Source organism: Callithrix jacchus, chromosome 22, assembly GCF_049354715.1.
Source record: "Callithrix jacchus isolate 240 chromosome 22, calJac240_pri, whole genome shotgun sequence".
NCBI classification, from domain to species: domain Eukaryota; kingdom Metazoa; phylum Chordata; class Mammalia; order Primates; family Cebidae; genus Callithrix; species Callithrix jacchus.
Window position 1 is genome coordinate 36,844,883 of NC_133523.1, and position 137,909 is coordinate 36,982,791.

At 53.2% G+C, this 137,909-nt stretch overlaps 6 protein-coding genes across 51 annotated transcripts; 4 read left to right on the plus strand and 2 right to left on the minus strand.

Moving 5' to 3' along the window:
• Positions 1–24,662: 24,662 nt before the first annotated feature.
• Positions 24,663–43,524, minus strand: LYPD4 (LY6/PLAUR domain containing 4). 17 transcript variants are annotated; one of them, XM_078359806.1, is made up of 7 exons: positions 31,131–31,241; positions 29,898–29,928; positions 27,998–28,012; positions 26,728–26,953; positions 26,429–26,572; positions 25,522–25,848; positions 24,663–24,932 (listed from the first exon to the last, which is right to left on the minus strand). In XM_078359806.1, exons 4-7 carry the CDS (start codon positions 26,831–26,833, stop codon positions 24,730–24,732), a joined length of 780 nt encoding a protein of 259 aa, XP_078215932.1. In that variant the 5' UTR covers positions 26,834–26,953; positions 27,998–28,012; positions 29,898–29,928; positions 31,131–31,241; the 3' UTR covers positions 24,663–24,729. The 17 variants fall into 17 exon arrangements, with proteins under 17 accessions (XP_078215932.1, XP_078215930.1, XP_035140504.1 ...); XM_078359804.1 differs by lacking the exon at positions 31,131–31,241 and adding an exon at positions 30,176–30,317; XM_035284613.3 differs by lacking the exons at positions 27,998–28,012; positions 29,898–29,928; positions 31,131–31,241 and adding exons at positions 32,520–32,619; positions 43,385–43,524.
• DMRTC2 (DMRT like family C2) lies at positions 30,599–37,894 on the plus strand. Of its 2 annotated transcripts, XM_035284599.3 has the most exons (10): positions 30,599–30,712; positions 31,518–31,663; positions 33,201–33,428; positions 33,501–33,628; positions 33,896–33,972; positions 34,245–34,428; positions 34,572–34,698; positions 36,052–36,112; positions 36,268–36,442; positions 37,326–37,894. In XM_035284599.3, exons 3-10 carry the CDS (start codon positions 33,205–33,207, stop codon positions 37,436–37,438), a joined length of 1,089 nt encoding a protein of 362 aa, XP_035140490.1. In that variant the 5' UTR covers positions 30,599–30,712; positions 31,518–31,663; positions 33,201–33,204; the 3' UTR covers positions 37,439–37,894. The 2 variants fall into 2 exon arrangements, with proteins under 2 accessions (XP_035140490.1, XP_035140491.1); XM_035284600.3 differs by lacking the exon at positions 31,518–31,663.
• A 435-nt stretch (positions 43,525–43,959) lies between the features above and the next one.
• Positions 43,960–54,051, plus strand: RPS19 (ribosomal protein S19). 2 transcript variants are annotated; one of them, XM_008988089.5, is made up of 6 exons: positions 43,960–44,150; positions 44,479–44,549; positions 44,827–44,927; positions 52,363–52,546; positions 53,055–53,109; positions 53,980–54,051. In XM_008988089.5, exons 2-6 carry the CDS (start codon positions 44,479–44,481, stop codon positions 54,004–54,006), a joined length of 438 nt encoding a protein of 145 aa, XP_008986337.1. In that variant the 5' UTR covers positions 43,960–44,150; the 3' UTR covers positions 54,007–54,051. The 2 variants fall into 2 exon arrangements, with proteins under 2 accessions (XP_008986337.1, XP_003735638.1); XM_003735590.6 differs by having other exon boundaries at positions 43,960–43,994.
• A 7,450-nt stretch (positions 54,052–61,501) lies between these two features.
• CD79A (CD79a molecule) lies at positions 61,502–66,170 on the plus strand. Its single transcript, XM_002762164.6, has 5 exons — positions 61,502–61,605; positions 63,196–63,492; positions 63,717–63,835; positions 65,417–65,485; positions 65,641–66,170. Exons 1-5 carry the CDS (start codon positions 61,527–61,529, stop codon positions 65,752–65,754), a joined length of 678 nt encoding a protein of 225 aa, XP_002762210.1. The 5' UTR covers positions 61,502–61,526; the 3' UTR covers positions 65,755–66,170.
• Positions 66,171–67,332: 1,162 nt separating this feature from the next.
• Positions 67,333–114,071, plus strand: ARHGEF1 (Rho guanine nucleotide exchange factor 1). Of its 27 annotated transcripts, none has more exons than XR_013530915.1 (31): positions 67,333–67,400; positions 72,726–72,768; positions 72,852–72,932; positions 73,444–73,557; positions 77,108–77,206; positions 77,406–77,448; positions 77,678–77,924; positions 78,526–78,555; positions 79,966–80,065; positions 80,202–80,298; positions 80,377–80,412; positions 81,235–81,372; positions 82,212–82,317; positions 84,017–84,184; positions 84,514–84,659; positions 89,146–89,292; positions 89,534–89,616; positions 89,793–89,918; positions 90,046–90,160; positions 90,563–90,663; positions 90,972–91,049; positions 91,304–91,379; positions 91,482–91,649; positions 92,191–92,278; positions 92,415–92,501; positions 92,859–92,974; positions 93,090–93,176; positions 93,593–93,756; positions 93,839–93,939; positions 108,648–108,789; positions 112,226–114,071. XR_013530915.1 is itself a non-coding variant. In XM_078359746.1 (31 exons), exons 3-30 carry the CDS (start codon positions 72,745–72,747, stop codon positions 93,920–93,922), a joined length of 2,949 nt encoding a protein of 982 aa, XP_078215872.1. In that variant the 5' UTR covers positions 68,005–68,110; positions 69,303–69,429; positions 72,726–72,744; the 3' UTR covers positions 93,923–93,939; positions 94,209–94,556. The 27 variants fall into 27 exon arrangements, 24 of the variants coding, with proteins under 24 accessions (XP_078215864.1, XP_078215865.1, XP_078215866.1 ...); XR_013530916.1 differs by having other exon boundaries at positions 92,907–92,974; XR_013530917.1 differs by lacking the exon at positions 67,333–67,400 and adding an exon at positions 68,005–69,302 and having other exon boundaries at positions 92,907–92,974.
• On the minus strand, positions 95,076–113,585 carry ERFL (ETS repressor factor like). Of its 2 annotated transcripts, none has more exons than XM_054249583.2 (5): positions 113,452–113,585; positions 99,868–99,947; positions 96,939–97,173; positions 96,094–96,505; positions 95,076–95,692 (listed from the first exon to the last, which is right to left on the minus strand). In XM_054249583.2, exons 2-5 carry the CDS (start codon positions 99,932–99,934, stop codon positions 95,216–95,218), a joined length of 1,191 nt encoding a protein of 396 aa, XP_054105558.1. In that variant the 5' UTR covers positions 99,935–99,947; positions 113,452–113,585; the 3' UTR covers positions 95,076–95,215. The 2 variants fall into 2 exon arrangements, with proteins under 2 accessions (XP_054105558.1, XP_078215919.1); XM_078359793.1 differs by lacking the exon at positions 113,452–113,585 and having other exon boundaries at positions 95,097–95,692; positions 96,094–96,211; positions 96,310–96,505; positions 99,868–100,068.
• Positions 114,072–137,909: the final 23,838 nt, after the last annotated feature.

The window sequence follows — 137,909 nt, forward strand, 5'->3', positions numbered from 1 at the left end:
CCGTAAGTCATAGAAACCCTCCACAGCTTGTCTTGTCTTTGAAGGGTTTTCAGGAGGCCTGATATTTATACATCTGCTTAAGGTGGAGAAGGGACTAGGAAGAGACAAGCAGAGGGAAGAATAATTGGTCTCACCTGGTCTTTCCTCTATGCTTAGAAATACAAACCTTATCACTGCGAAATGTAACAGGCTTTCGTTTTAGAAGCTAGATTTAGTTTGCACACCTGAAGTTACAATTGCTTTGTCCTTGTTTTATGGGAGGATCTACATCTTGGAAAGTTTCAAGGCCAGCAAAGAACAATTTGTGAGCATCCAGAGATGTCTGAGGCCTTTCGCCTTCCTGTGGGGGTCTGGCTAATGTACACAGGTTGTGGAATAACGCTTGTTCATCTGGAGAAAAGACGGTGGAGTCACATGACTCAGCCTCCACACGGCCTATCCCTTTGGTGTAATGAGTTTGACAGTCCTGAGACAAAAAGGAAAGTTTATTTTCCTTTACATAATTTTAAGAGTCATGGGGCCGAGTGCAGTGGTTCATGCTTGTAATCCCAGCACTCTGGGAGGCTGAGGCGGGCGGATCACAAGGTCAGGAGTTTCAGACCAGCCTGGTCAATATGCTGAAACCACATCTCTACTAAAAATGCAAATGTTAGCCCGGTTTGGTGGCAGGTGCCTGTAATCCCAGCTACTCAGGAGGCTGAGGCAGGAGAACTGCTAGAACCCAGGAGGTGGAGGTTGCAGTGAGCTGAGATCACGCCATTGCACTCCAGCCTGGATGACAGAGTAAGACGTAATATCAAAAAAAAAAAAAAAAAGAGTCATACTTCCTCGATGCTGTTCAGCTGAGGTCAAAGGGATAGGTGTGGACGGCATTACAGCTTTTTCCTGTTTGGAAACCCATGGAACCTTCCTTCTCCCTCTGTTGGGTTACATTCCTCTGTCCAAGATCATGTATTTACTGCGTTGTTTTTCAGGGGTAAAAAAAAAAAATCTCCCTTGAAGTCCTTAAAGTCCCAAGCATTCGTTCCAGTTCAAGAATGTCTCTCATTTTAATGATGACGAGGCACAAATATTTTTAAGAGGCTCTCGAGCAAATGTTGATAAGAGCTTCTGCACAACCCACAATACCCTTGGGGATCACCGAGCTGCAAAAGGAATGAGGAAGGACCCTTGAAGTTTCCTTATCTAATGCCGGCAATGACACTTTAAGTAGGAACTATTATCCCTCTATCCCAAGACGGCAATTAACTCGTCCTTTATCTCAGAATTGGTCAAAGGTGCAACCAGGATTCAGACTCACATATTTCTGAATCTAAAGGTCATGCTTCTCTCCACGCCGATGAGCCTGTATGGATTCAAAGAAACGATGACTGCTCCTAACAGAAATAACCAGACAGGCTTCGGTAAAGAGACAGGGTCTGAACGGGCCTCAGGACAAAGAACAAGTCAGGAGGCTGAGAAGGTCGGCGAGGGCATTGTGGGAAGGAGGGAAAGAATTAGAGTTGGTGCAGACATGAAAACAAAGTGTGGGTCAGGTCTTTCTGTGGAGAACCAGGGTGAGACAGGGGCTGTGTGATGGGGGCTCTGAGTGGAAAACTTGGAGAAGCTCAGAAACATGGCAAATAGCGTTTCCAGGAAGATCACTCTGACAGTGTAACCAAAAACCAGGTTAGTCGCATGCTGTGTGTAGAGTCTCATTAATAAGAGCGAGATCCGATATAAAAACAGTGAATTTATTCTAAAGCTAGGTTGGGGGAAGGGGCACAGAGCATTCTGCTCTTTTTTTTTTTTTTTTTTTTTTGAGATGGAGTCTTGCTCTGTCGCCCAAGCTGAAATCTCTGCTCACTGCAAACTCCGCCTCCCTGGTTCAAGCGATTCTCCTGCCTCAGCCTCCCGAGTAGCGGGATTCCAGGTGCCCACCACCATGCCCAGCTAATTTTTGTATGTTTAGTAGAGACGGGGTTTCACCATCTTGGCCAGGCTGGTCTCAAACTCCTGACCTTGTGATCCATCCGCCTCAGTCTGCCAAAGTACGGAGATTACAGGCATAGCCACTGTGCCCGGCACATTCTGTTTTTAAATGTGCTGTTTCAACTTTGGAGCAGAAAGCAGGGATTTTTTTATAAGGTAAAGGAGAAAATGGGAAAGAACAAGGGTACCCCCACTACTGGGCAGTCATCGACCAGGCAGTTGAGATGATGCCTTCCCGGACAGAAGTAAGTTGTAAAAATGGCCAAGTTGGGCATGTTTAGTGGGTGTAAGTCCTGAGGTGACCCAGAATGGAAGCTCTGAGGCAGCTCTCTGGAGGTGAAAGTTCCATGGCAGGTATTCTTTGGTCTGCTAATTAACTGTCAACTCTTGAGAGAGTAATCCTGGAGCACAGAGCCAGAGGGACTTGCCTTGTAGGGAATGCCTGGTGATGCGGGAGGTGGAAGGTTATATACACATTTCTGAAGGGCTAAGTAGGAAACGAGTAGCCAGGAAAATGAGAAAAGAGACAGACGGAGGAAAAAAGTAATTAAACCACCTCTAGAAAAGTGGGGGTACTGGCTGCCTGCAGTGGCTCATGCCCGTAATCCCAGCACTTTGGAAGGCCAAGGCAGGTGGATCATGAGATCAAGAGATCAAGACCATCCTGGCCAACATGGTGAAAACCCGTCTCTACTAAAAATACAAAAACTAACTGGGCGTGGTGGTACGCACCTGCAGTCCCAGCTACTCTGGAGGCTGGGGCAGGAGAATTGGTTGAACCCAGGAGGCAGAGGTTGCAGTGACCCGAAATCACACCACTACACTCCAGTCTGTTGACAGAGCGAGACTCCATCAAGCAAGAAAGCAAGAGACAGAGAGAGAGAGAGAGAGAGAGGAAGAAAGGAAAGAAGGAAGGAAAGGAGGAGGGGAGGAAAAGAGGGAGGGAGGGAGGGAGATGGGGGTACTCAGTTACAATTTTCCACTGCCAAGTTTTATTTTACCTTCATGGCATCTGGGTGCCATATTTGTTCTACCTACTTTTTGCCAAAAGGGGACGTAGTCATCAGGCATCAGAATGAAACTGATCTACCTGGAGTTAAAAGTATTTATGAGTAGACAGACTTATACATTATATTGGCTGGAGCATTATGGTGTGAGGTCTAGAAGGTCTCTGGGAAAGCATGCCTTATTTTTTGTTTTTTGTTTTTTCCTTGAGACAGAGTTTCGCTGTTGTTACCCAGGCTGGAGTGCAATGGCATGATCTCAGCTCACTGCAACCTCCGCCTTCTGGGTTCAAGCAATTCTCCTGCCTCAGCCTCCCGAGTAGCTGGGACTACAGGCACGCACCACCATGCCCAGCTAATTTTTGTATATTTAGTAGAGACGGGGTTTCACCTTGTTGACCAGGATGATCTCGATCTCTTGACCTTGTGATCCACCCGCCTCGGCCTCCCAAAGTGCTGGGATTATAGGCGTGAGCCACCGCACCAGGCCGCCTTGTTTTTATATACAGGTTGTAACATCAGGAAGCTCCACGACAGAGGGGCATGCCTATTCCTGCAAGCAGGGCCCATGTTCCAAGCAGCCTTTGCCACTAGGATGGTCCCGAACCAAATCAGAATGCTAACATTGGTCAGCAACAATGTGGGGCTATGAGGGATGAAACAATTATTTCTGTTAAAACAATAAAAAAAAGTAAGCCACCTCTAGACAAATAGGGGCACTCGGTCACAACAGTATTAAGCAGAGTAACTTAGAGAAGTGGTTCTGAACTCTGGCAACTTGACAGAATTATCTGGAAGCTTCTTCTTTTTTCAAACTTTTCATTTTGAAACAATGTCACACTCTCAAAAATGTTCCCAAAATAGTCAGAGTTCCCGTATAATTTACCCAAATATTATTTTAGATAATCTCAGTGCAATCATTAAAAATCAGTAAATGATCACTGACATTGTACAATGAATGGATCTGCAGACCATATTCAGATCTCCTCCATCTTCCCACTAATGTCCCGTTTCTGGACCGGGATCCAATCCAAGATCACACATCGCTCTCATTGCTCTGTCTCCTCAGTCTCCCTTAATCTGGGACAGTTTCTCGGAATTTCTTTTGCCTTCATGACCTTCACATTTTTTAAGAGTATTGGTGAGTTATTTTGTAGAATGACCCTCAGCTTGGGCTTTTCTAGTTGTTTCTCATGATGAAACTCAAGTTACAAACATCGGACAAGAATACCACAGAGGCGATGCCCTAAGATGTCGGTATTGGCTGAGTGCAGTGGCTCACGCCTATAATCCCAGCACTTTGGGAGGCCGAGGCAGGTGGATCACGAGATCAAGAGATCGAGACCATCCTGGTCAACAAGGTGAAACCCCGTCTCTACTAAAAATACAAAAATTAGCTAGGCATGGTGGTGCGCGCCTGTGGTCCCAGCTACTCGGGAGGCTGAGGCAGGAGAATTGCTTGAACCCAGAAGGCGGAGGTTGCAGTGAGCCGAGATTGCGCCATTGCACTCTGGCCTGGAGCGAAACAAGAGCAAAACTCCATCTCAAAAAAGAAAAAAAAAAAAAAAAGATGTTGGTATCTCTGATTACTGGAGATGTTAACTTTGAGTCCTCCACTGTAAAATGGCTATTTTCTTTGGAAGTATTCGTAAGTGACCAATACTCGGGCCACATGATGAACCAATTAGATCAGACTCTCTTGGGGGAAGACACAGGCATTGGTAGGATTTAAATGCCCTACAGCTGACTCTAACCCGCATCCAGGGTAGGAAACCTACAGTTTACACAGTGAAGATTAGAATCCTGGACATCAGCTAGGAAGCCATTCCTTGGGCCTAACATCCAGTTGCAGACACAATGTTTGGCATGGACCCATGGTAGGGGAATGGGAAGGCCGAAAATCTCCTAACTGGGAAAAAGATGGGTGAGTAGACTGCAGTCCAATAAAAAGAAAAGGCCGGGCCGGGTGCAGCGCTCATGCCCATAATCCCAGCACTTGGGAGGTCAAGGCAGGCAGGTAACTTGAGCTCAGGCATTCAATACCAGCCTGGGCAACACAGCGAAACCCTATCTCTACCTCCCACCCCCGAAAAAAATGGCCAAGTGTGGTAGTACGTGATTGTACTCCCAGCTACTTGGGAGGCTGGGGTGGGACGATCACTCGAACCCAGTAGGTTGAGGCTGCAGTGAGCCATGACTGTGCCACTATGCTCCAGCCTGGGTGACAGAGAAAGACCATGTCTCAAAAAAGTAAAAATAAAAAAGAGACAAAGAGGCAGGACACCAAGTAAAGTGTCCAGCTCTCTGGACTGCTTTCTCTCCAGACCTCAGAGAAACCTGTATTGTAGTGAAAGCACACACCACATAATCTGACTACCATAAGCCTGACTGTGAGTTCCTGATTGCCACTGACAGAAACGGAATTCTTAATTATGTCATAAAAATATATGACCACATATGCAAAGATGCACATTTCCGGGTATAATTGAATGAAAAATTCACAGAGTCCACATCAGAGGTACATGACCTCCCCTAAACTACCCTGTCCTCCCCACTTGGTCCTTCGTCCTTAATCTCTTTGGAAGTGAGAGAATAGACTGTTGTAAATTTCACAAAATAGGAAGTGTACACATCTCCTATCACCCGGCTGTTTAAGCAAGAGGACACTGCGCTCACCTTCCTTAGAGTTATTACCTTCATGTTTTCATAAAGAGATATCAACAGTCCCCTCCTCAGAGGAACCATCTGATAACATGCCAGAAAAAAGGTCGATGTAGCCAAAACCCAGAGGTAGGAAGGACTGTGACAAGAGCAATCCCTAAGGTCTCCGCACATCTGCCAGGGTCTGGTGCTGCTGGTGCAGGAGGAACTGCTGCTGGCAATAGCTGGAAAAAAAAAGAGATGTCAGGGCTGGGCACGGTGGCTCATGCCTATAATCCCAGCAATTTGGGAGGTGGAGGCAGGTGGATCACCTGAGGTCAGGAGTTCAAGACCAACCTGGCCAACATGGTGAAACCCCATCTCTATGAGAAATATAAAAATTGCCCAGACATTGTGGCAGGCCCCTGTAATCCCAGCTACTCAGGAGGCTGAGGCAGGAGAATCGCTTGAACCCAAGAGGCAGAGGTTGCAGTGAGCCCAGATCACGCCACTGCACTCCAGCCTGGGCAACAGAGTGACACCTTGTCTCAAAAAAAAAATAGAAGGCAGCTCTAACACTCAGGGAGTTTTAACTAAAGAACTCACTCAACCTTCGATTTTCACACAGTCAATACCCTTCCAGCCTCTCTATGGGGTCTCACTGGGAGGACTAGCACATAATTAAATTCCAGTACGTGGGCGAAATAATTTACAGAAGGGTGGGATCAACTGGGACAGGAATGGTTGAAGATTTCACAAAACGGGAAAAATTTGGGTCAGGCCCTGAAAGTCTCAGCCTTAGGAAAGCAGAGACAAGGAGGAACAGAAGCCAAGGGAACCTAAGGAAAGCATCCAGCCCTCCTGGCCGATGTTCTCCTCAGACCTCTGCAATAAAGAGAGGCCTTTATTGCAGTGAAAACACTTGCCATATAAATTTATTATCCTGTGCCTGACATGAGCTCCTAATTGCCACTGACTAGAGGGAAATTATGAATCATGTGATGGACACATCCAATGATGCAAGCAAAGATGCACAAATATGCACACACGCCCCACCGTAGAGCTAGTTTTGAAGAGGGTCCCAGGAGGAAGAGTGGGTTTGCAGTGGGTTTGTCAAACACCATATGGGGATATTTCACAGGAGGAGCTCATCCTCAGAAAGGCGAAGTAACCTGCCCAGGTTGGTGGATGCGGGATTAGAACCTCAGTGAGCCTTCACTAGAGCCCATGCCACCCCCGCTACCATCGACAGAGACCTGAACAGGCTATGGTGGGGAACAGGAAGGAGCAGGGAGTCCTACAGCAGAAAGACGCAATTGTAAAACAGGGGAGTTAGGTAAGCTTGCTAAAGCGGGATCACATGTTGCAGAGGCATGGGCTCTAGACACAGATGTTTGAACTTGATCTGATTACAGAAGAGCCACTGGAGGTTTCGAGTACGGGCAGAACCAGTCAAAGTGAAATTTTGAGCCAAGACCAAAGAGGGAGGTGAAAATGGGGGTCCGGGTTCCTAAGCTAAAGAGACGCCGCCAGCAACAGGGACGCGGCCGTGAGATGCTGGAGAGAGAACTGGACGGAGAAGCGGAAGCCCCGAGTTTAAATGCAAAGGCATGGCTAGGAGGGACAAGTTACAGTCTCTCTCTGCAGTTCGGTCTCTCTCCATCTATAAATCACACGGAGTGAGAATTAATTTCTAAATGACCCTCAAGCCTTGCTACTCAAAGTGTGGCGCAGCAACGGTATACCCAAAAGCTCCTTAGAAATGCAGAGTCTCGGCTGGGTGCAGTGGCTCGCGCTTGTAATCCCAGCACTTCGGGAGGCCGAGGCAGGCGGATCATAAGGTCAAGAGATCGAGACCATCCTGGCCAACATGGTGAAACCCCGTCTCTATAAAAAATACAAAAATTATCTGGGCATGGTGGCGGGCGCCTGTAATCCCAGCTAGTCAGGAGGCTGAGGCAGGAGAATTGCTTGAACCCGGGAGGCGGAGGTTGCAGTGAGCCGAGATCGCAGCACTGCACTCCAGCCTGTGTAACAGAGCCAGACTCCATCTCAAAAACAAAAAAAAAGAAAGAAAAATTTTTTAATAATTAAAAAAACAAAGAAACAATTGCAGAATCTCAGACTCCACCAGAATCTGTAAGATTTTTGGGGGATCTGTGAGCACATTAAAGATCATGAAGCACTTCTCTGAAGTGTCTTCCAGTTCTAAAATGCAATGATTTCACTCATCTGAACTCTGTTATCTCACAGCAGAAAGAAGGAAAATAGCATTTACTTTTCGCCTCGTTGGTGACCTTTTCTTAAAACATCCTCTTAAACGCCCACATTCAGGTAGAGGATTTAGAAAAGACCCGAAAGGCCGTGCTGCCACCTTGCGACCGTCACCAGTAAATGCACTTAACTCTTACGGGTCTCACCAGTCGTGGAGGGGACCGGGCTGGAGCCGGCAGGGTGTAGGCGGTGAAGTCCAAGCCACAGATGAGATAAGAGAATCATAGCCACCCATAAAGACTGGACGTAAATGTCAGAGAGAGCGCAGCCTGCATCACAGAGCAATAGCCTATTGCAAAAAAACGGTTCTTCTAACAATATGTGATCAGTTCTTGCAACACTTAATATGTGAGAAATGGTTCTGAGCCGAATGTAATGGGTATTTCCTTTTTTGTTTTTGGTTTTTTTGAGACGGAGTCTCGCTCTGTTGCCCGGGCTGGAGTGCAGTGGTGCGATCTCAGCTCACTGAAACTTCCACCTCCTGGGTTAAGCGATTCTCCTGCCTCAGCCTCCCGAGTAGGTTGAATTACGGGTGCCTGCCACCACATCCAGCTAATTTTTGTATTTTTAGTCTTTTCACCATGTTGGCCAAGCTGGTTTTGAACTCCTGACCTCAAGTGATCCGCCCACCTCGGCCTCCCAAAATGCATGGATTACAGGTGTGAGCCACCGCGCCCTGCCACTGTAATGGGTATTTTCAACATGAGCCTCAGCCTGAACTCTGCCAGTAAACTGGTAATTTCCCAAGGAAACATACTCTAATGGGACAGTTCTTTTTCATCCTGAGACAGAATATGTCTGACTCTTACTCACCAATGCTTGTCCTACTCTCCATAGGCTGAAATAAGTCTGATAACACTTCTTTGTACAGCCCACATTCAAATATTGGTTTTTTAAAAACCCATGTGCCGCCCATCCCAAATTCCCTTGGCAGTTCCCCATGTGGGGTCACCTGAGGCCCCACAGCCACATACCCCAGTCACTTTCCCACAGGCAAGTGAAGTGCAGCAACCACAGCAGACACTCCGAATCCTAGGGGTGTCCCCAGAGCAGCAGAGCCACAGGACCCCCATCCCCATCCTGGCACCTCATCCCTATCTAGCAGCTAAATGCCACACCAGCTGACCTGGGGACACTGATTTTTCCTGCTTGTGCCACTGCTCAGTCATCCCACACCTGTGCAGGTGTCTACTTTTTACTCAGTTTTATTTTGTAAGAAATATTTGGCTGGGCACAGTGGCTCACGCCTATAATCCCAGCACTTTGGGAGGCCGAGGCGGGTGGATCACAAGGCCAAGAGATCGAGACCATCCTGGTCAACAAGGTGAAACCCCGTCCCTACTAAAAATACAAAAATTAACTGGGCATGGTGGTGCGTGCCCAGCTACTTGGGAGGCTGAGGCAGGAGAATTGCTTGAACCCAGAAGGTGGAGGTTGCGGTGAGCCGAGATCATGGCATTGCACTCCAGTCTGGGTAACAACAGCGAAACTCCGTCTCAAAAAAAAAGAAATATTTATCGGAGCCTGCTGTGTAATGTCACTGGTCAGACAAAGGTGAATCACACCTGATCCCTGCCTTGCAGAGCTCCAGGCTACAGATGGAACCCACTCAAAGCCAGACCATTCAGTGAGAAACCCCGTGACAGAACATCAGAAAAGCATTTTCTGACCAATCTCACCAACCCCCTGTGAAAAATGTTCCACTCTTGGTTTTCTGGAATCAGTTTTCCTCATTTCAAGCTCAAAGTGAAAAGGAATGCAAATGTCCCCGATGGTCCTTTGTGCGGTCACAGCTGGACCCGGCACGCGTCCTGGCTAATCCAGGTGCTCGGGCTCCAACTTCACTCTGAACGTTCTTGCTCCCGTCGAGTCTGCACCTGCAGCAGCCAGGTGGTTGCACACTAACAGAAAGTCCAGCAAGTCAGGAAACTTGCTTTACTCCCGTAACTTTGAGGCTAGTGACTGTGTGACATTGAACTAATCCTATAACTTCCCTGCACTTTAATTTCCACGTCTGTAAAGTGGGGCAGGTGGATTCGGTCACTGTAGGTCCAGGTGCATAGTGAGAGCTCCTCAGAGACAGCAGCACACCTGATCTTCTCAGCATCCACCATCAGCAAATACCAGGCACACGCCAGGTGCTCAAAGGCTCACTGAACGTATGTGTGGATAAATGACTACATTAGATCCATGGGAATCATGGACAAAGTCAACACATATTTTTGAACGTCTACCAAGTACACTGTAGAATAAGGAAATAAGTAACCCAGGCAGGACGGGGTTTTCTCCTAACTTCCCCTTACCTCCTTCCTGGGGGAGGGAGGGCCTCTGTACATCAGAGAGACTCTTGACACAAAGTTCTCAAGATGCGTTGTAAGAAGTTGTCATGTTAACAAGAAAAAAGTCCATTTGTCTTGGGGGTGTTTTAATCAATGGAACTGAGGGACCCAAAGCCCCCTCCAATGGGACACAGGATGCGACACCCACCCCAAGTACATGGAGGGAAAATGAGATGGAGTGAACTGACAGGGAGCAGGACCTGGGAGAATGGAGGGGTAAAGACTGTGGGACCCGGAGGAAGGTCTGAGGAGGAGCTCCCGGCCCCTGCGGTGGCCTCGGTGCTGACTGATGAGAACTCAGCAGCATAAGTAAAGCAGCCCCACCAGGCTCCATACGTACATGGGATCGCTTTTCAGTAAGATTTTCTTTCTGCTCAGGGGCTGCACTTTCGCATATTTTCTAACACATCAGGCCCAGCTGACAGGTTACAAAATCGTCATCCCATTCAATAGTAATTTATAGAATACTCTCAAAGTGCCAGGCCCTGTGTAAGTTCAGGGAATACAAAAAAGAACACAAACAGCCCTGTCCTCGAAGATCCCCATGCAAAGAGCTCCACGGAGCCTCTCCTACAACACACCCCTGCTCTGCACGGCCCTCCTCTCTGCCCTCCACCAACCCAAGTCCTCCCCTACCCCGTGACCAGCTCAAGTTCCACCCACTCAGTCCCCTGCTCTCCTGCCACTGAGAGATGACTGCACTCCTATTTCTAGGCTTTATGAACTGGATGTCAACTCCCTGGTTAGACTTGAGCCTCCTAAAGGCAGAGACCATTTTTAGAATTTTCCAGAAAGAAGCTACACCCGTGATTTGCATCAGAACAAGCCCAGCCTGTGTCTTCAACTTGAACACAGGCTCAGTCCTGGCACAGCCCCGGGCCCCTGCAGTAGCAACGTTTATAATCAACTCTGTGTCAGTCAACAGGCCGGGTTAAGTTGAAACACAGAGAGAAGAACGGTCAACACTCAGAGGGCTTTGACTCATGCCTGGCCTCTTCCCTCCTCTCAGGGAAACAAAGTCACACCCCTGCTCTCACTCCTGCCTGGAGGCTTCCAAGGAGGGCTCCCTTGCTAACCTTCCTTCAGCCCCATGAACATCACCCAGCATTCAAGCCCAGCCTCTCCTCTTCCTTTGAGCATATTTCCTAAAGTCTCAAATAAATGTCACGTTTAGTAAGTCCTGATATTCCATGACCCTTAATGTTTACTTCAAGTATTATTACCTTTCTTCTTTTGCCTGGGGTCATTTCCAAACAAGGGCTGGAGCCAGGCGCCCCAGCAGCTGGGCAAATACATTTCCAGGGCTCCTTTCCTCCTGTGGCTCCTGTTTCGCAAACCCTCTGGGACCTGCAGCTCTGGGGGTCTTCCCCCAACCCAGTTCCCTCTCCTTTACACTGGAACAACAAAGCTAGGCAATGGGAAGGAATTATGAACAGACCCAGGACAAGGCAACTTCCCAGGCAATGACACTACTGTGGTCAATATTTTGCCAAGGATGGGAACGGGAGCACAGAGGGGAAACAGACCTTGTCAACGTCTCTTCTAGCAACACTTGGCACCCGCTTTCCTGCCAAATACTCAGCTAGAGTGGGTCATTGAAAGGTATAAGAGGGGGCCGGGTGCAGTGACTCACGCCTATAATCCTAGCACTTTGGGAGGCCAAGGTGGGTGGATCACGAGGTCAGGAGTTCAAGACCAGCCTGGCCAACATGGTGAAACCCTGTGTCTACTAAAAATACAAAAATTAGCTGGGTATGGTGGTGCGTATCTGTAATTCCAGCTCCTCGGGAGGCTGAGGCAGGAGAATTGCCTGAACCCAGAAGGCGGAGGTTACAGCGAGCTGAGATAGTGCCACGACACTCCAGCCTGGGTGACAGAGCAAGACGCTGTCTCTAAAAAACGAAAAGAAAAGAAAGGTATAAGGAAATCCAAATGAGAAAAAAAGACTTGAGGAAGAAATCATGAGGCACTGGGGTGTGGGAGGCGGGAAGGAGTACAGGAGAGAACGGGCACAGCTGCCAAGTTATCAGTCACCTTCTTATGCTCTTAAGAATGCTGCGTTTCTGGCTGGGTGCGGCGGCTCATGCCTATAATCCCAGCACTTTGGGAGACATAGGTGGGCAGATCACCTGAGGTCAGGAATTTGAGATCAGTCTGACCAACATGGAGAAACCCCGTCTCTACTAAAAATACAAAATTAGCTGGGCGTGGTGGTGCATGCCTGTAATCCCAGCTACTCGGGAGGCTGAGGCAGGAGAATCACTTGAACCCGGGAGGCAGAGGTTGTGGTGAGCCGAGATCGCGCCATTGCACTCCAGCCTGGGTAACAAGAGCGAAACTCTGTTCCAAAAAAAAAAGAAAGTGTCTGAAACTATAGCTGTCAAATATATATATGTACATGCTGGTTCAACAAAGATTTGCTTCCTTGCCTTCTCCCCCAAGCTTTTCCCGGTAGAGTAATGCACTTCCCCAGGGCCAGATTTGGTGGCAGTTGTGGAGGGATGTTAAAGGCAACTGTACATTCATAAAGAATAAGGAACTCAGCCGGTGCGGCGGCTCATACCTGTAATCCCAGCACTTCAGGAGACCTAGGTGGGCAGATCACCTGAGGTCAGGAGTTCAAATCCAGCCTGACCAACATGGAGAAACCCCGTCTCTACTAAAAATACAAAAATTTAGCCAGGCGTGGTGGTGCGTGCCTGTAACCCCAGCTACTCGGGAGGCTGAGGCAGGAGAATCGCTTGAACCTGAGAGGCAGAGGTTTTGGTGAGCCGAGATTGCACCATTGCATTCCAGCCTGGGCAATAAGAGCAAAACGCATTCTCAAAAAAAAAAAAAAAAAAAAAAAAGAGCTAAGGAACCCTTTGCTTATATTCCCTTTTTGTAAAGACAAGATCTCAGTCCGTCACCCACGCAGGAATACAGTGGTGCCATCGTAGCTCATTACAGCCTCGAACTGCTAAACTCAAGCAGTCTTCCTACCTCAGTCTCCCAAGTAAGTATAATTAGAAGTGTACACCAACATGCCTGGCTAATTTTTTTTTTTCTCTGTAGAGACAGGGCTCTCTGTGTTGCTTAGGCAGATCTCAAAGTTTGCTTGTATTTTTTTTTTTTTTTTTTTTGAGACACAGTCTCAATCTGTTACCCAGGCTGGGATGCAGTGCCGTGATCTTGGCTCACTGCAACTTCTGCCTCCTGGGTTCAAGCAATTCTCCTGCCTCAGCCTCCTGAGTAGCTGGGATTACAGGCGTATGCCACCACGACTGGCTACTTGTTGTATTTTTAGTAGAAACGGGGTTTCACTATGCTGGTCAGGCTGGTCTTGAACTCCTGACCTCATGATCTGCCTGCCTTGGCCTTCCAAAGTGCTGGGATTACAGGCATGAGCCACTATACCCAGCCCACTTGTATTCTTTAGAGGGTACCAAGTATGCACAGATTTTAATCCTATTTAATGGTAATGTAATAAACTGAAGAAACTCCTATCACCAGGTAATGTCCATATTCGAAATTTCAGCCACATCAAGGCCTGCTGCAACAGCGCCTCCTTCGGGAAGCAGACCTTTGGTTAAGGGTTTCTGAAACTGCCCCAGCCCTTTGCAGAGAAACCACGTAGAAGAGAGCTCACCCCGCCAGGCACAGTGGCTCACACCTGGAATCCCAGCATTTTGGGAGACCAACGCAGGCAGCTCATTTGAGGTCAGGAGTTTGAGACCAGCCTGACCAACATGGTGAAACACCATCTCTACTAAAAATACAAAAAAATCAGCCAGGCATAATGGCACATGCCTGTAGTCCCAGCTACTTGGGAGGCTGAGTCAGGAGAATCGCTTATGCAGAGGTTGCAGTGAGCCAAGATCGCATACCACTGCATTTCAGCCTGGGCGACAGAGCAAGACTCCATCTCAAAAACAAAAGAGAGAGAGCGAGAGCGATCTTTCACTCCATGTATATTTCCTCTTGGGAGCACCAACTCCCCAAGGGCCACTTTGAGGTGAAACAGCTTTGTTACACACTCAGCATCTACTTGGTCCAATCAGGAGACATTCTCCCTTCGCCACTCCAATTTCCAACATTCCCTCCAGTGTAGAGAGGGCACTCTGGAAGCTGCTGAGCCCCACAGCCCTAGTGCCTAGACCACTATTCCGAAAGGGAGGACTTTTCCATCAATATGACACACACCCAGGTTAGAGCCCTCAGCGAGGACTCAAAGCTCTAGCCCTAACCTGCCTTTCCAGTGCAACCCCCTCCACTCACTAAAAATTACTCTCTCTCTCCACCCAAACTAGCCTGTCTGCCCTTCCCTGAACAGGGCTTGTGTTTTCCCATCAGCTCAACTTTGTTTACACACCCAGCACAAAACCACCTTCCCACAGCTTCCCTCAGTTCCTCCCATAGTCAGAGGTGCACTCTTCCTCCTGGGAGCCAGCTCAGCCCTACCGGATGCTCTCTTCTTGCACTGATCATCTGCTGCCTTATATGGAAGGCCTTCATGTGCCTCTCCTGCCTCCACCCCCTGCCCTTCTAGGCTGCAGCCTCCTTGGTGGCACAGACTGGTGCCCTGTTTCCATATCCCTCACACGGTCCAGTTCAGCACTCAGCAAACATTAGCTAATTGCAAGATGCATCCTCAGGTTTCTAAGTCAGACTAGGGCTTCCTAGCAGCTCTACTGGCATTTGGGCTGAACAGTTCCTTGTAGTGGGGGCTGTTCTGTGCATTGTGAGATGTTCAGCTCATCCGCGTGGCCTCTCTCCACTCGACACCAATACCAGCCTTCCCTCTCCTGTCCCCACCCAGGTATGGAAGCCAAAACTAACTTCAGACATCGACAAATGTACCCCGAGTAGGGGGGGGACCACCCTCAGTCAATAACCACTGCTCTACACCAATAGTTCTCCATCTGTCCACCCATTTAGGCTCGCCTAAACATTTACCCTCAGCCTGGATGTCAGGGGGACCTCGATCAAATCCTGGCTCTGCCACTCCCTTTGCAACCCTGGACAATTCGCTTCACTTTTTTTAGCCTGTTTTATCATCTTAAGATGAATAAATACCACTTCTCACACACACTTATTGTGAAGATTAAATGATACACGGCGTGACCTAGAAAGGGTTTAACAAATGGACTGAGTGGAATTTCTAAAACTCGCTCCTTAAGCACGAGGTCACGTGAGGAACTAGAGAAAGCTCGCTGCTGCCGCCAGGGGGCGCCACCATAAACCACGTCGGGTGGTTTGCGGCCGCGCTCAATCCTTCTTTCCCGGCCAAGCAAAGTTTGCAATGGGGGCCTGAGTCTTAGTGGCTGAGCAACTTAGTGGCTGGAGGAAATGACCTTCCTCCTCATCCCCCAAAATAATTCTGAAAATAAAATAGAATCTTATTTTATCTCTTCACCACATACATGCTCAATATGCTTTTCACGGGGGCGAGAGAAAAAAAGAAATGGGTGAGACTATATGAGGATATTATGAAATAAATCATATTTTACATGTTTTTTATATTAAATAAATTTTATATTTTTATATATATATATAATTTGGGGCCGGGCATGGTGGCTCACACCTGTAATCCCGGCACTTTGGGAGGCCCAGGCAGGTGGATCACCTGAGGTCAGGAGTTCGAGATCAGCCTGGCCAACATGGTGAAACCCCGCCTCTACTAAAAATGCAAAAATTAGCCAGGCGTGGTGGCGCACACCTGTAATCCCAGCTACTTGGGAGGCTGAGGCAGTAGAATCTCTTGAACCCAGGAGGTGGAGGTTGCAGTGAGCTCTGCATGACAGAGCGAGACTCCATCTCAAAAAAAAAAAAAGAAAGAAAGAAATATCAAAATTTTGCTAATCGTTCCAGTCATATCCTTCTGCTCCAGAATCCAACCCAGGATCCCACACTAAATAACATTATCACATCTCCTAGGTCGAATCCAACCTGGGGGAGTTTCTCGCTCTTTCCCCTCTCAGGACCTTGACACTGTTGAGGTCTGGTCAGATGTTTTGCAGAGTGCCCCTCGGTTTGGGTTTATCTGACATGTTTCCTTGGGGTGTTTCCGGTTATGCATTTAGGGCAAGATCAGCACAGAAGTGACATATCCTTCTCAGGACATCCCAGCCAGAGACCCAGGATGTTCATATCGCTCATCACTGATGAGGTTCACTTTAAGCCCTTGGTTCAGGTGTGTCCGCAGGTTTCTCTACTGTGTGTGAAGTTACTATTTGTCTCATTGTAATTAGTAAGTATCTTGTGGAGAGATACTTTGGAAATATGCAAATAGCCTGTTTGTTCTCAGCATACTTTTACCAATTAATTTCTAGAATTCAGGGATGGTTCTAGCCTATAAATAGTTCTTACTGTGGTGTTATCCAGTGATTTTCTATCTCCATCATGACTTCTACACTGATTAACTAGAATGCTGCTATAAGAAAGAGCTATTTCTTCTTCCTCATTTACTTACATATTTGCTTATTTATAAATATCAGCACAGACTCATGGGTATTTATTGGTTGGAATACATTACTATCATTATTGATTATGTTTCTGATATTGTCCCCAAATTAGCCATTGGGAGCTTCTTCTGGTTGGCATTTGTGATATTTTCTACACATCCCCATGATTTTTCTATTTTATTTTATTGGTTTTTTTAGATGGAGTCTTGCTTTGTCACCCAGGCTGGAGTGCAGTGGCATGATCTTGGCTCACTGCAACCTCCGCCTCCCGGGTTCAAGCGATTCTCCTGCCTCAGCTTCCCGAGTAGCTGGGATTACAGGCGCGTGCCACCATGCCCAGCTAATTTTTTGGTATTTTAAGTAGAAATGGGGTTTCACCATGTTGGCCAGGCTGGACTCAAACTCCTGACCTCAAGTGATCCGCTCGCCTCAGCCTCCCAAAGTGCTGGGATTACAGGCATGAGCCACCACTCCCGGCCAATATTCTGTATTTTTTTAGTCTCAATTTCATTTATTTCTGCTCTGATATTTATCATTCATTTCCTTCCACTAATTTTGAGTTTGGTTTGTTCTCACTTTTCTAGTTCATTGAGGTACATCATAGGCTGTCTATTTAAAGTCTTTCTACTCTTTTGATATAGGTGTTCATTGCTATAAACTCCCCCATTAGTACTGCTTTCACTGTATCCTATACATTTGGGCCTGTTGTATTTCCATTCCCATTTGTTTCAAGAAATGTTTTTATTCCCTTCTTAATTTCTTCATTTACCCTTTGGTGGCTCAATAGTATGTTGTTTAATTTCCATGTGTTGGTGTGTTTTCTGGGATTTCTCTAATTATTAATTTCTAGTTTTATGCCCTTGTGGTCAAAAAATAGACTTATGCCAGACATGGTTGCTCACGCCTGTTAAAATACTTGGGAAGCCAAGATGGGAACATCACTTGAGGCCAGGAGTTCAAGACCAGCCTGTACAACATAGTGAGATCCCATCTCCACAAAAAAAAAAAAAAAAAAAAATAGCTGGGCCTGGTGGGGCAGCCTATAATCCCAGCTACCTGGGGGCTGCTGGGGGACGGTCATTTCAGCCCAGGAGCTGGAGGCTGCGGTGAACTATGATCTCACCACTGCACTCCCGCCTGAGCAATAGAGTAAGAATATATCTCTTTTAAAAAAAAAGACAATATGATTTCTACTTTTTTTGATTTATTGAGACTTGGTTTGTGGTCTAAGTTTAGTCTACTCTGGAGAATGTTCCGTGGCTGATGGAAAGAATATGTATTCTGCCGCAGCTGGGTGAAATGTTCTGTAAATATCAGCTAGGCCTATTTGGTCTGATGTGTAGTTTAACTCCAATGTTTCTTTGTTGATTTTCTGTCTGGATGATCTGTCCATTATTGACAGGGTGATGTTAAAGTCCCAACTCTTATTGTATTGCAGTCTGTCTCTCTTTAGAGCTATTAATGTTTGCTTTATAAACTGTGGTGCTCCAGTGTTGAGTGCATAAATGTTTATAATTTTTATATCCTCTCACTACATTGACCCCCTTTATCATTATATAGTGACCTTCTTTCTCTCTTTTGATAGTCTTTGGCTTGTAGTCTTTTTTATCTGATATAAGTACAGTTTCTTATGATCTAGTAATCCCAGTACTGGGCATTTATCCAAAAGAAAGGAAATTATACTGAGGAGAAATCTACACTGTCATGTTTATTGCAGCGCTATTCACAATAGCCAAGATATAAAATCAGGCCAGGCAGGGTGGCTCACGCCTCTAATCCAAGCACTTGGGAGACAGCCCAGGCAGGCCGATCACCTGAGGTCAGGAGTTCACCTAACCAACATGGAGAAACCCCATCTCTATTAAAAATACAAAATTAGCTGGGTGTGGTGGTGCATGTCTGTAATCCCAGCTACTCGGGAGACTGAGGCAGGAGAATCAATTGAATCCAGGAGGCAGAGGTTGCAGTGAGCCAAGAACGCACCATTGCACTCCAGCCTGGGTAACAATAGCAAAACTCCGTCTTAAAAAAAAAAAAAAGAAAGAAAAAAGAAAGTGGTATGTGGCCAGGCGTGGTGGCTCACACCTGTAATCCTAGTGCTTTGGGAGGCCAAGACAGGCAGATCACAAGGTCAGGAGTTCAAGACCAGACTGACCAACATGGTGAAACCTTGTCTCTACTAAAAAGTACAAAAAGTAGCTGGGCATGGTGGCTCATGCCTGTAATCCCAGCTACTTGGGAGGCTGAGGTAGGAGAATTGCTTGAACTGGGACCTGGGAGGTGGAGGTGACAGTGAGCCAAGATTGAGCCACTGCACTCCAGCCTGGGCTGCAGAGCAAAACTCCATCTCAAAAAAAAAAAAAGAAAAGAAAAAGAAGAAGTGGTATATATAAACCATGAAATACATTCAGCCATTAAAAAAAAAAATGAAATCCTGTCATTTGCAGCAACATGGTAGAACTGGAGGACATTATGTTAAGTAAGATAAGCCACGAACAGAAAGTTAAACACCACATGTTCTCATTCATACGAAGAAGCTTAAAAAAAGTTGATCTTACGGAAGTGAAAAAGTAGAACAGAGGATACTAGAGGACGAGAAGGGTGGGGAAGGGAGGAAGGGAAAGCAATTTGTTGAAGGATACAGAATTATAGCTGGATAATAGGAATAAGTGCTAGTGCTGTATATCACTGTAGGATGACTCTATTTAACAATAGTATGTTGTGTAGTTTCAAGCGGCTAGGAGGATGTTACACATTTGCAACACAAAGAAATGATAAATGCCTGAGATGAAAGGTATCCTGATGGCCCTGATCTGATCACTGTAAATTGTATGTATTGAAACATCACTATGTATCCCATGAATATGTACAATTATTATTTGTCAATTAAAAATAAAATAAAATGGGCCAGGCGTGGTGGCTCACGCCTGTTATCCTAGCACTTTGGGAGGCTGAGGTGGGCAGATCATGAGGTCAGGAGATCGAGACCATCCTGGCTAACATGGTGAAACCCCATCCCCATTAAAAATCAAAAAATTAGCTGGGTGTGGTGGCATGCGCCTGTAGTCCCAGCTACTCGGGAGGCTGAGGCAGGAGAATCACTTGAACCCGGGAGGCGGAGGTTGCAGTGGGCCAGGATTGTGCCATTGCACACCAGCCTGGGTGACAGAGCGAGACTCCAGCTCAAAAATAAATAAATAAATATTAGGGGGTGGGGGCTAGGGGAGGGATAGCAGGGGGTGGGGAGATTGGGGAGGGTTAACATTAGGAGAAATACCTAATGTAGGTGATGGGTGGGGGGTGGGTGGAGGCAGCAAACCACCATGGCATGTGTACACCTATGTAACAATCCTGCAAGATCTGCACATGTACCCCAGAATTTAGATAAATAAATAAATGTTTAAAAAATAAAAATAAATATAGCTACTCCTGCTTTTTTTTCATTTCCACTTGCATGGAATTTTTTTCCATCCCTTCACTTTTAGTCTATGTGTGTCTTTATAGGTGAAGTGGGTGTGTTGCAGACAGTATGTGGTTGGGTCTTGTTTCTTTTTTTTTTTTTTTGAGACGGAGTTTCGCTCTTGTTACCCAGGCTGGAGTGCAATGGCACGATCTCGGCTCACCACAACCTCCGCTTCCTGGGTTCAGGCAATTCTCCTGCCTCAGCCTCCTGAGTAGCTGGGATTACAGGCACGCGCCACCGTGCCCAGCTAATTTTTTGTATTTTTAGTAGAGACGGGGTTTCACCATGTTGACCAGGATGGTCTTGATCTCTTGACCTTGTGATCCACCCGCCTCAGCCTCCCAAAGTGCTGGGATTACAGGCTTGAGCCACCGCGCCCGGCCATGTCTTGTTTCTTTATCCCTTTAGCCACTCTGTGAATTTTAAATGGAGAATTGTATCTATTAACATTCACATGAGTATTGATCACTACTGCAGTTTCGTTGCTTTTCTGGTTGTTCTGTAACTCCTTTTTCTTTCTTTCCTATTGTCTTCCTTTGTAATTAAATGATTTTCTCTCTTAGCATGTTTTAAGTCCTTTATTTTTAAGTGAATATATTATAGGTATTGGCAGTATGATTACCTTGAGCTTTGCAAAAAACATCTTATGGAGATTATACCAAGTTGGCTTAAGGAGATGACAATTTATCTTAGATCATAAAGAACAGAAACAAAGAAACTTGGAAAAAACCCTGCACTTTAACTCCTTCCCCCACCTGCTGCATTTTGATTTTATGTTGTCTCAATTCACATATTTTTATATTGCCTAACTCCTCACAGGTTGCTGTAGCTATTACCGTTCTTGATATTTTTGTCTTTTGGGCTTCATGCTGGAGTTATTAGTGGACTTTACACCACAGTTATAGTTTAGAGTACACATTTATGTACTTAATTTTATCAGTGATTTCTAAACCTTTGTTTTCTTTTTACCTGTTAGTGTTTTTTTCTTTCCAGCTGAAGAACCTCTTCAGCATTTCTTGTAAGATAAGTCTGCTGGTGGTGAATTTTCTCAGTGTTGTTTGTCTGGAAGAAACTTTCTCTCTCCTTCATATTTATAGGATGGCTTTGCTGGATACAGTATTCTCGAAAAGCAGAGATTTTTTTCCTTCAGCACTTTGAAAATGCCATTCCACTCCCACCGCCTGTATGATTTCCATTAAGAAGTCTGTTGCGGCTGGGTGCCGTGGCTCACACCTGTAATCCCAGCACTTTGGGAGGTTGAGGCGGGTGGATTATGAGGTCAAGAGATCGAGACCATCCTGATCAACATGGTGAAACTCCCCGTCTCTACTAAAAATACAAAAAGTTAGCTGGGCATAGTGGCGCATGCCTGTAATCCCAGCTACTCAGGAGGCTGAGGCAGGAGAATTGCCTGAACCCAGGAGGCGGAGGTTGCGGTGAGCCAAGATGGCGCCATTGCACTCCAGTCTGGGTAACAAGAGCGAAACTCTGTCTCAAGAAAAAACAATCAGTGTTGCTTCTCCCAAATGACAGAAGTCCCAAAGGGGACATCCTGGTAGTGTGGGAAGGCTGGATAAGGGGTTCATGCTCGGGGGAGCTGCAGAAGGAACCTGCTATACCATGGTGCTGCTGAAAAGCCCCTCATATTTGGTGTCTCCTTTAGCCATTTTGCAGAGCAGAGTTTCCAGAACTGGAGATGGTGCTGCAGACTCCTGACCCCTGTCTCTGCCTGTCCACAGGGACATTTCTCTCTCCAAGCACTCTCTATGCTACCTGTGGATTGAGACAGGTACAGTTTCCTGTCAGGAAACCCAAGATAGTGGGGAGGCTATTTGTCCATCTTCATCTCACTTTTTTCAGAATAGAAACCATGGGTCAGGGGGAAATTTTCTGTACACTTGGAGTTTGGCAGATTGTGGGGAAGGGCATCATGCAATAGTTTTTTTTTTTTTAATTGAAAGGGTGAGTCTTACATGTTTACAAACAAAATTATATGATTTCTGATATTTAACTCAGTGGGTGAAAGAGATCATATAGATACAACAAAATTTATCATTAGTGTATATATATATACACACACACTTATATGAGTATATACACATATATGTTGCACACACATATATATACATTTATATATGTGCATATTAGTGTATATATATATTAGCGTGACAAATTGTTGTGACAAATTATGTGTATATATATGCTCATATATTAGTATGATACTAATATATATTAGTATTTATATATTACTTTTTATTATATTTTACTTTTTTATTACTAGTAGTGAGTATACGTGTGTGTGTGTGTGTGTGTGTGTGTAGTGGAAATGGGGTTTTGTCATGTTGGACAGGCATGTCTTGAACTTCTGACCTTAAGTGATCCACTCACCTCAGCCTCCCAAAGTGTTGGGATTATAAGTGTGAACCATTGAGCCTGGCCCTCTTGGATTATTCTTGATTTTCAGTGGAATGCTGCCATTTTCCTATTAACAATGATTTTTTTTTTTTTGAGACAGAGTCTCACTCTGTAGCCCAGGCTAGAGTGCAGTGGCAAGACCTCAGCTCACTGCAACCTCCACCTTCCAGGTCCTGGTTCAAGCAATTCTCCTGCCTCAGCCTCCCAAGTAACTGGGATTACAGGCACATGCCACCATGCCTGGCTAATTTTTGTATTTTTAAGAGACAGGGTTTCACGATGTTGGCCAGGCTGGTCTTGAACTCCTGACCTCGTGATCTTCCTGCCTTGGCCTCCCAAAGTGTGGGGATTCCAGATGTGAGCCACCACACCCAGCCAACAATGGTTTTTGTTGTTTGCTTGCTTGCTTTTTTGGGCTTGGGGTATAGATATGCTTTAGCAGAGCTAAGAAATTCCCTTCTATCCTACTGTAATCTATTTTTTAAATGGATGGCAAATGTTATTAGGTGGGGTTTTTTTTGGAACTTTTTTGTAGAGACAGGGTCTTGCTATGTTGCCCAGACTGTTACCAAACTTCTGGCCTCAAGCAATTCTCCTGCCTCAGCCTCCCAAATGCTGGAATTACAGACATTAGCCATCACACCTAGCCCAGGAAATATTATTACCTGATTATTCTGCATCTATTGAGATAGTCATGAGTTTTCCCTTTATTCTCTTAATATGGCAGTAATATATACTTTTAAAACTTTAAAAATTGATACATTACTTATATATAGAAAAGTGCATAAATTATAAACGTGTTGTTTTGATGCCTTTTCAAAAATTGAACACACTCATGTAAATAGTGGCTAGATCACTAAACAATACCTTCCTAGCACCCTAGAAGCTCCCTCATGCCCCCTTCCACTTACAAATTTCTAGTGTAAATCACCTTTGCTTTTCCCAGAACAAACAAAATCTAGTCCTAGTGTTTCATTTTTTAATATACTGTTGATTTGATTTGCTAATGCCTTGTTTAGGGTTTTTATGCACTTCTGTTCATGAATGTGATTGGCCTGATAATTTCATCTTTTGTACCCTTTTTTTCTTCTGGTTTCAACGTCAAGTCCATACTAACCTAACAGAATAAGGTGGGGAACTATTCCTTCTTTTTCTTCCCTATGGAAGAGTTTGTATAAGATTGAGATGATCCATCTTGAAAGTTCTACAGAAATCACTGATAAAACTTCTGGGCTGCACAAGGGAAGTCAAAAGGCTACAGTGAGACGTGATCATGCCACTGCACTCCAACACGACAACAGAGCGAGACCCTGTCACAAAAACACAAAACCAAAACTAAAACCATGGGCTCTTTCCTCTGTCTTATTTGCCACCTTACCAAAAAAAGAAAAAAAAAAAAAAACTACTGAGCAGATCAAACAAGCTCAGGTCTCCAAATCTCTCAATGAAATTCCCTCAACTGGGACAGAAATCTGCAGAGGAGGTAAGGAAGATGCCAGTTTGAGCAGGTTTCACCTCCTAGAGCCAGTTTCTTCTTTGCAAAATTGAGACAAAAGTTGCCTCGCTGAGGTCTTGTGAGGATTAAATGATACCCCGTGTGTAAAACACTAGCACAGATGCTAGCACAGTATCTGACATACATGGTAGATACTCAGTAAGCAATCCCGAGTAATAATCACCCTGGTGGCCAAACACAGTAGCTCCCATATGGAATCCCAGCTATTAGGGAGGCTGAGGCAGGAGGATCACTTGAGGCCAAGGTTTGAAACCAAAATGGGTAACGTAGTGAGACCCTCCATCTCAAAAAAAGGAAAAAAAAGAATTAACTCATAGGACCCTTCCTTTTAGCGAGGAGGAAACTGAGGACCAGAAAAAGGATTTGGCCAGGGTCTCAGAAATCAGACCCTGATCAGTAGCTGAACCCAGGCTAGAGCTGAAGCCTCCAGAGGAAAGGGAAGGAGAAAAGGAGTATCTCAGCTCCCCCAGCTGCTGAGCAGGACACTGTCACTTTGCCAGGATCCTCTTCCCCTGGGTCTCCACCTCCCTGGACATGCTTGGCCCTCCTCACACCTTCCTTTCCTCTGCACTCTCATGGACCACAGGACAAAGCCAAAAGAGAACTCCGCTATTTTATTTGTTATGTGAGAGGGTCTGGGTGTTTGTCTGGTGCAGCTAGATGGTCAGTCCCTGAAGACAAACAGGAGGCCTAAGAGGACACCCCAAGCAGGACTTTGCCTGGAGGACCCTGCACCAACAGTCTGAGACTTCTCTAAGATGTTGAGGACCTCAGTCACTTTGATGCTCCCAATATGATGAAAATCTGCTAAGAGCTGGTTATATTCACGAGCACAGCCCATAAGGAGGAAGGTGGTATTGAGAAACCCTGTAAGGAAGAGAGGGAGAAGTCAGAAACACTCAAGACTCAAGAGCCCTGCCTTCAGCCAGGCGCAGTGGCTCACATGTGTAATCCCAGCACTTTGGGAGGCTGAGGCAGGTGGATCACTTTAGGGCTTTAGGCCAGGAGTTCGAGACCAGCCTGGCCAACATGGCAAAACCCCATCTCCATTAAAAATACAAAAATTAGACAGCCATGGTGATACATGCCTATAATCCCGGCTACTTGGGAGGCTGAGGTATGAGAATCACTTGAACCCGGGAGGAGAGGTTGTAGTGAGCTGATATCGCATCACTGCACTCCAGCCTGGGCAACAGAGCAAGACTCTGTCTCAAAAAAAAAAAAAAAAAAAAAGCCCTCCCCTCTTCCCAGATGTCCCTCGCAAACCAGAACACCTGCTCTCCCATCAGAGACTCAGCCACCAGGCACCTTCCCCGCCTCTTTGGAATTCATGTGTCCAGTCCCTTGCAACCCCAATCCCATCTCCGGATCCCACCAGCCTCTCTGAGATGTGAAGACGCTGGACAGTGCCTGGCACAGAGCAGGCATTTGATAAACAAAATTCCTCTCCTCTCACCTGCCTGAAGTTTTAAGGTGGAACTATAACACGTAGAGGCAGCCAAGGGGCAAGAACTGGTGGTGACAAAATTAGGGAGGCAATCCTTCAAGTGCTCGCCCACACAGGTGGGACAACTATGGGATGCAGATGTGACAGACTTAGGAGCGCTGGCCTTGAGTTTCACAAAAGGCTCCAAATTGGTGAGGTTGTTGCAGAGATAAGACCGGCAGACACGACTGTAGGAGGCAATGGACACTCCGGGTGGGGAGACAAGGTAGGAGACTTGTGCAGGGTAAGATGGAGATGGGCTGCAGCCTTTAAAACCCACAACTCCCCTTGAGGTCCCTAAGGAGCAGAGGGTGAAAGAGCTCTGATCAGTGTCACTGGCCTCACCCAGAGTCCCCCTTCCCCCAGCTCTTTCAGCACCTACCCTGCCTGTCACCATCTTTGCCTCCCTCCCCAATCCCTGTGTCCATTCAATGCAGCTGCATAGGACTCAGATTCTGGGGTCTCCATCTGAATCTCCTCATTCTTCCCCTGTAGGACCCCCCACACAGCTCCTCTCTCCCTTGTGCCCTGCCTCCAAGGATCTGCCCACCTCCATTCTACCCACTTATCCAGCCTACACCACTCTCCTGCTAGTGTCCTGACATCCAAAACATGTAATGATGGCCAGGTACAGTGTCTCACGCCTGTATTCCTAGCACTTTGGGAGGCCAAGGCGGGTGGTTCACTTGAGCTCAGGAGTTCAAGACCAACCTGGGCAACATAGTGAGACCCCTCCATCTAAAAAAAAATTTTTATTACATGTATGTGTATATGGTAACTATCTGGATTTCCAATCTAGAGTCCCTGGGTGCTGGGAGTGGTGCTGGGGGTCAGAAGAGCAAGCAAAAGAAAGTGGATCAAACCCAGCCTGCTTCACCTGTCTCGATGAACACTAGCGTCTCCTCGCAGCCCTCTTTCAGCTTACACACCATGTTCCTCATCAGAAGCCACTTCCAGTTATAGAAAGCAACAGCTCTGAACCTTGACGATGTTGCTTCATAGCACAAAAGAGCTCCAGCCCCTAAAAAGAGAATGCTCTCCCAGTCATCGGTCCCTCACATCACCTTTTGAGCCTTTGAACTGCCAACCAAGAGTTCAGACACCACAGATCCTGTCCCCCACGAAACCTACATACCCAGCCCTCCTTCTACTAATGACATGAATCCAGCCTCCCACCTTTCTGGGTCTTATAGCATCCAGCCCCACAGGACATACGAGGCAGAGTAGAGATGGCCCCTAAGAGCCAGAACAGCTGCACGAGTCTCAAATGCTGGGGTCCCATGGTCCTGGGTCTGGGTCCTGAGTGCTAGAGGTTAGTCGGGAACCAGTTTCAGTCTGGATCCCAAGCCCAGTTCCCGTCAGCTCCCGAATTCTTTGTCCACCTGCCTCTGGGTCACTGTTTCTGGAACAGAAAGTTGATTGTGTCAGTTTCTGGGACATAGGCTCCCTCAGACCTTCTGGGTCACAGGTCTTCCCATCTCCACTATCTGCCCTCCAGTTTAACCTCCACCACCCACCATGTTAGCTTCTCAAAGCAGGACTCTCACTCTCTCACTTAGGTCTTCCCATTAGATAAGGTACTGAGCAGAGAATCCTGGCTTATCCAGAGGATCACTGATATGCAGGCTGTTCTCCAGCCAGAGGCAATGAGATCAGAGCAGCAAATGGATGCTTAAAACTCATTTGTGTGTGTGTGTGTGTGTGTGTGTGTGTGTGTGTAAGCTAACATATCACTAAATAACCCTCGGTTCGAAAAGGAAATTTAAAAGTATTTAAAGATTGGGAGTGGTGGCTCATGCCTGTAATCCCATCACTTTGGGAGACTAAGGCAGGTGGATCACCTGAGGTCAGGAGTTTGAGGCCAGCCTGGCCAACATGGTAAAACCCATCTCTACTAAAAATATAAAGTAGCCAGGATGGTGGCACGAGCCTGTAGTCCCAGCTACTTGGGAGGCTGAGGCACGAATCACTTGAACCCAGGAAGTGGAGGTTGCAGTGAACTGGTATCGCACCACTGCACTCCAGCCTAGGCAGCAGAGAGAGATTCCATCTCAAGGAAAAAGAAAAGCATTTAGAACTGAATAATAATAAACATGCTACATAACACATACATTCACACACAGACACAGACATACACACATAAGTGCATGTAAAATCTACTAAAAACTGAGTAAGTTCTGAAGTCTACGTAATAGTATTATACACCAATCCAGGCATCACGACAAAAAGTACGAAAATTGCCCAGGCATGGTGGCATGCACCTGTGGTCCCAACTACTTGGGAGGCTAAGGTGGGAGGACTGCTTGAGTCCCAGAGATAGAGGTTGCAGTGAGCCATGACTGTACAAAGAGTATTGTACAAATGTTAACTTCCTGCTCATATACTATGGTGATATAAGATGCCCCCATGGGGAAGCTGGAGGAAGGGGTCAAAGGACTCTATGTACCACTTTTGCAACTTCCTGTGAGCAAATAATCATTTCAAAATTAAAACGTTCTTTAAATCAAATCAAAATTTGAGATACAGCTAAAGCAGTATGTAGAAGTAAATTTAGACTTTTAAATACATGCGTCAGGAAATAGGAAGCATTAAAAAATAGATATGTTCAAGAATTAGTACAAGAAGTTAGTTGTATAAGGAGCAACAAAGCAAACCTCCCCTACCCCAAAAAAAGAATGGAAATAAGGATGAGAGCAGAAATCAATGCAATAGTAAACAACAACAAACATTACTACAAAAAAAAGATCCATTCTTTGAAAAGATTGAGTTAGTTCTCTGGCAAATCTGATCAAGGGAATAAAGGCAGTAGAGGCAGGCTGGCACAGTGGCTCATGCCTGTAATCCCAGTGCTTTGGGAGGCTGAGCCAAGAGGATCGCTCAAGGTCAGCAGTTTGAGACCAGCCTGGGCAACACCCTGTCTGTACCAAAAAAAAAAAAAAAAATGTTTAAAAATTAGCCAAGTGTGTGGGTATCTGTAACCCCAGCTACTCAGGAGTCTAATATCAGAGGATCACTTGAGCCTAGGAGTTCAAGGTTACAATAAGCCATGATCACGCCACTGCACTCCAACCTGAGTAACAGAGTAAGACTTTGTCTCTAAAAAAGAGAACATGCAATAAAATACAGAATGAAAAACAGGATGCAACAGACATCAGATGGGTTGTTTTGTTCATTTGTTTTGTTTTCGTTTTTGCTGGTGACATAATCACAGCTCATGGCAACCTCAAACTCCAGGGCTCAAGTGATCCCCTTGCCTCAGCCTCCCGAGTGACTGGAACCACAGGCATGAACCACCATAACCAGCTAAGTTTTTGTAAAGATGGATCTTGAAATACTGCCCAGGCTGGTCTCGAACTCCTGAGCACAAGTGATCCGCCTGCCTCGGCCTTCCAAAGTGCTGGGATTACAGGCATGAGCTGCTGTGTCCAGCAAATGCAGCATTACTGTGGTGATGGTTAAGCTGAGACAATGGGAGCTTCCCTCTCTGAGACCAAGTGAAGGCAAAACATGCTGGGGATGTTTACTATGGAGTATCACACAGGAGGAGGAGGCAGCTGATTAGATGTACACAGGATGAGAGGCAGGGTGCAGTGGCTCACGTCTGTAATCCTAGCACTTCGAGAAGCCGAGGAGGGCAGAACACCTGAGATCAGGAGTTCAAGGCCAGCCTGGTCAAAATGGCGAAACCTCGTCTCTACTAAAAATACAAAAATTAGCCAAGTGTGGTGGTGGGCGCCTGTAATCCCAGCTACTCAGGAGTCTGAGACAGAAGAAGAATCATTTGAACCCAGGTGGCAGAGGTTGCAGTGAGCCGAGATTGCACCATTACACACCAACCTGGGCAGTAAGAGTGAAACTCCATCTCCAAAAAAAAAAAAAAAAAAAAACCATATACACACAATGACAGGATGTGTACATGGATAGATCATAAAAGCACAGTGCCAATTATTTTAAATAGTAAATAGCATAATATCACTTGCATAAATTAAAATATCAAACAGGTCAGGCATGGTGGCTCACGCCTGTAATCCCAGCACTTTGGAAGGCTGAGGCAGGCAGATCATTTGAGGCCAGGAGTTCCAGACCAGACCAGCCTGGTCAACATGGTAAAAACCCATCGCAAGAAAAAAAAAAAAACTTAAAAAACACTACACATATCCTGGGAGAACACACACACACAAACCACCAAAAGATACATATTAACCACCTTAGAATGAGAACTGCCTATGAGAAGGTTAGGGTAAAAACAGGGAATTGGTGGAAATAACTATAACAGTGTGGGAGAAGCTATAAAGATCATAGGCCTGGCTGGAGACCCAGGTTGGAATCTTTACGCCTTCGCTTACCAGCTGTCCAATTTGTTGAACTCTGAGCCCACTACCTCATTTATAGAATGGAATATAATACATCTCATAAGGTCATTGTGAAGATCAATAAAATTATTACCGTGTTAGGCAAAGGCTAAGCTCTTTATAAATGTTGGTTACCCTGTTCCTCTACCACCATCCCTCCCTCCAACACACACTTCCTCACTCTCTCTCCACTGCCTAAAGGATCAAATCCAACCTCTTTAGCCTTCAAGCCTCCCCCGACCTGACCTCACCCCAGATCAACGCCACCCGACCTTTCCAATTTTATCTAGGACAGCTCCCCTGCCTAGCAGTCCAGCTAGAGGTCACGTTGGCCACCCTCTTCTGTCTGCAATGCCCAGACACACATGCTCTGTAACCCAGAAATCTGTGGCCAACAAAGGTGCTAAGCCCCGCAGAAAAGTTGGGACAAAGGAAAGAGAAACGAAGTTTGACAAAGGATCTGGGGGGGGAGAATTAGGCCAATCAGAGAAGATGGCACACGTCAGCTTGAGATGCAGAACAACAGGACCCAACAAGCTGAATGCAAGTGGAGACACAACCAGAAAAGACTGAAATGAAATCCTCAATCCTCAAGGGGGAAAAAAAAGGATAGAGCAGTCGGAGAGATGCCACCCCTACGAAAGACAAACAAATGGATGGAACGGAACCTTGCAGGGAAACGGACGACCAGCAGAGAGAGGGAGGCATAGGAAAACGAGGAGTGGAGCACAAAGGCGGGGCTCTCAGGGAGAAGAGGAGTCAATCTCAGAGGGGGGAAGAGAAAAGGACACAGAGCGAGACGCACAGAGGTAAAGGGCCACGGCAGAGAAGATGGGGGGATGGCGCGAGGTGAAGCTCACGGAGATACCCAGAGAAGGCCACAATTACACAGAGCCGCCCCCAGACGGGTGAAATCTTGGGGGAGATTAAAGAGGGCGGAGCCAGCCGGAAATTCAGAAAAACTGGAGGTGTCCCGGTTAGCGAAGAAGGGGGGAAGGGGCCAAGCTATCAGGGAATGAAGCACGGGGAGAAAGTGGGTCCGAAGAGAGAGAGGGTCCGAGAGAAAGTGGAAAATCAGAGATTGGGAAAATCACAACCCACAGGACGACAGGAAGAGACACAGGGAAACGGGCGCAATCTGAGGAGGAAGGGCCCTGTAAGCAAACAGGGAAATCACAGGGCTTAGGGAGAACGCATAAAAGAAGGGTAGCTCGGGAGCTGTGGCACCGGGAGAGACGCAATAGAAAACGCGGGCGTCCCTGCAGCAAAAGCGAAGTCTAGGTAGAAGGCAAAGGCAGGCCACACGCGAGGCGGCACGTGCGCAGACCGTGCTTGGTTAACGCCCCGGGGGCGGGGCCAGGCGGACCGTTCCTGGGGGGCGGGCCCAGCCTCGGTCGAGGAGGCAGCACTCGACGCCCCATTGGCCACTTGCCTCTAAAGGGGAAAGGCAGTGGGCAGGCAGGACACACGGAGGGAGGGGCAGGGGTGGCACGAGACTCATCTCGAAGCGCTGTTGGCTGGACTGATAGTCTCGCGCGCCTAGACGCTAGCAGAAAGAAAGGGGCAGGACATTAGTGCGGGATCTCAAACCGCATTGGTCGCCCGCCTCGGCAGAGAAAGACGATGCTTGAAGCTCATTGGTCCTCGTGAGACAGCGCGGGAAAAGCAGCGCGAGCTTGGCCGTTCCTCTGGCCACTTTTCCGCGGTGTCCTTAGGCATCTTCTTGACTGAATTTGACTCCAGTTGAGGCGGTGGTAACGGTGAACTGGCTGCGTGAACACGGCCCCTCCTCCCTTTCCGTCCTCCTTCTTCCCTAGACTCCCTACCCCAGAGCATCCCCTCACCTCCCCCTCACGCCCCTCGCGCCCCCTATCCCCTTCCCTGCCTCGCGGGCCCCTTGGCGTGTTCCCCGTGCCCCGCTTGCTCCCCTGGGGCACAGGAAGGAGGGAGGGGAGAATGCATGAAATTAATTGTGGGGATGGGCACAGGAGCAGGAAGCACTGGGCACAGAGACTGCCCAGATTTTGTGTTTACACAAAATCCTGAACAACATGTGGGCGCAAGAGAGACATTAGTGCCCCGAGGAGAGGGCTTTTGGCCCAGATCAGGGCTTACCACATGGCAGGGGCTCAGTAACCATTTGTGGAATGAAGGAGTGAAGGAAAATAACTTAAAAGTGGGGCAGGTGGCGGGCACGGTGGCTCACACTTGTGATTCCAGCACTTTGCGAGGCCGAGGCGGGCAGGTCCCTTGAGGTCAGGAGTTTGAGACCAACCTGGCCAACATAGTAAAACCCTGTCTCTACTAAAAATACAAAAATTAGCTGGGCTTGGTGGCAGGTGCCTGTAATCCCAGCTACTCCAAAGGCTGAGGCAGGAGAATCACTTGAACCCAGGAGGCGGAGGTTGCAGTGAGCCAGGATCATGCCACTGCACTCCCGCCTGGGCTGAAGAGCAAGACTCCATGTCAAAAAAGGAAAGCAAGAGAGAGAAAGAGAAAGAAAGTGCAGGAAGGAAGAAAGGAAGGAGGGAGGGAGGGAGGGAGGAAGGGACAAAAGAAAAAGAAAGTGGAACAGGGAAGCTGAGCACAGTGGCTCCAGCCTGTGGTCCCAGTTACCTGGGAGGCTGCGGTGGGAAGATTGCTTGAGCTCAGGAGGTGGAGGCTGCAATGAGTTGTAATCATGCCACTGCACTCCAGCCTGGGTGACAGCGAGACCCTGTCAATAAAAAGAAAGTGGAGTAGGGAATCCATGAGAATAATGTAATTATTGGGGGTGCAAGAGAGGGTTCTTTTTTCAAGGGGTACAAGAACAAAACAATACTGAAGGAATGGAAAGGAAGCAGTTGCCTTGCAGGGCATAGATGAGACTAAGAATTGAAATTCAACTAAGAATTGAAAGGGGCATAAAAGTATCAGTAGGCACTGGATAAATGCATGAGGGTAGGGTGAGCATTGTTGAACAGGGTGCCAGGAAACACTGTTGGGATGGAGCAGGGTGCTTGTGAAGGGCCAAGATCATGCCACTGCACTCCAGCCTGGGAGACAGAGCAAGACTCCATCTCCAAAAAAGAAAGAAAGAAAGAACACTGAAGAGGAAGAGGAGAGGGGTTTCTTAGGAAGGAAGATACCTGAGAAAAGTCATGGGGTAAAGAGGGGAGGAAGCTAGGGAAGAAGGCAGGATTGGGGAAGAGAGGTCTAAAGAGGGGCAAGATGGATCACCAGATGTGGTTCCCAGGGCAGGACGGTTGTTAGGGGCCGGCCCACCTGGTCATGCTGACCCTCCGCTCCTGCCCCTAGATCCATGGAACCCAGTGACATGCCTGCTGCTCACCACTGCCCCTCAGATTCTGCCCTCCAGGATGAGACCAGAGACCCCCAGGGCACAGAGCTGATCCCCAGGAGAGCCATCAGTCGCTCTCCAACCTGTGCCCGCTGCCGCAACCACGGTGTCACTGCCCACCTCAAGGGCCACAAGCGTCTCTGCCTCTTCCAGGCTTGCGAGTGTCACAAATGTGTTCTCATCCTGTGAGTATGAGGTCTGGAAGGGGAGGAGATTGGGCCTTGTCCAAAGAGTCACTCACAACTCCCCACTTTTAGGGAGCGTCGCAGGGTCATGGCTGCCCAAGTGGCCTTGCGTAGGCAGCAGGAGGCCCAGCTGAAGAAGCGCCTGATGAGGAGAGGGGAAGCCTCTTCCAAAACTCCCAGCCGCATCAGAAAGGTCCCCTGTGAGTGTCTTTGACCAGTGATGGGGCAGGGGTTTTAGTATAGCAAGCAGATGTGGGAAAAAGAGGCCCAGCCCTGCCGCTGAATTGGTGTGCGACCTTGAACTAAGAGTTTCTACTCCCTTGGCCTCGGCTGTCTCAGTGTTGGGAGAATGCAGCAAATTCTGTTGGTCAAAAATGAGCTGGAGGGGGAGATGAGAACTGTCCGGGGTGGGGTAGGATAGGGGTCAGGAGAAAGGGCTCACTAGAGCTCTCCCCGGTCCTTCACAGCTGGAAAAGAGAACATAGCACCCCAGCCTCAGACACCCTGTGGGGCAGTCCCGCTGGCACTGACATCCCCTGGGAAGGTAAGGAGAGGCTGGGGCCTGAGAAAGTGCCCCCCATCCTAGTTCCTACCCAGACCCTTTCTTCTGTGCCCTCAACACCTGGGTTCTAGTCCCAGCCCTGGTTTGCTATATAATCTGGTCAAATCACTGCTCTTCTCTAGGCAATATGAGGGGATGGGACTTTAAGGCCCTCCCAGCTCCAAAGTTTTGGGGTTCTGCCCACATCCCAGAAGAAGCCCACTCCTTCTGCAGCCTAGTACCCAACTCCAGTCCTGTGCCCTCTGCCCCTGCAGGAGAACTCCTGTGGGCCTCTGCTACTCAGCCGTCCCTTGGAAGCCTTGCCCTTTTCCTGGACTCCAGTGCCTCCTGGCCCCTGGGTCCCCGGACACTGGCTGCCTCCAGGCCTCTCCATGCCATCACCAGTGGTATGCCGCTTGCTGTACCAAGATCCGACTGTCTCTCTGCCTCTCTTTCCTGGTATGATGATAATTCCACAGATATTTTAGTGTCAATCTGCCACATATTGGGAAAGGAGGAGGAAGAGGGCACAGGTGGGGAGAGGGAGGAAAGAAACTGTGACCTTGACCCCTATACACTCTGCATTCTCTTATTCTCATTAGGCTTTGACCCTGGCACCTCCCTTCAGCTGCCCACTCATGGGCCCTTCACCACCTGCCCAGGATCTCACCCAGTACTGACAGCTCCTCTTTCTGGAGAACCCCAAGGGCCCCCTAGCCAGCCCCTCACGTGAGTAGGGAGAGAAGGATGTGTATCATGAGCCTAAGCCTGTGCTGGACACCACAGTGGATAATGAAGAAGAAAAGGTCTCAGACTAATAGGCAAGGCAGAGCTCTCCTAGTACTGCCATTTCCTAGCTGTGATGTTTTGGGCAATTAGCTTTACCTCTCTGAGCCTGTTTTTCTATCGGTAAATTGGAGACACTATTACTTACCTCTCTGGTTGTAAGAATTAGCAATAATGGGCCGGGTGCGGTGGCTCACTCCTGTAATCCCAGCACTTTGGGAGGCTGAGGCGGGTGGATCACGAGGTCAACAGATCGAGACCATCCTGGTCAACATGGTGAAACCCCGTCTCTACTAAATAAAAAAAATTAGCTGGGCATGGTAGTGCGTGCCTGTAATCCCAGCTACTCGGGAGGCGGAGGCAGGAGAATTGCCTGAACCCAGGAGGCGGAGCTTGCGGTGAGCCAAGATCGTGCCATTGCACTCCAGCCTGGGTAACAAGAGCGAAACTTCGTCTCAGAAAAAAAAAAAAAAAGAATTAGCAATAATGTATGGACTAGACATAGCACAGACTCTTTAATAGTAGCGATTTTATCTGCTTAAACAGATTTGATGGGGTAATCTAATATGGGGGGCAGTGATGGTGAGAGCCTCAGAGACCCTGGAAAGGGGCCAGAGGCCATTAGGGAAAGGTCCCCAAAGCTGAGCCAAGCTCTCCTTCAAGTTCTATAGGAATTGGGGAACTGGGAAATGGGACCCAGACTCTGGTAGGGCAGGGACAGTAATCCCAGCTAGGTGTTTTTTAAAAACTGACATCAGGCAGGGCCTGGTGGCTCACACCTGTAATCCCAACCCTTTGGGAAGCTGAGGTGGGAGGATCACTTGAGGCCAAGAGTTTGAGGCCACCTGAGCAACAGAGTGAGACCCTGTCTCTACAGAAAAATTAAAAACTTAGCCCAGAATGGTGGGGCACACCTGTTTTCCTGGCTACTCAGGAGGCTGAGGTGGGAAGATGGCATAGGCTGAGGAGTTCGAGCTTATGGTGAGCTATGATCACACCGCCACTGCACTCCAGCCTGGGTGACAGAGCAAGACCCTGTGTCAAAAAAAAAAAAAGCACGGATGATTTCCCATAATCCTCACAGTAGCCCTGGGAGGAAAGAGTTGGCAGGGATTTTTACTTTACTGAAAATAAAATAAGTCCAGACAGGGGATGGGGACTTAGCCACACAGCTTAATGGCCCAGCAGGCTCTCAGATTCCCAGATCAAAATATGGCAAAATCCTGTCCCTCTTTCAATGTGTACATGTCTGTTCATGTGTTTAACCACCCTGGCATCTTCTCTCCTTGTTTCTAGACACTCAACTCTGATACTCCAGCCCTGTGGCACCCCAGACCCTCTTCTGCTACAGCCACAGGTCCTGGGAAAGAAGTGGGATCTAGGATGCTGGGAGGAGGTTGAGCCTGGGGAAGGGAAAAGCAGGAGACTGTGAAGGAACCAGGGGCTGAGGAGCACTTAGAGGGTGGGCAGAAGTGGATGTTCCCAGTGTGCTTCTCTTCCTTTCCCTTGCAGGCCTCTGGAGCCTCTCTCCTGGCTCGGATATCTGCCCCCTCAGAGTGGCAGCTGCAGCAAGAGGCAGCTGAAGCCCTTGTGGGGCTGAAAGATTCATCCCAGTCTCCTCGTGTGACCTCTTTTGTGCCCCCGAACCCTGCCTGGATCTCCCTGCTTCACCCCTGTGTCCCACCAGGTAATGTCTTCCATGAAACGAGAGGATGGGATAGGGATGGTTGGAAAATGGAGGTCACTGAAGTACACAGGGACTAACCAAGGAGATGAGGGGGTCGGCAGGTTGAACGTCCTCAGGCCCAGGCCCCCAAGCTCTTCAGACTGGCCCCTGAGATTGCAGCTGAGAGTTGTTCAGAGAATCAATTTTATCAGTTTTGAACTTGACAGCAAATTTCTTGATGTCAAGGGAAGTGGGGCCCTGAGAAAGGCAGAGACTTGCCCAAAGGCATATAGTGAGACAGTGGCAGAGAATCCCAACGCTGTGTCTCTGGACCCAGGCTGCCTGCTGAAGTCTGGAGTGGGTCTGGCCTGGAAGGAGGTCTGATAAGTGCCTTCAAGGAGCTTCTGTTCTAGTTGGGGAACTTGGATGCCTTCACAAGACTTAGTGACAGACCTGGAGAAGACTGGAGGATTGAAGAATGAGAACAACCTAGGGAAACAGACAAGGAAAGCTGCGAAGTCTCCTCTCCAAATAGTGGATTAGACAAACTGGCCTGGAGGAACAGCTAGAGCAGAGGGAAAGGAGGCTGGAGAGGCTTCTGATGCTGGAGACCCTGCTGGGCTTAGGTGTCTAGATCAGCAACTGTACACGAAGCGGAGCTAGGGAACATTTCTGAACTAAGCAAGGACAAATTCAGAGACCATGAGCTTTAGAAGGACAAGTAGATGGCTTTGATGGAGGGTTTGGAGGAGGCAAGACCGGAGGTGGGAAAATCAGCAAGGAGGTCTGTGAAACAATCCAGGAGAACAATGATGAGGCCTGAATTGGATGCAGTAAAAAGAGGGGATTGCTAGGAGGAAAAAAAGGATGTGGTCTGATCCTGCCCCTTCCTTCCTGCCTATAGCTCCTGCTGGAGGAAGAGGATTCCAGCCTGTTGGCCCTGCTCTTCGACCCAGCCCAGCCCCTTCTGTTGCTCTACATATTGGCTGTCTGGGGTCCATCTCCCTCCTGAGCTAGAAACCTGGAGATGGAGGCTGCCTTGCTGTAGCAGGGAGGTGATAGCCTGCTGGCACTGTGTATTTAGTATTTTACTTAGGGATTTATGCATGGAATTTAATGTAGTACAAGCTTCGGGCCTTTTTTTTTAAGCTTTCAGGCACTTCATTAGCTTTCAGTTCCTTTTGTATTGTGGGCATTTCCTTGGCTGAAGGTGGATATTCTTGATATTCTTGTACCCTTCTTGGGTTGTGGGACCTGTTGAAATCCCCAATACAGGGAGAGTTGTGCTCTTTAAGCTGACCAAAATCTATAAATGTGTTTGCATGAGTTTATATCCCAGGATCCCATGATTCCATACATACCTATGCATTCATGTCTGTCTCCATGCCTGTGAAAACAGGAGAATGCTTTCATTTTGTGTCTAGGTTTGTGTGAGTAAACAAGAAATAAACCTTTGTTGTTGTAAGCCACTGAGATTTGGGGATTGTTTGTTACCACAGCCTAACCTAGTCTATCCTGACTGACAGAAAGGACTTGTTGAGTTCACTTCTCAAAGTGAAAATCAGTTTTCTAGTACCTACCATAGATAAACCCAAACTTGGATTTTTTTTTTCCTTTGGCCAAATAAAAAAATCATATAGGGAAATACAAGGGGATTCACTGATTAATTGCCTGCTCTGTGCCAGGCATAGACAGTTTCCTGCTGTCTAGAGGGGCTACAAATTGAAATGCATACAGGACTGAGCAGATCAAATAAATGAGTAAAGAAGGCCAGATGGACCCAGGCAAACTGAGAATGTGTACCGTACCTAAGGAGCAGCCTCCTCGTGGCTGTAGCAGATTACTGCCAGGCAGGAACGTGGACTTAGTGTTGCCACATCTTCTGATTTTTTTCAAGAAAAAGTAGAAAACTAGACTTCCATGCAAAACTTCTTAATTTTCTTTTCTCTTTTTTTTTTTTTTTTGAGACAGAGTCTTGCTCTGTTGCCAGGTGGAATGCAGTGGTGCGGTCTTGGCTCACTGCAACCTCCACCTCCCTGGTTCAAGCAATTCTCCTGCCTCAGCCTCTCAAGTAGCTGGGATCACAGACACATGCCACCATGCCCAGCTAATTTTTATATTTTTAGTAGAGATGGGGTTTCACCATGTTAGCCAGGATGGTCTTGATCTCTTGACTTTGTGATCCGCCTGCCTCAGCCTCTCAAAGTGCTGGGATTACAGGGGTGAGCACATTGCCCAGCCCAAACATCTTAATTTTCAAATGTTGGCTCCATTTTCTTCTTTACATTCTAGACGTGCCAAATAAAATGTATCTTCAGGCTAGCTTTGGCCAATGGAATACCAATTTGATACTAATCTAACATGACACTTTCCACGTGAGGAAATTGAGGTTAACCAGAAGAGGAAGAATCAAGTTAGTCTTCATCACTAAGAGGTGTTTCCTCAACTAGGGAGGTTCACATGTCTAAGTTTTTTGTTTGTTTGTTTTTGGGGTTTGAGACAGAGTTTCGTTCTATCACCCAGGCTAAAGTGCAATGGCAAGATCTCAGCTCACTGCAACCTCTGCCCACTGGGCTCAAGTGATTCTCTCACCTCAGCCTCCTAGAAGCTGGAATTATAGGTGCGTGCCACCACACCCAGCTAATTTATGTATTTTTAGTAGAGACAGGGTTTCACCATGTTGGCCAGGCTAGTCTTGAACTCCTGACCTCAAAGTGATCCACCCACCTTGGCCTCCCAAAGTGCTGGGATTACAGGTGTTAGCCACCCCACACCCGGCCTAAGTTTCGAAGGATCCATAAAAGGTTAAGAAACACTCATTACCATTTACTGAGTGCCCACTCTATTTGACTCCCATATCCTCACAGCAACCCTGTAAGCTATAAATGATGATTCTCATTTTACAAGTGAAGAAACAAGCTTCAAGAGGTAACGTGACTGCTCAAGTGTTTCAGGGAACATTTCTAGGCAAAGGTCAGAGAAGGGCTCCTTCTCTTTGCCAGGTTCCAAATCAGTTAATGTTTATAAAACATTGGACGGGGTGTGGTGGCTCACGCCTGTAATTCCAGCACTTTGGGAGGCCAAGGTAGGAAGATCATTTGAGCCTAGGAGTTTGAGACCAGCCTGTCTCAAACAACATGGTGAGACCCTGTCTCTATAAAAAAAAATAAAAGCAGAGAGTAAAAGATGCACCACTCCTTTCCCCAATCAGGACTTCAAAAGGCAGATATAAGTCAAGAGCTTTTCAAAAAGTTTTTTTTTTTTTTGAGACAGAGTTTCACTCTTGTTGCCCATACTGGAATGCAATGGCATGATCTCGGTTCACTGCAACCTCCTCCTCCCGGGTTTAAGCGATTTTTCTGCCTCAGCCTCCCGAGTAGCTGGGATTACAGGCATGTGCCACCATGCCTGGCCAATTTTGTATTTTTAGTAGAGACAGGGTTTCTCCATGTTGGTCAGGCTGGTCTCAAACTCCTGACCTCAGGTGATCTGCCCGCCTCAGCCTCCCAAAGTGCTGGGATTACAGGCATTAGCCACCATGCCCAGCCTGTTTTTAATTTTATTTATTTATTTATTTATTTATTTATTTATTTTTTGAGATAGAGTTTTGCTCTTGTTGCTCAGGCTGGAGTGCAATGGCATGATCTTGGCTCACCACAACCTCTACCTCCCGGGTTCAAGCAATTCTCCTGTCTCAGTCTCCAGGGGAGCTAGAATTACAGGCATGCGCCACTATGCCTAGCTAATTTTGTATTGTTAGTAGAGACGGGGTTTCTCCATGTTGATCAGGCTGGTCTTGAACTCCCGACCTCAGGTGATCCGCCTGTCTCCCAAAGTGCTGCAATTACAGGCGTGAGCCATCGTGCCTGGCGAAAGTCTTGTATTTTTGTACTCATGATACCATTAACAATAAGCCCTTACTTGCATTTGTTTCTTAGTCCTCTAGTGTCAAGCCCTTCTCCTTGAACCATTCCATACATATGAAAACTTGTTGAGTTCCTCCAAAGATGTGACGACTGGGACCCCTCTTTCCATTCCCACCTTTAGAAGGGCTCAAAGGATGTGCTTGATCTCAGTCTCCCGAGTAGCTGGAATTACAAGCACGCGCCTATAAGAATTACTGATTCTTTTTCCTGATGTTACCTACACCCCTTTACTCAAGATGATTGATAGTGATGGCATTCAATTACAACTTGTTCTTTCTTGTTTGGGATTTGGAGAAGGTGGGTTTCTTCCCCTCCCTAACAGATTACAGAGTAGTAAAAGCTGCAGCGCTTCTCAGCAGGTACTGTGAGACATCAAGAGACTAAAGTCGGCTTCACACCCTTCTTCCCTCCCCTTAGCTATTACTTAGATATATGATTGGTCCTTAATAGACCTGCCAAAGATGGTGTGCCATGCTTTCCTAGTGACAGATGACCAAGGGCACAAAATCACAGAGAAGGGAAGCACTGCAGCATGCACCGTGGCTGAGACTCTGCTACTCGGAGCTGACCAAGGGTCCCCTCTACACCAAGGTCACACAGCTGAGAAGGGTAAAAGAGAAAGTATAATTTGGGGTTAAAGGACGGCATGAAAAGGGGAGGAAAAGAGGGAGTGATGGAGATTGGGGGAAGGAATGGAGAGCAGGCCCCTCTTCACAGGCCCTTCTCATTTCTCTGCAGCCCACCTCCCCTTCAGTGCCCAGCCTGGCAAGGCTTTTTATACCACTGGCCAGGCCAACTTTGTCTTTCAAATCATTAGGGTGCCCCATTAGTGCCTGAGAGAGAGGGCCAGAGCTTCTGCAGATGTACGTCTTAGGGAAAAGAGCATATTTAAGAATTGCTCATGCTCCTAAGTTGTTGTCTGTTCAAGCCCAGCAGTCTTCCCTGTGGTTGAGGGGAGCCACAGGCGTGTGCAACCACGCTCGGCTGATTTTTGCATTTTTAGGAGAGACGGGGTTTCTCCATGTTGGTCAGGCTGATCTCTAACTCCTGACCTCAAGTAATCCAACCACCTAGGTCTCCCGAATCCACCATATCTTTTCATGGCTTGATAGCTCATTGAATAATATCCCACTGTTTGTAGGTACTGCAGCCCCAACCCATTTTTAGAACTGTGTTTAAAGAGGTTATTGAAAGAGCTTGAGCATCTTCAGTTGTGGCTTCAAATCCCAGCTCAGGCTTTAGCCTTATGTAACCTTGGACAAATGACTTGACTCTAAGCCTCAGTTGACTGGTCTATAGCCACCTCACAGGGTTGTCAATTAAGAACCTGTAAAAACTAACATGTACAAAAATTAACACCAGGCACACAATGCTGAGAAACTGTGTTCTCTAAAATCAGACTGTCAGAATTTTGCTCTTTAAAATCAATACAATAGTGAGAATGGAACATCTCATTCTTACCTGGAAAGTCTAAGTCACTTTGACACAGAGAAGCAGGCATAATCTCCAGCTCAGGTGAGAGCTTCAGAAAAGTGGGTTTTGGAGACAACATAGAACATTTATCTAAACTTTCTAATGTCCCAGGAAATAGAATCCTGGGTCTGCTCCTAGCCCAGGCATGATGTTAGCTTCATTACATAGATATGTGCCTGCTTTGCCTTATGTCCATCAAAAGTCTGCTTTATATAAATTTTACCTAAGCTTCACTCTTCCCAAAATCCTATATTCACCCTATCTCTTCCTTTGGCCAGGCACTCGAGAGTTCCTCTGGAGAGCTTTAAAAAAAATTAAATTTAGTGAATTGACTCAAATGAATTATGTGTAAATGATTCAGAACTGACACTAGAAATTATTAAAAGAGGGGTCCGGGCACAGTGGTTCATGCCTGTAATCCCAGCACTTTGGGAGGTCGATGCAAGTGGATCACCTGAGGTCAGGAGTTCAAGACCAGCCTGGCCAATATAGTGAAACCTCATCTCTACTATAAATATAAAAATTAGCTAGGTGTGGTGGCAGGTACCCATAATCCCAGCTACTCGGGAGCCTGAGACAGGAGAATCACTTGAACCCGGGAATTGGAGGTTGCAGTGAACCAAGATCACATCATTGCACTCCAGCCTGGGCAAAAGGAGACTCTGTCTCAAATAATAATAATAACTATAATTAATTAAATTATAAAAAGCGAACATAAATTACCCAAGTACATGGAAATTTCCACTTAGACATGCATATATTACCCACTTTGAATTGAATACATATGCAAATACATGTGTTGGTTCTATAAAAATAATTGAGATAATGAAAATATTTTCTCAAGTTTTAGAAACAGTATAAGTTTCAACAACATTCTACATGAATATAAAACCCTGATATAAATACATGATCTTATCCTAGAAGCATGGTTTTAATTTTTCTAACAGATATGGGTATTGGCTTAATAATTAACACATTTTGTAGTCACGGTATCAGTGTGAGGAAAAATATAATATTATTTGCTCTGATGTTTTAAATTCTCAAAGTCGTTCCAACATAAGAAAATAGCTACAGGCATTTCAGCGTTTCCTTTTTGAAACAAGTTAACATGATTTTATTGGACCACATGTTCTTTCGTTGCTGAGCCTTGTAAGTATTAAATGAGATCATGCATGTAACACTACAGGACCAGCCACATGATAAATGTCCAAATAATGTTTACCTGGGCCTGGCACAGAGCAGGCACTCAAAAAATATTTGTTGTTAGAGCATGTGACGCGCCATGAACCAGAGCAGCCATTTTAAAGGGGCAAATGGGGATCTCGGGTTTGTTTGTTTGTTTTTTCCAATGGTAAGACAAGCCCTGAGAGGGCAAATGGACTGCCTAAAGCTACACAGGTCAGCAGGGCAGGTAAATCTAAATGGGCAAAGTAAGCCTTACAGCTGAGCCAACGGACTCCGACACTAGAAGGCAGAACTGAACTAACTCCTCCGAAGGTCCCGCCTCTGCCGCTTTGTCCCACCCTTATCTCCGCCCTCAATGCCTCACTCCCCTTTCGCTCACCCGGGTGGTGCTGAAGCAACTTCCGCCCTGAGAAGGGTGGGGCTTCCATCTCCCGCTCTCCCGACGCCTTGCGGTAAAGGACGGAAGATGGTAGCCACATTTCTTCCTCGCCCTTCCCCTAGGTTCCCCGTCACAGTTCCGCCCTTACTACTCCCACTTCCTGCCAAGGAACACCCACTTCCACCCGGAAAAGGGGTTGTTCCACTGAGGGCACCGGCTGCCCACCCAACCTGCCCTGTATTTTCGCCATCATAGTCTTCACCACTATTCCTTCCAGCCACGAACGACGCAAACGAAACCAAGTTCCCCCATCTCGGGACAGGAGCTCTTATCCTCTATTACACTCCGGGAGAAGGAAAAGCGGGAGGAAGACCAGACCTCCACGCCCGACCCCTCGACCCTCCCCTTTACCTCTCCACCCCTCAATAAATAACCTCCCCTCTAGGCGGGGACGAAGCCACATTCGCCCTGAGAGAGGCGGGGCCTCCGTTTTACCACCCCCCCCGCTCTCGCGAGCTTTCAGAACTCTCGCGAGACCCGAAGCCCGACTTGTGCGCCCGGGAAACCCCGTCGCTCCCTTTCCCCTGGCTGGCAGCGCGGAGGCCGCACGGTAAGCGGGTGCTCCGAATCGGACAGTGCGTGGGGCGTCACGACCGGACACCGCAGCCTCAGAGCGCGTGCCTAAGGGCCCCGAGGCGCCCGGCGCGGGCCCGTCCCGCCCCCTGGAGCCGTGGCCACGTGCGAGCGGCAGGCCCGAACATGCCCGGTCAGCGCCGTCCGGGAGCTGAGCGTGGGCCCGGGGGAGCAGCGGCGGGTGTGCGTGGGGCGTCCGGAGTCCCAGGGCTGAGGAGTGGGGTTGCGCAGGATCTTCACACGCGGGAGCCGGGCTGTGTTCGTGCGACCCAGAGAGTCCGTGGGCGTCAGTGAGCTCCTTCGGCCCCGCAGGAGCCGGGGCCAGTCATTGAAGGGGCCTTAGGAAGTAATGGGGTACCCTGGTTTAAGATACTTTGGAGCGAAAGGAGTGGGGTGGGTTCCGGGCCCTTGGCTGTCGTCTCCACCAGGCCTGTGTTCACATGCGTGACCTTCTCCCGCAGATGCCTGGAGTTACTGTAAAAGACGTGAACCAGCAGGAGTTCGTTAGAGCTCTGGCAGCCTTTCTCAAAAAGTGAGTTTGGGGACTGAGGTTCAAAGCGGGGAGGCTGTCGCGTTGGTCTGCCCGTCTGGGCCCAGTGTTTGCCGGTGCTGGCAGGGGAGACTTGTTTGGGGCTTCTGTGGCTCCCTTCAGCATTAGGCCTGGCTTGGTTGCGGTTCCAGCTTCTCTTTGTACTCTGGGCACATCGGGCACCTCGTAACCCATGGCTGTGTTGAAGGGAGGGCATTTGGGGTGTGGGGTAGTTTGTGGAGATTACTGAATAGTGGTTTTCTCGCTGATTTGGTCTTAGGTCCGGGAAGCTGAAAGTCCCTGAATGGGTGGACACCGTCAAGCTGGCCAAGCACAAAGAGCTTGCTCCCTACGATGAGAACTGGTTCTACACGCGAGCTGGTGAGCAACTTGGGAGTGGGGAGCTGGGCGACCCCTGGCACAAACCATACTTACCTATCTCCTCTGAGCTCTTTCCTGGCCCCTGCCCAAGAGGGAGAGAAAGGTTGGGTTGTGTCACCACATGCTTTGTGTGATAGGACATTCAATAACTTGATACTCCAAGTTTTTATGCAATTCTAAGAGCCTTGTGAGAGGAGGATTTGCGGCTTTGAGCTTCAAGGGAAACCAGAGACAGATGAATGTTCATATTTTGCTTATAGTTGGTCTAATTCTTCCTACATACATGGAGTCAGACTCCCTGGGTTTGAATCCATCTTTTACATCTGCCTGTGTCAACTCTGGCAAATTACTTAACCTGCCTGCGCCTCCATTTTCTCATTCCAAAAATGGGGCTAATTACTGTGCCAGTACCGAGAGAATTGTAAGGATTGAATGAATTTAAATCAGTATTTAGAACATGTCTATTGCAAAGTACTTAAGAAAAAGTTAGCTGCCTTTTATAATTGCTCAGGTCAAGTTAGCCTTCTCCATGTCTCTAAGGTTTTTCTAACTAAATGGTTGGAGGTGTGGCCAGGTTAGTCCTTGCTTTAAATCTTGACTTCCTGACCTTATGGGCACCTGTGACCTTGTGCCAGCCCCGTCTCTTGATCTTACAGTAATAATTTACGTTCAGTAATAATATAATAATGTACAGTAATGTATGTACAGCCCCTAACTAGTGTTAGTTCTCATGTGTCTTGACATTTCAGTGCTCACTAAATCTTCACCCTCAGGAAGACCTAACATGGTGGGCGGTGGCGGTGGCAGTGTTGTGTTGTGTCAAGGCGACAGCCTCAGAGTGGACCTTTGCTATGGGGCCTTGGCCTCTCTAATCTTAAACCTTATATTTCATGAAGTGGGGGTTCCATCCTGACTACAACTTGTCTCCAGATAGGAAGTAGGTGGGAAGCGGGTTTGGAAATCAGCAAAACTTCAGAGTGACCCTGAAAAGAGTTGACCTTGGTACAGGTTGCTTGGCCCTTCGGAATAAGATGCATTTTGTAGATTTGTGGTACACTTGTGCCTCAGATGGCCATGGGGCCCACTGTCAGGCCTTGGAGTGGACACAGAGGACCAGCATAACTCAGCTGCGGCCTCTGAGGACTGAAAGGTGAACTTGCTATGGTGGGTTGGGTTGATGGCATATCACCCACTCACCATTCTTATTAGACAGAATGTGGGGCTGATGAAGAGAAGCTGACTTCTCTGGGTGCACAGCAGTGACAAGGTCTGGAAGAGATGTATCCTCTCCACCTATCCACCATCTTGCTTCGGCAGTGCCTCAAGGGTCAGTAGGTCAGGGCATTTTGTAGATTTGTGGTACACTTGTGCCTCAAATGGCCATGGAGCCCACTGTATCGGGCCTTGGAGTGGGCACAGAGGATCAGCGTAACTCAGCTGCAGCCTCTGAGGACTGAAAGGTCTAGGATTGGCATATCTATTTTCCTAATCCTTTGGATCTAGGATTAGGAAAAATCATCTAATAGCCTTTCTCATTTGCTGGGGTGAAGATGCATGCTGTGCTATCAGATACCCCAAAATAGGACTGTGTGTCTTTTGTTCATGTGGTTTTGTGTGTTTTAACATGGGGAGGGATTAACAAGAGATGGGATTAAGCCCTTGGATCACAAACCTAATCGCACCTGATGGTCATGATAGACTTGCTGTGGCCCCTTTCAGCCCACCATGTCCCTTCCTGGAAACCTCAGGCAGAATGTGCATCTTCTGCCTGCCTGCTGGCCTTCATCACAGGAAGTACCACAAAGGTCCCTTTTCCACCTCACTTGTCCACCTGCCCTAGTACACAGGATGGTTGTGTGTAGACTAGAGGCCTGTTGTGTATATTTTTGTTGGGATACAGCCACACCCACATATCTACATACACAGGTGCAGAGTTGTAGTTGTGGCAGAAGGTCTAGCTCTGTCACCCAGGTTGGAGTGCAGTGGCACAATTATAGCTCACTGCAGCCTCGAACTCCTGGGCTCAAGTGATCCTCCTGTCCCACCCTCCTAAGTGACTACCAGTGCCCACCAGTCACCATGCCTAGCTAACTTTTTTTATTTGTAGAGATGGAGTCTCACTATGTTGAACTCTCAAGCCCAAGCAGTCCTCCCACCTCAGCCTCCCAAAGCACTGGGATTATAGGCAGAGTTGACCAGTATCTATTTTAGAGTTTTGATATGTTCCACCCAGTTTGGCAGTCAGTTTATACTAGTCATGGGAGTGATCTGTTTTACCAAAGAGGAAGCTGATGCGCAGACAGGTGAAGGGACTAGCTGAAAGTCTCATAGAGTCTGGCCTGTTTTGCCCCCTCATATTTGAAGTTAGTGTGCTGAGGCTGTGGCCCTGCTGAGCAGGGCCAAAATGTGGAGGCGTGTAGGAACCGGTGTGTGGTGGACAGGTCTTAATCTTGGGGTTTGGGGATAAGGAGGTCCATGGCAGAAGATGGGGCCCTCCTAGGGGGTGGTTTGGGAATGGAGTGGAGCTGTAGGAGTAAGAAGTCCCAAGGCAGTAGTGTAAGGGGCAAGGTGGAGGAAGAACTCAGACTTGCTCTCACCGGACGTTCAAGAGATGGTCACCATGGGTCTTTATGAAGGGGGTGGTCTCAGCTCACTGCAACCTCTGTCTCTCAGGTTCTAGTGATTCTTCTACCTCAGCCTCTCAAGTAGCTGGGATTACAGGCATGCCCCACCACGCCTGGCTAATTTTGTATGGTTAGTAGAAATGGCGTTTCTCCGTGTTGGTCAGGCTGGTCTTGACCCCCCCAACCTCAGGTGATCCGCCCACCTCAGCCTCCCAAGGTGCTGGGATGACAGGCGTGAGCTACTGCACCCAGCTAGGCCTCTTTTTTTTTTTGAGACGGAGTTTCGCTCTTGTCACCCCGGCCGGAGTACCATGGCGTCATCTTGGCTCACTGCAACCTCCCATTTTCCAGGTTCCCTCAGCCTCTCAAGTAGCTGGGATTATAGGCGTGACTGGCTGGACAAGCCTCTTGCTGTCTTGATTCTCTGAAGGACCTGCTGAAGATAGAGATGTGGGAGTCCAGTTTGGTGTTTTGGTGGGTGTCTGCGAGCAGCTGCTGAATTGGGGTGTCCGAAAACATTTCTTGTAGGTTAAAAGCCAGTCCATCTTTGGCTCCTGCGTAGGGCTGGGCACCCACTTGTGCTGTGATAGTAGAAAGAATTCTTGGGCCGGGCACAGTGGATCACGAGGTCAAGAGATCGAGACCATCCTGGTTAACATGGTGAAAACCCGTCTCTACTAAAAATACAGAAATTAGCTGGGCACGGTGGCGCATGCCTGTAATCCCAGGTACTCAGGAGGCTGAGGCAGGAGAATTGCCTGAACCCAGGAGGTGGGGGTTGCGGTGAGCCGAGATTGCGCCATTGCACTCCAGCCTGGGTAACAAAAGCAAAACTCTGTCTCAAAAAAAAAAAAAAAAAGAATTCTTGAGTTAACTTTTGTATAAGGTTAAAAAATTAAAAAGATAGTAGAAAGAATGAGATCCTGGGAGGTGTCACAGAAGTAAGTTAAAGGATTAATCAAGGTCAAAGAAGTGGTGGTTTCTTCTAAGTTTGGCAGAGAAGGGTCAGCCAGAGCGTACTGGGGGTAGTTCTTCCCTGTCTTTGACTCAGTAGGTCAGGATGCGACCACAGTCTGAACTTAGCTGAGCTGTGATGACTCCTGAGAAAACCGTGCCTTGGCTGGTCTGCCCTGTGCTCAAGTGCAGAGAGAACCCCCCCTCTGTCTAGCAGGAACACACAGCTCTCCCTTGACCATGAACTCACAGAGTGAAGAGGGGTGGCCTCCTTTGCAGTTCCAGGTAGAGGGTGATTCCTGGAAAAGGGGTTCCTGAGAGGAGTGGGTTGCCATCCCAAGAATTCACACAGCAGAGGAGCAAAAGGCTTCTAGTCTGCAGGAACTGCAGAAGAAACCATTTGTGACAGCACCTTGCTTGCATTTGGCTCTAAGTACCAGCTAGAGTGGCCTGGATTTGTGCAACTCCCAATTCAAGAGGTGGGGCTGGAACCTGGGTCTCTAGGGGGAGAGGAAAAAGGTCAGTGTTTTAATAGAATGTGGTATTTCAGCTCTTGCATTTCCAATTTGCAAAGTTAATAACCCTTCCTCTCTCTTCTAGTGGGTCAGGATGGCAGGGGAGGAGCTTATAATATCGGACCAAGGTTGTTCTCCTTGCTGAAAGGTTTTTTTTTTTAAAGATGGGGTTTCACCATGATGGCCAGGCTGGTTTTGAACTCCTGACCTCAGGTGATCCACCCACCTCAGCCTCCCAAAGTGCTAGGATTACAGGCGTGAGCCACCACACCCGGCTGCCAAAAGGTTTTCATACAGCCACATTTTACACATTTTAAGCCTCCATTAAAGAACGTAATAGGCTTTATTGAGAGCTTGTTCTCTGCCAGTCACCATGTGTCTCCAATACCATAGCATGAACCACCTGGAGGATAGATAGGTGTGTCCTGTGTCCCTCTTGAGAAGGAACAGTGTTGGAATTCAAGCCGCTGTCAATCTGACACCTCAGAGCTTGGCTATGTCCACACCAAGATTGGCCTGAGCTCTGGGTGCTAGTCGAAACCCAACAAGACTGAGGTTGAGTGCCCATTTCTGGTACACAGCCTCTCGGGGCATCTCTGCTTAAGAGTATGTGCCTTACTCTTAAAAAGCAAGATAACTACTGCTTCACTCCTTCAAAATAAAAGAGAGAGAGAGAGAAAAGCAAGATAATAGAAAAAGCTACCCTGCTTTCTCCAGTCCTGGGTACTGTAGTTCAAGTGGGAGAGCAGGTCTCCCACACAGCCAGGTACAGGGCCTAGAGGGACGGCAGCAGCTGCTGGACATTGAGCTGGTCTGAAACGTTGGAGGTTTCCAGTGATGTCACTCTCCTGGCAGAAAGATTGGGGTGCGTGGCTTATACCAAGTGGTCCTGGTTGTGGGTACTTATAACCCAGCAGTGGGCTAAGGGGGTAGGGCGTGGGGTGAGGTGGGGACAGAAGTGAGCAGATGGCAGAGGTAGTGAGACAACAGCAGGGCTGTGCTCTTAGCCCCCACAGACCATGGTTATACAGTATCAGCCAGGGATTGGTTCCAGGATGAACCCCAATACCTAAGTCCATAGATGTTCACTCTTAATATAAAACGCTATAACATTGGGGCTGGCACAGTGACACACACCTGTCATTCCAGCACTTTGGGAGGCCAAGATGGGTGAATCACTTGAGCCCAGGAGTTCAAGACCATCTGGGCAAGATGGCAAAATGGGTCTCTTCAAAAATTAGTTGGGTGTGGCGGTGTGCGCCTATAGTCCCAACTGTTCATAAGGTCAAAACTGCAGTGAGTTGTTACCACACCACTGCACTCCAGCCTGGGTGACAGAATGAGGCCTTGTCTCAAAAAAAATGGGGGGGGGGGGAGTAATATTTGCATATCGCCTATGCAGATCGTCCCATGTAGTAGTATTTTTTTTTAAGACAGTCTCACTCTGTCACCCAGGCTGGAGTGCAGTGGCATGATCTTGGCTAACTGCAGCCTCTGCCCAGGTTCAAGCAAATTCTTCTGCCTCATACTCCCAAGTAGCTGGGATTACAGGTGTGCGACACCACACCTGGCTAATTTTTTTGTGTTTTTAGTAGAGATAGGGTTTTGCCATGTTGGTCAGGCTGGTCTCAAGCTCCTGACCTTAGGTGACTCACCCACCCACCTCAACCTCCCAAAGTGGTGGGATTACAAGTATGAACCACCATGCCTGGCTGGATCCCATATATAGTAAATCATCTCCAGATTACTTCTGGATTAATACAGGCCAGACATATAGCAGTCCCAGCGGGAGGCTGAGGCAAGAAAATTGCTTAAGTCTTCAGAGTTCGAGGCTGCAGTGAACTGTGATGACACCACTGCCCTCTAGCCTGGGTGACAGAATGAAGCCCCGTCTTGCGGGGGTGGGGGTGGGGGTGAATACAGTAATTGTCACACTGCTTTTAATTGTGTGGATTTTTCTCCTCTGAATATTTTTGATCCACCGTTGGTTGAGTCTGTGGCTATGGAGGGCTGGCTGTATCTGTACCTGATCTCAGGGCAGGAGGGGGCTGGGAACAAGCGGTGTGCAAGAACCATTTCTGGGCAGGGAGCAGGAGGCCAGGAGCAGCCCACCACCCCACACAAAACACTGCTGCCTGGCACTTGGCAACTATTGAAGAATCCCCAAATTCCCCCACTTGATCTCTAGAACTAGAGGAAAGAAGTCAATTTGCTGGTCTCTGGGTCCCAGGGACAAATCAGAATCTGCTCCAGAGCCAGGCGGAACCATGTGATGGCTGAACTTCCTGCATCATGGATCACAGTGGCAGGACAAGGCAGTGCCTCCAGAGCCATGTGACATGGAGCCATTGAGTACCCTCTGGCATCTCAGTGTCACTCTCTGTAAAGGAGAATAGCACTTGACACACCCATTGAGTCCTCACAGTAACCTCCCGGCCCTAAGGTGAGGTGCAGTGGAGAGACAGAAAAGCCCTTGGCATGGGGCCTGACTGAAGTGTGCTGCAGTTAGTGGAACCGTGTTTCTGGGGAGGTGGGGGCTTTCCTTGCAGGCAAGGAGGCTGGCTGGGGTGGACCAGGGACTTGCCCAAGCCAGTCTAGGAACAACAACCCCCGTGTCCACAGAGGGGCTGGTACACATACCAAGATGGGGGCATCCACTGCACAGTGTCTGCCCTGTCCTTGTTATCTTGAGCTCTCTCTCCAGACTCTGGTTGCCCAGAGAGTGGCAATGGAGATGGTCACAGCTAGGCCCCACCTGTACATACCTCAGGTTCAATTCAACAGCAGTGCTGCTGGGACAGTAAGCACTAAAGAAGTTGGCGGCCGGGCGCAGTGGCTCAAGCCTGTAATCCCAGCACTTTGGGAGGCCGAGGCGGGTGGATCACACGAGGTCAAGAGATCGAGACCATCCTGGTCAACATGGTGAAACCCCATCTCTACTAAAAATACAAAAAAAAATTAGCTGGGCATGGTGGCGCATGCCTGTAATCCCAGCTACTCAGGAGACTGAGGCAGGACAATTGCCTGAACCCAGGAGGCGGAGATTGTGGTGAGCCGAAATCGCGCCATTGCACTCCAGCCTGGGTAACAAGAGCGAAACTCCCATCTCAAAAAAAAAGAAGTTGGCCCTGCAGAGGTGGGAGTGCCCACCCAGGGTGCAGGGCTGCTTGGTGAGGAAGAGCTAACTGGGGTTGGGGACAAAGAGGGAGCTGTCAGTTTCCGGGTGTTAGTGTGTGTTTTCAGTTTCCCTCATAAAACGGTGAGAATTGGCTCTTTACACATGGAATTGTTTACGTGAGACCTTGATAAAGACCCTAAATCGCCCTCTCACACTATCCCCAGCTTCCACAGCGCGGCACCTGTACCTCCGGGGTGGCGCTGGGGTTGGCTCCATGACCAAGATATATGGGGGACGTCAGAGAAATGGCGTCATGCCCAGCCACTTCAGCCGAGGCTCCAAGAGCGTGGCCCGCCGGGTCCTCCAAGCCCTGGAGGGGCTGAAAATGGTGGAAAAGGACCAAGATGGGTAAGCAGGGTGGGCAGGGCTGGATTGATGGAGCAGCCTTGGGGCCAAGCCATCAGTGCCCACAACTCATTTCCCCAGTAAATGGTCCTGCATAGTCTGCCCAGCCCCTCAGGCCTCTCAGAGGCAGGCAGGAGGGGATTCTGCAGAAAAGCGAACAGCAAGGGGCCTCACCCTGACCTCTCTGGCTGACTAGCCCAGGCGCCAGGAAGGTAATTTAGCGACTGTCCGCTTTCATTAGCCTGCTCGTTAACTTTTACCAATTGATTTTTCGGGGCTTTTGATCTAATGCTTGCACAAACGACACCCCATCAGCTCCCAGGCGGGCTCCCACTGCTGCCCCCAGCTCGTTAGAATGCACCTGACTAAGGCCCTCACTGAGACTTGGCTGGCGGCAGGTGGTCCCACAGCCAGGTGCCTTCTTGAGAAGCCTAGCTCGAAACCAGAAGGGAAGGGGCTGAGAACACGACCTGTGCTCACTGGGGCCTACATGACCATTCCTTCCCCACAGGGGCCGCAAACTGACACCTCAGGGACAGAGAGATCTGGACAGAATCGCCGGACAGGTGAGGCCTGCGTTGCGGCAGGGCCAGAATTATTTCCTCCTGGAGGGCACAGCTCAGGGTGGTGGTGGGGTCAGGAGGGCTGCCCAGGGACAGGGGAAAGGACAGTTGTGACTAACTTTTCCTGCTGGTGCCGCTTAGAAATTTGGAGGGAACTGCAGCCCAGGTGCCAGTGAGCCTCCGCAGAGCACATAGCTGCATCTGCAGGCGACTCCCTCTTCCCAGGTCTGCCTGCAGTGTTCCCTGAAGTCCTCATGCTTACTGAGCATCACATGGGTGGCTTGGGAAAGGGACAGGGCTGGTTCAGGACCCAGGCCTCCATTCAGATCCTGGCTGGCTGACACCTGGGGCAGAGTGGCCACACCTCTGGTGCCACAGTCTCCCTGTCTTGGCCTCCCTGTGGCCAGAATCTACCCTTGGCCATGTCAAGCATGGTAGTGAAGAATACAACAGGAGCTCCCAGGGCCTGGCATGAACTCAATTCTGTAGCATTGACTCAGGCCTCCTAGGAGGTTTGGAGTATTTAGTGACTTAGTCAAGTGTCGCAAAAGAATGGAAGGTGTTAGCCTTCTAGGAGTTGGGGGTTGCCTGGAAGGAGAAAGCTCTTCCAGGCAGAGGGGCTTGGCAGACACATCATCGCTGGTGGTTGGATGTTGCTTTCTCACATGGCAGTGGGACTCCACTCCACCACTCCCTTCTTCCTTCCACATCTGTGAAATGGGGAAATAATCACAGTGAGAATTAGATGAGATGGATGCATTTCATTTAAGACCACACATCGGGTACCCACCTCTAGTGGATAGTAGATAGCTGTTACAAAGTGCACAGCAGAGGCCCCCTTGACTGACCTTACTCTTCCATCTTTTCCCACAGGTGGCAGCTGCCAACAAGAAGCATTAGAACAAACCATGCTGGGTTAATAAATTGCCTCATTCGTAATCCTGGTCTGGGTCTCTTTAGAGTCTGCTCTGTCACTCAGGCTGGAGTGCAGTGATACCATCTCAGCTCACTGCAACCTCTGCCTTCCAGGTTCAAGCGATTTTCCTGCCTCTGCCTTCCAAAGTGCTGGATTACAGGTGTGAGCCACTGCGCCTGGTCTGGTCTGGGTCTCTTGATTGATTGCTCTTTGGGGGCATGAGGAATAAGCGCTTCCTCCCTTCCCTTGAGTGAGGGTGCCTAGATGGCTGTGTACCTGGCAGCCAGTAGGGCCTCCCCAGTCAAACAATTCCTATCTGGGTTTGGAGGAAGGGCCTAGGGGCCTTTGTGGCTCACTCCCCCACATCCTGTCTTTGCAATTCTCAGAAAGTAAGAAAGGATGGCTGTGTGAGCTATAGAGGGCAGTAAGCTGTGCGCTTAGCTGGACATGGGCTGCAGAGGTGGCTTCTGCTGGAGGAAAGCAAGAGGGTCTATGGCTCATGCTTCTCCCTGGAATGTGGAACACAGGCCACCAGGGAGCCTCCACCACAAAGTGGCCTGTGCTGCCTGCACACTAACACTCCTGGACATGCACGTTCTGGGTGGTCCTTGAGCCTTCACTCTGCATCTGAGTGGTGGTGGGCCTGCTGAGTGTGGCAGTGGCAGGGAGCCGGTGGAAGTGGAGCCTGATAGGTGCCTGTGCAGAAGTGCAGCTCCCAGGGTGGCCACACGGGGGCTGCATGATCTCAGCAGTCCTCCACAGCGACTGGCTTACACAGCAAAGTGAGATGCGGTCTCCACCCATGATTGGGCACCTGATCAGGGCAGGAGATTTCAACACTGCCCAGTGGGAAAAACGGGAAAGAAGCTCTTGGGACCTACTGTGACCCGATGCTGCTCCCAGTATTCCCCTGTCCAGGTTATTCCTGGGATCTGACCCATTTTCTGGAAAGGGCAAAGGCTGAGTTTTGAAGTTTAAACTACTTGAGTTTAAATCCCAACTCTTCCTAATCCCATGACCAGTGCACCTTCCTCCCCCGAGCCTTCACCTTGTTTGTGACCCTGCTAACTCCTGATTGGGCAACATGCCATGGAGAGCCTTGACTCTGAGTAGCTCTGCTGGTGGACAGCCAGTTGGCAGTTCCCAAATCTAAGGCATAAGTGTTGAAAATAGGAAGTATCAAAGCCATCAGGTCCTACACCAGGGGAGAATGAAGCTGCCATCCTTCCCAGCTTGATTGTCAGTGCTGAAGGATTTGTATTTAAAACACACTTAGAACCTACTGTGTGCCAGCACTGCACTGTGCCAGGCACTTTCCAACTGCATCATTGTGGCCAGGCACGGTGGCTCATGCCTGTAATCCCGGCACTTTGGGAGGCGCTGAATCACCTGAGGCCAGGAGTTCCAAGAACAGCCTGGCCAACATGGTGAAACCCCATCCCTACCAAAAATAGGAAAAATTAGCTGGGTGTGGTGGTGGGTACCTGTAATCCCAGCTACTGAGGAGGCTGAGGCAGGAGAATTGCTTGAACACGGGAGGTGGAGGTTGCAGTGAGCCAATATTATGCCATTACACTCCAGCCTGGGCAACAAGAGTGAAACTCCATCTCAAAAATTAAAAATTAGCCAAGCTGGTGGCACACACCTGTAATCCCAGCTACTCAAGAGGCTAAAGCAGGAGAATCACTTGAATCCAGGAGGTGGAAGTTTCAGTGAGCCGAGATCACACCACTGCACTGCAGCCTGAGCAGAGCCAGTGTCCATTTCAAAAAGAACAAAAAATTTTAAGGCATCATTGTTTACACTCAGCAACCCTGTGAAGTAGGTGCCGAAAAGCATTTTGGAAGTAGGGAAAGTAAGCCATAGGTTGGGTAACTTGCCCGATGTCCCCCAGCTACAGCCATCATTTGAACCCAAGCCACCTGGCTGCAGCCTTGGGCCTAGCCACTCCAGGGCTCTGTACTTCAGAAGAGAGGCCCAAAGGGTTGCACTCTGGCTGTAAGCCAGTCACTCCCTGTTCTGGGCCCTAGTTTCCTCTTTTGGCCATTAAGGATAAAACATTTTCCAGAGCTGACAACATGAGAATATGCCAAGCATCTGGTTTGCACAGCAGCAGGTACGTGGGAAGGTGGAGGTGTCCGGAGTAGGTCTGCAGTCCCGCAGCTGTGCCGCTCCAGCCACTGGGGGGCAGTAGAGGGCCTAGAAACGGGCTCCTCCACTGAAGGCGAAGTCAGGGCTTCCAGGTCTGGAGCCAAGCTTATTCCTGGAAGGGGTCTTAAGGAAGAATTGAAGTGCAGAGGGGCTACTGACCCCAACAGAACACCTGGGATCCTGGTCCCCAGAGCTATAGAACTGTGTTCCAGATACTGTGCCAAGTGCACTGCAGAATACAGGGTTTCATCATGTTGGCCAGGCTGGTCTTGAACTTGACCCCGGTGATCTGCCTGCCTCAGCTTCCCAAAATGCTTAGATTTCAGGTGTGAGCTACCACACACAGCCAGAATATTCTTACAGTCTTACAAGTGGGTTTGTACCCATGTTATATGAGAAGAAACAGGTTCGGATGACCAGTTAGTTGACCAAACAGATGTAAAAGAATCCTGGACTCGAGGCCCAGGCTCTTCTGCATGGGTGGCAATTGCACTTTTTAAAAATTTTTGCACTATGGGAAGTGGATGATCACTTGAGGTTAAGAGTTTGAGACCTTGACTAGGTGTGGTGGTTTATGCCTGTAATCCCAGAACTTTGGGAGGCTGAGGTGGGTGGATCGCCTGAAGTCAGGAGTTTGAGACCAGCCTGATCAACATGGTGAAACCCCATCTCTACTAAAAATACAAAAATTAGCCGGGCCTGGTGGCATATGCCTGTAATCCCAGCTACTTGGGAGGCTGAAGCAGAAGAACCGCTTAAATGCAGGAGGCGGAAGTCATGGTGAGCATAGATTGCGCTACTGCACTCCAGCCTGGGCAACAAGAGTGAAACTCTGTCTCAAAAAAAAATTTTCAAGACCAGCCTGGCCAACATGGTGAAACCCTGTCTATTAAAAATACAACAAAGGCTAGGCGTGGTGGCTCACACCTGTAATCCCAGTACTTTGGGAGGCCAAGGTGGGCAGATCACCTGAGGTTGGGAGTTCAAGACCAGCCTGACCAACATGTAGAAACCCCATCTCTACCAAAAATTCAAAATTAGCCAGGCATGGTGGTACATGCCTGTAATCCCAGCTATTCAGGAGGCTAAAGCAGAAGAATCACGAATCTGGGAGGCAGAGGTTGTGGTGAGCCAAGATCACACCACTGCACATCAGCCTAGATAACAAGAGTAAAACTCTATCTAAAAAATAATAATAGGTCGGGCGCGGTGGCTCACGCCTATAATCCCAGCACTTTGGGAGGCCGAGGTGTGGATCGTGAGGTCAAGAGATCGAGACCATCCTGGTCAACAAGGTGAAACCCCGTCTCTATTAAAAATACAAAGATTAGCTGGGCATGGTGGTGCGCGCCTACAGTCTCAGCTACTCAGGAGGCTGAGGCAGGAGAATTGCTTGAACCCAGAAGGCGGAGGTTGTGGTGAGCCGAGATTGTGCCATTGCACTCCAGTCTGGGTAACAACAGTGAAACTCCATTTCAAATGATAATAATAAATACCAAAAAAAAATGGCAGGACATTGCGGTGCACACCTATAATCCCAGTACTTAGAAGGCTGAGACAGGATAATGTCTTGAACCCAGGAGGCGGAGGTTGCAGTGAGCAGAGATCACACCACTGCACTCCAGCCTAGATAACAGAGCAAAAACAAAAAAGGCCGAAATACTTGAGGCATACAAAACAGTATTCGTAATGTAACAAAAACCTGTGAAGCACCACCCAGTTTAAGTAACACAGGCAGGGCAGGGTGCAGTGCCTGTAATCCCAGCACTTTGGGAGGCCAACCTGGGAGGATCACTTGAGGCCAGGAGCTCCAGGCCAGCATGGGCAACATAGCGAGACCCCACCTCTACAAAAATTTTAAAAATAGCCAGGCATGGTGGTGTGCACCTGTAATCCCGGCTACTTGGGAGACTGAGGTAAAAGAGTCACTTGAGCCCAGGAGTTTGAGGTTATGATCATGCCACTGCACTCTAGCCGGGGCTACAGAAAGAGGCTCTATTTCTTAAAAAAACAAAAAACAGCCGGGCGCAGTGGCTCACGCCTGTAATCCCAGCACTTTGGGAGGCCAAGGCAGGTGGATCATGAGGTCAAGAGATCGAGACCATCCTGGTCAACATGGTGAAACCCCGTCTCTACTAAAAATACAAAAAATTAGCTGGGCATGGTGGCGCATGCCTGTAATCCCAGCTACTCAGGAGGCTGAGGCAGGAGAATTGCCTAAACCCAGGAGGCGGAGGTTGCAGGGAGCCGAGATCGTGCCATTGCACTCCAGCCTGGGTAACAAGAGCGAAACTCCGTCTCAAAAAAAAAAGGTGGCTGGGTGCAGTGGCTCACGCCTGTAATCCCAGCACTTTGGAAGGCTGAGGCAGGGGGATTACCTGAGGTCAGGAGTTTGAGACCAGCCCGGCCAACGTGGTGAAACCCCATCTCTACTAAAAATGTTAGAATTATCTGGGCATGGTGGCACATGCCTGTAGTCCCAGCTACTTGGGAGGCTGAGGCAGGAGAATCGCTGGAACCTGAGAGGCAGTGTTTGCAGTGAGCCGAGATCACACCACTGCACTCCAGCCTGGGTGACAGAGCAAGACTTTGTCTCAAAATAAAAAAGTAACACAGGAAATAAAACCAAGGCAAGATGAGCTCTGTGTGTCTGTGTGCCCCTCCCCAGACCAAACTCTGGCTTCCCCAAGAGGTAACGCCTCCCAGGAACTGGGCGTTTGTCACTTTTCTGCACAGGTCTACAGCTCTACTACAAATGTGTGTCTCTAAGCAGCACACGGGGTTGTTTTGCCTTGTGAAAACAGGTCAACTCTCTCATGCTATGGTATTTTTTTCTGATGTTTGTGCTGTTTCTGAGACAGCCCTGACACCTTCCCCTATTCTATCGCATTCTGTTGGCTGCCTTTGCTGTAGTAGATGTGCCCATTCTCCCATGGACGGACTTTTCATTTGCTTCTCAATGTCTGCTACCAAAAATCTCCCTACAATGAATTTACTTTTTTTTTTGAGATGGATTTTCACTGTTGTTACCCAGGCTGGAGTGCAATGGCACGATCTCGGCTCACCACAACCTCCGCCTCCTGGGTTCAAGCAATTCTCCTGCCTCAGCCTCCCAAGTAGCTGGGACTACAGGCATGCACCACCATGCCCAGCCAATTTTTGTATTTTTAGTAGAGATGGGGTTTCACCTTCTTGACCAGGATGGTCTCGATCTCTTGACCTCGTGATCCACCCGCCTCAGCCTCCCAAAGTGCTGGGATTATAGACGTGAGCCACCGCGCCTGGCCAATGAATTTACTTTATGTATCCCCTTGTATGTGTGTAGGAGGGTCCCCTAACTGCTCTCAGATATCTCAGCAACTCTGCCCTCCCCACTCAGACCTCATTTCCCTCCTCCAGACATGCTCAAAGGAAACTGGGAGCAACACAGAATCAACCCTGAATCTCTGTCCACCACCTGCAGACTGTATGACACCAGCAAGTGACAACATCCCCTATCTGGGCCACGGTTTCCCCTCTGTAAAACGGGAATGACCTACCTTGCCCAGTCATGGCAGATCAATATAAAACAACTTCCGGCTGAGTGTGGTGGCTCATGCCTATAATCCTAGCACTTTGGGAAGCCAAGGCAGGAGGATTCCCTGAGGCCAGGAGTTCAAGACCAGCCTGGGCAATGTAGCAAGATCCCATCTCTCTAAAGAAGAAGAAATACATATTGTTATTATTATTGAGATGGACTTTCACTCTTGTCACCCAGGCTGGAGTGCAATGGTGTGATCTCAGCTCACCACAACCTCCACCTCCTAGGTTCAAGCGATTCTCCTGCCTCAGCCTCCTGAGTAGCTAGAACTACAGACATGCACCACTACACCCAGCTAATTTTTATATTTTTAGTAGAGATGGGGTTTCACCATGTTGGCCAGGCTGGTCTCTAACTCCTGACCTCAGGTGGTTCTCCCGCCTCGACCTCCCAAAGTGCTGGGATTACAGGCATGAGCCACCGCACCCAGCCTGTTTTTCTAAAAAAAAAAAAAAAAAAAAAAAGAATTCTGCCAGGCACAGTGGCTCACGCCTGTAATCCCAGCACTTTGGGAGGCAAAGGTGGGCAGATCACAAGGTCAAAAGATCAAGACCATCCTGGCCAACATGGTGAAACCCTGTCTCTACTAAAAATACAAATATTAGCTGGGTGTGGTGGTGCGGGCCTGTAGTCCCAGCTACTCAGGAGACTGAGGCAGGAGAATCGCTTGAACCCAGGAGGCGGAGGTTTCCATAAGCAGAGATTGCACCACTGCTCTCCAGCCTGGTGACAGAGCGAGACTCGGTCTCAAAAAAAAGAATTCCAGTAATGAGCTGATCATGGGTCTAACTCCTTGAATACCGGGAACAAACACCATGTCATATCACATAATGAGACAGGGAGACATTCTGATCCCCATCTCAGAGACAAAAAATGCCAAGGCTGGAAGGATCAAACTGCCCACCTTGTCACATGTTAGCCACGGGGCAGCCTGCCTTACTGATTCTTCATGAGCATTTATAGTGACTAGCATTTACTGAGCACCTATTATGTGCCATTTCTGTGCACCCAGCAACCCCTTTAAGTCCTTGTTTCTTTTTTTTTTCTTTTTGAGATGGAGTCTTGCTCTGTTACCCAGGCTGGAGTGCAATGGCACCATCTCAGCTCACTGCAACCTCAGTCTCCCAAGTTCAAGTGATTCTCCTGCCTCAGCCTCCTGAGTAGCTAGGATTACAGGCACCCACCATGCCCAGCTAATTTTTGTGTTTTTTGGTAGAGATGGGAGTTTCACCATATTGTTCAGGCTGGTCTTGAACTCCTGACCTCGTGATCAGCCTGCCTCGACCTCCCAAAGTGCCGGGATTACAGACGTGAGCCACCGCGCCCAGCCTTAAGTCATTGTTTCTAATCCCAAGAAGCAAGGAAATGGCGTCAGGGAAGGAACAAGGTTTGCCCAAGGTCAGGCAGGGGCAGAGGTCAAGCTCAGAACCCTCACCTGCCCAGAGCACGTGACCAGGACTCAGGCTCTCTAGGCTTCCTTCCAAAGGCTCAGCAGTGATGACCCAGCCCTTGAACCAGCCTCTACCCCTACCCAGGCAGCCACCTCTCAGGGGAATTGTGGCCACCGCAGGTGCAGGGAGCACTTCCTCTCTACTCATGGCCTGAAGCATACCCGGCAGGGGCTGTCCCCAGGCCCAACGAGCAAAGGACCCAGCAGCGAGGACCACTAGAGCCCATCTCCGGGGGGCTGGGCAGGAAATAGGGTGGGGTTTGGGTAGGGAGCTGGTACCCCAGGACTGCTGCAGCTCAAACTAACGCATCGACCGGGAGAAGATGCCTGGGGGTCTCGGAGTCCTCCAAGCTCTGCCTGCCTCCATATTCCTCCTCTTCCTGCTGTCTGCTGCCTACCTGGGTATGTGGCCAATGGGCAGGAACTGGGGGGAGGAGGGGGAAGCCGTGGAGGCTGCAGAGAGGGCACAGGCAGCGGGAAGGGGGCTCAGGAGAGGGGAATAGGAGGCAGAGAGCACAGAGCCAGGGAAGACACCTGTAGAAATCGGGTCTGTTCCATGCTGGGCAAAGATGCGGCTGGAGAGAGCCCAGCGAAGGAAAATGGGGGTCCAGAGCCCCACGGAGGGAGGCAGGAGCAAGCGTCACCTCCCCCACCTCCTGTAAAAGAAGGAACTAAAGCCGCTCTTGACTGAGCACCAGGGCTGCAGGCAGGAAGGGCAGTGGGGCTAGCAGCGTTCAGTGTCTGACAAGGGGAGAAAAACCTTTCTCTGCCTTAAACCTCAGGCGCCACCCTGTGTTGGGAGCCCCTTCTCAGCACTGGGGGATCTGATGCCTCATGGACCCCCCTTGCCCACCCAAGGCCAGCGCGTGGCCATGCTACCCCAGGAGCTCAGAGGTTTCTCGGTTTCTCAGGGTAACTGGAGTTCCCACCTGAGTCCTAAGCCCATGCCAACGAGGGTGCTTGGCCCCTCTCCCTACCTCTTCTTCCTTCTCTTTTCCCCACCTCCCTCCTCCGACTGCTTCCAGAAGAAGAGGCCGGCCATGTGGGTGGCCTGGCTGAGATCTGGGGCTTCCCAGAGGAGCCCCGGATTGGACGCTGCAGTCAGCCTGAGCCACCCCGACTCAGACACCCACAACCTCCACCCTGCTGAGGGCGTTCACTCACCACCAGCCCAGCCCAAGGACTGAACTCACCCCTGACCCTGAAGTTGAAACATACAAGTTACAGAGAATGAGGGACGGGCACAGGGTCACAGGCCAGGGCAGGCCACAGATAGGCTCCTCAGCCCAGGCAGGAAGAGGCCAGGGAGCCAGGAGTTTGAACCCAGTGCCACTCCTGATTGCCTGGTGATGCTGGCAACTCGCCTGCCCTCCCTGGGCCTCAGTCATCCCTCCCGTAAAGTGGGGTTAAGGAAAGAACCTACTGCTAGGGTTCTGTGAGGATTACCAAGAAAAAGCACCAGGTGCAGAGTCTCACTGAGGCTGGGGTGGGAAAATGGACTGGGAAGGCTGTGGGAGGAGGGGATGCCTGCCTGCTTCTGGAAAGAGCTGTCTGGACGCAGCCTCCAGTTCCTAGAACAAACATCCAAAAGCCAGTGAGTTCTCAGGCCAGAGCACAAAGTGGGTATGCAGGAGGGGGGCAGGAGATGGCACTGCAGAGGTGACAAGGGCCTCCCAGGGGTCTCACTATCCCAGAGAGTCTCATTCTCCTCCCCCAGGATGTCCTCACCCACCCCAACCCCTGTGTCCTCTCTCCTTTCCCAGGGGCATCTTCACTCTCCTGCATCCGCCTCTCCCCAAGATGCATCAGCCCCTCTCAGGGGCTCTCCCTCCTCCTCCAGACCCAGGAGAGTCCTCGCCCTCCTCCCCTCCCCCCATGAGTGTCCTCACCCTCCTCCCCACCCCTCCCAGGAGTGCTGGAGCTGTAAGGGCAGGGCTGCGGGCCTGTGTCGCCATGCCCAGTCCCTGACCCACCTACCCTGCCTCTCCGCAGGCCCTGGGTGCCAGGCCCTGTGGGTGCACAAGGGCCCAACATCGTTGATGGCAAGCCTGGGGGAAGAGGCCCACCTACAGTGCCTTCACAATGGCAGTAACACCAACGTCACCTGGTGGCGTGTCCTCCACGGCAACTACACGTGGCCCCCGGTGTTCGTCGGCCTGGGCCAGGGTGTCAACGGTACGCTGACCATCCAGAACGTGAACAAGAGCCACGGAGGCATATACATGTGCCGTGTCCAGGAGGGCAACAAGCCATACCAGCAGTCCTGCGGCACCTACCTCCGCGTGCGCCGTGAGTGGCCTGGCCCTGGCCCCTACCCCCACTCTCCCGCTGGGGACACTCAGTTTATCTTTGAAGTGTGGAGGGGATATACCCAGTACCTTCTTTGTGGGTTTCAAACTGGCTCGGACGAGGGACTGACGATCTCCTCTGCAGAGTGGGGATTTCGGGGGGCCCGGGGCCTTGCAGAGGTTGGGCAGATGTGCCAGGGCTTTAAGCTTCCTACCTCCTTGCAGACCCGCCCCCCAGGCCCTTCCTGGACATGGGGGAGGGCACCAAGAACCGCATCATCACAGCCGAGGGGATTATCCTCCTGTTCTGCGCAGTGGTGCCTGGAACGCTGCTGCTGTTCAGGGTGAGTCTGCTGGGACCCCCGAGTTGGCGGGTAAGGGCCTGGGCTGAAGGACTCCCAATGCCCAGGTGGCCCTCTAGAGCCTAAAGTTCTCCATCCAAAACTTGGAAGAAGAAAGCACCCATTGCACAGGAGCTGTGGAAGTTAAATGAATGAATATAAAGAAGGGACTTGGGCCGGACATGGTGGCTCACACCTGTAATCCCAACACACTGGGAGGCCAAGGCGGAAGGATCACTTGTGGTCAGGGGTTCGAGACTAGCCTGAACAATATGGCGAAACCCCGTCTCTACTAAAAAAAATTCAAAAATAACCGGGTGTGGTGGCGGGTGCTTGTAATCCCAGCTACTCCAGAGGCTAAGGCAGGAGAATTGCTTGAACACAGGAGGCAGAGGTTGCGGTGAGCCGAGATTGTGCTATTACACTCCGGCCTGGAGGACAAGAACAATACTCTATCTCAAAAAAAAAAAAAAAAAAAAAGGGACTCGAACTGGCGCTGGGCCCAGGGGGTGTCTTCAATTTAGTTTCCCCTTCAGGGCTGTCCTCACATCCACCTCCCGCTGAAAAGAGTCTCACTCTTCCCCCAAGAGTGTCTTCACTCTCCTCCTGCCCTCACCCAGGAGTGTAGTTACCTTCCAGGTGCAGCCAAGACCAGGGAAGGTGGGGCGTAGGGGTCCTCCCAAAATCTCCGATCTGTACCAGCCTCTCTGTACACCCCTCAGCAACTGCAACTGTTGTTCATGGAGAATGGTAAGGGAGTGGAGGGTCTAGAGAACAGAGGCAAGAGGATCACTTGAGGCCACAAGTTTGAGACCAGCCTGGGCAACATAGTAAGATCCTATCTCTACAAAGGCAACATAGGAAGATCCTATCTCTACAAAAAGTCTTTTAAAAAATTCGCCAGGTGTGGTGGCATGCACCTATGGTCTCCACTACTCGGGAGGCTGAGGTGAGAGGATTGCTTGAACCCAGGAGTTCAAGGCTGCAGTGAAATATGACAGTGCCACAGCACTGCAGCCTGGACAGCAGAGGGAGACTCTGTTTAAAAAAAGAAGAAGAAACAGAGAGAGAGAGAGAGAGAGAGAAAGAAAAAGAAAAAGAGGCCGGATGCGGTGGCTCAAGCCTGTAATCCCAGCACTTTGGGAGGCCGAGGCGGGTGGATCACAAGGTCAAGAGATCGAGACCATCCTAGTCAACATGGTGAAACCCTGTCTCTACTAAAAATACAAAAATTAGCTGGGCATGGTGGCGTGTGCCTGTAACCCCAGCTACTGAGGAGGCTGAGGCAGGAGAATTGCCTGAACCCAGAAGGCAGAGGTTGCGGTGAGCCGAGATCCTGCCATTGCACTCCAGCCTGGGTAACAAGAGCGAAACTCCGTCTCAAAAAAAAAAGAAAGAAAGAAAAAGAAAAAGAAAGGCAAAGAAAGAACAGTTAGACTCAAAGATAACTGCCACGTAACCAGTATGTGGCCTTGGGCACATCTCTTACCCTTTCTGAAAAGGCACCTTCTGGCATCCAGGGGGGTCCGAAAGATATTCACCTCCCCCTGCTCACTGAGGCACCCACTCTACCCACCCCTACAGAAACGATGGCACAATGAGAAACTCGGCTTGGATGCTGGGGATGAATATGAAGACGAAAACCTTTATGAAGTGAGTGAAGGGTGGGGACAGGGTACGGGCAGGTGTGTTAGCGATTGGGGGGAAGGGTCCCAGAAAGAACAGCATGGGGTTCCCTCTAGGAGTGGTTGGGGACAGGGACCCCAGGTGCCAGGGTGCTGATGTTCACTGCCTCATTTCCACCCCAGGGCCTGAACCTCGATGACTGCTCCATGTATGAGGACATCTCCCGGGGCCTCCAGGGCACCTACCAGGATGTGGGCAGCCTCCACGTAGGAGATGTCCAGCTGGAGAAGCCGTGACACCCCTCCCCTGCCAGGCTGCCACCACCTGCAGTATATCCAGCTCCAGGGTTTCTCCTCACTTCCCGGGAACATTCTCCCTTCAGCCCTCCGGGAGGATTCCTTAGTCATCTTCCCCTGGTTGGGGGCGGGGAGGTAACTTCCTCTTCTCCAGTGAGGAGAAGAGTGAGGTTACCCTGGATTCCTTGGACTCCCCCCGGGGGTGTCCCACTCTTCTTTTCTCTAGACTGCCCCACCCCCCACCCCTTAACCCAGTCCTCCCCCTGCTGCCTTTCCCAGGCTCCCACCACCCCAGCAGGTAATGAGCCCTTAATCGCTGCCTCTAGGGAAGCTGATTGTAGCAGCCTCGTTAGTGTCACCCCCTCCTCCCAGTCCTGTCAGGGCCACTTAGTGATAATAAATTCTTCCCAATAGCAGACCTTGGCAGGAGTCGTGGATCTTATGGGAACCGCCTCTCCCACACTTCCCTTAGACCCAGGAGTTCCAGCCCAAGCCACCCCTGCCAACTCCCCACACCTGGGACCAGGTAGCCAGTCTGGGCTGTCCCCCTGGAAGAAACAGGACATCTCTTTGGGAGGTCCCCAACCCAACCAAAGGACTGGTTTGGCCCTATCTGCAGGGTCTCACCCTAGGGTCATGTCTTTAAGCAAGAAGGAGAGAAGATCAATGTAGGTGTGTCTACCAAATTATTTATGCTTTTTTTTTTTTTTTTTTTTTTTTGAGATGGAGTTTCGCTCCTTACCCAGGCTGGAGTGCAATGGCGCGATCTCGGCTCACCGCAACCTCCGCCTCCTGGGTTCAGGCAATTCTCCTGCCTCAGCGCCTCCTGAGTAGCTGGGATTACAGGCACGTGCCACCATGCCCAGCTAACTTTTGTATTTTTAGTAGAGGCGGGGTTTCACCATGTTGACCAGGATGGTCTCGATCTCTTGACCTCGTGATCCACCTGCCTCGGCCTCCCAAAGTGCTGGGATCACAGGCTTGAGCCACCGCGCCTGGCCCCGCTTTTTTTTTTTTGTTTGTTTTTTTGAGAGAGTCTCACTCTGCCGCCCAGGCTGGAATGCAGTGGCGCAATCTCAGCCCACTTCAACCTCCACCTCTCAGGTTCAAGCAATTCTCATGCATCAGCCTTCTGAGCGGCTGAGATGACAGGCATGTGCCACACCTGCCCCACCTCTGGCTAATTTTTGTAGTTTTAGTAGAGATGGGGTTTCACCATGTTGGCCAGGCTGTTCTCAAACTCCTGACCTCAGGTGATCCACCTGCTTTGGCTGCCCAAAGTGCTGGGATTAGGAGCATGAGCCACTTTATGCATATTTAAGTCTTGGAAACACAGGGACTATTTTGTGGGGCTGGCACGAAATGCAGACTGCAGCCTTTTCCCGGTGGGTTGACTTACAGAAGGGGCATTCTGGAGGGTCTGTGGCCCTAACCTGGGGAGAGCAGGGAGATCCAGGGGCAATGACAGAGGCACAGAGCCACGCATTTCCTGAGAAAGGGAGAGGAGAGAGGCTGAAACCCAGGGATAGTGAAGGAGATGAGCAAGTACAGGAAGAGATGACGAGCCCCTGGGAATCTGAGAGAGACGGGAAGGTGGAGATAAAGAGGGGCAGAGACAGAGCGAGAAGGCAACGAAGAGTCAGAAGGTAGGAGGGGCAACCGAAAATGGGCACGAAGAGGCCCAGGCGCAGCAACAGCTGGGGAAATGACAGAGACTGAGCTGGAGATGCAGAAAGATACAGAGAGACCCGGAGAGGGTAGAGAAGGGCTCTCGGGGCGAAAGTGATGGACAGAGAGGAGAGGTGGAGGCCGAGGAGGGATGGATCCCAATACAGAAAGACAGAGGGGCAGAGAAGGGAACGCAGTCGCAGACGGGAGCACACCCACGGAGGCGAAGGAAGAGCATAAGACCAACAGAACCACAGACGCGGAAAGGCCGGGAGGCCGTGGTTCGGGCTGGGGCGCACGGGGAGCAGGGCTCGCCCCCTAGGCCCGGCGGGGAGGTGACCCCAGCCGGGAGCTGCGAGCCCCACGGAGCCCGCGCCCGGCGGACGGACAGATGGACAAAGCCGGGGAGAGGCCGGGCGCGGCCAGGGTGGGGCCGGTGCCCGCGGGGACCCGGGCGCAGCGGGGAAAGGAGGGGCGGGCAGGCGGCGAGAAGGGGAAGGAAGTGGAGGTGCCGGGCGGGCGCGGGGCGCTGGCAGGAAGCGGGGAGGGGCGGCGGGGCGGGGGCCTCCGGAAAAACGCCCCGACTTCCTGCCCCGCCAGAGCCAGGAAGCGGGAGCCGGGACCCAGGGCCCGGGATCGCCGAGCCCGACCCCGGGCGCCCCGCCGGTCACCTCTGCGCGGACACCAGGTACTCGGTCCCCGGCCCCGCCCGGCCTCCTCCCCTCGGCTGCTGGGGGAAGTGGGGAGGAGGAGGAAGGGGCTGGGGCGCTGCCGGTAGCGGAGGGGCCCCGCGGACCCAGCGGCCACTCCTCCTCGGGCCTCAGTTTCCCATCTGTCAAAGGGAGCAGAGTGGGGAGAACTCACACTTGCAGAGTGCCCAGTAGGTGGGGACGAACGGTGCGAGGCCGGGGCCAAGGCCTCCCACCTGCTTAGTGGAGGACTGACGATCACTCCCATTGTACGGGTGGGGAAACCGAGGCCCGGGAGCCAAACCGACTCGTCCCAGGGAACGCATATCGCGGGACAGTGTGCAGTTTGGATTTGAACTTGCACCTGCTTTCCACAAAGTGCCATCCTCCAGCCTCCGCATGCTTTAGGGCCACCTAAAAAAGAAAAACAGCAATCACAACAGCGACGAGGGCCGCTGTGGAGCTGAAAGTTTCAGAGTGCATTTGAAAGAGTTTTCAGAAAGCTCTTTTCTAGGTCTTTAATTATACCGTGGAGACGGGAGTAGCGGAGGGAGCTGGAGACCTTCTCCCATTATACAGATGGGAAAACTGAGGCCTGCAGAGAAGTCATTACTTTTTGCAGATGACGCCACTGCATGTCAGAGGGAAGGGTGTGCTGGAACTCAAGACTTTTGCTTTTACAGTTCCACAGGAAGGGAGATCTGGGGGTACGGAGGGAATTGATGATGTACGAGCGTTGGAAATTCAGCGGGTCCCCGAAGTGGGGAGACTAATAGGACAGGGAGCCCCACTCCGCGGTCTGAGTGGTCAGCGCCGGAGTGACTCAGAGAGCACCGATCGAACTCGGGCGGGGTTGGACTCATCTGTACCTCCGGGCGCGGGGCGGCACCCAGGGATTGACGGGGGCAGTCGAGATATGGAAACGCCGGCCCTCCAATACAGGCCAGAGCGGCCCTATCTGGCCTGCGTGGCGCAGTGCAGCGCTAGAGCGGCTGGCGGGAGGAGTAGAGTCGCCGGTGCCGGTGCAGAGCAGGAACCCGGCTAGAGCGGCTGGCAGGAGGAGTGGAGCTGGGCGCAAAGGCCGACTCGGGGCGGCTAGAGCGACTCTGCGTCGGGGGTGGGGAGAGCGCGGAGCCGGCGAGCAGAGGCTTCGGTTCCGGCGGCGGTGGCATCTCTTTCCACCTGGAGCAGGTGAGGGACGCGGTCCTCGGCGGGCGTCAGACCCTGATTCTACACGTCCTTCCTGGCATCCCTGGCCGTGCACACCGTCACGTCCCCCGTAAGGATTTAGGGCCCGCGTAAGACCCGCCACATCCACGTAAGATTTGGGGCTCCTGTAGACCCGCCACTTTCTGTGTAGATTAAAGTCTTACAGACCCTCCAGGTTCCTGCTAGCTCTCCATGGAAACCCGGCTTCTCACAGATGTGGGGTCCTCATTAAGTAACATCCCCTAGAACCCGGGGCTCTGTAGACCAACGGTCTCGGGACCAACCATACACCCCTATGGAATTCTGAGCCCCTTTTAAGTCTCCAGAGGTTCCACAGGCTGGCAGCTGTCCCTATAGAATCATATAGAATCATGACCCTGTATGAGCCCTGGATCCTTTAGACCCACTGTGTGTCAAATAGAATCTGGGGAGTACACACTCCAAGGACTCCTTTTAGGTTCTTTAAGGCGCCCAGAAGTTCTTGGAGATCCTGAGTCACCTGCTCAGTACCTTATAGACCATGAGCCCTCCATAGAAATCAGGTACCATGTAGCCCCCAACCCTATGGACCTTCCAAACCAGCCCTAACCCTCCAGCTCCCCAGGCATGTGGTGCTCCCTCTGCTGGATACCCCAGGCCTTGTCGGTTGTCTATAGATCCATCCATTCTCTGATACTTTCACCTATAATTCTCCAGCCTTTGTGGGACCCCCCCCCAACCCTCTCTCCTAAATAGCCAACACTCCTCACCTCCATCATCTCCAAGCCCCAGGCCTCTGTGGAGCAGCCGTATCCAGCTTGCACTCCTGCCTAGGCCATAGTGACCACATACCCTTGACTTTTCCAGGTATCATAAGTAGATGTGATTGTCTCAGAGCTTTGGTTCAGATTTTAGTTTCTGAAGGGTAGGGTAGGGGCTCCCCAAAAAAAAAAATCTCAATTATTTACTTGAGATGGAGTCTCGCTTCTGTCACCAGGCTGGAGTGCAGTGGTGCAATCTCGGCTCATTATAACCTCTGCCTCCCAGTTTCAAGCGATTCTTCTGCCTCAGCCGCCCAAGTAGCTGAGACTACTGGCACGCGCCACCATACCCAGCTAATTTTTGTATTTTTAGTAGAGATGGAGTTTCACTGTGTTGGCCAGCATGGTCTCTTGACCTCGTGATCCACCTGCCTCAGCCTCCCAAAGTGCTGGGATTACAGGCGTGAGCCACCCCGCCTATTTTATTTTAAGACAAGGTTACACTCTGTTGTCCAGTCTGAGGGCAGTGGTGCAATCTTGGCTCACTGCAACCTCTGCTTCCTGGGCTTAAGTGATCCTCGAATCTTAGCCTCCCAATTAGCTGGGACTACAGGCATGAGCAACCACACCTGGCTATTTTTTGTGGAGTTGGGGTTTCACCATGTTGGCCAGGCTGGTCTCAAACTCCTGAGCTCAAGTGATCCTCCTGTCTCGGTCTCCCAAAGTGCTGGGAGCCACTGCACCCACCCAAATGCAGTTTGTTTTAAATGCATAAACTCTGTAGCCCTATTGCCTAGGTCTGAGTCCTGCTTCTGTCTCTTATGGGCTGTGCCTCAGTTTCCTTCTTTGTTAAATGGAGATAAGTAATAATAAACTCTTGGAGTCACTGAGAGGATTAAATGAGTTATTACCTATAAAGTGGTGATGATGTGTCTGGCGCATACTTAGTGTCTCTTATGCGTTAGCTCTCATTTCATTATCATTGTGATGAGGAATGAGATAATAACTTGTCAAGTGCACATTGCAGACCTGGCACCAAGCATTTGCAGAGATAATGAGTATCCCTTCCTTTGCCCTTTTTGTACCTCTCTGCCTCAGTTGAACCTTTCTGCCTCTGAGTGGGATAAGCATGCACCCTCCACGTCTGCGGTATTTCATAGTTAGACAGGGTCTCACTATGTTGCCCAGGCTGGTCTCAAACTCCTGAGCCTGAGCAATCCTCCCACCTAGGCCACCCAAAGTGCTGGGGTTACAGGCATGAACCACCTCGCCTGGCCAGTGTGCAAATGTAGTAAAGTGAACTACAAATTTAACAGTGCTTGAATCTTGAATTGCCCAAGTTTAGATATTGGACAGATATACTTTGTGGGAAAGAATAAAAATGATGCTTGCTTGGGTGGACCCACTGGGTGGCATTTGGACACTCCAGAAAGCAACATTGTTTAATCATCAAAATCCTTGCCACCATTTACTGGGGAGCTAGGGAGGAGGCCCAGTAAATGGGAGAAGGGCGGGTCTTTGGCAGCTAGGGTTATAAATAGCTTTGGCTGTGGAGAGCCCCCCCCACTGGTCCACCCCACCCCTCTTTCCACAGCTCCTTCCCGCCTGACACGGGCTCCGTGGCATTAGTCAGACTAATTAAGGACACAGAAGATGTCGGTGGAAAGACTCAGAGAGAAGTGGAAACTCAAGGAGAGACAAAGATGGGAAGGACAGCGAGACATGGGGGGAGAAAAAGGGATGGAGAGAGATGAGAGACAGCCCATGAGATGGTGACCCAGAGAGGTGTGAGGATGGGGCTGCAGAAAACAGAGGTGGGAGGACAGAGGCACAGGCAGGGACTGGAGAGACACAGCTACCGAAGCAGGAAGCGGGTATCACCGCTGAGAGTGAGAGATGGAGGGAGGGGAGGCAAGGGATGGTGGGGTAAAGGAGACAGTTCTGGAGTAAGGGAAAGAAAAATCAGGAAACAGGGTGAAGAGAGCAAGACATGAGCCAGAGTCAAGGGACAGATGCCAGGGAGAGCCGACTGGGGACAGACTAAGGCGCTCGTAGGGTGGAGGAGACAGACACACCTTGGAGATGGGCTGGCTGAGGCCTCGTCATTTGTTTTCTGGGACTGGAAGCTGGGAAGAGATGAGGTCTCTGGGGGAAAGAAGAACTGCTGGGTTTGGGGACTCCCAGTCTCTGAGGGAGAAGGGTTTTAGTTTTGTTTTCTTATATGGAGAGTTGGGGGTTGGGGGTTTGCCATTGTGACTTCCTGTCACAGACCGGAGGAGACCCCCACACCCCACTTCTTCCCACCTCTCCTCTAGCCCTGCCCTCAGGAATTAGCCCCCAGGCTCCTGGTCCCTCTGACCTGGGAGTCCAGGTCCCCAGCCCCTCTTCCATTAGGGACCCTAAATTGCAGGCTTTCAGACTCAGCCTTCCCATGGACCCAGGCTCCTGAGCCTCCAACACCCGCCCCCCAGGCGTCCTTGGGCTCCCGCCCCCTGGCCGGCCTCTGAAGGGCTCTTTGTGGCCGCACAGAGGCTCCATTGAGCTGTGGAGGCTGGGATGGGGGAGGCTGTTTACTCACCTTCACACCTGGGCCAGGAATCTGTGAGTAACCGCCCTGGGCCACCTCCTCCCACTCTCCTAACCGCAGCCCCTCCTCTTCCCCCAGCCCTGCAGAGCTCAGGGAGATGGAAGACGTCGCCCGAGGGGCGGTGAGTGGACAGAGCAAGGGGTGAGGGGACTCGGGCTGTGGGTGGGGAGTCCTGTGGACTGAAGCCGCCCTCTCCTTCCACAGGCCCCAGGCCCCCTACGGCCCGGGGTGCCCGTCAGCATCATTGGGGCTGAGGATGAGGATTTTGAGAACGAGCTGGAGGCGGTGAGTGGGATAGGGTGGAAAAGCTCGGTCCCAGGCTCCGCGCTTCGCCCTGGGTCTCCTCCCACCTGCAGGTGCCGTCCACTTGGCCTCTTCCCACCTGCAGATGCCACCCCTTGGCCTCTTCCCACGGTCCGTCTGTCATCCTCTCATCTCGCTGATCCCTCCTTCTTCACCTCCCCAACCCCATACTCGGAGCCCACATGGCAACATAGACACCCACCTTCTTACTCTTAACCCCAGTCCTTATCATTGCGCCCTCCTCCCCTAGCATGGACTCCAATTTCTTCTCCTAATTTCTGTCCTCATCGTCCACCAATATGATATTAAATCTCATCCATTCTCCCTGACCACCTGCCCTTGCTGTCACAATTATTTTGTGGACCCCATCACCACTCCCCAGTTCCCAGGAGCTGACCCTGGCTTGGATCCCTTGTGAAGTGCCAGGAACGGGTAGGGTCAAACCCAGGGCCCCTCCTCTTCTTATTGTATTCGCCCACGCCTGTACCCCCAGAACTCAGAAGAGCAAAACAGCCAGTTCCAGAGCCTGGAGCAAGTGAAGCGGCGCCCGGCCCACCTTATGGCCCTCCTGCAGCACGTGGCCCTGCAATTTGAGCCAGGACCCCTGGTGAGGGCAGGGATGGGTGGGCATAGGGAGGGGTGGGCCTGGGACAGGCACAGCTTTTGGCAATATGAACCAGCAAGCTAGTGCTGGGGGCAGGCGGGGCGGGGGGGGGCGTCTGGAAAAGCAGATATAGAAATCAGAGTGCCAGATCTAGAGAATACCTTAGAAAAGAGTCAGAAAGCACGCCACGTGACCTCAACCCCAGTGTTATAGGTGCCCAGGATAGCTCTCAGTGTGCAGTGAGCAGGGTACACACGGCAGGATCCCCCAGAGCCACAGAGAGCCCAGCAGCCTGGCAGAGACCACATCCTGTCCCCCTCCGTGCCTGTGACAGTGCTCCCTATCAGCCTGTTGCAGCGCCCTTCCATGGACTCTGGGGGACTGAGTCCTTCTCTCTAAAGGCTTCTTGGCAGATGCCAGCACACAGTCATTTAGAGTTTGCGTTTGGGAGAAAGCTGTTAGCCATCCCAGGTCTGGGGGGCACAGCAGGCCCTGTTCTGGAAACAAGAAAACCAGCACACGCAGCTCACAAGGGAGACCGAAGGATTGTGGATCCAGAAGCCTCCGGATGAGGCAGAAGATACCTGGGAGATGAGGATGGACAACTGTGCCATCCAGAAACACCTGCAGAGTCTAGAAAACCCAGCAGGTGATTTAGAAAGGGAGAAGCCACAGTGCTGGCCGGCAGGGGATCTGTAGACAAGGGTCTCATCCCAAGAAGGCCCAGTGCAGCCCAGCATAGCACAGCACAGGAGCTGGGGACAGGCCAAGGCACTATGCCATGTGGACATGCTTAGTGGGCCCCTCCAGAAAGGAAACTGATAGAGTGAGAAGCACCTGAGGCACCCAGAAAGACCGTCAGCTGCAAGACCAGAGGCTGGTCCTCCTGACGCCAAAGCGTCAGAACTTGCAGTTTCTCCCCATCTGCATTCTCTTCCAGTGGAGTGGCTCCCCAACAGCCATGTGCATGAAGACTCTGACCCTCTGAGCAAGGGGGTCTCCCATTCAAGCCTTGGGTTTCTACAACCAGATCCTGGACGTCAGCCCAGGGATCATGCTGAGTGCCATGTTCTGTTACAGATGTGGAAACTGAGGCCTAGGGAGGGTCAGGGACTTGTTGGAGGTGACCCTGGCAGCCTCTGGGCATTTTTTTTTTGAGACAGAATCTTACTCTGTCACCCAGGCTAGAATGCAGTGGTGCAATCTTGAGTCACTGCAACCTCTGCCACCTGGGTTCAAGTGATTCTCCTGCCTCAGCCTCCCGAGTCGCTGGGACTATAGGCGTGCACCACCACATCCGGTCATTTTTATTTTTAGTAGAGACGGGGTTTCACCATGTTGGCCAGGCCAGTCTCGAACTCCTGATCTCAAGTGATCTCAAAGTGCTGGGATTACAGGTGTGAGTCACTGCACCTGGCCTAGCCCTGGGCATTTTGAGGTTTTTCCTGACACAGCTCCCTCACCTTATCATCCTGTGGGGAGCTAATTGGAGATAGCTGCGGTCCCCTGGGCTGCTTCCTGTTGGCCTCTCTTAGAATTTTGCTATCTATAAGGGCTGTGGAGAGTGGATATAGATGTGTTCAAACTGTTTAAAGTGGAGAAAGAAGACTGGGCCTGGTGGCTCATGACTAGTCCAAACCCTTTGGGAAGCTGAGGCAGGAGGATGGCTTGAGCCGGGGAGGTCAAGGCTGCAGTGATTGCAGCGCTGCACTCCAGCCTGGGTGACAGAGTGAGGCCCTGTTTTGAAGAAAAAAAAAAAACAGGCGTAGTGGCTTACGCGCCTGTAATCCCAACACTTTGGGAGGCCAAGGCGGACAGATCACTTGAGATCAGGAGTTCAAGACCAGCCTGGCCTACATGGCAAAACCCTGTCTCTACTAAAAATACAAAAATTAGCTGGGCATAGTGGTGCACAGCTGTAATCCCAGCTACTCGGGAAGCTGAGGCAGGAGAATCACTTGAACTTAGGAGGCAGAGGTTGCAATGAGCCAAGATCACACCACTGCACTCCGGCCTAGGCAGAAAAAAAGAGAGAGAGAAAGAAAATTAGCTAGACATGGTGATGTGCACCTGTAATCCCAGCTACTCCAGAGGTGATACAGGAGAATTGCTTGAACCCATGAGGAGGTTGCAGTGAGCCGAGATCACACTACTGCCTGCACTCCAGCCTGGATGACAGCAAGACTCCATCTCAAAAACAAAGGAGAAAAAGTTCCACTCCCATTGGAGTGAGTTCACTTCCCAGATGTGAGCCTCCAGGAACCAGGACAGCTTGGAGCCCCCACTGTCACCCAGCACAGTGCTGGCACTCAGGAGGTGCTTAACGAGTGATGGAGTGAGCCCCACTTGTCTACCTGTTCTTTATTTTTTTGAGACGGAATTTCGCTCTTGTTACCCAGGCTGGAGTGCAATAGCGCGATCTCGGCTCACTGCAACCTCCACCTCCTGGGTTCAGGCAATTCTCCTGCCTCAGCCTCCTGAGTAGCTGGGATTACAGGCATGCGCCACCATGCCCAGCTAATTTTTTGTATTTTTAGTAGAGACAGGGTTTCAGCATGTTGACCAGGATGGTCTCGATCTCTTGATCCACCTGCCTCGGTCTCCCAAAGTATGTCTACCTGTTCTTTACCAAGCCTTCAGTATACGCTGGGCACCGTCTAGGACAGGGATCAACCTACAACTCCCGCCACCAACACACACAGACCCTTAAGCTGCTCAGTCTTTCTCGGCAGTGGAGTGTGGTGGAGACAGGTTGCCTGGATTTGAATCCTGACTTTGCCACTTACTAGCTGTGTGACTTTGGGGGTTTGTTGTTGGTCCGTTGTTTTTGAGACAGAGTCTCACTCTGTTGCCCAGGCTGTAGTGCAGTGGTGCAGTCTTGACTCACTGCAACCTCCACCTCCTGGGTTCAAGCAGTTCTTCCTGCCTCAGCCTCCCAAGAAGCTAGGATTACAGATGCCTGCTATCATTTTTTTTTTTTTTTTTTTTGTAGTTTTAATAGAGTGGGGTTTCTCCATGTTGGCCAGGCTGGTCACGAACTCCTGACCTCGTGTGATCTGCCCGCCTTGTCCTCCCAAAGTTCTAGGATTACAGGTGTGAGCCACCACACCCAGCCTAGCTGTGTGACTGAATAAGCTTCTTAAGCTCCATTTTCTCATCTGTAAAATGATAATGATGGTTTCTATGATTGAACAAGTTGATGCATGTAGAGGGATGAGAGCAGCATCTGGTGTACACTGACCCCTCAGTAGAGACAGCAGCAGTACTAGTAGCAGTTGTCACTATTGCCAGGAGGTGACAATGATGAAGAACCAGAAAGGACCATAGCACAGAACCGAAAATTAGAAAATGCTCGTGGCGGCCCCAGCGAGCCTGCATGGGAACCCAGGGTCTGGTGGTACGGGAGGAGGTCAGGGAGTGCTTCCCAGAGGAGGTGGCAGTTGAGTCCTACACCCATGGGATAGCTAGGAGGCTGGGAAGGCCCTTTTCAAAGGGAGGGTATGGTTTGAGGCAGGGTTGGAGGGCGTAGAGTCATGCTGTGTGTCTCTCCCAGCTCTGCTGTCTGCATGCCGACATGCTGGGCTCACTGGGCCCCAAGGAGGCCAAGAAGGCCTTCCTGGACTTCTACCACAGCTTCCTGGAGAAGACAGCGGTGAGAGACCTTCCAGTAGCCCCAACCCCTTGTTTGGGCCTGCAGTCACCATGCGGGCCCCCAACCTCTGCCCTGAGGGCAGCTGCTGACCCCCGCCTTCCCCAGCACCCCACCTCAGACTGGGGTTCCTGGCAGTCCTCCTTGGCTGCCCCTCAGCACACCAAGTCCTCCTCTTAACTCCGGTCTCTCTCTTGAGCAGGTTCTGCGGGTGCCAGTCCCTCCCAACGTCGCCTTTGAACTTGGTAAGGAGAAGGATGAGATGAGGGAGAGGTGTCCAGCAGGGACCACACCTCCCAGGAGGCCAAGGGGGGAGAGGCCACACTCCCATGCTCTGCTTAGACAGCCGAGATTCGCTTATTCCTTCTTGGCAACAGTCTCAGGAAGCCTGGCTGTGGGAGTACAAGGGTGGGTGGGGACTGTGATCCAAACCACCAGGGAGCTGGACCGTCAGCCCCCTGTGTGTCCCTGTAGACCGCACTCGGCCTGACCTCATCTCTGAGGATGTCCAGCGGCGGTTCGTGCAGGAGGTGGTGCAAAGCCAGCAGGCAGCTGTGAGCCGGCAGCTGGAGGACTTCCGCTCTAAGCGGCTCATGGGCATGACGCCCTGGGAGCAGGAGCTGACCCAGCTGGAGGCCTGGGTTGGGCGGGACCGAGCCAGCTTTGAGGCCCGGGAGCGGCACGTGGCGGAGCGGCTGCTCATGCACCTGGAGGAGATGCAGTGAGTGGGCCAGCACTGGTGGGAGCGTTGCCCCTCCCCAGCTCCAAGGCACCCCTGCTGCCTGGCATGTTCCATCCCGTTTGAGGCATGTGCCTGGCATGTTCCATCCCGTTTGAGGCATGTTCCTGGCATGTTCCATCCCGTTTGAGGCATGTGCCTGGCATGTTCCATCCTGTTTGAGGCATGTGCCTGGCGTGTCCCATCCCGTTTGAGGCATGTGCCTGGCATGTTCCATCCCATTTGAGGCATGTGCCTGGCATGTTCCATCCCTCTTCTGCTTCAGGGTTCATTTCTTGGCATTGGGGCTCTTCCTCTGCCCCGTCATTTTAACTCATCTTGGATCCAAGTCTTCTTCCCTTTCCAGCTTTGGGGTTCCCTTGCCATTTCTGGATCTTTTCCATGATCTGGCACTTGGATCCCGTCTTCCTGGATGAGAGACCTTCCTCCCTCTTGTGACAGTTCTTCCTGATCCCTTCTGCCGTGTCCCCTGTCTGTCTCTCCTCTGCCTGCCTATCCCAGGACAGCAACCCTGAGATGTGTCCTGGGTGGATGGGGACCCCAGGCCTAGCAAATGTCACAAACATCTCTCTTCCTCCTGCAGACCTACCATCTCTACCGATGAAGAAAAGAGGTGAGGGAGGCAGAGAGGGTGGCAGGGAGAGGTGTGCAGCCTCCTGGGTCTGAGGGAGGAGGGGGCTGGGGGCCTGGACGCCTGGGTCTGAGGGAGGAGGGGCTGGCGGCCTGGACGCCTGGGTCTGAGGGAGGAGGGGCTGGGGGCCTGGACGCCTGGGTCTGAGGGAGGAGGGGCTGGCGGCCTGGACGCCTGGGTCTGAGGGAGGAGGGGCTGGGGACCTGGACTCCTGGGTCTGAGGGAGGAGGGGCTGGCGGCCTGGACGCCTGGGTCTGAGGGAGGAGGGGCTGGCGGCCTGGACGCCTGGGTCTGAGGGAGGAGGGGGCTGGGGGCCTGGACTCCTGGGTCTGAGGGAGGAGGGGCTGGGGACCTGGACGCCTGGGTCTGAGGGAGGAGGGGCTGGCGGCCTGGACTCCTGGGTCTGAGGGAGGAGGGGGCTGGCGGCCTGGACGCCTGGGTCTGAGGGAGGAGGGGGCTGGGGGCCTGGACTCCTGGGTCTGAGGGAGGAGGGGCTGGCGGCCTGGACTCCTGGGTCTGAGGGAGGAGGGGCTGGCGGCCTGGACGCCTGGGTCTGAGGGAGGAGGGGGCTGGCGGCCTGGACGCCTGGGTCTGAGGGAGGAGGGGGCTGGCGGCCTGGACGCCTGGGTCTGAGGGAGGAGGGGCTGGCGGCCTGGACGCCTGGGTCTGAGGGAGGAGGGGCTGGGGACCTGGACGCCTGGGTCTGAGGGAGGAGGGGCTGGCGGCCTGGACTCCTGGGTCTGAGGGAGGAGGGGGCTGGCGGCCTGGACGCCTGGGTCTGAGGGAGGAGGGGGCTGGGGGCCTGGACTCCTGGGTCTGAGGGAGGAGGGGCTGGCGGCCTGGACTCCTGGGTCTGAGGGAGGAGGGGCTGGCGGCCTGGACGCCTGGGTCTGAGGGAGGAGGGGGCTGGCGGCCTGGACGCCTGGGTCTGAGGGAGGAGGGGGCTGGCGGCCTGGACGCCTGGGTCTGAGGGAGGAGGGGCTGGCGGCCTGGACGCCTGGGTCTGAGGGAGGAGGGGGCTGGGGGCCTGGACGCCTGGGTCCTGGGCATTGGGTAACAGCCCTGGGCCCTGTCCTTTTGAACCCCCTTGTCTCTCCTCAGTCTCACAGGAAGTAGTTGTGAAGTCAGGATGGGAAGGGCAGGCCTCTGCCTCTAGGGGCCGTGTGGTGTGTGTGTGGCATGTGGTGTGTGGGGGGTGTGTGTGGTGTGTATGTGTGGTGTGTGTTGTGTGTGTGGGGTGTGTGTGTCTGGTATGTGTGTTGTGTGTTGTGTGTGGGGTGTGTGTGGCATGTGGTGTGTGGGGCGTGTGTGGGTGTGTGATATGTGTGTTGTGTGGTCTGTGGGGGGGGGTGTGTGTGTGTGTGTGTGTTGAGCCCTCATCTCCTCCTACAGTGCTGCCGTGGTCAATGCCATTGGCCTGTACATGCGTCACCTTGGGGTACGGACCAAGAGTGGGGACAAGAAGTCGGGGAGAAACTTCTTCCGGAAAAAGGTGCTTCCCTCAGTGTCCCATCCTGACCTTTGCCCTCCAGAGAGGCCCAGGGAGCCTCATGACTCTGGATACCTTGAGTCAAATCCTGCTTTATTGTCATCTCAGAGATGCTCAGCCTTCCTCCCTGCCCTCTCAGGTGATGGGGAACCGGCGGTCAGACGAGCCTGCCAAGACCAAGAAGGGGCTGAGCAGCATCCTGGATGCCGCCAGATGGAACCGGGGAGAGCCCCAGGGTAAGGCAGCCCAGGCCTCTGCCCTCCCCTATCTTCCCCAGCTGCTCTCACTCACTGTCTCACTCTCTGTCATTTCAGTTCCAGATTTTCGACACCTTAAAGTGGAGGTTGATGGTAATAGACCTGTAGCCAGAGCATCCATCCTGAGGGGTGGGCATCTGGACTCCTGGGGGCCTGCAGGGGACGGGGCTGGAGACCTGGACTCCTGGGTCTGAGGGAGAAAAGGCTGGGCCTGGACCCCTGGGTCTAAGAGAGGAAGGGCTGGGCCTGGACCCCTGGGTCTGAGGGAGGAGGGGTGGGGGGACCCAGACTTCTGTGTCTGAGGGAGGAAAGGCTGGGCCTGGACCCCTGGGTCTAAGGGAGGAGAGGCTGGGCAGACCCCTGGGTCTGAGGGAGGAGAGGCTGGGCAGATCCCTGGGACTGAGGGAGGAAGGGCTGGGCAGACCCCTGGGACTGAGGGAGGAGGGGCTGGGCAGACCCCTGGGACTGAGGGAGGAGGGGCTGGGCAGACCCCTGGGACTGAGGGAGGAGGGGCTGGGCAGACCCCTGGGACTGAGGGAGGAGGGGCTGGGCAGACCCCTGGGACTGAGGGAGGAAGGGCTGGGCAGACCCCTGGGACTGAGGGAAGAGGGGCTGGGCCTGGACCCCTGGGTCTGAGGGAGGAGGGGCTGGGCTGACCCTTGGGTCTGAGGGTGGAGGGGCTAGGGGAGTCCCTGGATCTGAGGGAGGAATGCCTGGGGCCTGAACCCCTGGGTCTGAGGGAGGAGAGGCCGGGGGCCTGGATTCCTAGGTGCCTCCTGGGTCCAAAGGAGGAGGGGATGGGGGCTCCTAGTCGAGGGTGGAAGGGCGTGAGCACACCCTTTTGCATCCCCGGTGGGTGGATTTGAGTTGTTCTTCTCTCATCTCCCTCTTTCTCCTTCACTTTCTCCTTCACAGCCGAGAAGCCAGGTGCTACAGACCGGAAGGGAGGCCTGGGTGTGTCCTCTCGAGACCGGAATGTCGGGGCTCCTGGGCAGGACACCCCTGGAGTCTCTCTGCACCCTCTGTCCCTGGACAGCCCAGACCGGGAACCAGGTGAGAGTTTCCTGGGCCAGGGCTCTGTGAGGCCCGGGGATCCTGGTGGGAGTGCTCCCGCCCCCTTGGCACCCCCAGATAGAAGCCATTCCCCGGCGACACCTCCCCTTTGCTCAGCGTCTGCCCCTCCCTGCTCCTGGTGACCGCTGGCATTCATAACCTTCCCTTCCCTCAGTTTGCCCTTTCTACAGCTTTCTTCCCAGGCTCTGACCTTGCTCCTGGTGCTGTGTTTCCCACCTCCTTGGACTACGTTTTCCATCAGCCCTTCATTTTCCAGAACCTTCCCTGAGTACATGAGTAGTCCACTCTCTGAGCTGCATTTCTGGCCCCCTAGGTGGGGAGCCCGACAACCCCATTAACTTCCTCCCTCACTGTCCTTAGACCTCTGTGGCCTCAGGCCCTTGGGTATCTGCGTGGCCAGGCCCAGGCTCACACCCTGGCTCTACTGCTTCCTTGTATTTATTTATGTCTCGGAAATGACTCCCATTTCTTAGTCTCCACTTGCTCGTCTCTAAAGGGGTACCAGAGGGTGGGGAGAATGAATGGATGTGGAGGCAGCACGAAATCCAGTGCCCTCCCGACCTTAGGGGGCTGCAGTCTGGTTGGGTGGGAGAGCACGGGAGCACCCACCTCTATGGCATCCTCACACTCTGCCCCCTATGGCCCACGGCCATGTTCTCAGAGGTCTTAATGTCTGTCTGTTCCGTGCTGAAGTACAGAGCAGCCGCTTGGTGTCTGCCTGGCACTGGGTAGCTTAGCCCCTGCCTTTCTAGGCCGCAGAGTGTGGGTCTCTTGGTCTCCAAGGCCTTCGAGCCAGCCCTGCTCCCTCTACCCCACAGGTGCTGAGGCCCCCCTGGAGCTAGGGGACTCATCCCCACAGGGCCCAATGAGCCTGGAGCCCCCGGCGCCCCTGGAGAGTACCGATGAGGGGGCTGAAACAGAGAGGTGCCCAGGCTGGGGTGCACGGGTGGCGGGGGGGAGGTTACTGAGCGCTGGGGGGTGGGTATGGGTCGCTGCTGCCATCTGCGCCTGCTGTGCCAGCCTCTTGCTGTCTCTGCACCTCCCCTGCTCTCTGGCTCTTGCTGTCCCTCTCTCTTCTTCTTTCCTTTCCTCATCTCCCTCCTGCTTCCTTAATGCCCCCTTTCCTTCTTCCTTTTTCCCCTCCTGCTTCCTCTCCTTTCTTTTTTCACTTATCTTTCTCCTCCTCCCTTCCTCTCCTCCTCTCCTTCCATCCCCTTTATTCCCCCCTCCTCTCTCACCTGGGTTTTCTTTTCCCACTTTCCATCCCCCTCCAGTCTCCGCCACTTTTCATTCTTTTTAGCCCTTCTTCCCCTTCTCTTTCTTTTATTTATTTATTTATTTTGAGACGGAGTCCTGCTCTGTTGCCCAGGCTGGAGTGCAATGGGGCAATCTTGGCTCACTGCAACCTCTGCCTTCCAGGTTCAAGCAATTCTCCTGCCTCAGCCTCCCAAGTAGCTGGGATTACAGGCATGTGCCACCACGCCTGGCTAATTTTTTTATTTTTAGTAGAGGTGGGGTTTCACCATGTTGGCTAGGCTGGTCTTGTGCTCCTGACCTCAGGTGATCCACCGACCTCAGCCTCCCAAAGTGCTGGGATTACAGGCAGAGCCACTGGGCCATTCCCCTCTCTTTCAAGCCCCCCCACTGCCCGCCTCGCTTTAGCCTCCTGGTGCCCGTCCCTCAAATCCCCCACCCCTCTGTGCTCTATGCCCCGGGGGCCCTGTCCTCCTTACAGCTGGGGGGCAGGCTCTGCCCCCTGCCCGTCCTTGTGCTGCTGCTTTGGGGACCCTTTGGTAGGTGTGGGGAGGTGGGTCGGGTTCCATCTGGGTCCACCTCTGACCCTATGCCCCTCTCTCCCCAGAAGATGGAAGAGGTGGGTGCCTGGGCCCTGGGTGGGGGAAGGGCTAGCCCCTCCCCCATTTCTCCCAGCCCTTCCCTTCTCCCCATGGCCAATCCCTCCCCTTCACCCCCTGTGAGGGGTGGGTGGGGACATCACCCTCCCAGTTGAAGAGTTAAGTATGGATATCCTCCCCACCCCATAAACACCCCTCTGTTTCCATCCCCCTGCCTCAGGGAAGGGAGGGGCCAGTCCTATGCTCTACCCTGGGCTCCCCATCCTTCCCCATAAAATTTCAATATCCCTCCCCTAGCCATCCCCCACTACCCCAGTGCCCTGAAAATCCCACCACTCCTCTGATTCTCTGTCCTTTCTCTTCTGTTGCATGTTTGATCCTTGTCCTGGTCTTCCCTGTCCCTGTCCTGGTCTCTCCCCATCTCTGTCCCTGTCCTGGTCTCTCCCGTCTCTGCCCCTGTCCTGGTCTCTCCCATCCTTGTCCCTCTCCTGGTCTCTCCCGTTTCTGTCCCTGTCCTGGTCTCTCCCCATCTCTGTCCCTGTCCTAGTCTCTCCTGTCTCTGTCCCTCTCCTGGTCTCTCCCGTCCCTGTCCCTGTCCTGGTCTCTTTCGTCTCTGTCCCTGTCCTGTTTCTCCCTGTCTCTGTCCCTCTCCTGGTCTCTCCCTGTTTCTGTCCCTGTCCTGGTTCCTCCTCGTCTCTGTCCTTGTCTTGGTCTCTCCTTGTCTCTACCCCCGGTCTCTGCCTGACTCTATCTTTGGCCTTGGGGTCCAGGCTATCAGGGCGTCTGGGGCGCTCAGAGAGCCTGCGGGTGAGTGACCGCCGCCGGCCTTCCCGGGGCAGCCTCGGGGCTAAGGGCCGGGGTGGGGGCCGCTCCCGGAGCGACGTGGACATGGATCCCAGTTCTGCAACGGCAGTGCTTGGCCCTGCCCGACGAGCCACGTATGTCAACCCTCTCCCTTCCCCCATCCACTAAGGCAGCCTGGAGAATCAGGGAGGGACTGTTGTCAGAGTCATTGAGGAATGGGCATTGGAGGCTGAGGTCATTGAGGCCAACTATGGTCACAGACATTGGAGGAGGAGGGAGTAGAATGTTTTTAGAAATCTGGGGACTCTAGTCTGGTCAGATCTAGAGATCTGGTCTGTCACACGGGCTACCCTTGGGGCATCAAATGCCAAGGCCACTGACCGGGGTTGAACACTCTTAAGAAGTTGAAGTCTGCTTCCTGAGATGGCCCAAGCTGGGGCCCTAGCAAGACCTCTGTCCACAGCCCTGAGCCTGGAGATGACGGGGAGCCAGGACGGTCAGGACTGGAGCTTGAACCAGAAGAGCCTCCTGGCTGGCGGGAACTCATCCCCCCAGACACCCTGCACAGGCTGCCCAAGAGCCAGGTGAAGCGGCAGGAGGTCATCAGTGGTGAGTGCCATCCCATCCGCCTCACTGTGGCCAAGGACATAGTCCAGCTCTGGAAAAGGCAGAGACAGGCGCAGAGAGAAGTGCATCTTGGTTTTGTTTACTATAGGGAGAGCTTGAAGACAGCTTCAAACTCCCTCTTCTTCCAAGTTCAGATTGTTCTAGCAGAGAGCATTTCAATGAAATGTGAGTGCCACTGTGGAATGGACATTTCCAAATAATTTCTTTTTTTTTTTTTTGAGACGGAGTTTCGCTCTTGTTACCCAGGCTGGAGTGCAATGGTGCGATCTCGGCTCACCGCAATCTCCGCCTCCTGGGTTCAGGCAATTCTCCTGACTCAGCCTCCTAAGTAGCTGGGATTACAGGCACACACCACCGTGCCCAGCTAATTTTTTGTATTTTTAGTAGAGACGGGGTTTCACCATGTTGACCAGGATGGTCTCGATCTCTTGACCTCATGATCCACCTGCCTCGGCCTCCCAAAGTGCTGGGATTACAGGCGTGAGCCACCGCGCCCGGCCTCCAAAGAATTTCTGGTAGTGCGAGACAGTGCTGACGTTAAGAACATTGCATTGCCAGGCACGGTGGCTCACGCCTGTAATCCCAGCACTTTGGGAGGCCGAGGCGGGTGGATCATGAGATCGGGACCATCCTGGCCAACATGGTCTGGTGCAAGCCTTTGTTTCCTTACTTGTGAAATGTGGGCACTAATAGTTCCTACCTGAAATATTGTCATGAAGATGCGATGATTTATGTGACGTGTTTAGCACAGAGGAGGAGCATTTTATTTTTTATTTATTTATTTTTTTATTTGAGGCAGGATCTGTCTGTCTCTCAAGCTGGAGTGCAGTGGCATACTCATGGCTCGCTATAGCCTTACCCTCCCAGACTCAAGTGATCCTCCCACCTCACCTCCCGAGTGGCTGAGAACACAGGCCTGCACCACCATGCCCGGCTAATTTTTGTATTCTTTGCAGAGATGGGGTTTCGCCATGTTGGCCAGGCTGGTCTTGAACTCTTGGGCTCAAGTGAATCTCCTACCTCAGCCTCCCAAAGTCCTGGGATTACAGGTGTGAGCTACCAGGCCCAGTCAAAGAAGAGCATTTGATTTTTTTTTTTTTGAGACGGAGTTTCACTCTTGTTACCCAGGCTGGAGTGCAATGGCGCAATCTCGGCTCACCGCAACCTCCGCCTCCTGAGTTCAGGCAATTCTCCTGCCTCAGTCTCCTGAGTGGCTGGGATTACAGGCACACGCCACCATGCCCAGCTAATTTTTTGTATTTTTAGTAGAGACTGGGTTTCACCATGTTGACCAGGATGGTCTCGATCTCTTGATCTCGTGATCCACCCACCTCGCCTCCCAAAGTGCTGGGATTATAGGCATGAGCCACCGCGCCCGGCCTAAAGAAGAGCATTTTAATGAGATTGTTGTTACTAGTATGATCTTAATTGCTTAGGGAAGAAAAGATCCCCATAGGGGAAAGTTTGGGGGAATGATCAGTATATTAGCAGTGCTTGCTTCTGGGTGGAGAGATGATGAGTGTATCATTTTTGTCTTTGTCTTTTTTTTTTTTTTTTTTTTTTGAGACAGAGTCTCACCCTGTCACCCAGGCTGGAGTGCAATGGCGCGATCTCGGCTCACTGCAACCTCCACCTCCCAGGTTTGAGTGATTCTCCTGCCTCAGCCTCCTGAGTAGCTAGGATTACAGGCATACACTACCACTCCAGACTAATTTTTTGTATCTTTAGTAGAGATGAGGTTTTCCCCCTGTTGGCTAGGATGGTCTTGAATTCCTGACCCTCGTGATCCACCCGCCTTGGACTCCCAAAGTGCTGGGATTACAGGCGTGAGCCACTGTGCTTGGCCATTTTTGTCTTTTTCTTTTTTTCTGTGCTTTCTCATTCTGTGGTGGCTAGGGAGGTTGGTGGCAAAAAGAGAAAGCTTTTGGACTTGATTGAAAGCTTATTTACAGATTACTTCATAGTAAAAAAGGTACTTATTCAAACATTTTAGGGGAGTAGATGAGTACTTTTTGGGTCACAGATCCTTCTAAGGACATGAAATTTACAAAAACAAAAAATCACGAGCCATATCCTATCCAATAAGACTTTCTGGAATGGAAATGTGCTTTATTTGTACTGCTCACCTTGGGGACTACCAGCCACCTAGGGCTGGTGAGCACTTGAAATGCACTAGGCCAGAGGCAGTGGCTCATGCCTATAATCCCAGCACTTTGGGAAGCTGAGGTGGGCAGATCACTTGAGGTCAGGAGTTCAAGACCAGCCTGGACAATACGGTGAAACCCCGTCTCTACTAAACATACAAAAATTAGCCAAGTGTGGTGGCGCATGCCTGTAATTCCTGGTACTTGGGAGACTGAGACAGGAGAATTGCTTGAACCCAGGAAGCAGGACATGGAGGTTGCAATGAGCCCAGAACATGCCACTGCACTCCAGTCTGGGCTACAGAGCAAGACTCTGTCTCAGAAAAACAAAAAAAAAGGCGAGGCTTGGTGGCTCATGCCTGTAATCCCAGCACTTTGGGAGGCCGAGGAGGGTGGATCAGTTGAGGTCAGGAGTTCAAGTCCAGCCTGGCCAATGTGGTAAAACCCCGTCTCTACTAAAAAAATAATAAAAATTAGCAGGGCATGGTGGTGCATGTCTATAGTCTCAGCTACTTGGGAGGCTGAGGCAGGAGAATCGCTTGAACTCAGGAGGCAGAGGTTGGAGTGAGCCAAGATCACGCCATTGCATTGCAGCATGGGTGACAGAGCAAGACTCCATCTCAAAAAACAACAACAACAAAAACACTAAATACAACTGAAGACTGAATTTTTAAAATTTCATTTCATTTTAATTAATGAAAATATAAAGAGTTGCATGTGGCTAGTGGCTATCATGTTGGACAGCATGTCTCTCCAGAAAGAATATCCATAACACACAAAATCCTGCACTTTAGTCTCAGGGGACTTCTGGGGCCCCTGAAACTCACACATATGCCCTCCAGGGTTGGGGGGGGATCCCTGGATCTGAATCTGTCAATCACTATGTAATGTGGCCTGATGGTTAGACATTAAACACAGCTGCAAGCTTGCTGGCAAGTGGGATGACCAACTTGTCCCCGTTTGCTTGGGACATTCCCAGTTTTATCACTGAAAGCCCAGGCTGGCAAACAGACCCTTGGTCACTCTGGCTGGTTGCCATAGCAAAAAGGGAAAGGCAGTGGGTTGAGGAATCCTCAGTGGCTTTTTTTTTTGGAGATGGAGTCTCGCTGTTGCCAAGCTGGAGTGCAGTGGCACCATCTCAGCTCCCTGCAACCTCTGCGTCCCAGATTCAAGCACTTCTCCTGCCTCAGCCTTCCAAGTAGCTGGGACTATAGGCGCCTGCCACCACACCCAGCTAATATTTGTATTTTTAGTAGAGACAGGGTTTCACCATGTTGGCCAGGATGGTCTTGATCTCTTGACCTTGTGATCCCCCCACCTTGGCCTCCCAAAGTGCTGGGATTACAGACATGAGCCACCGCGCCGGCCCCTCAGTGGCTATTTAAGAAGGCAAACGTTTAAGAATTTTTTTTTATTTGTTTGTTTGCTTTGTTTTGGAGACATAGTCTTGCTCTGTCACCCAGGCTGGAGTGCAGTGGCATGATCTTGGTTTACTGCAACCTCCGCCTCCCAGGTTCAAGAGATTCTCCTTCCTCAGCCTCCCGAGTAGTTGGGACTATAGGTGCACACCACCACGCCCAGCCAATTTTTGTATTTTTCAGTAGAGATGGGGTTTCACCATGTTGGCCTGGCTAGTCTTGAACTCCTGACCTTCTGATCCACCCACCTCAGCCTCCCAAAGTGCTGGGGTTATAGGTGTGAGCAACTGGGCCAGGACCTTTTATTTATTTTGAGACAAGGTCTCTCACTCTGTCGTCTAGGCTGGGGTGCAGTAATGCAATTATATAGCTCACTGCAGCCTCGACCTCCTGGGTTCAAGGAATCTTCCCACTTCAGCCTCCCAAGTAGCTGGGACTACAGGCACACACCACCATGCCCAGCCTAATTTTTTTTTTTTATTTCTTTTGAGATGGAGTTTTGCTCTTGTTGCCCAGGCTGGAGTGCAATGGTGCAATATTGGCTCACCACAACCTCCCAGGTTCAAGCAATTCTCCTGCCTCAGCCTCCTGAGTAGCTGGGATTATAAGCGTGAGTCACTGTGCCTGACCAATTTTTTTTTTTTTAATTTTTGGTAGAGACAGGGTTTCACAATGTTGCCCAGGCTGACCTTGGACTCCTGGATTCAGGTGATTCTCCTGTCTCGACCTCCCAAAGTGCTGGGATTATAAGTGTGAACCACCATGACTAGCTGGAGAGGATTTTTTCCTACCAACTTCCGGGAGGCTTTCCTCCCCCCACCACCTCACTCCTCCAGCCTGCCCCTGAGGTCATGCCCCCTAGTCTACACTCTCCCCAACGCGTTCCCTGCTTTGGTGGCCCCGCAGAGCTGCTGGTGACAGAGGCGGCCCACGTGCGCATGCTGCGGGTGCTGCACGACCTCTTCTACCAGCCCATGGCGGAGGGCGGCTTCTTCCCCTTGGAGGAGCTACAGAACATCTTCCCCAGCCTGGACGAGCTCATCGAGGTGCATTGTGAGTGCAGGGCCGGGGTCCCTCTGTGCATTCCACTGCCCCACGGGCAGCTCCATTCTAGCCCTGGGTTCAACCTGCCTGGAAATCCCAGAGCTCACATGGGGTGGGGGCAGATGATGCACCACCCAGCCCCGAGGATCAGATACAGACAAACCTGAGGCCTACCCGCACCACGCCACAGCAGGTCCCACAAAGCACCTTCCAGGCCCCGACAGAGTGCCCCTTTCCTCCTGCCCCACAGCCCTGTTCCTCGATCGCCTGATGAAGCGGAGGCAGGAGAGTGGCTACCTCATCGAGGAGATTGGAGATGTGCTGCTGGCCCGGGTGAGATGCCCAGGCCTCCCTCTCCTCCCAGCCAGACACCTGGAATCCAGGCCTGGGGCGGGTCCTGAGCCTACCCTACTCCAGTCCCAGGGTCTGGGCTTCACGCCTGTCGTACTTCAGGCCCTGTTCTTGCCCATCCCCACTGAGATGCCTGCCTGGCCTGAATCTCACTGTAGTTTGATGGTGCTGAGGGCTCCTGGTTCCAGAAAATCTCCTCCCGCTTCTGCAGCCGCCAGTCATTTGCCTTAGAGCAGCTCAAAGCCAAGCAACGCAAGGAGCCTCGGTTCTGTGCCTTCGTGCAGGTGAGGTGGGGTCTGGCCTCCAGGTTCCCAGGGAGGAGGGGCCTGGAGACTCAGACTCCTCGGTGCCTGCACCCTGGGGTGCACCGGAAGTCTGGGCTGTCGCAGCACCAGCAGCCGTTTCCCGCAGGAAGCCGAGAGCCGCCCGAGGTGCCGCCGCCTGCAGCTGAAGGACATGATCCCCACGGAGATGCAGCGGCTGACCAAGTACCCCCTGCTCCTGCAGAGCATCGGGCAGAACACAGGTACTGCAGGCCCAGCTCTCTGTGCCTTGGCTCTCCTCTTTTTAAAAATTGTTTTTCTCATCTTCATCAGTGATAACATCACAGCTCCTTGCAGCCTCAATCACCCAGGCTCTAGCTGTCCTCCCTCCTCAGCTTCCTGAGTAGCTGGGACCCCAGGGACACACCACCATGCCCAGCTAATTTTTAAAATATTTTTTTATAGAGATGGGGTCTCGCCATGTTATCCAGGCTCATCTTGAACTCCTGGTCTCAAGTGATCCTCCTGCCTCAGCCTCCCAAAATGCTGGGATTACAGGCATGAGCCACTATGCCCCGCCAGCTCTCCTTTCTCTGACCTTGGCTGCGGAACCTGGAGCCTCTATGGCAGGGGTTCACCAGACCTGCTCTCTTTCTTGCCTGCAGAAGAGTCCACAGAACGGGAGAAAGTGGAGCTGGCCGCCGAGTGCTGCCGGGAAATTCTACACCACGTCAACCAAGCTGTGCGTGACATGGAGGACCTGCTGGTGAGCCTGGTGCTGGCCCCATGCCCGGGACATTGGGCAGTGTGGGAGTGGGAACGCGAGCCGGCCCCTACCTCAGCCTATCCAGAAGCCATACCTGACCCCTTGGCCTGTCTCCCACGAGGGTCACCATATGTGTGGGGCTTGGCTTGGCCCTCAGTACCTCCCTCTCAGGGTCATTGGAGGTTGGGCGCCACCCTCAGCTTGCCCCCATCAGAAGTTTCTCTTGGCTCTCGCCTTACCAGTGTGGGTCACTGCAGGTCAGCCCCATCACATAGCTTGTCCCCATAACATGCCTGTCTCTGCCCCAGAGGCTCAAGGACTATCAGCGGCGCCTGGACTTGTCCCACCTTCGGCAGAGCAGCGACCCCATGCTGACCGAGTTCAAGGTGCGACCTGACACTCCTGCCTCCCCTACCCCCCTACTCTCCTTGGCCCAGGGGATTCTGTGATGCAGCCCCCAGCCTGTCCTGCCCATCCCATAATACACCCAGGGAACAAGAGCTCTGGACCCCACCTCATGCCAATCCCATGATCCCCAGCCTGTGGTCATCCCCGGCCACTGTCTTGCCCTTCCCCTCTCCACCAACCCCAATTACCTCCTGCCAACCTGCATGAACCATCACTCCCCCTCCTGCCCCAGAACCTGGACATCACCAAGAAGAAATTGGTCCACGAGGGCCCACTGACGTGGCGGGTGACAAAGGACAAGGCTGTGGGTGAGTGCCAGGGCAGCTGCCTGGTGCGGGGTGTGGGGGCAGTGAGCCCGGGTGGGGAGGGTGTCTCGTGGGGGCACCATGTGAACACTGCCTGCCCCATAGAGGTGCATGTGCTGCTGCTGGACGATCTGCTGCTGCTGCTCCAGCGCCAGGACGAGCGGCTGCTGCTCAAGTCCCATAGCCGGACACTGACACCCACACCCGATGGCAAGACCATGCTGCGGCCCGTGCTGCGGCTCACCTCCGCCATGACCCGCGAGGTGGCCACCGGTGAGCACAGCCACTGCATGGCCCAGGACAGAGGGTGTCCTTTTCAGGCAGAGCTGCCTGTGCAGTGGGGAGCGGAACCCTCTAGAGAGCCAGGGAGCTGGCATTCTGGCAGAGAGGTTGAGAAGTGGGTGGAGGTGGGCAGGGCGGGGCCAGGCCTAGCCGGTTTTATAAGTGAGGTGAGAAGTGCTGCAGGTGTTTGCACAGAGGTGTGTCTCGTGCAAACGAGAGGAAATGCCAGGAGCCCAGGGAGGAGGGATTTGTAAACCCAGTGCTGGGGAGTCGTATCAGGCCAGAAACACTGGAAGCGGCTAGAGGGTGGGAGTGGCTGGAGGGGTTTCATAGGTAGACCAGGGGACTTGGCTGATTCCATAAGGAGGTGTGAGTGGGGAGGCTCAGGAGGAGGACTCATAGGGCTCTGGATATTAGTGGACAGTGAGGGGTAAGTTAAGCACTGAGGGCACAGCCTTCGTGGGTGTGCTCAAGGAGGGGTATGCACTGGGGGGACCTGGGCTCCGAGCGCCATCTCCCCCTTTCCCTGCAGATCACAAAGCCTTCTACGTCATTTTTACCTGGGACCAGGAGGCCCAGATCTATGAGCTGGTGGCACAGACTGTGTCAGAGCGGAAGAAGTGAGTGGGGTCTGAGTTCCGAGTGTGGGTTGAGGAGGCTCAGGCCTCTGTGTTCCTGGGAACAGGAGGGCTGTGGGGAGGCCCCGGGATAGGGTCTGGGGGCTCTGACTGCCTAGGGGTTTGGCCTCTTCCCCAGCTGGTGTGCCCTCATCACTGAGACTGCCGGATCCCTGAAAATCCCTGCCCCTGCCTCTCGCCCTAAGCCCCGGCCCAGCCCGAGCAGGTGAGTAGGGCCATGGAGGGAGCTGGAGGTTCAGGGAGGGGCCTGGAAGGCAGGGCTGGCTTCCCTACACAACTCCAGAATGCAAGCCCCAGCCATCTCCGTGTGTGTGTGCACGTGTGCCTGTATGCGAGCATATGACTGTGTGTGTGCGTGTATGGTGTGTATCTGCACACGTGCATACGGGGTGTGTGTGTGTGTGTGTGTGCTGTCCCCACCACTGCCCCATCTGTCTCCTGTCTCCAGTCCTGTGTCTTCTGTTGTCTGGGCCTCTCTGTCTCCCTGTCTCCCAGCCTCGACTTCTGTCTCTGGACCTCCTTGCCTCCCCACCTCCAGCTCTCTGTCTCCCCACCCCTGCAGCCCCCCGGGGCCAGGGGTGTGGGGTCACCCAGCACTTCCTCCCTTCAGCACTCGAGAACCCCTCCTCAGCAGCTCTGAGAACGGCAATGGGGGCCGAGAGACGTCGCAGGCTGATGGTGAGACTAGAGGGATGCTGCGGGAGGGGCTGGGTCGGGGCTCCCCGGTGGAGAGAGGGAGGCATCCACAGGAGGCCTGGCAGGATCTGAGCTCCCTCCCTGTTCCCCAACCCAGCCCGGACAGAGAGAATCCTCAGCGACCTCCTGCCCTTCTGCAGACCAGGCCCCGAGGGCCAGCTCGCGGCCACGGCCCTTCGGAAAGGTAGTCTAGCCCTGCCCCTCCAGGTGGCCACCAGCCCAAACAGTGCCCCTGTTTCAACTAGAGCAAGGCTCTCTCTCCCTGTCAAAAATTTCCTTATGCCCAACTGCCAGAAAACAAATGCTCCCAACCCACCCAGCTTGTACCGCTGTCCTGGGTGCCCAAGCCCCTCTTCTGCAGCCGCCATCCCTTCCTTGCTTCTGTATTCAGCTTCTCCCTGAACACATACCTTCCTGCCCTGTCCCAACCCTGAACCCAGCCTTCTTCACCACCCTAACCTCATCTGCTGAGGCTTGCCTGGCACCCACCCTCACCTCCAGCCCCTACACAACCCCTTCGGCATCCCCCATTCCAGCTCCCAGTCCTGCTCCCCCCGCTCCCGCTCCGTCTCCTAACTCCACCTGCTTGCCCCTGACCAGTGCTGTCCCTGAAGCAGCTTCTGTTTCCCGTGGAGGAAGACAGCGGGGCAGGGCCTCCTCCAGATGGGCATGGGATCCCAGGGGGCGGCCCCCTGAGCCCAGCACAGACCCAGGAAATCCAGGAGAACCTGCTAAGCTTGGAGGAGACCATGAAGCAGCTGGAGGTAAGGCAGGGCCAGCCAGGGGTACCCTGAATGGGCTGGGGAAGGAGAGGGGCCCCCTCATCCATGACCCCTACCCCAACAGGAGTTGGAGGAGGAATTTTGCCGCCTGCGACCCCTCCTGTCTCAGCTTGGGGGGAACTCTGTTCCCCAGCCTGGCTGCACTTGAGGTCCCTGCCCAGGAAGGTGAGTGGTGGACCTGGGGGCCGGGGCACTGTCCTGGAAGGAGACCCCCTCCAGAGCTCGAATCCTTACAGCCCCTTCTGTCCATCTTTTTTTGTCTTTCCTGAGTCTCCCCACTCTTAACTCATGTCTCTCATCTGTGTCTCTGTTTCTGATAATCTCTGCTCCTCTGTCTCTGTGCCCACCTGCCTCTCCCCACCTCCCTTTCTCTCTGTTCTCCCTGTTTCTCTCTCCATCTCTCCCTGTCTACCCTCTTCTCCTACATTCCCCAGGCCTTTTTCAAGAAGGAAAGGAATTGGGGAGAGGACATGAGGGACCACCCCCACCCACACAGCTGCAGCAGCATCTCACACCCCCAGGGCCTGAAGAGAGGGAGCTTCAGGCCACGCCCGGGAGGGGCCCAGCTGGGGTTATTGGCCCAGAATGGGCCTTGGCCATCTCTCCCTCCTGCCCTCTGCTTGGAGGACTCAGGGCTTCATTCCAGGGGCACCATGGTGACCCGGGCCATCTCAGTATTGCCTGTGGAGGCCACCCTCCACCCCCCCACCCCCAAGTGCCTTCGCTCTGTTTTTATACCCTGAATTGGAGGTTTATTTTTTAATATATATTATCTAAGACGAGATCTATGTGTGTGAGGGCGGGATGGGGCCTAGCATGGCGTTTGGAACTCTCCGTGACTGTCTGGCGTCGACTTCCTGGGTCTGTGCCTGTGTGCCTCCCACCAGTTGTTCATTCATTTCTTTGAACAGTTACTCCCCAGGCACTCCGAGCACACACTGGGTATGAGGCATCTCCCTGACACCACCCTCCAGCTCCCACCCTGACCCCTCACGCTCAGCACTGAGCACCCCAAGTCTCTCTCTCTCTTCTTTTATTTCTGTAGTAAACTCTCTGGAGGGGACTGTTGGGATCATGGGGAGCTGGTGGGGAGGGGGCCCCTCCTGGGTGGGGGCTAGGGGCGGGGTTATTGCTCTGAGCTCCCTGTCCCCAGGGGGGCCTAGGCAGGGGTGGCGGGGGGGTTGTCAGGACTAGGGTCAGCACAGGGGGTTGGAGACACGGCCACACAAATACGCGGGGTACAGCACAGGGGTGGGTGGGCAGGGCAGGCTGGGCGCCATATTGCACTTTAGAAGTGGGGCCAGGCGGGGACCCCCCTCAAACTGGAGCCTGGGGAGGAGGCTGGAAGCCATCACATTCCCTCTCTCTCTGGAGGGGAAGTGAGACCCCTATGCTGGGGCCGGGCATCAAAGGCAGACGGTCAGCCGCCCTGGTCCCTGCCTCAGTGGAATCCATCGCCCCCTGCCAGCTCAGCTGCCAGTTCCCCCTTTGCCCGCCTTTGCCTTGGGGGGCACTGGAAGGCCCTCATCGCCCTCACTGTCAGAGCTGCAGCCGCTGACGTCGGTGATCTCCAGCTCTGAGTCGCTGTCCTCCTTTCCACCAAGGGCAGCCTCTGGACCCCCAGCCCCTGGCAGTGCCAAGCGGGGGGCCGCTGCCAGGCCTGAGGGGCGCTCAGGGCCCAGGCCCTCCCCTGTCGAGGCCAGCAGGGGTGTGGCTGTGGGGCCTCCCGCTGCCCCTGCTGAGGGCAGGTGGCCCAGGGAACTGGCCAGAGGGTTGGGATAGAAATGTGGGGGGTAGAGAGAGGGAGGCAGCTTGGGGAAGGGGCCTGTAAGGTATGGGTTAAAGTTCCAGGGGTACTCAGGGAAGGCGCGGCCATAAGGACCCAGCAGGCCAGGGGGCTTGGAATAGCCGGTGGCACCTGAGGGGCATAGGGGTAGGTCAGGCTGGGGAGTCTGCCTGCCTGGGGACCAGTAAAGGGGGCTGCCTCCCTGCCATATCCCACCCCATCTCCCCGAATCCCTCCCACATGGCATCTCACCCCCTCACGGCTTCCCCCAACTCCATCTCCTCCCAGTCCCCGCCTTGTCTTCCCATTCCTTAGGCACCCCTGAAAGCCCTTGTTCCCCCCTCATTTCCCCCCCCTCACCTCACATCCTTTTCTGGCTTTTACACACACACAAACACACCACACACATGCATCCTACAGCCTAGCCCTGGGCCCCCTTCCCATTCCTTCTCTCATCTTTTCTTATCCTTTTCCCTTAAGCCTGCAGCTTCTCCCACCGCGCCCCAAGCACCCCAGAACCTCCAGGCTCTTACCAGAGCCCAGGAACGGGAAAGGGCTGTCCAAACGCAGTTTATCCGTCTCAGAGGTGAACAGGGGTGTCCGGGCCCCTGGCTCTCCCAGGCGTGGGGCAGAGAACAGGGTCTGTAGGGTCTAGAGAGAGAGCGGGAGAAGCAGCCCTGTTCAGACGGTCCCCGCCCCAGAGTGGGCACCAAATGCCTTGGTTCCAGGACCCCAGTACCCAGACTCACCTCAGGGGTGAGTGGAGAAGCATCTGGCCCTGGGGCCCCACAGAAGGGACTGGGGGTCAGCAAGAGTGGGGAGCCGGTGGCAGCTGCCGCCACATCCAGCAGCGGGTAATTAACAAGCACAACTTTGCTGAAGTTGAACTTGTAGGTGAACCTCTTCCCTTTGGTCTTGTGGAGAATCCGCTTGTTATAGTAGTAACTGTGGGGAGAGCAGGTGGTGCTGGGGAGGCCCAGGGGGAGCCCTGGGGTGGGGTCTGGGTTTCTTAATGCATGCAGTCCCAGGCATGGTGCACAGAGCACTAGAACTTGGGAAAACTGAGGCTCACAGAAGTCCCTTAACCGTCTCACAGGGCAAGGAAGGGATGAGGCAGGAGCAGGGACCCTGCCTTACGAGACTCCAAAGCCCAGGTTTAGGGATTCTTCCTCCCACCTCCCTTCCACTCACAAGCCTAGGTTTAGGGGTCCTTCCTTTCACCTCCCTCCCACTCACGAGTAGCTATGGTGGTTACTCATGCACAGCCCTGTGCCTTGGTGGGATCCAGCAGGAAACTGCCCCAGGATGCAGAGGGGGCACCAGAGGGGCAGTAGGGGGAAGGGAGTAAGGTGGCATCCAGCTCCCAGCCTGTCCTCACCGCAGGGCCCGGCTCAGCTTGTCGTAATTCATGTGGGGCTTGCATTTGCGAATGCCCCACAGTCGGGCCACCTCGTCAGGGTCCTTGATGACGAATTCTCCATAGTCTCCCTGCCAGGCAATAACACCCTGGTACTCCTCCTTCTGCAGCAGCTCCAGGATAAAGTGCCACAGCTGGATCTGCCTCGAGCCAGGGGATGACTCCGGCTTATAGGCCCAATCCGGGAAGGCAAACCCTGGGGACGGGAGGCAGGGAGTCGCCTGTGGTCAGGATGCCAAGTCCAGGGCTCTGGGTCCTGCTGGACTCAGTAAACTGGGAGGCATCTGATTCTCCTCCAGCCTCAGGCATCTTTGGGGACGTGGTTTCCACTCTCCAAACCTCCTCCCCTGGTGTCTGGTCCCCAAATCATCCAAATAGGGGCTAGAACCCAGTCATACAGGGACCCTAGGTTGGTACCAGTCTGGTCCCCTACCTTGGCACAGCTCCCCCAGGCTCAGCATCAGGGGTGGAATTGGGAGGGACTGGCTTCCTGCTCCCATGACAGTGGGGAGGAATGGAAGGGGTGCTCCCTCCACAGCATTAGTCCTCCCGCTGCTCCCAGCCAGCCCCGGAAGGTCTCTGGTCTCTCCTGCACCCTACAGTGCCCCCAGCTCCTGCTGCCTCTGTTCCCCATTCCCTCTCCCCTGCTCCACCTTTTGGCATTCCCCAGAGCCCCCCACTGACACACCCTGGCATATCCAGGCTGGGGCTGTGTGCATGCACCTGTCTGTGTTTTTGTACCTTTCCTGTCCCTGTGTCCCCTCTGTCCCATATCCATGCCCGTGTCCATCCAAGAGCAGTCCTGAACAGGGTGTGTGTACATGCGCACATACTCACCAATACCCACGGAAGACATGACACACTGCCACACTGGGTCACAGGCACAGCAGAGTGCCATAGGCCCCCACATGTGCTGGGGTCCGCCAAGGCTGGCATGGCAGACAGGCTGCCCAAGACTCAAGGTCATATCATCTCAACAACCCCAGGGTGCACACCCATCACAGCACACAATTACACATCTCAGGACGGACCTAATAACTGCAACATACACAGGACCACTAAGGCCCAAAGAACACACTGTACGATGGAAGCAGTGAACACACCACAAGATGCCCGTGTCCCCAGACACAGCCCAACAGCCACACGAAAGGTGACAGCGTGTCAGCAGAGCAACTTCCCAAACCCACACACGGAGGCACCCACACGTCAGCCCTGATACCCACGGCTCACTCAGCATGATGTCTCGCATACAGAGTGGGGTACTCCACTGTCCACATACCCTTAGGAACTGGGCACCCTGAAATCACCCCCCGATGCAGAAGGCCCCAGGCCATGGGTCCAACTTCTGTACTCACTCCTCTGCTCCCTCCCCACTCCTCAGAGGCCCCAGACCCAGGCATGAAAACAGAAGGCAGAGTGAGTCCATGAAGAGCTGGCGGCAGTGCAGGAAGAGGGGTGGCCAGGGCAGGGGAGACAACCAGCGTCGCTGTGTCCACTTGCTGTACGATTACTGGCAGGTCCTTGCCCTCTCTGGCTTAGAACTTCAGAGGTGGAAGACAAGGAGGTGCAGGGTCCTGCCCTGGCTGTCCCGTATATAAAAGTGGGTGTTCATGCCTCCCGGCCTGAAAGCCAGGGAGCTCCAGGCAGTTTCCTCCTTGAGGGAGAATTTTTATCTCAATTCCTTTTTGGGTCTTTCTCACCTCCAGTGATAGGGCTGGATCCAGACTCCAGCTCTGACCCATTCCACACCCAGAACACATCCTACTGGGGAGGCAGCTGTATCACAGACACCCGCAGGACCCCAAGGTGACAATGGGACACCCCACCCGGATACACCACCTGTCTTCCAGTGCACACCCTCAATGTATCATATCGAGGCACAGGCACAGCTAGAGAGAGGACCCACAAACCCAGTAGGTAGACACACATGACAGACAAACCCCCAGAATTCACTCATGCACACACGGACCCTGCGCTGAAAACCAGACACAGCCCCCAACACAGAATCACAGGAACGCCTCCCCCACACAACCCCAAATGCACCAAGATATCCACTGGGAACGCCACACACCACGAGACCGACTGCGAGAGACAGGCAAAGGTTCCTCACCCCAGTCCGGCAGAGGCAGGCTCCATGAGCTGGCAGACACCCCCATCCCAAAATGCAGACACACCCAGCCCAGAGACACTCAGGTAGCCTCAGATGTGCAGGTACACGCAAATACACAAGCTCACACAAAGACAGGCTGCGCAGACACATTCTCCCAGTGTGACCCCTTCTAGAAACACTGAAGTGTGACACAGGGACACACTGAAATGAGACCCCCAAATAACCAAGCACAAAGTCTCTCACACACACACCCCTGCTGCACACCGGCACACCGGCAGGGTGCATATCCAAGCCAGCCTCACTGTCCACCCCCAAGCTCCAACCCTCCACTCTGAGCAAGCTGTCCTTTCTCCCAGGGCTCCGGCTGGCCAGATTATGCCTGCACGTCCCTCTGACTGGGCAGTGCCGTCTGTCCATCTGTCCATCCATGCCTGGCCTAGTGCCCCTCCATCCCAGTCCCTGCTTACTCTCCCCGCAGGTCCTGCTTGGGAGCAGGCTGAGACATGCGTGGCAGGGATGCCCCTCAGTCACCTCTGCACCTCGCCCACCCTCCAGAAGACCCGCATGTCCCAGCAGGCGGGTGGCAGGGGAATCTGGCTGCGAAGTTTTTAGCCAAGTTTCTCAGGAAGGGGTTTGATTTGGGAGATTCTGACCAAGACCAAGAGAGGAGGACTCACAGACTAGAGTGAGACATGTGGAGACACAGAGAGAAGCTGGGTGCGGCTCACTGGGGAGGCCTGAGGGCTGGGGGAAGGGGTCGGGGAAGTCTGGGCCAGTTACCGGGGGTCCAGAGAGCCGGCAGGGCGGGCGGGGTGAAGAGAAGGTCGGAGACGCAGCTACAGTCCATGGCGGAGCCGGCCCTGCAGAGGCCGGGAGGGACACACAGGGACGGGGTGGGCAGGAGAGACAGACACAGGTCAGCCAGCAGGGTGCTGCCCGGGACCTCCCCTCTCCCAGGTCCCCACCCCAGTCCTCCGCACCCCCCTGCAATCCCTCCTGCCCTCTCCCTCCCTGGGGCTCCGCTGTGTCCCAGGCCGTCCGCTCCCTTCTCCGGCCCGTTCCTTCCCTCCCAGCCTCTCCTCCTGCAGCCTCCTCCTCACTCGATGCCTCCATCACTAACCACACCGCTCCCAGCCTCCCTCCCCGCTCCCCGACACTCCCTCATGCTCTCACACTCGCTGGCTCTCCCGCCCACCCGCGCTCCGCACCGTCTCTGCTGCCATCTCCCATCCCGGTCTCCCGCCTGACCTCCCGGGCGGTCGGTCCCTGCGTCTCTGGGTCCCCCTCTGTCTTTCTCTATCTGCCCCAGATTTACCTTGCTCCGAAACTTGCCCCCACGCCCGCCCTGCCCGGACGACCCCCAGACAGGCTCTTCCAGCCCAGGCACAGCCCCAACCCGCTGCGGCCCCTGACAGGCTGGAGGGGCAGGCCTGGCACCCCCTCCTCCAGTCTCCTACCCCACAGGGCAGCCCCCAGTGCCCTGCAGGAGGCCTCCACAGACCCCAGACCTGCTGCTCGCCCTGAAGACCCCTGCCACTTGGATCTGCCTCCCTCCTCAGACACCCCTTCCCCTCACATCTGCCTCCCCATCAGGCCCTCTCCCTCAGACACTCCCTCTCCCTAGATACCTTACGCCCCTAAGATACTCCATCCCCTCCTCATTCCAGCCTCCCCGAACCTTTCCCCTCAGCCGGCGCCTCCCCTCCACACCCACACCCACGGAATCTGCTCCCTCTCACACCCTGCTGCAGACACACACTGCCCTGGCGCTCCCAAGACCCCTCCCGTCCGGCACTTCGGCCCCTCACTGCCACCCTCAGACCACACCTCTGGAGCACCTTCTTCCTGGAGATCCCCCAGATACTCTCAACCCACTCCTCTGACACCCACTGCTCCCATGCCGCCCCCACATACGCCTCAGACCCCGGCAGCCCACACTGTGTTCCCCTGTCAGTCCCGCCTACCCCCTGGACACTGGACAAGACTTTTCAGATACCCCAAGTTGCTTCAGACTCGCCAGGTCCCCCCACAAAGGCCCCAGCCCCAGATGCCCCCACCTCCCATCTGCCTCCTGGAGCCTCCCCAGTCCCAGGCCCCCTCTGTTCCCACACCTGTCTCCCCTTCTTTCTCCATCTGCCCCGTCTCTCGATATCTCTCCCTCTCCATCTCTGTCTCTCCCCTTCACTTGGTCTCCTCTCCCTTCCCTGTCTCCCCACCATCTCGCTTCCATTTCTGTCTCTCTCCTCCACCTGGGGGTTCTCTCTCCCCACCTCACTGTCCTCTCCCCCTCTCTCCATCTCTCCCTCCACCACTCAGTCTCTTCTGTGTTTCTCCATCTCCCACCCCCACCTCTTTTCTGTCTGTCTCTTCCTCTTTCCAGTGTGTCCATCTCTCTCCCTATGACTTTCTCCCCGTCTCTGTCTCCCCATGCGATCCGTCTCCCCCTCCCTTTCCACTGTCTGTCTGTCTCTCCCTCCCCTTGTACCATCTCTCTGTCTCTCTCTCCTCCTCCATCTCTGTCTCTGTCTCTCCCTCCCTCTCTCCCGTTTCTGCCCCCACCCTGTCCCGTCCCGAATTTCTCCAGCAGCCCCGCTCCTCCACACCTCTCCCCCACCCATCGCTCTCCCACCTCCCGCTCTTTCTGCCTCTCAGGGTCCCCCTCCTTCCTCCCCCCACCCCCACCCCCTATTGGCCCCTCTCATTTCCGTGTTGGTTTTGATTTCTCTTCCCTACGCTTTCAACTCCCCGCCGCCTCCTCCGGACACGTTATAACGAGGAGCCGTGGGATCGGCGCTCCGGGCCCTGCTCCCACGCTCCCCCCGCCATGTCTCACTCGCGTCTCTGCCATCTCGTGGTCTCTGTGGCCACTTCTCCTTGTCTCTGTGCCCGGCCTTGGTCCTGTGTCAGGCCCCACAGGGACCTGGACCCCCGGCCCATGCCCACCACCTCTGCCACCCTGTTCTTCCCATCTCTGAGTCCCCATGTCTCTGTGTCCCCACATCTCTGGGTCTCTGCATGGCTCTGTTTTGATGTCTAGGGTCTCCACACCCCTGTCTCTGTCTCCGCCTCCTCCTCACATCCCTGCCCGGTCCGCATGTCCCCATCTGTGTCTCCTCATCTGTCTCTGTCTCCATGTCTCCGTGTCTCCCCATCTCTGTGTTTCTGTCTCCATGTCTCTGGGTCTCCCTGTCTCTGTGTCTCTGTCTCCATGTCTCCATCTCCCTGTCTCTGTCTCTGTTTCCATCCGGTGTCTGTCTCTTGGGGTCCCTTTGATCTCGCCCTGCCCCTGGCGCCCCCCTGGCCCCATTGATCGCTGATCGACCGATGAAGGGAGCTCGGTCTGCGGGGCCTGGGGCTGCAGGGCCAAGCAGGACCTGGCAGGACGGCCGGACGGATGGACAAACGGCCCCAGCCCCAGTGGCTGTGGAGGGGGAGCAGCCACAACCCCCGCCCCTCCCCGCCGGCCGGCGCGGTGCGGATGGGGACTCCAGGCAAGCTTTAATTTTTAATTTTATTTTGCTTCCTCCACCCCCCCTTCGCCCCCCATCCCTACCGCCCGCAGCCATGGCACCGAATGTGTGTGCGCATGTGAGCGAAGCAGTGTGCAGAGGCGCTGGGCAGGCGAGGGCCCTCCTCCCTTCTCTCCCTGCCAAGCATAACCACCCAGATCCACACACCAGCCCAGGCACGCACACCACCACATCCCACACAGCACGCATTGCACAGATGTACACACCGGCACCCCACGCACACCACCCGCACACCACCGTCCCACACAACACATCGCAGACACACACCACTACTACCACACACAACCCACATCATACAGATGCATGTGTCAGTATAGTCACACACCAACACAGTCACACACACACATCAGAAAAGTCACAGATGCACAGAAACAGACACACAATTTTACAGATAAAAGACACACACCAATTCAATCTCACACAGAAACAAAGACATGTAATCACAAATCCTAGACATGCTATGCAGACACATAATCACATACCGAGCCTCACGATCAAATACAGAAACTCAGATCCCTGAGCACACAGTGACACACAGACAGCAACACACAGACACACAGTCACACAGACAAGCACCACCAACCCTTGAGGGCGTACGTGTGCACTTGGTCAGGCATGGAGCTGTAGAGGTACACACACCACCACCAACCCAGACAGCCAATGCACACGGTCACACACACACACACACTCATTCACAGTCACAATCACATACACACCAAGATCATGGTCCCAAACATACGACGGACCCACAGCGGCCCCTGCAGAGGTACACCCAGACACACTCAAAGCCCAGTTGGGGTAGGGGTGGGCACTCAAAGGTGACCCCCACCCCAGCCCCTGCCACTCCTGCTGGCTGCCACCTGTCCCCATCTGCCTCCCTGTCCCTCGTCTGTGGACTTCCCGAGCGTGTGTCTGCATGGGCTCCTGTGTGTGGGTATGTGACACGTGCCCTTATCTCAGACCTGCTTCTGTGTCAGTCTCTCAAGACACAGGTCTCTCGGTCTCTCTCAGCCCCTTTGGGTGTCGTTGTCTCTTTCTCTCTGTCTGTCTCTATCACTGAGGGTCTTTGCTGCTCATCTCAGCCTGCCTCTCTATCTCCATCTCTGAGTGTCTCTGTTTCCCCCATCTCTGTCTCTGGGCATCTCTCTCTGTCTCTGTACCTCTCCATCTCTGGGCTCTCTGTCATCTCTCTCTGCCTCTGTCTCCTAACCCCCCATCACCCTGGCCCCCCGGGCTGGGGTTTAACCAGTTGTTTTGATTTCTCTAAGCTGCACCGGCCGCCTCGGGAGCCGCCTCAGGCCTCGCACCCCCCCCACCAGCCCCTTCATCCCTCACCCAGGCCCCTCCATCCCCACCTCCCGTTAACACAATCTGCACAAGTGGAATGAAAATTGATTTTTTTTTTAAATTTCATATCTTCTCTGGGGCTCTGTCTAAAGAGGAAAGAGACGCAGCCCAAGACCCTTCTCCCACTGCCACCGCCGCGTGCACACACCATGCCCCAATGCGCGTGTACACACACGCACACACACACCAGCTGCACCTACCCATGGCCACACATTCAGGCACAATCTGGGGATGTATCCCTCCTGTCATACGCCCAAGTAGGACACATCTGTGCACACAGTACAGACCCACAGTGACACCCACCAGTAGGCACACACACACCACGCACATCCCCAGCCAGGGGCCTGCTGCCAGCCCACCTGTCTGTCGCCATACAAATGAGCCCCCGACACCCTGTCCCATCTGGGTGCACAAAGCTGGTTCCCTGCAGTCACATACTGTGTGTGCTCACACACCTGTCTGTCCAGATTAGGTGTCCATGGGTACACAGAGCAGGCTCAGAGGCTGGCCCTTGACAGAAGACCCTGTGCCTGTCCTGGAGAGGAGGGGTTCAGGGGTGATGTGGGGTTTCCTGCATGGATGGGACCCTCTCATCCTGGATGCCACTCCTATTCCCACCCTGCCCACATCAACCAAATGCTCTGGCCTGACCCTGGTTAGGGGTGCCTTTGTGCCTGGGGTGTACACACACCCCACACGTATACACCACATATACACCACACACACCACATACACACACCTGCAGAGGTGCACCTCCCTTCTCTCCCTGCCAAGCATAACCACCCAGACCCACACACCAGCCCAGGCACGCACACCACCACATCCCACACAGCACACATTGCACATATACACCCCTCCACAAACACACCACACACACCCCTAATCACACATACCACATACACAGTGTACACCACATACACACACCATACACACACACTACACATACCACATACACACATCACACCCCACACATGCACCACATCACACACATATACACTCATACACACATCACTACCCCTCACACCACACACACTACATACAATACCCATCAGATATACCACACACCACATATCCAGCACACACATTCCACATACCCTACCCATTACACACACCACACACACACACCACATACACACCATGCATACACCACACACATACCACACACTGTATATACACCACACACACATCACTATCCCTCACACCACACACACTACATACACTACCCATTACACACATACCACACACATTATATACACCCCATACACTACTCACCATACACCACATGCACACCACACACCCTACACATACATACACATCACATAACACACACTGCATACACATACATCACACCACATGCCACACACACAACACATATACCACACTCAGACACCACACGACACACCACACACATCACCCACATGCTACACACCATACTCACACAACCACTCACAGCTTACTACTTCTCTAAATACCACACAGTGTAATCACCCATGGACACACAAAACCAGTCATCCCTAACACAGAGACCCACAGAAAACACACAGAAGCACATGCAGTGACACCACACACAATTTGGTGTTCACACAGCATCACAGAACCACAGTCTCACACACAGACTTGGGCACAAGTTCACACAAGTTGCAGACACGTGCTATCCAACAGCCACGTGCTATCCAACAGCCACACATAAACATACAACCACACAAACATACACAATCAAACATACACAGTCAGTCATCAGGGCTCTTTAGGGCTGGACACACAGTACCACTCGCTCAGGTGTTATGAATCAACACTCAAGCTGGTGCATTCAGCCCTGCAAATCACCATGTGTGCGCACATGTGCATACACACACACACCCATATCTGAGCCCAGACTCAGACACAAGCCCATAGGCTCAGAGACACAACCATAATCCCTTAACACCAACACAGCACCACACAAACACACAGCTGGTCTCTGACACACAGATTTTAGGGGCTCTTCCTCAGCTGCATCCCTCACACCCACACTCACAAGCCCAGCCACTCGGGGTCCTCTCGGGGTTGCACACGCTCGGTCCTTCCACCCTGTTTCTCTGGCACTGAGCCTCCTCATCTTGCCCCTCAGAGCTGTCCCAGGTCCTGGGGGCCCTTCGTGCATAGCCACACCATGAGGGAACCTCAGACACAGCACCACTCTAGAACTTGGGACAGTCACACCAGAAAGAGCTGAGCACCATACACATGTCACATAGACAGACATGACATGCTCACAGACATGACACATGTGGCTCACTCAGCTCCCACACTTAGTCACCTGTGCCCAGGAGCACACATGTCTACACAGGTCACATTCACATATGCTGTGACACAAGCCAGTCACACATGTGCATACACACACACACACACACACACACACACAGTCTTCTGCCTCGACTGCACTGCACAGGATGCACAGAGGGACAGAATGGCAGACAGATGGGGCACTGGCTCCCCAGGCTGGGGAAGGTATGTCTGTGTCTGTGACCCTCTCTTGCTTGAGAGGTGGGGAGGCTCCAGGCCAGAGACAGAGAAGCCTGTGGGTGTAGGCAGGGTTAGAGACCCACACCCTCCTCCATCTGTCTCTCCCTCTCTGTCTCCTCTGTGTGTGTCTCTCTGCATCTCTGTCTCTCTCCCTCAGTCTCAGTCTCTGCACCATGTCCCTGGGGCTGCGGACAACACTCCAAATGGTATCAGTTGGGGGGTGGCGAGGGAGCGTCCCCGGGGAGGTGGGAGCCGCAGTGCCACGCACCCCGCCTACCAAACAGCTCTGGGGGAGGGGAGAGGGAGGGCGGAGGTGCTGCCGAGCGAGGCAGAGGGAGCTCAGGCTGCTCCCAGACCCTGCCAGTGGATCCCCCCCTCCCCTCAGCGACCCAGAGAGATGGAGAAGCTGGAGACTCGGGTGGGGGGCACAGAATTGGGGAGACATACAGGGAGGGAGAGAGACCTTGGGGGTGGAGAGTGATATCTTGGAGAACAGAGAGGAAGGGGGAGCAAGGACAAGGAGAGAGATGGAGGGGGATAGGTGGGAACCCTAGAGAGGGAGGCCCAGAGACAGAAAGAGACACACAAAGTACAGGGACAGTCCCGTAGAAACAACAAGAGGAAGCGAGCCTGGGAGCCACATGCACACACAGAGAAAAGAGAGAGATGCAGAGACAGAGAGACGGGCAGGGGGAGATCCGAGGTGGGGAAACGCGGCAGAAGGAGCGAACCAGAGAGGCCGAGACAAAGTAGATTAGAAAGCTGGAGGTCATGGGAGAGTGAGGGAGGGCTGCGCCAGAGGAAGGAGAGGAGGGGGCAGAGATGCGGAAAATTGAGGGATTAGGGCGGAGGCAGGAGAGGGATGCTGGGGAGCTCGGCCCTGGAGGTGGGAGTGGAAGGCTCAGGTGTGCCGCGGGCACATCTAACGTGTGGATTTCTCATCCTCTGCCCCAACTCGCCCTTCTTCAGTCCTAAGGGGTCGGTGTCCCCTGGCCACCCTACCCCTCTTCCTCCTTACCTCTGCCAGGCCCCGCTCCACTGAGACCCCAACTCCATCCTGCTCCCTATCTACCTCCTCCTGGCCCCATCCCCAACTCCTGCCTCTTCTCCACTCTTTCCTTAATTCTACAGCCGTCCCCAGCCTCACTCCACACCAAGCCCCACTTCCTAGGCTAGACCTTTGGCCCCACCCCTCTATCAGAGTGACAGACAGTAGGGAAATGACTGTTACTTGGTGAAGCTGGAGGGGTGGGGGCAGAGAGCTGAAGTGGGGTGTGGTGCACACCAGCACCAGCTACTCAGGGAGCCCAGAGATCCAGAGAGAGCCCTTATAGATGGCAGCCACCAACAGCCAGGGCTCGGGCGTCCCCACGGAGTGTGGGGCTTGGCACTAAGAGTGTACCAAGGAAATGATGCTGAAGTGGAATCCAGATTAAACTGCACTCGGCAGGAATCAGAGAGACCGAGATAGCAGATCAAAGGGGCAGAAAGCAGATCAAGGGACAGAGATGTGGAGGGCAAAGAGACAGGGTCAGAGGGCTGAGGAGACAGGGATGGAGCAGAGAGCTGGAGGGGCAGGAGACACCAAAGCACATGGGGACAGGGAGTCAGATGACAAGGAAGTGGGGATGGAAATGGGGAGAAGTGGGTGACCCAGGGTCAGAGAAAAGGAGGAACAGACAAATGGGGTCAAAGACCCAGGATGGCAGAGAACTGTGGACCGGAGGATTGGGGCCAGCCTGAGGGCTGGGATGAAGGGTGGGGCCTGGGCAGGCTGGGCTGGAGCTGGGTGCCGGCCCACTGGGGATCCCACTAGGGCCGGGGTCCAGCCGGGCTGGATGGGGGTGCTTAGGGCTCCAGGGGCATCAGGCGCGGTGCTAATTCAGCGCCATCGATCAGACGGGATGAGAGCAATAAATTATTGTGACAAGATGCAATCCTGGCCCTCGCACTGCCGCCGAGGCGGATCGATCCCTGTCCCCAGCCCCACACCAGGTCCCATGCCCAGGCCTGGGCTGGCGGGGATGCCTCTGCCCTCCTCTCCCTTTATTCTCCCCACTTCACGCACTCACTCCCACTGACAGCTAGGTGAAGGGAGGGTGAGGGGAAGCCTAGGGAAGAGGCAGGAGGGGGGCTGGGTGGACACCCCCTCTGACCCAGGCCTTTTGCTTCCCTCAGCACCCTATCCTCACCATCACCTGTGAGGCAGGAACTGCCATGATGGATGCCCATTTCACAGATGTGGAAACTGAGGCTCTGACAGGAAAAGTAACTTGGCCAAAGTCCCACAGTGGTGAGGTGAGCCTGGACTTGAATGCAGGTCAGTATGACTTGAAGCCCCCAATATTTGTACTGTCAGAGGACAGAGCAAGGGCCGGAGACAGAAAAGGAGGGAAGAGACAAAGACGAGACAGACAGAGTCCAGGATGTGGAGAAATTGAGAGAGTCAGAGAGCTGTAAAGACTGTATGGAGAGAGACGCAGACAAAGACAACCAGAGAAACATGGAGAACAAAGAGAGACTGGGAGACAGGTGAAGACAAAAAGACAGGGTGGGACAGAGGGGTGGAGAGGCCAGAAGTGAAGAGGAAGAGAGACAGATACAGAGACAGAGACTCAGAATCAGACAGGCAGAGATGGACAGGGGCAAGGAGATATGGGCAGGTGGTGGCAAAGGTGGAAATGGAGAAAGGAAAGGAAATGAGGGTGGGCAGAAAGGAAAGGCCAGCATGCAGGGAGGGGGGTTTGGGAGGCAGGGGTGTGCTGGGAGGGGCTGTGCTAGGGGTGTGTCTGGGGAGGTAGGGGTGTGCTGGGAGGGGCTGTGCTGGGGGTGTGTCTGGGGAGGTAGGGGTGTGCTGGGGGTGTGTCTGGGGATGGGGTGTGCTGGGAGGGGCTGTGCTGGGGGTGTTCTGGGGATAGGGGTGTGCTGGGAGGGGCTGTGCTGGGGGTGTGTCTGGGGAGATAGGGGTGTGCTGGGAGGGGCTGTGCTGGGGGTGTGTCTGGGGAGGCAGGGGTGTGCTGGCCCTACACAGCTTGTGGGGGAGGTGGGGGTGAGCAAGTGGGATGACAGCCTTGGCCCCAGGAGTGGATGGAGGGTGAGAAAGTGAGGCTGGAGTGCAGGGGAGATGGGTTGGGAGGTAATGAAGAAGCAAGTGTCACCAAAGTCACTAGCTAGACAGATGTATCTGGAGAGAGGAGGTCACCTGAGGGGCAGATGTGGGAGGCAAGGACACCTGGATGGCTAGGAGGGTAGTCTCTGAAGTCAGACAGCCTTGATTTGACTCAAATCTCTTAACATCTACCTGTTTATGGGACCTCCAAGAAGCTCTCTGGACTCAGTTTCCTTCTCTGTAAAATGGGGACAGGAGGCAAGTACCTGCCTCATGAGGGTCCTATGAGGACAAATGAGACAATGGGTGTGAAGAACTTACTGTCACAGAGACAGATGGTGGACTTAGTAATCAGGAGCTACCGCCGCCATCACCCTCACCCTCACCCTCGCCCTCGCCATCAGTATATATGGGGAGGGCAGGTGTTTGTGGTGGAACAGGTGGGGCACATGTTACAAGCAGCTGCCACTCAGAAAGTGATACGTGGAACAGGTGTTTCTGATGCTCAGTGAAGTCAGAGAACCTCGGACTTGCGAGAGGCTGTGCGGTGCAGGGGCAGGTGTGGGGGAGCTGGGAACAGGCGCCACATGTGTCTAACCCTTGCTACAGGTGTTATCATGCACACGGAGGAAGGTGCTTACCCAGGAGAGAGCTCATCAAAGACATTCGCTAGGAAAGGGGACCAGAGTTTCTGGAGAGAAGCAGGCTGGGGACAGGTGTGAGAGATCTGAAGGTGTGGTGGTGACAGGTTGCAGGGACAGGTAGCCAAGGTGAATGAGGCAATGAGGGGTGTACCAGGCATTCACGATGCTTGCAGAAGGTGCGAAGGGACTCTGGTCACAGGGATGTCTGGGGGGAGTAAAAGGAGAGAGGTGGCTGGAGTGTGAGGAACCGAGTGCATGTCTGTGGGACAGGGCTGTGCCCAGACGAAGGTCTCCCCTAGACCCAGTTGAAGAGATGTGAAGCAAAGAGAGATGAAGTGGGGGTAGGCGTGTGGGGTGTGGAGGCCTCGGTACCTGTTTGCTGAAGAAATGACTGAATGTGTTTCCAGGGCAGAGGATTCCCGGGATAAGCAGGTGAGGAATGGCAGGTGTATGGGGGCACTGATGTCACCTTCTGTAGCAAAAATCAGAGAGGGAAGCATGGGGAATTAGGTATGTGGGGAAAGAAGAGAAATGGACAGGCAGTACCAGAGGGGCAGGCGTGGAAAAACTGGTGTGCAGGTGAGGCAGATACCTGTGGCCAAGGACAGATTCCCTGCCCCAAACGTGTGTATATGTAAAGCGGTGTTGTGTAGAGTGAGAGAGAGAGAGTCCAAGAGAGGCAGAGACATTGAGAGAAGGAGTGAGACACAGGTGAGCAGGCAGTGGGCAGGTGGGACAGGGAAACAGGGAAGCTCGGGGACAAGGGCTTGGAGGAAGACGTGATAGCAGGGAAGGCTCTGAGGAGGGCACCAGCGTGTGGCCTGGTGATCAGGTGGTACTTGGGGTTAGGGCGCAGGTGGGGAAGGTGCTTCTACTCTCTGCGATGAGTAATCCGAAATGACAAATAGGAAAGACAGATATTGGGGAACTGTTGGAAGTCAGGGAGGGAATCAGGTACAGGAAGAGAGGGGTGTGGGCAGCAGGCGTGCTCTCAGGTGGCCCATGTGTGGCCAGCTGTTCTGGAAGGGCAGGTGTGGGGTGGATGAGGAGGTGCAGCAGTGTCACCAAGAAGGATGGGGGAAGGCCAGGAGGCTAGGGACTGGTGGGGGCAGGTCTTACCTGAAGACACAGGTCAGCAGGATGCAGGTGTGAGTGCTTGTGTGCAAAGGACGAAGTGTGAGTGTGAGCACGTGCAGTGAATCAGCACTGCCTGAGAGGAGGAAGAGGGGAAGCAATACGAATGTATGAAAAACAGGTGAGTTTATAGAGCTTTATGGGACAGATGGGATGGTTCATATACAGGTAGGAAGAGGCCAGTGTGGCATGAAATGAGATCAATGGCAGGCATTCCAGTGGGAAGGGCAGATTTTAGAGAACGGTGTTACCTGGAGGGGCAGGTAAGAGGGGACATATGTCCCCCAAGAGATCAGACATCTTAAGGGCAAGTTTGAGGGGACAAGTGTTACCTGGAGGGGCAGGTAAGAGGAAATAGGTGTTACCTCCAGGGCAATAGAAGGGAACAGGTAAGGAAGGCAGGTGATGCGTGCAGGCAGGTGTAAGGAGATAGATGGTACCTGCAAGTCCAGATGTGGGGAGCTGAAGGGGGAACACGGATGTGACAGGTGTGTTGATAGACAGGTGTGAGTGAAAGGTTAGTTACCTGAGGCCACAGGTGAGTGCAATGCTGACTGCCAAATGGTCTGCCGCCTTGGGGGTTTCTCTCGCTCCCCTCCCTCGGGGAGCCAGTTCTGGCTCTTGGGTCCCTCCCATGGCTCTGGCCCTCCACGGGGCACACAGTTAGCTCTGGGCTGGGCGAGGCCTGGCCTGCCGGGCAGCCAGGGCTCCTGAGGCTGCTTGGCGATGCGGAGCGCGTCTGGGCCTCGGCGGGCCAGCCGGGCGGGGGGAGCGGGCGGGGGGGCCGTTTAGCCGTGATAGATCCGCGCGCCGCTTGTCTCTTAATCTCCGGAGCGACCGATCGATTCGCTATTTCCCTTTGTTGCCAGAAAATTCGATCCTGGGCCTGGAATTAGGTCCCCGGCTTAATCTGAGCGGAAACCAGAGAGGGGGAGACAGAGACAGAGATGCTGGGAGAGACAGAGATGGAGAGATAGTAAGAGACAGAGAGAGGCGCAGAGAGAGAGAGAGAGAGACACACACACAGGGAGAGATAAGCACAGAGATTTGGAGAGAGATAGTCTAAGAGTTGGACCCAAAGAGGAAGAGAAAGATGCTTCGAGAGACAGAGATAGAGAGACAGATCCTGGGAGCGTTAGAGGTGGACACAGAGATGCTGTGAGAGACAGAGACAGAGAGAGAGCGAGAAGAGACCCAGCCAGGGGAGACAGCAGAAGTGGCCCAAAAGGGCCCTGCCACAGTGGTGGAATGACAGACAGAAAGGGGGTCCCAGAGGGCTCCTGGCCCCACAAAGGTCAGGGCCAGGCCTGTACTCCCTGCCCCAAAGTGTGCAGACCCCAGAATTGGCCCAAATGTCCTTCCCACAGACCCTGTGACACCTCCCAATCCAAATATCCAGACCGCAGATAATCCAGATCCAAATTAGCAGACCCTCAGCCTTGAACTCCAACTCCAAATCCAGATTTCTGCCTCCCCGCCCCAAGTCCAAACTCCTATGTGACTCTGGTCCCAGATAGCCACATCTCCAGTCCTGATTCCCAGTCCTGATTCCCAGCCCCAGTCAGCTCCCAACCTCAGATACCTAGATTTTCCGCCCCAAGTGTCCAGTTTCTTGGCTCTGAGCCCCTAGGTTCCAAATATTCAAGCCCTCAGCCCTGACCTCTAAACCCCACTCAGAATCTAGCCCCAATATCCAGACTCCTCAGTCCCAAACATTCAAACCCATCTACAGGTCGGACATCAACCCCCGTTCCCAAATTTTCAGTCCAGTCTCTCGCAAACCCCGTCTTCGAGGCTCTCGCTCGCTCTCCCTCCCCGCCCCCAAATATCTCACCTCTGTCCCGAGGCCGCACCCCCAGCGCTACCCGCCTCCCACCTTCCCAGAGTTGGGCGCAGCCCCACCCGCCCCCCACTGCAGGGGCGGAAGACCCCATTCGCCAGCACCTCCTCGGGCTCGGAGGGCCCCTCTCCGCAGGTCTCCCGGGACCACCACAGCGCCCGCTCCCGCCCTCGCCTCGGGCAGGAATCCCCGCCCCCTCTCCTCCCTCTCCCCCTCCCCTCCCCGCCCGTGCGCCGGCCCGCGGCGCTCACTCACTTTCTCGGCTTTGCGCATCCGCTCCGGTCCGGGGAGAAGTGTTTAAAGTTCGGATCCCGCAGCCATGGCCCCCGCGGCGTGCTGGGGAGGGGGCACCGGGGCGAGGGGCGGGGTGGGGGGATGCCCGGAGCCCCGGGGAGGCAGAGACCCGGAGGACGCGGAGAGGGAGACGCCGGGACGGGAGAGACTCAGAGACTGAGAGACAGCCAAGGAGAGAGACACAGGGGGACGAGCAGAGACGGGGAGGTGCAGAGAGGGAGAGAGACAGCGAGACAGACGCGCAAAGAGCGAAGACGCGGAGAGCCTGGGCCGGAGCTTCGGACGAGAGCGCAGCGCGGCGAGCGCGGCCGGGCGCGCGCCGGGGACCGCCGGGCCGGCTGGGGGCGTGGGGCGGCCCTGCCTTCTGCGGCCTCCTCCTCTTCCTCCTCTTCCTCCTCCTCCCTCCGCTCCTCCTCTGCGCGCCGCGCGCCTCCCGCCCTCGCGGCCGCCCGGCCGGGCTCGGCGCGCAGATATATGGAGGCGGCGGCGGCGGCGCGGGGGAGGGGGCGGGGGCGCGATCGATGGAATATAATTTTCCTCAAACTCGGAAAATAAAGTTCAGAGCTGATCAAATTTGAAAACAGATGTCGAATCGCGACTCTAAATAAGGTTCGATCCCGGGACTGAGAGAGTGGGGGTGGGTGGAGAGACCCCCTCCTCTCCCCATCCCTTCCCCTCCGCCCCGCTCCTCCCCGGGAGGACGCGCGGACAAACGGACAGGCGCGAGGTGGAGGTGGGGACGACACGGCCAGGACCCCTGCTGGACACGCAGACCTGGACCCGGACTGGAACACGGACCTGCACACACGCAGCCTGGCCAGTAGACACACGGACAGAGGGACACAGGGATACAGTAAGGCGGACACTGCACTCGGACACACAGCCCTACAGAGAGACAGACCCAGACGCGCATACACAGACCCGCCATCTGTACACGCAGCACACACATGCGTATCTTAATTCAGGAAGTGGAAACAACCCGTACACGGACACATTCAAGCACACACAGAGAAACATACACACAAACAGCCTGCACACCACACCTTCCCCAACCCACAGCCACTTCCGATCCACTGACCCACAGACTGGACACAGGCACACAAGGCTACACGGACACACTCAGCCACACTCACCCTCAACACAGCCTGGACACACAGGCCCTCACTCACACGTGGATAGTCAAGAGACAGAACCCAGGGCTGGCACACTGACACTCCCCTTCACGCCCACAAGGTCACAGGCGCACACTCGAACACCTGCGGTAACAGGAAGGGCCCCACCCAGCCGGATCTGCTCCCATTGAAATAACTAGTCAATATGGACCACCCTTAGGGCGGGTCAGATCCACAAATCCCCTCACGGGACCTCCAGGCCCAACCTGACCCTTACCCTCACTGTCAACCCTCCTGTCCCCTCCCTTGCCCCTTGCCCTCACCCTACCCTCTCTCTGCTTCCACTTTCCTCCCCCACTTTTCTCTCCCATTCCCAGGTCAGGCTGCACCCTACCAAGCCCCACACCACCTTCTCTGGAGAAAGGCAGCTCTCACCCAGGCGCCCCTGGAGGCTTCTGTCCCGGGAGGGGAAAGTAGGTCTCAGGGCAAGACCACAGTCCCCAGGTGGATATACAGTGGCCAGGAGAGGGGTCGGTGTGGGATCTCACCAACCCCACCAGTGCCCAGCACTGAGACCGAAGTGCTGAGAGGCTAGAAGAGAACTTCAGCCCTGCCTGACAGGGTTCAGCCTCACTACCTCTCACCACTCAGGCAAGTCACTAAACATCCCCGAGCCTCAGTTTCCCCATCTGCAAAATGGGACAATAATGGCCTCCCTCCTAAAGTGACAGGGCGCATGGAGCACAGCTGGTACCGCACCAAGTACCAAATATACACACATTTGCTGTGAGCTTGCTGCTTCCAAGTAATCCCGTTAAAAATATTAAGAATTTTGCCAGAAAACAAGAATTCCTTTACTTGTCTGGACGTTTTCTGCAGTTGGACTGTAGGGAACATTCTTTCAAGGAGCCAGCAGGCTTTACTGGGTGACATTTATGACCCTGTGCCCCGGAGCCATGGTCCTCTGGGTGTCCATGACAGCCCAGAACTGTCCACCGCCTACTTGGTCCACTCACCAGCTAGGCAGGGTTTGTGCCTGTGTTTCTGTGTGTGCCTGCATGTCTCCATGTGCGGGTTGTGTGTTCCCACTTCCTGTATTACAGTGCACGTATTTGTGCCCCATGTGTAGATGGCAGGTCTGTGTCTGTGTGTCTGTGTCTGTCTCTGAATCTGTCTGTAACACCCAGCATGCTACAGAAAACCCCTCTACCTGCCCGGTACCTGGCTTTGAATGCCAAGGAGAAGTTTCCAGAATACCCTCTGTGGGGCAGGACTCCTCCCACATAGGATATTCTTTGGGAAAAAGATGACACCCTCTGGGTAGATGTGACTTGTTGGCTATGGCCTTGAAGAGAGCTAGGACACCATCAAGGCTTTGAATATACCCACTGGAATGCATCTCATGACCATTAAACCCCAGAGAAGAGGGACAGAACACCTTCTAAGCAGAAAGAGCTCAATTGACTGTAGATAACACCCTTCAGTAAGATAGAACACTCTCCAGAGAGATACAGTTTATTACACCATCCATGACACCCTATTGGAAAATAGAACCTCTTTGGAATGTGAGTGACACCCTAAAGATAGCAAAGACCATAGTCAAGAGGACAATAAGACTTTACCTCTCAGCCACGCCCCTCTGGGAGACTGGAAAATGTCCCCAGAGGTCTGAAACACCCGGACTGTAATGTAACACCTTTGAGGGGCTTGCAGTGGCCAATCGGGGTGGGGAGGATTTCCAAGGAGAGCTCTCTTATGCTCTGGGGGTGGGGCGGCCAGGACCCATTGCCCTGTGCATCACACCCATGGGAAAGGGAACTGCACCCATCTGACTGTTCAGAACACCCTCAGCGTCCCCCACCCCCAGAAGACACCGTCTTGTGTTCTGGAACACCTTTTGGGGCTGTGCATTTTGGAGTGATTTGTGCTGCCTCTCCGAGCCCTAGGGTTCAGGATGATTCCTGAGGAGACATCAGTGTGCGCAGTGCCTCGTAAGGCACAAGGTAGGTGCTCGGTGAAAGGGCCCTCACTGTGCAGCATTCCCGCGGCCGGCAGGGCACACACTGCCTAGTTAGCAGTGTTGCCAACGCTGCCTACTTGGCTGAAGGAAGCGTCTCACAGGAGGGGGATCATTAAGCTGTACTTAACATCCCCAGGGAGGCTGCAGCAGCAGAAGACTGTAGTTAATACCCCACTGAGAGAGGACGCCCTCAGGGTGTTTAATGCCCCCTAGGAGAGGGGGAGACCGAGAGAGAGGGAGAAGGAGAATACCCTCACCAGCCTGTAACACCCAGTGGACTGAATTTCTTACCCATGAAGGAGAGAGCAGACCTCTGGGGTCTGTAATATCCGATTGGCTCTTGAAACCCCCAGGAGCGAGGCCGGGCACGGCGGCTCACGCCTGTAATCCCAGCACTTTGGGAGGCTGAGGCAGGTGGATCACAAGGTCAAGAGATCGAGACCATCCTGGTCAACATGGTGAAACCCCGTCTCTACTAAAAACACAAAAAATTAGCTGGGCATGGTGGCGCGTGCCTGTAATCCCAGCTACTCAGGAGGCTGAGGCAGGAGAATTGCCTGAACCCAGGAGGCGGAGCGAAACTCCGTCTCAAAAAAAAAAAAAAAGAAAGAAAGAGAGAAACGCCCGAGAGCAAGAAGACCCCTCCGTGAAGGCTGTTGGCTCTCTCGAGATTGCTTTTAGCAAAGATGCCTCCTAGTGCAGCTGAAAGCACTAAAGGTGACAGAGGGTGAAACCAGGAGCCCCCCATCCCAAAATTCCATCTCCCTAACTCCGTCCCCACAACTGCAGCCCTCTCGGAACCACGAGAGAAAAGGGGAGGTGGGGAGACTCGGGTGGGGGAAGTTAAATGGGGCCCAGTCCCAGCATGACAATAGGCACGACAATGACTATTTAATGGTATTTGCCAGACGCCGGTCACCGGCCTAAACTCTACACACAGATTAACTCAAGCAATTCTCACGGCACAACTCTAAGAGGTAAGTGCTGTTCTAAGCTTCACCCCCACTTTACTGATGAGGAAACTGAGACACAGAATCACTTGCTGACTGTCATGGCTAGTTATTGTTGGAAGGGGACCTGGTGCCAGGTAGCCTGGCCACCGGGTCTGTGTTCTTAACCAGCAGGCTGCCCTGCCTACCCGGCTCTGCGTCCTCCCAGACCAGGGCCCACCCTACCACTGTGTCCTCCGCTCAGTATGACCACCCGCCGCCCCGATCCCCAGGGCTCGAGGCTCCCTGTGGGCAGGGCCTGTGCCTGATTCCTCTCTGGGTTCCAGTTGAGGGCAAAGCCTGGCCCAGGAAGGAGGTAGGGAGGGAGGGAGAGGGGAGGAGGGAGGCTGAGAGAGGACATTAAAGAGCAGGGAGGGAGGCAGGGAGAAGCCGGGCAGCGAGGGGCTGGGGAGAAGGGCAGGGAGTCCCAGGAGAGCTGGGGGGGCTGGAACTGAGCCAAGCCACACCTCCGTGGATGTTGGGGAGAGCAGAGGGAATGAATGGGGGAGTCCCGTCAGCTGGAAGAGGGGTGCAAACAGACAGCATAGCCACGGCTCCCCCACCCCACCCCCTATACTGGGTGGGAGAGGATGGACCGAGAGGGGCCTGGGAGGTGGAAGGATGAAGGCCTGGGCAGACGGACAGACAGACAGACAGACTTGGGGCTGGGGCAGGAGGGACAGCCAGCCAGCAAGGGAGAGTGGCCAGGAGGGAGGGGAGGACGGACAGAGGGCGTCTGCAGAATTGGTGGGCAGATGGACGGAGGGACAGCCGTGCAGCGTGGCCGGCGGGGCCAGGGCCAGGCCGAGGGCGCGCGGTGGCAGCCGGCTCAGGGAGGCGGAGGCTGAGCGAGCGGTGGTGTTTGTGGAGCTGTCGGCTGCGGTGGAATTATGAAAAATAGCAGGCATCGGAGCCGGCCTTCAGCTTCGATTAGGGGAGATGGGACATGACAGGTGCGATCAATACGCAGCCGTTCTATAAAGTGTCAAGTAATGAATCAATTTCGACTAAATTTTCCATTTTTCAGAGGCCGTTCTCCGAGAGAAGAATATCCTCTTTTGTAAAGATATTATTATCGATTTCGGCGGCAATTTGACATCAGGGGTAGTTAATTCCACTCAGAATAAAATTGAAAACACTTGAGAGAGAAAAGAGAGAGGCGAAGAGTGAGACAGAGAGGGAGAGAGGGGGAGGGAGGGAGGGGCCGGGAGAGAGAGATGGATGGACAGAGAGACAGAGACAGAGAGGAAGAGACAGAGAGATGGGAGAGAGAGGAGAGATGCAGAGACACAGAGAAACTTGGAGACTGCAAAGCCTTGAGTTACAGAGAGAGACAGGGACTGACAGAGATATTCAGAGAGACTCAGAACAGACAGAGACACCCTAAGACAGGGCGCCGGAGAGACAAACCGAGAGTGGCTCAGAGAGAAAACCCCAGATGTTACTAACTGGCTACGGAGGACCAAGGAAATGGACAAAGATAATTCCGAGAAAAAGACAGATGGAGGAGGGGGCAGGAGAACTGATGACAGACGACAGACAGACCCACAGAAGTGAGAGGCCAAGAAACAGGAACTCAGGGAATCTGGGAGAGAGGATTGAGGGGTATGGGGAGCATAAGCAACAGAGAAAAGTGAACCTGGGAGAGGAGAGGAGAGGGACCCAGAGGCAGAGAGGCTTCCGGAAGTAGAGAGGAAGGGGCAAGGGTGCCAGGAGAAGGGCAGAGGCTTGGGCTGAGGGCAGATCTGGATATGGGAGTTTGGGGAGACCCTCCTGCCCTACCTATGCTGTCCCCAAAGTCAGCTGCCCTGAATGGGCAGATGCTTGGTGTGTGCGTGTGTGTGTGTGTGTGTGTGTGTCCCTGAATTGTGGATGCATGTGTGTCTGTGTTGGTGTCTGTGTGTGTCCTTGTGTGTTGACTGAATCCCATATTCCATTATGTTTGTATTTCCTGGAGACACAAACACACACATCTGTGTGTGTCCCTGTTCATGTGCCTGCACATGCTGTGGGTCCCTGGTCTCCCAGCCCCATGGGTCTCAGCAGCAGGTGATGGTGACAACATTTCTGGTTAGTGCTTGTCAGTCCCCAGCTGAAATCTCCATTTATCCTGGAGCAGCCCACAGGCTGCCTGGGAGGAGGAAAGAGAAGGCAGGTAGAGGCTAGGACCCCTGTGTTCTGAGAGAGATGGCGGCCCCAGACCTGGACCCCTGGGTCTGAGGGAGGAGGGGCTGGGGACCTGTAATCCTGGGTCTGAGGGAGGAGGGTCAGATCCTGGACCCCTAGGTCTGAGGGAGGAGGGGTTGGGGGCCTGGGCTCCTGGGTGTGAGGGAGGAGGGGCTGGGGACCTGTACTCCTGGGTCTGAGGGAGGAGGGACTGGGGGCCTGGGCTCCTGGGTCTGAGGGAGGAGGGGCTGGGGACCTGTAATCCTGGGTCTGAGGGAGGAGGGTCAGATCCTGGACCCCTAGGTCTGAGGGAGGAGGGGTTGGGGGCCTGGGCTCCTGGGTGTGAGGGAGGAGGGGCTGGGGACCTGTACTCCTGGGTCTGAGGGAGGAGGGACTGGGGGCCTGGGCTCCTGGGTGTGAGAGAGGAGGAGGTAGGGACCTGTACTCCTGGGTCTGAGGGAGGAGGGGCTGGGGGCCTGGACTCCTGGGTCTGAGGGAGGAGGGGCTGGGGACCTGTAATCCTGGGTCTGAGGGAGGAGGGTCAGATCCTGGACCCCTAGGTCTGAGGGAGGAGGGGTTGGGGGCCTGGGCTCCTGGGTGTGAGGGAGGAGGGGCTGGGGACCTGTACTCCTGGGTCTGAGGGAGGAGGGACTGGGGGCCTGGGCTCCTGGGTGTGAGAGAGGAGGAGGTAGGGACCTGTACTCCTGGGTCTGAGGGAGGAGGGGCTGGGGGCCTGGACTCCTGGGTCTGAGGGAGGAGGGGCTGGGGACCTGTAATCCTGGGTCTGAGGGAGGAGGGTCAGATCCTGGACCCCTAGGTCTGAGGGAGGAGGGGTTGGGGGCCTGGGCTCCTGGGTGTGAGGGAGGAGGGGCTGGGGACCTGTACTCCTGGGTCTGAGGGAGGAGGGACTGGGGGCCTGGGCTCCTGGGTGTGAGAGAGGAGGAGGTAGGGACCTGTACTCCTGGGTCTGAGGGAGGAGGGGCTGGGGGCCTGGACTCCTGGGTCTGAGGGAGGAGGGGTTGGGGGCCTGGGCTCCTGGGTCTGAGGGAGGAGGGGTAGGGACCTGGACTCCTGGGTCTGAGGGAGGAGGGGCTTGGGCCTGGACACGCAATGGGCAGGATGGTCCTCAGACAAGTAACAGGGCTGGCTGGGAAGCCCCTGCGCCATCACTGGCCTCCCCTCCAGAAAAGCCTGTACCTGCTGCCCCCTAGTGGATATGGATATTAGGCCAGACCAGGGACCAGGAACTGAGGTCAAGAAGGGAAGCCAGAGGCACTGACCCAAGGGGGAGCAGAGACAGGGGAAAGGGGGAGAGAGAGGAGGGAAGAGAGAAGGATGGAGATGTATGGACAGACAGGCAACTACAGACAGGGACAGAAATGAATAGAGAAGTGGGCCAGTGTCTGGCCGACAGAGGAGTGAAGGCTCAAACCTTGGTAGAGAAGAGAGAGATGGGCGTGATTTTAGGGCTAGAACTGGAGGGGATCAGGGAAAGACCGAGGACAGAGCGGGGTCTGCAGCAGACAGCAGGCAGGGGGTGAGGGCAACAGAGAGACTCTTGGACAGGCAGAGGCTGGGCTGGCAAGACCTGGGTAGAGACAGTGCAAGAGACAGGACGGGAACCATGTGGACAGATGGACAGCAACTGAGGGATGGGGGCTAGGTCTAAAGGAGGGAGAGAACCCAGAGAACAGGCAGCAGGAGGACAGGTGGAGAGGGACAAAGGCAGGCACTCATGGAGAGACAGACGGAAGAGGAGGGAACGGTGGACACACCCAGAAGAAAGAGGTGGACAGAGACAGGTGGACACAGAGAGAGGGAGGGATGGGGAGAAATCAGGGCCCCCCAAGGCAAGTGGACATCCTGAGATGAAGGAGATGAAGCAGAGAGTGCTATGTGGGGGGAGACAGGTGCCAGGCGGGGGTTCCAGGCTGAGGGGCTCCCTATGGCAATGCTTAGGAGGGTTGCTGGGGAATGGGCTCCCTTGGCCTGGGTCTCTGCCCGCCACCCCCTCCCAGTCCTCCCCCCCACCCGGCGGGCTGCCCGGCGGAGGCGACAGATTGAGCGATGAGACGCATTACGCACTTAATCCGCCTGATTGAATGTTTTGCTTTCGCCCAAATTGAAACATTAAACAACACGGGACGAGAAGAGGCGGCCGCAAATCACTCATGAAAGATTCATCTTCTCCCAGCCAGCCGCCACCGCCTGCCTCGGATGCTGCCCGCCCCAGCTGGGCCTCAGGGTGGGGGCGGGGGTGGGGGCGGGGCAGCACCCCTGCCCACTCTGGGGGGCCCCCACCCTAGTGGTCTGGGGAAGTTCTTCCCACTCTCTGGCCTCAATCCTACAGGTGGTCTCAGAGACGAGAATCCTGCATCCCTGGGCCTTCCCCAGACAGCATGACCTTGGCCCTGTCCCTGCCGCTCTCTGGACGGGGAGCCCTCCGTGCCTTCTGTGGGGCCCATCTCTCCAGCCACCTTCCTGGACCAGCCCTGACCTTTGGGACATGTTAGGAGCTGCTCAGAATTGGGGGATAAGGTCTGGGAGCCTCCTCCCTGGGCAGTAGGCCTTTCTGGGTTCTGGATCCAAGAGAGGGGATGGTGGCCACTGTGTCAGGATAAGTGCAAACGGGCAGACGGGAGTGTGTTCCCTGCCACTCAGGAGTTCAGTGTGTCTGTGTGTCTGCCTGCATACATGATTGTGGCTCTTCTGTCTCACTCTGCCCACGTCGGAGTAACGAGCTTTGTGATTGTCCCTGTGTCGCTACGCTCAGGCCTCGGTGACCCTGCGTGTGATGGTAACTCTGTGAGCCTGCAGGTGTGGGTGTCTATCTGCCTGACTGTGTCTGGCACTTGATGTGCTTCCTGCGGGCAGCATTTTTGTGTGGTGTGTGTCTGTGTCGTGGTGACTCTCAGGGTGTGGCTGTGCGTAACTCCGGTGTGTAAGTCTGTTGGTGACAGGGGCCGTGTGTGTCTGTCTGCAGGTCTATGTGGAATTACTTCTGTGTCTGAGTCTGTTTAGTACATCCGAAGGTCTCTGTGCCTCTTTCAGCCTCCATCTCTGTGCCTCTTTCAGCCTCCATCTCTGTGCCTCTTTCAGCCTCCATCTCTGTCTTTGGCTGAGGGGGCGCCTGCTGGGGCCACTAGAGGAAAGCCAGGGTGCAGAGAAGCTGGGGAGAGAGGAGGAGAGAAAGACGAGAGACAGGACAGCGGCGCCTGAGAACCAGGGAGCAGGGAGCAGGCGCGAGGGAGCTGGGGGGGCATCGTGGGCGCCACGGCTGGAGCGGGTGATCAATATTCGATTTAGGTTTTAATTCCGGGGCTTTCGGAGCCTGTCAGCCCTGATGTATGAGCTCACACCAGGGCCGCCCAGCCAGCCGCCCCACCAGTGCCCATGGCCTGGTGGCCTGTCCTGGCCCTGGCTCCCTGGCCCTGCTGGTGCTGGGCTGTGGGAGAGGGGGAAGGGGAAAGGGGCCCAGTTAACTTGAGCTTGGTCCCTGCCCACCCAGTGCACCTGCAGCCCCCTGCTCCTGCCTCCCCTGCCCAGAAAGGGGGCCCCCAGAGGTTCTAAAACACTGGCTCAGGGACACCTGGTCAGGTCCCACGGCCTGCCCATCCACATGGACCACATGTTCAGACACACATAGCTCTGGGCACATACATACCTGTGCCCATGCAAACCCTCACACACACTCTGGGTTCAAACACACATGTGCACAAACTGCCATGCATCTCCTGACATACATGTGTGTCCACACAACCCCAACACACATGCAGACACATAAAGGCACCACGAATGGGAGGTAGGAACCCTGGGGACACAGCCTTCTGGCCAGAAGTCGAGGCAGACACAAACTCAGAGACAGGCTGACAGTGAGAGATGGGAGAGGCAGAGCAGTGAAGAGCTCAGAGAGGAGCTTGAGAGTGGGGACAGAGGTGGAGAGCCCCGGAGGGGAGGCTGGAGGCCACAGGGCGGAGCAGTGGACAGGGCTCAGGAGTGAGGGGGATGGGAGCCCCCCCAAACCCTGTCTCTCTCTCAGGAAGATGGATCCACCGCCCTCCCTGATGACAATGCTGTCTGCGCAAACTTTAATTAACACTTTGAGTTAATTAGTTCGAGATCATTTAGGAGTAAAATGTTTTTATTAGGGAGGCTGCGAGCCTGTTGATGGATGGGGCGCGATTCGCTCTTCCGCCTGCGGGGACAGCCGGTAAACAGAAATCAATCAGGGCCTCCCAACCCAGCCCCCCCAGAGTCAAGCTCCCGGCCTAGGGCCCATGAGTGGAGGCTCCCAGCCTCCTCTTTCCCCAGGCCCTAGATTACAGGCCCAGCCCCTCCTCCCTGAGACCTAGGAGTCTCAAACCACAGCTTCCTCGTGCCCAGAGGACCCAGGAGTCCTGGCTCCCAGCCCATCCTCCATTAGGCCTAGGAATCCAGGTCCCCAGCAATCTCCTCCCTCAGACCCGGCAGTCCAGGCCCCCAGCGGCCTCCTCCCTCAGACCCGGCAGTCCAGGCCCCCAGCGGCCTCCTCCCTCAGGCCCAGGAGTCCAGGCCCCCAGCCCCTCCTCCCTCAGATCCAGGAGTCCAGACTCCCCCCATCCCCCGCAGCCTCTTCCTTCAGACCCAGGAGTCCTGGCCTCCAGCCCCTCCCTCCTCCCTCAGACCCAGAAGTCCAGCCACCCCGCAGCTTCCTCCCTCAGACTCAGGAGTCCAGGCCCCCATCCCCTCCTGGTCCCAGCTTGGTCCGGAATCCACTTATGTCGCAGGCTCGGCTTGCGGGCTCCCACCTCTGGCCTCCCTTGGATGCGTGAAAACCCTGCCTGGTCCTCCAGGGCAGCCGCCCCCTCCCACCCGCGCCGGACTCCTGGGCCCAGCACTAGGGTCGGATTCACACTTTGGGGGCTCCCTCGGCGGCAGCTCAAACCCTCCCCTTCACTCCCTCCGGGGACCCTGACTCCGCAGGCCCGGAACTTTCTCCTCGCCTCCCCTCAGCGTCTCTGCGCGACTGTCTCGTCTGCACTCGGCCGAGAGACTTCTCGGGCGCCCCCCTCCCCCGCGGTGACGGCTTCATCAGGTGTCCGCGCGGGCGGAGGAGGGGCGAGGCCTGGCGGGCGCGGGAAGGGAGCCCGGGGGCGGAGGGGCGGGGGTTCCGGGGCCGATAAATCTTCATCAGGCGGCGGCGGGGGGGCCATTAGGCGCTAATGGGAAGATGGAGGGGCCTGTCGGCCGCGCGGGCCGGGCCTCATTTGTCCTGCTTCCCGCTCCATTGGCCGCCGCCCCCGCCCCGCCCCTCCCCCGCCGCCGCGCGCCCCATTTCCGCCTCAGACCTTTGGAGGGTACTTGGGGGGCTCCCGGTGGATGCTGAAGAAAGAGGCCACTGGAAGACTTGGGCAGAGTTAGGAAAGGGGCCGGAGGGGAAGGAGGTTCGGGCGCAGAGCTAATTTAGAACGTGGGCGGCTCAGCTAGAACGCAGGCGGGGTGCGCTGGAGAACGCGGCGGGGAGGGCTCGGAGCGCGAGAAACTGAATACAAGTCCGAAAAGGAACGGAGAACGCGGGGTGGGGGGTGCCGTCGGGGACGCGAGCGGGGACCTGGAAGATGGGAGTGGTGGGGACTGGAATGAGGCGGGAGCCGCAGGGAGAGGGTGCAGGGTTGGAATTAGGGGAGGGGGTCGGATCGCTGGTCCCGGCCTCCAAGGGCGGGGGTCCGGGAAGGCGAGCGGGCCGCATTCCCCGAGGCAGAGAGTGCGGCCCCCGCCCCTCGCCACCGCCGCCGCCAGCTCCCGGACTCGCGCCCCCCGCGCGTCCACTCTGATTTCTTGGCCCATTTTTCTTCCTCTCCTGTCACTCCGGCGCTCGCCCTCCCGCCGCCGGCCGCCCCGCCGCGCTCCGCTTCCCGCGGGAACCCCCGCTGCAGCCAGCCCGTGGGGCGCAGCCGGCTCCGCACAGCAGCAACCCACCCCCACCGTGCCTGGCCCCGCTCAGTCCCCAACAGGAACACCTATTCCCCCAAGTCGGTCACCCACAAATTGACCGTCCCCCCGAACGCCCCCAGGAGGGGCCCAGCCTTGGGGGACAGCACCAGGATTGGCTCCCCCAGCGCCGGGACTAGACGAGGACCACAGGACCCTAGTCTGAGATTCCCCTAAAGGAGGCATCTAGATACCCACAGAACAGGCCTGTGAACCCCTCCACTCCCTCCGAAGCACCCCCATGGACCGGAGACCCCTGGGATCGGATCTAGATATGGGCCTGGATCACCCCAGGCCGTGTGAGTGGCTACTCAGACTCACAAACAGAAGGTGGTAACCCAGCCTAGACCCAGGCACCCTAAAATGAGGATTCTGGGCCCCAGTTCCATTCACCCCCAAACAAGTCCTCCAACCCAAAACACTCAGAATAAGGGAAATGGACCTTAGCTCAGTTACCCCAAAATAAGCATGGGTAACTCCACAAGCCCCCCTAAACTAGGCATTTATTCCCCATACTGTCACCCCCAAATTAGACGTTGGGGCCCCAAATTTGGCACACTTAAACTAGGCTTTCCTCATTGAACCTCATCAGGACCCCAAGATGAACCACCCATGATCTAGAGAAATAGGCCCCAGCTGCTGTCACCCCACTCAGCATGTGACTCCATGCTAAACACATACAAACTAGAAAATGGGACTGAAAGACACCCCTAAACTGGGCAACCCAAACCTGACAACTGGATCCTCAGACTCAAGTCAAAATGAGAATCTGGACCCACCCAACCTGAGACTCTCCCAGACTAGACATCTGGCTCCCCAGACTCAGTTTCCACTAAACCAAGGAACCTCAGAAACACCCCAGCAAGTCACCTTAACACTAGTCATGTGACTCTAGCATCACCCCCAAACCTTGCATCCAGACCCAATCATTGGCCAGCATGTGGAAAACCAACTTTTTTTTTTTTTTAAGACAGGGCCTTGCTCTATTGCCCAGCCTGGAGCTGGAGTGGCATGATTTCGGCTTACTGTGGCCTCAACCTCCCAGGTTCAAGTGATCCTCCTGCCTCAGCCTCTCAAGTAACTGGGGCTACAGGCACGAGCCACCATCCCTGGTCAACAACCAGCTTTCGCAGCCCCCCAACTTGGCACCTCGAATTCCAGCATCACCTGCCCTTACAATACACATCTGAGCTTTCACCCCCACTCATAAGAGTTAGGAACCCCTGTAAGTTACCCCACAAACTCAGCATCTAGCATCCCAACCTCAGATACCTGCAAAGTTAGGAGGAGTCTGTGACACTGAAGCTCAGATCTCCAAACTATCCCTCTTGTCTCCAAACTCCAATTTCAGTCACTCTACACTGATCATTAGCACCCCATAGGCTGTTACCCTCAGAAGTAGGCAAGTCAAGAACCCCCAAATCAGGTGTGTGAAGCTGACCCTCAAGGTCAGTCTTCCTCATCCAAACACAGGGAAGCCCATAATCAAGAGAGACCCAAATATGGGATTTAGGGTGCCCACTTCAGACACCCTCATAGTAGGTTGAATGGTGGCCCCCCAAAAAGGTATGTCCACATCCTAACCCCAGAACCTGCTAATGTGACCTTATAGAAGAGTCTGCAATTAAATAAAGGCCCTTGAGATGGGGTCATCTGGGGTTGCCCAGGTGGGCCCTCAATCCACTGCTGAGGGACCTGATAAGACAAGAAGAAGCTGGACGTGGTGGTTTACGCCTGGAATCCCAGCACTTTGGGAGGCTGAGGCAGGAGGATCCCTTGAGCCCAGGAGTTGGAGGCCAGCCTGAGTAGCATACCAAGACCTCACCTCTACAAAAAATAAAATTAGCTGGGCAGCATGCCTTAGTCCCAGCTACTCGGGAGGCTGAGACGGGAGGATCACTTGAATCCGGGAGGTGGAGGTTGCAGTGAGCCGAGATGGCGCCATTGCATTGAAAAAAGAATACAGGCCCACAGTTTCACTCACCCCTAAATTAACCTTTAGGGCCTCCTGTCAGCAAAACCACAGTGAGTCACTCTCAAAATAGGCATTTGAGCTCCACAGCCAGTCACCCACACACTTTGCATATAGCTTCTCAGTCTCAGACGACCCCAAAACCAGGGCCTGGGGCACCCAGACTCAGTGACCCCAACACTAGGCAAGTGAGCTCCAAACCTCAGTCAGCCCTATGGTGATCAGTAGGACCCCCAGATCAACATGTGGACTGCCCATGTGGTCACCGCTAAACCTCAAAACCAGTCACCCTAGACTTGACACCTGAGTCTGTGAACTGACTGGCCTCAAACCTAACAGGTGAAATGCCACAGGAAGTCACTTCTAATCTAGACAGTTGACCCCCCCAACCCGTCATCACTAATGTGGGCGTCCGTAGCCCCCATCCCCAGCCTCAGTGATGAAGCCACACGGTGTTAGGGATGCCCAAACAGGAACAAGGGCTCACATGCACCCAGAACTGAGCAGGAGGAAATCTGGGCACCCCAAATTCAGGATCTTGAGCCCCAGCATCTGTCTTCTCAAAGTGAGAATCTGAGTCCTCAGTTTTAGTCACCCATAAACAATACACCCTTACCACCACAACCAACCATTTGCCCCCAAATGAGGTGTTTTTTTTGGAGATATGCTCTTGCTCTGTCGCCCAGGTTGGAGTGTAGTGGTACAATCATGGCTTCCTGCAGCCTCAAACTCCTGGGCTCAAGAGGTCCTCCCTTAACCTCTCAAGTAGCTGGAACTGCAGACTGCAGGCAGTTGCCACCGTGACCAGCTAATTTTTTTGTTTTTTGTTGTAGAGATGGGGTCTCGCTATGTTGCCGAGGCTGGTCTCGACCTCCTAGACTCGAGATCCTCCTATCTCGGTGGGACTAGCTTGGACTACAGGTATGCACCACCATGCCCAGCTAGTTGTTTTTTTTGTTCGTTTGTTTTGTTTTTTGAGATGGAGTTTCACTCTTGTTACCCAGGCTGGAGTGCAATGGCGCGAGCTCGGCTCACCGCAACCTCTGCCTCCTGGGTTCAGGCAATTCTCCTGCCTCAGTCTCCTGAGTAGCTGGGATTACAGGCACACGCCACCATGCCCAGCTAATTTTTTGTATTTTTAGTAGAGACGGGGTTTCACCATGTTGACCAGGATGGTCTCGATCTCTTGACCTCGTGATCCACCCGCCTTGGCCTCCCAAAGTCCTGGGATTACAGGCGTGAGCCACTGCGCCCGGCCCTTTGTTTGTTTTTTAAGATGGAGTTTTGCACTTGTTGCCCCAGGCTGGAGTGCAACGGTGTGATCTTGGCTCACCACAACCTCTGCCTTCTGGGTTCAAGCAATTCTCCTGCCTCAGCCTCTTGAATAGCTGAGATTACAGGCATGTGCCACCACACCCAACTAATTTTGTATTTTTAGTAGAGACGGGTTTCTCCATGTTGGCCAGGCTGTTCTTGAACTGGTGACCACAGGCGATCCGCCCACCTCAGCCTCCCAAAGTGCTGGGGTTACAGGTGTGAGCCACTCCACCCAGCTCAGACTAGGCTTTAGACCCACAGGATCCTCCTTTGTCCAAAAAAAGGGCAGCTGAGTCTCCAGAGCCAGAAACCCCAAGGTTACCTGTGCCCACAGTGACCCCTAGGCCAGGCATTAGAGCCCCAGTTTCCATCTTCCCCCAACTAGGGGTCTCTATCACTGCCACCCACAGGTATGGACGTGCTATAAAAACACTGGCCCTTCATGTCATAGCCATGATGCACCCCTCCAGTAGGCCTTGGGTCCTGGGACTCTGACCTCTTGACACCTTCGTTCCAAATGCCCACACTCCCAGCTTCAGTGACCCGCACACAAAGCTCCACACTGCTGGCCACACTCACTCAGAGACCCCACACCTGGGTTCAGGAAACCCTTGACTCAGTTATCCCAGGAACACTCAGGCACCAGCACTCTGGACTCTGCACCCCAAGCTAGAGGACTGAAGTGACAGCTCCTGTCACCCTAACCAAAACAGGTGCTCTTCAGCCTCATCCCTCCAGCTGCACAACTGTGCCCCAGTCTCTGTCCCCCAAACCAGGCAGCCTCTGCCCCCAGAACTGGGAAACTGTACCCCCATCTGTGTTACCCCAGTGCAGGGACTTGACTTCTGGTCTCATCACCACAAACTAGACCACTGATCCCAGTCTCGGCCTCCCTCAAATGGACAACTGAACCCCAGTCACTGTCAGCCCAAACTGGACAAAAGGACCCTAGACACTGTCACCCCAAACTAGAAAACAAGACCAGTAGTCTCTGTCACCCCATACATGACATGGATGAATCTGGCACATCAAGATAGACAAGACCTAAACTGTCACCACAAATTAGCAAGCTGATGAGCCCAGGAATTTGAGAGCAGTGTGGGCAACATAGTGGGACCCTGTCTCTAACCAATTAGCTGGGCATGGTGGCACATGCCTGTAGCTCCAGGAGGCCTAGGTGGGACCTGACCCCAGGGAGGTCAAGGCCGCAGCGAGCCATGATTGTGCCACCTCACTCCAGCTTGGGCAACAGAGTAAGACCCTGTCTCTAAAATAAAATAAAATAGGCTGGGCACGGTGGTCTGTTATCTGCTGCTCAGGAGGCTGAGGCAGTAGAACGGCTTGGACCCGGGAGGTGGAGGTTGCAGTGAGCCGAGATCACGCCACTGCACTACAGCCTGGGCGACAGAGCAAGACTCTGTCTCCAAAATAATTATAATAATAATCAAAATAAAATTACCTCTGCCTGGGCGCGGTGGCTCACGCCTGTAATCCCTGCACTTTGGGAGGCCAAGGCGGGTGGATCACCTGAGGTCAGGACTTTTAAGACCAGCCTGGCAAACTGGGAGAAACCCCCTCTCTACTAAAAATACAACAGATTAGCTGGGAGTGGTGGCACGTGCCTGTAATCCCAGCTACTCAGGAGGCTGAGGCAGGAGAATTTCTTGAACCCTGGAGGCAGAGGTTGCAGTGAGCTGAGATCACACCACTGCACTCCAGCCTGGGCAGCAAGAGCAAAACTCAATCTCAAAAAACAAAAATTACCTCACACGCATTAAAAGGGCCATTATCACAAGACAACCAGACCCCAGTCTCTGTCACCCCAGATATACCCAGGGACCCTAATCTCTGTCCCACAGAACTAGGCAACTGGACCCCCAGAGCCTATGAGCTCACATGTCCCCCCGGTCTCTGTTTTGTCCCTACAAACAAAACTATGAAACCAAACCCTCCATCTCTGTTACCCTGAATACATCGCCCTGGGACCCAGTCTCTCTCTCACAGTCCTGGACAACTGACCCCAGATGCTGCCACCCAAACAGGACAACTGTACATCTAGGCTCTGTCACCCCACATTGAGCAACACGTTGCATAAAATGTGAGCTCAGACCAGAGATCTGGGCCCACAGTCCTGTTAATCTCCATCCGGTGGACCAGACTCCATCCAGTCTGTCTCCAAACGAGGCAAGCTAACTTCCGTTCTGCGTCACCCTGTCATTTCACCCCACCCTGGACAGCCGATTCCTCATCTCTGTCATTACACACGAGGCAGCCAACCTCCTAGTCCCTGTCACCCCGAATTCAGCTTCCCAGTCTTTGTGCCCCAAGCTAGGTCCTGGGATCCCAGTCTTTATCCCACAAAATTGGAAACCAGAGCCCCCTGTTTCCGTCATCCCAATCTAGGCAAATAAAGCTCCATTTCTGCTTTTTTTTTCTTTTTCAAGACTCATAGTTTGACCCAGGCTGGAGTGCGGTGGTGCGATCATAACTCACTCAGGGCAGCCTGGACCTTCTGGGCTCACGTGATCCTCCCACCTCAGCTTCCTGAGTAGCTGGGACCTCAGGCCCGCACCACCATGACCAGCGGATTTACTTTTATTGATTGATTGATTGATTGATTGAGATGGAGTCTCACTCTGTCGCCCAGGCTGGAGTACAGTGGCGTGATCTCGGCTCACTGCAACCTCTGCCTCCCAGATTCAAGCAATTCTCCTGCCTCAGCCTCCCAGGTAGCTGGGATTACAGGCATGTGCCACCATGCCCAGCTAATTTTTGTATTTTTAGTAGAGATGGGATTTCACCATGTTGGTCAGGCTGGTCTCCAACTCCTGACCTCGTGATCTGCCCGCCTCAGCCTCCCAAAGTGCTGGGATTACAGGCGTGGGCCACCGCGCTCAGCCATTTTTATTTTTTATTGAGACAGGGTCTCACTATGTTGCCCAGGCTAACTCCCACTTCTGTTGTCCCAAACTGGACATCTGGACCCCCGATCTCAGCACCCCATACTATCCAACCAGATCCCAGCTGTTACCCCAGCTGGGCAAACAGACCCCTAGTGGCTGCAGCCTCAAACTTGCCAACTGGTTGCCCCAGGTATTCCAGCCCAAACCGAGGCCCTGACCCCCAGGGCTTTGGTCATCACCTCAAATTAGGTGACCAGTCCTTTGGTCTCTGTAACCCCAAACCAGACAATTGGACTGGTGGCCTCTGGCACCAAAGTGAGGTAACCAGACCTCGAGTCTCAGACACCCCAGTGGAGTTCACCAGATCCCCAGTTACTGCTGCTCTAAAGTGGTCATCAAACCCTCAGTCTGGTACCCTAAACCCTAAATTTCATCCTCAACCCAGGGTCACCTCAAAAGAGCCGAGATCCCGCATCCAATACCCCTAAGGAGGTGCCAGGACTCCCAGTCTTGGTCATGAGAAACTAGACAATCAGAACTCAGTCTTTCACCCCAAACAGACCTCAGAATCTCAGCCCCCATCACCCCCAACTTAGACAAGAACATCAGTCTCTGCCACCTCCAACAACTCTGGTTCCTGTCACCTCAACCAGACAGAAGTCTCTAATCTGTCACTTAAAATTTGAGAATTGGGCCGGGCACAGTGGCTCACGTCTGTAAACCTAGCCAAGGTGGGTGGACCACCTGAGGTCAGGAGTTCGAGACCAGCCTGCCCAACACAGTGAAACCCCATCTCTACTAACAGTACAAAAAATTAGCTGGGTGTGGTGGCGCACACGTGTAATCCCAGCTACTCAGGAGACTAAGGCAGGAGAATCCCTTGAACACGGGAGGTGGAGGTTGCAGTGAGCCGAGATCATGCCACTGAAATCCAGCCTGGGAGACAGAGCAAGAATCCATCTTAAAAAAAAAACAAAACTGAGAATTGAACCCACTGCATTTTTCCTTTTTAAAGACAGGGACTCCCAGGCTGGAGTGGTGTCATTATCCTAGCTCACTGCAGCCTCAGACCTTTGGACTCAAGCAATCCTCCCATCTCAGCCTTCCCAGTAGCTGGAGCCACAGGCATGTACCACAATGCCCAGCTAATTTTTTATTTTTTGTAGAGACGGGACTTCATTTTATTAGCCAATCTGCTTTCAAACTCCTGGCTTCAGGCAGTCCTCCCACCTCAGCCTCCCAAACAGATCTCCAATTACTGTTACCCCAAATCAGAAACTGGAGCCCAGGCTATGTCACCGAACAAGACAACCAAATTCCCAATCTCTCACCTCCAACCAGCCAGCTGGATCCCAGACTCTGTTACCAAATTAGACACAAGATCCTTGGTCTCTGTCCCCTTGATGAGACACCAAGTCCTCCAATTTCTCCTACCCCAAACCCAGAGAAATGGGACCCTAGTTTTGTTTTTTGTTTTTGAGACGGAGTTTTGCTGTTGTTATCTAGACTGGAGTGCAATGGCGCGATCTCGGCTCACTGCAACTTCCGCCTTCTGGGTTCAAGCAATTCTCCTGCCTCAGCCTCCCAAGTAGCTGGGACTACAGGCGCGCACCACCATGCCCAGCTAATTTTTGCATTTTTAGTAGAGATGGGGTTTCACCTTGTTGACCAGGATAGTCTCGATCTCTTGACCTCGTGATCCACCCGCCTTGGCCTCCCAAAGTGCTGGGATTATAGGCGTGAGCCCGGCCAGTTTTTTTGTTTTTATTAGTTATTTATTTTTGAGGAGTTTCACTCTTGTCGCCCAGGCTGGAGTACAGTGACACGACCTTGGCTCACTGCAACATCCACCTCCTGGGTTCAAGCAATTCTCCTGCCTCAGCCTCCCAGAGTAGCTGGGACTACAGGCACAGGCCACCACGCCAAGCTAATTTTTTATTTTTAATAGAGATGGGGTTTCACCATGTTGGCCAGAATGGTCTCGATCTCTTGACCTCATGATCTGCCCACCTTGGCCTCCCAAAGTGCTGGGATTACAGGCATGAGCCACCGCACCTGGTCTTTTTTTTTTTTTTTTTTAATGGAGTCTCACTATGCTGCCCAGGCTGGTCTTGAACTCCTGGGCTCCAGCGATCCTCTCATCTTGGCCTTCCAAAGTGCTGGAATTACAGGCATGAACTGCCACGTCCGGCCCCGGGAGCCTAGTTTTGATGAACCCAGATGGAAGTTTCTGGTTTTAGCATTTCAGTAACTCAACACCAGAATTGAGACCTGTAGCCAGTTGCCTTCAGAATAGGCCTTTGGCCTGAGTATCAACCTCCCCCTGACCCGCAGCTCCAACCCACTGCCTCAGTGATTTCAGAACTGGGTGCTTGGGTCCTTGACGTCAGTAGCCTCCGAGCAAGACATCTCAACCATATTCACTGCAAGCCCAGCGATGTAGACTGAATCCAGCATCCACCCACCAACATGGGCACAGACACTCAGTCTCGCCGGAAGGAATACTGACATTGAGGTCAACAAATGCCCTCTGCTACTCCAAAATTGGTATTGGAACCCCGGCCTCTGAGTAGGACCAGGTGACCTGACTTGGGCGGGAGCACTCCAGGTCCCCACTGTGCCTGGTCCCCTAGGATGCGTCCATGTCTGGCTCCCTCCCTGGTGGAAGCATTTGTCTGCCCTCAGGTGGCAGATTCTGGAAGTGCACTCTGGTGTGGACCCAGACACTCAGGCCCCCGGTCTTCCCATCTTGTGGGAAGCCTGAAGCCTGGGAGTCTTCCTGCTTCCTCCCACTCAGCTCCCACGCAGGTCAGCCACCAAGACCTGTCCTTCAACCTCCTGAACCTCTTCCCTGTCCCGCCTCTCCACACCACTTCCCTGCTAGGATCTTCCCCAGGATAATCCTTCCTGGTCTCACTCCCTCTAGCCCATCTCTCACACAACCTCCAAGGAAAATTTCTTCCTTCCTTCTTTCTTCCTTTCCTTTTTCCCTTCCCTTCCCCTTTCCCTTCCCCCTTCCTTTCCTTCCTTTCTTTTTCTTTTTTCTTTTTTTCTTTTCTTTCCCTTTCTTTCTCTCTGGTTGCCCAGGCTGGAGTGCAGTGGTGCTCAGGTGATTCTCCCAGCTCACCCTCCCAAGTAGCTAGGACCACAAGTGTGTGCCACCGTGCCCAGCTAATTTTTGTATTTTTAGTAGAGACGGAATTTTGCCATGTTATCCAGGCTCGTCTCAAACTCCTGGGCTTGAGCGATCCTTCCGTGCCAGCCATTTTTATTTTTTATTGAGACAGGGTTTCACTATGTTGCCCTATCAAAGTGCTCAACTCTGCCTCCCAAAGTGCTGGGATTACAGGTGTGAGCCACCATGCCCGGCCTCCAGAGGCATATTTCTAACATTCACACTTAACCCTGCCTCGTCCCTGTTCAACATCCTTCTATGGTTTCACACGTTAAGGCAAAATCCAAAGACCTTACCATGGCCCACCGGTCCTGCGTGATCTGGCAACCTGGTCTCTGGGGCTGGTCAGGAGCTCCGCCCTGTCATTGAGCAGATCTGTCCTCACAGCCTCTGCACCTGCTGTTCCCTCTGGCTCCAACACTCTTCCCCAAGACCTACTCCAAGGGCCAAGCAGCCCCTCAATCCCCAGCAAGGCCATGCCCACTGAGCAGCTCTCCCGTCTCAAGTGGCTCCTTTGTTTGGCTCTGGAGCCTTTACCCCTCTCCTCCCTGAGTGTCCTGATTGTTGTTGTTTTGAGACGGAGTCTCACTGTGTTGCGCAGGCTGGAGTGCAGTGGTTCGACCTCAGCTCACTGCAACCTCCACCTCCCGGATTCAAGCAGCGTTTCTCCTGCCTTAACCTACCGAGGAGCTGGGATTACAGGGACCCACCACCATGCCCAGCTAATCTTTTATTTTTAGTAGAGACGGGTTTCGCCATGTTGGTCAGGCTGTTCTCGAACTCCTGACCTCAGGTGATCTGCCTGCCTCGGCCTCCCAAAGTGCGGGGATTACAGGCATGAGCCACTGCGCCCAGCCCCTTGTTGGTGGTTCTATATGTGTTTCCTGCATGTCTCCTACTGAATGTGAGTTCGCAGATAGCAGGGCCTTGTCTGTTTCCAGCACTGCCATTTCCCGAGCATCTAAGCCAGTGTGTCTAATAGAAACAGAATACAAGCCATAGAGGTCACTTGCAATTTTCTTTATCTTTTTTTTTTTTTTTGAGATGGAGTCTCGCTCTGTCACCCAGGCTGCAGCGCAGTGGTGTGATCTTGGATCATTGCAACCTCTGCCCCCAGGTTCAAGCAACTCTCCTGCCTCAGCCTCCCGGGTAGCTGGGATTACAGGCATGTGCCACTACGCCCAGCTAATTTTTGTATTTTTAGTAGAGATGAGGTTTTGCCATGATTGCCAGGCTGGTCTCAAACTCCTGACCTCAGGTGATCCACCCATCTCAGCCTCCCAAAGTGCTGGGATTACAGACATGAGTCATTGTGCCTGGGCTAACTTGCAGTTTTCTATTTAATCCACACACCCCCCTCTCCCCCACCCCGGCTTCTTTTGAGACAGGGTCTCACTCTGTCACCCAGGAGTGCATTTGGCGCTGCAATCTCGGCCAGCTGCAGCCTTGACCTCCTGGGCTCAAACAATCCTCTCACCTTGGCCTCCCAAGTAGCTGGGACCACAGGTATGCGCCATCACACCTGGCTAATTTTTGTATTTTTTGTAGTGACAGGGTCTTGCCATGTTGCCCACGGTGGTCTCAAAGTTCTGAGCTCATGCAGTCCACCCACCTTGGCTTCCCAAAGTGCTGGGATTACAGGCAGAAGCCACGGCTGCCCCTTTTTTTTTTCAATTATTATTTTTAGAGATGGGGTTTCTCTGTGTTGCCCAGGCTGGAGTGCAGTGGTACAGGCATGGCTCATTGCAGCACTGAACTCCTGGGATCAAGTGATCCTCCCACCTCAGCCTCCCAAGTGGCTGGGACTACATGCCCACACTGCCATGCCCAGTTAATTTTTTTTTTCTTACTATATTATCCAGGCTGGTCTCAAACTCCAGCTCAAGCAATCCTCCCACCTTGGCCTCCCAAAGTAAGTGTTAGGATTACACAGGCATGAGCCACGGTGCCCAGCCTTAATCATATTTTTAAAATTAAGGCTGAGGCAGGCAGATCACAAGGTTGGAAGACCGAGACCATCCTGGCCAATATGGTGAAATATTATCTCTACTAAAAATACAAAAATTAGCCAGGTGTGTTGGTGGGAACCTGTAATCCCTCAGCCTAGGAGGCTGAGGCAGGAGAATCAGTTGAATCTGGGAGGTGAAGGTTACAATAAGCCAAGATTGTACCATTGTACTCCAGCCTGGGCAACAGAGACTCTGTCTCAAAAAATAAACAAACTGAGCACAGTGGCTCATGCCTGTAATCCCAGCACTTTGGGAGGCTGAGGCTGAGGCCTAAAGGTTGGGAGTTCGAGACCATCCTGGCCAACATAGTGAAACTCCGTCTCTACTAAAAATACAAATAATTAGCTGGGTGTGGTGGCAGGTGCCTGTAACCCAGCTACTAGGGAGGCTGAGGCAGGAAAATCGCTAGAACCCAAGAGGTGGAGGTTGTAGTGAGCCGAGATTGCGCCACTGCACTCCAGCCTGGGCAACAATAGTGAAACTCTGTCTCTAAATAAATAAAAATTAAAAATAAAGTCACTTCTCAGGCCCTCTGGCCACCTCCCTTGTTGTCTTCATCTGCCTGGCATGTTCCCTCCCAAATGAGTTTTTCTCTTGTGAGTGTTCCCACAAGGCAGTCTCCACCTCACAATGAAAGGCAAACTGGACCAGTCACGGTGGCTCATGCCTGTAATCCCAGAGCTTTGAGAGGCTGAGGCAGGAGGATGGCTTTAGCCCAGGAGTTTGAGACCAGCCCAGGCAACACAGTGAGACCCTGTCTAATGAAAAGTTAAAAAACAATTAGTG

Coding starts and splice junctions, on each gene's coding strand:
- LYPD4 (XM_035284613.3), bottom strand. CDS start 26,833: ATGGGACCCCAGCATTTGAGACTCGTGCAGCTGTTCTGGCTCTTAGGG. Junction 25,849..26,428: donor GCTAGTGTTCATCGAGACAG/GTGAAGCAGGCT, acceptor TCTGCTCCTTAG/GGACCTCAAGGGGAGTTGTG. Junction 24,933..25,521: donor CACCTTAAAACTTCAGGCAG/GTGAGAGGAGAG, acceptor TCTTCCTTACAG/GGTTTCTCAATACCACCTTC.
- DMRTC2 (XM_035284599.3), top strand. CDS start 33,205: ATGGAACCCAGTGACATGCCTGCTGCTCACCACTGCCCCTCAGATTCT. Junction 33,429..33,500: donor CACAAATGTGTTCTCATCCT/GTGAGTATGAGG, acceptor CCCCACTTTTAG/GGAGCGTCGCAGGGTCATGG. Junction 36,113..36,267: donor CTCTTCTGCTACAGCCACAG/GTCCTGGGAAAG, acceptor TTTCCCTTGCAG/GCCTCTGGAGCCTCTCTCCT.
- RPS19 (XM_008988089.5), top strand. CDS start 44,479: ATGCCTGGAGTTACTGTAAAAGACGTGAACCAGCAGGAGTTCGTTAGA. Junction 44,928..52,362: donor CTGGTTCTACACGCGAGCTG/GTGAGCAACTTG, acceptor CACTATCCCCAG/CTTCCACAGCGCGGCACCTG. Junction 52,547..53,054: donor GTGGAAAAGGACCAAGATGG/GTAAGCAGGGTG, acceptor CCTTCCCCACAG/GGGCCGCAAACTGACACCTC.
- CD79A (XM_002762164.6), top strand. CDS start 61,527: ATGCCTGGGGGTCTCGGAGTCCTCCAAGCTCTGCCTGCCTCCATATTC. Junction 63,493..63,716: donor CACCTACCTCCGCGTGCGCC/GTGAGTGGCCTG, acceptor ACCTCCTTGCAG/ACCCGCCCCCCAGGCCCTTC. Junction 65,486..65,640: donor AAGACGAAAACCTTTATGAA/GTGAGTGAAGGG, acceptor TTTCCACCCCAG/GGCCTGAACCTCGATGACTG.
- ARHGEF1 (XM_078359738.1), top strand. CDS start 72,745: ATGGAAGACGTCGCCCGAGGGGCG. Junction 91,380..91,481: donor GACAAAGGACAAGGCTGTGG/GTGAGTGCCAGG, acceptor CCTGCCCCATAG/AGGTGCATGTGCTGCTGCTG. Junction 92,279..92,414: donor ACTGTGTCAGAGCGGAAGAA/GTGAGTGGGGTC, acceptor CCTCTTCCCCAG/CTGGTGTGCCCTCATCACTG.
- ERFL (XM_054249583.2), bottom strand. CDS start 99,934: ATGGACTGTAGCTGCGTCTCCGACCTTCTCTTCACCCCGCCCGCCCTG. Junction 96,506..96,938: donor AAGCTGAGCCGGGCCCTGCG/GTGAGGACAGGC, acceptor CTCTCCCCACAG/TTACTACTATAACAAGCGGA. Junction 95,693..96,093: donor TTTCCCGTTCCTGGGCTCTG/GTAAGAGCCTGG, acceptor TATGCCCCTCAG/GTGCCACCGGCTATTCCAAG.